This window comes from Prosopis cineraria, unplaced genomic scaffold (assembly GCF_029017545.1).
Source record: "Prosopis cineraria cultivar Desert tree isolate PC_DT_omini unplaced genomic scaffold, ASM2901754v1 PC2, whole genome shotgun sequence".
Taxonomy (NCBI): domain Eukaryota; kingdom Viridiplantae; phylum Streptophyta; class Magnoliopsida; order Fabales; family Fabaceae; genus Prosopis; species Prosopis cineraria.
In genome coordinates this window covers 11,503,101-11,640,879 of record NW_026555333.1, presented here as the reverse complement: position 1 = coordinate 11,640,879, position 137,779 = coordinate 11,503,101, and the positions used below count along the sequence as shown (strand labels likewise).

The 137,779-nt window shown below is 32.4% G+C and overlaps 12 protein-coding genes, 1 long non-coding RNA gene, 1 other non-coding gene and 1 pseudogene across 17 annotated transcripts; 11 read left to right on the top strand and 4 right to left on the bottom strand.

Annotated features, from left to right (window-relative positions):
• Positions 1–26,188: 26,188 nt before the first annotated feature.
• Positions 26,189–31,445, top strand: LOC129302416 (U-box domain-containing protein 44-like). 2 transcript variants are annotated; one of them, XM_054941290.1, is made up of 5 exons: positions 26,189–26,421; positions 26,999–28,155; positions 28,246–28,549; positions 28,733–29,223; positions 30,105–31,445. In XM_054941290.1, the coding sequence occupies exons 1-5, from the start codon at positions 26,226–26,228 to the stop codon at positions 31,098–31,100; spliced, it is 3,144 nt and encodes a 1,047-aa protein (XP_054797265.1). In that variant the 5' UTR covers positions 26,189–26,225; the 3' UTR covers positions 31,101–31,445. The 2 variants fall into 2 exon arrangements, with proteins under 2 accessions (XP_054797265.1, XP_054797266.1); XM_054941291.1 differs by having other exon boundaries at positions 26,280–26,421; positions 26,810–28,155.
• A 486-nt stretch (positions 31,446–31,931) lies between these two features.
• On the top strand, positions 31,932–33,217 carry LOC129302417 (protein yippee-like At4g27740). Its single transcript, XM_054941292.1, has 2 exons — positions 31,932–32,090; positions 32,887–33,217. The coding sequence occupies exons 1-2, from the start codon at positions 31,992–31,994 to the stop codon at positions 33,109–33,111; spliced, it is 324 nt and encodes a 107-aa protein (XP_054797267.1). The 5' UTR covers positions 31,932–31,991; the 3' UTR covers positions 33,112–33,217.
• A 2,337-nt stretch (positions 33,218–35,554) lies between these two features.
• On the top strand, positions 35,555–39,257 carry LOC129304132 (protein yippee-like At4g27745). 2 transcript variants are annotated; one of them, XM_054943793.1, is made up of 4 exons: positions 35,555–35,660; positions 36,278–36,307; positions 36,446–36,555; positions 38,822–39,257. In XM_054943793.1, exons 3-4 carry the CDS (start codon positions 36,463–36,465, stop codon positions 39,047–39,049), a joined length of 321 nt encoding a protein of 106 aa, XP_054799768.1. In that variant the 5' UTR covers positions 35,555–35,660; positions 36,278–36,307; positions 36,446–36,462; the 3' UTR covers positions 39,050–39,257. The 2 variants fall into 2 exon arrangements, with proteins under 2 accessions (XP_054799768.1, XP_054799767.1); XM_054943792.1 differs by lacking the exon at positions 35,555–35,660 and having other exon boundaries at positions 35,722–36,307.
• Positions 39,258–44,949: 5,692 nt separating this feature from the next.
• LOC129300981 (dof zinc finger protein DOF4.6-like) lies at positions 44,950–47,397 on the bottom strand. Of its 2 annotated transcripts, none has more exons than XM_054939578.1 (2): positions 47,229–47,397; positions 44,950–46,642 (listed from the first exon to the last, which is right to left on the bottom strand). In XM_054939578.1, the coding sequence occupies exons 1-2, from the start codon at positions 47,250–47,252 to the stop codon at positions 45,839–45,841; spliced, it is 828 nt and encodes a 275-aa protein (XP_054795553.1). In that variant the 5' UTR covers positions 47,253–47,397; the 3' UTR covers positions 44,950–45,838. The 2 variants fall into 2 exon arrangements, with proteins under 2 accessions (XP_054795553.1, XP_054795548.1); XM_054939573.1 differs by lacking the exon at positions 47,229–47,397 and adding an exon at positions 46,954–47,186.
• Positions 47,398–53,282: 5,885 nt separating this feature from the next.
• On the bottom strand, positions 53,283–59,575 carry LOC129300202 (uncharacterized). The gene is made up of 8 exons (XM_054938745.1): positions 59,165–59,575; positions 58,111–58,242; positions 56,964–57,087; positions 55,349–55,794; positions 55,011–55,087; positions 54,791–54,926; positions 54,477–54,680; positions 53,283–53,931 (listed from the first exon to the last, which is right to left on the bottom strand). Exons 1-8 carry the CDS (start codon positions 59,558–59,560, stop codon positions 53,872–53,874), a joined length of 1,575 nt encoding a protein of 524 aa, XP_054794720.1. The 5' UTR covers positions 59,561–59,575; the 3' UTR covers positions 53,283–53,871.
• A 423-nt stretch (positions 59,576–59,998) lies between these two features.
• Positions 59,999–60,070, top strand: TRNAW-CCA (transfer RNA tryptophan (anticodon CCA)). The gene has a single exon. It is a non-coding gene; the product is annotated as a tRNA-Trp (tRNA).
• A 24,398-nt stretch (positions 60,071–84,468) lies between these two features.
• Positions 84,469–90,556, top strand: LOC129303060 (uncharacterized). The gene is made up of 8 exons (XM_054942066.1): positions 84,469–84,793; positions 85,260–86,443; positions 86,550–86,640; positions 86,737–86,894; positions 86,986–87,037; positions 87,988–88,067; positions 88,193–88,286; positions 89,036–90,556. The coding sequence occupies exons 2-8, from the start codon at positions 85,367–85,369 to the stop codon at positions 89,560–89,562; spliced, it is 2,079 nt and encodes a 692-aa protein (XP_054798041.1). The 5' UTR covers positions 84,469–84,793; positions 85,260–85,366; the 3' UTR covers positions 89,563–90,556.
• A 2,125-nt stretch (positions 90,557–92,681) lies between these two features.
• On the top strand, positions 92,682–95,552 carry LOC129301987 (thylakoid lumenal 17.4 kDa protein, chloroplastic). The gene is made up of 4 exons (XM_054940644.1): positions 92,682–92,877; positions 92,990–93,123; positions 94,427–94,673; positions 95,178–95,552. Exons 1-4 carry the CDS (start codon positions 92,760–92,762, stop codon positions 95,399–95,401), a joined length of 723 nt encoding a protein of 240 aa, XP_054796619.1. The 5' UTR covers positions 92,682–92,759; the 3' UTR covers positions 95,402–95,552.
• Positions 95,553–98,547: 2,995 nt separating this feature from the next.
• LOC129304000 (uncharacterized) lies at positions 98,548–100,289 on the bottom strand. The gene is made up of 2 exons (XR_008591571.1): positions 100,165–100,289; positions 98,548–99,507 (listed from the first exon to the last, which is right to left on the bottom strand). It is a non-coding gene; the product is annotated as an uncharacterized LOC129304000 (long non-coding RNA).
• On the top strand, positions 99,496–102,322 carry LOC129303999 (glucan endo-1,3-beta-glucosidase). The gene is made up of 2 exons (XM_054943610.1): positions 99,496–100,762; positions 100,859–102,322. The coding sequence occupies exons 1-2, from the start codon at positions 100,684–100,686 to the stop codon at positions 101,917–101,919; spliced, it is 1,140 nt and encodes a 379-aa protein (XP_054799585.1). The 5' UTR covers positions 99,496–100,683; the 3' UTR covers positions 101,920–102,322.
• Positions 102,323–103,964: 1,642 nt separating this feature from the next.
• Positions 103,965–106,500, top strand: LOC129301686 (uncharacterized). Its single transcript, XM_054940281.1, has 6 exons — positions 103,965–104,570; positions 104,649–104,751; positions 104,875–104,940; positions 105,028–105,183; positions 105,737–105,833; positions 106,223–106,500. Exons 1-6 carry the CDS (start codon positions 104,027–104,029, stop codon positions 106,334–106,336), a joined length of 1,080 nt encoding a protein of 359 aa, XP_054796256.1. The 5' UTR covers positions 103,965–104,026; the 3' UTR covers positions 106,337–106,500.
• Positions 106,501–114,656: 8,156 nt separating this feature from the next.
• On the top strand, positions 114,657–119,243 carry LOC129303129 (importin subunit beta-1-like). Its single transcript, XM_054942208.1, has 3 exons — positions 114,657–114,814; positions 115,575–117,998; positions 118,092–119,243. Exons 2-3 carry the CDS (start codon positions 115,582–115,584, stop codon positions 118,288–118,290), a joined length of 2,616 nt encoding a protein of 871 aa, XP_054798183.1. The 5' UTR covers positions 114,657–114,814; positions 115,575–115,581; the 3' UTR covers positions 118,291–119,243.
• Positions 119,244–123,920: 4,677 nt separating this feature from the next.
• LOC129304145 (uncharacterized) lies at positions 123,921–124,989 on the top strand. The gene is made up of 3 exons (XM_054943817.1): positions 123,921–124,021; positions 124,216–124,274; positions 124,624–124,989. The coding sequence occupies exons 1-3, from the start codon at positions 123,931–123,933 to the stop codon at positions 124,729–124,731; spliced, it is 258 nt and encodes an 85-aa protein (XP_054799792.1). The 5' UTR covers positions 123,921–123,930; the 3' UTR covers positions 124,732–124,989.
• Positions 124,990–126,076: 1,087 nt separating this feature from the next.
• On the bottom strand, positions 126,077–128,198 carry LOC129303519 (protein PLASTID TRANSCRIPTIONALLY ACTIVE 7). Its single transcript, XM_054942895.1, has 4 exons — positions 128,086–128,198; positions 127,808–127,864; positions 127,679–127,738; positions 126,077–126,559 (listed from the first exon to the last, which is right to left on the bottom strand). The coding sequence occupies exons 1-4, from the start codon at positions 128,128–128,130 to the stop codon at positions 126,224–126,226; spliced, it is 498 nt and encodes a 165-aa protein (XP_054798870.1). The 5' UTR covers positions 128,131–128,198; the 3' UTR covers positions 126,077–126,223.
• Positions 128,199–137,673: 9,475 nt separating this feature from the next.
• LOC129302039 (uncharacterized) overlaps positions 137,674–137,779 on the top strand; it is a 3,636-nt pseudogene continuing 3,530 nt past the window's right edge.

Sequence of the window (137,779 nt, the reverse complement as noted above, 5' to 3'; positions counted from 1 at the left end):
AAGGAACAATTCTAACTCTAGCTAATAATTTTATTGTAACTTTTTATATGAATCGCATTGTTTTCTTTTGGAGAAAAATATGAATATATCTCTCGCAATCTCTTCCCCATAACTAATGACCAGGAGTGTCACTGTACACTGTTATCCATCAAATCCATTTTGCCAGCCGTGACTCGCGCAGTCTCATGACATTTATAATTATTGAAGATATATATCACTTATAAAAGCTATATACGTTAATGAATTTCGACAAAAGGCAGGTAAGTTCCATGAACCTTACAGAGAATATCGAATTCAATCATGCAGATGATTAGGATTTGGGTAACATCGTACTCTTATGATATATTAAACAATTGGGGCAAGTTATACATATATACCAGTGCTACTGCTACTTTGATACTGACGCTAATCATATAATAAAACATCTCATTCAAGGCTTTCTCGTGATATCAAATTATATTTTTAAATTATAATAGCCGCCCATGCACGTTATATTAACTTTGAGCATTTTTATAGACACAGACAGACAGTAACTAAACATTATTTAGCCATAACACCTAGCTGCTTGTAAAATAGGCATGATTTTTATATCTTTTTTGTCGACAAAGGAAATTTTCTCAGGTCGGTTATAGTGACATCAGGCTGCTAGAATAAGGCTATTATTTATTCCTTGCTGCCTTCAGATCATCTTCAAAAGGAATAAAATAGCAGGGGAATGAAATAGTTATTGTTGACCAGGTCATGAAATTAATTAAGGAGACGGTGATACAAATATATAGAATCTCGTTTTTGTGAATCCTGAAGTTTGAAATTGAAGTAACTTAGTAAGGACGAGTAAAGTTGGGTGGATGGATTTTAATTATCAAGAATTACATGTTTGAAGTCAATAATTTCTCCTTCGCAGAGTTAAACATCAAAATTTAAATTTCTAATACTTGCTAATAAATGAAGCAAAGTTATTATTCTTTATACTATGCTTGTTATTTAGTTTCAGGTTACCAATTATAGCTAGATAATGACTCTCAGAACTTGAAATTGATTTTATGATAATTAGTTGTTATTTTTGAACCTGCTCTGGCAACAATGCTAGCTAGTGACCATGGTGGGAGAAACATTGTTTAAAAAATAAATAAACAAGAGCGTTTTGGTAAATATAACGTCCTTTAATTTTAATAATTATTAAAGTCATTTAAATGACATTATGCAGGAGGGGAGGAAAAAGATTTAAAAAAGGAATAAAACTATACAATAAAATTCCTACCTTTTTCTCCCTTCCTTCACCACCCTTATATTACACCTTGTTGAGCTAAACATAGCATAAACGACCTATAATTTTATTTATAAACTTTAATATAACAAAGAACAAAAAATAAGAGAGACAAAAAAAAAACAGAGAAAGGCAGAAATTAAAGTAGGGCAGCAATGAAGCTGCGCATGAGAAAACCAAAACACTTAAATAGTAACGTCATTAAGAAGTTGGAATTTCAGAACTGAAGTTCTCGTCTCAACAAAGAACCAGAAACCTGTATGGCTCTGGGAACAAGATAAAGTTGTGCAAAGGGGATTGATTCATTAGTGGTTATTAGCATCTTACCCAAAACACGCCCATTTTTGCCATTTGCAGATAAAGAAAGAAAATCCCTTCTTCAAGGATCATTTTATTCTTATGGCAGGTAAAATCACATTTTAGGGCCAAGTAAAACGGATAATAACACTTTAAACCTAAAGTTTTATCAAATCTTATTAGAGAAAATTGCATCTAAGGACTTGTAAAAAAAGTTATTGTAAAAAAAGTTATTTACCAGCAATCATCAATAATAAGCTATCATTAAAAAAAATAAGTTTATATTCTCATTTTAACAACAATCCATTCTATATTAGTTTTATTTGTGAATAACATGCTTTTAAGTTGTTAAATGTGATAGATTTTTACTTTTTATTATGTTATAAGAGCTATTTTATGTAGGTTTTGCTATGACGAAGCAGCTGATTCAATTCAATGGTATGGAATTTCAAATCATTATATTAAAATACAAAAATTTAAAATGTCAATTAACCACCCCAATCATTTACTTTTTTTCCCCCTGAAAATGTTAATTTGCCAAAATACCTTTGTACATTCGCAAGTTAGAAATCCTTAAAAGCTAGTTGAAAATCCTAATAGCTAAATTAGAAATTAAAGAGTGAAAAAATATATAATTGAAATGGATTTCAATTGTCTTTTCAAAATATTATTTAACTTAACTTTTAGGATTGATATGAAATTTTTCACATTTTCAACTTATATTTGAATAGCTTATCGATCAATTAAAAATAAGGGAGCATTACATTGAGGTTCTCCGCAATGCAATTAAATATTATAATATTTTTTGACAGCTCAACATATATCTCAATTTTTACATTTTCCCCTTATCTCCCAAAATTAAAAAAAATCAACCCTTTTTAAAATAGGGGTATTTTAGTGAATTGATTTTTTTGAATATCAATAAAGGCCCAACATCCTTAACTAACATTTTAACTATTTCTAAACTTAGGTTCTTAAAATGTCATCTTTCTCCTTACTTTACAAACAAATGATTCCTTTATTCTTGTTCTCTATTGTGTGTGTGAGAGTGAGAGAGAGAGAAAAAGATAGAGGCAAGGGACTATTTGAAACTATTTTTATTTTATTATTTTGAGAATCGATGTTCTTTAGAACATGTTTTGAGAATAAAAAAATAATAAAAATAGGTATTTTTCTCATTCTTCCTTGTTCTCCAAAATAATAATCACAAAACACCTAAAAGTTATTTTTTTTTTTATTCTTCATAATAACATTTTATTTTTTATTCTCCAAAACACTTTTGAAAACGTGTTACTAAATAGATTTTTTTGTTCTCTTATTCTTGAGAACAAAAAATTATTCCCAGAACATGTTTCCAAACAAACCCATAAATACTCTAACATCAGAAGGAGAATTCAAACAATAATTTCCGTCACCCATTGACATTTGGGCGTTCTGCAAATTGCAATGGATACCTGTGAGTAAGGCTGCATAGAGGATTAGATGATACTAAATTTCAGCCTAATTTAAAGTTTGGTCTCTTTTATGAAAAAGATTGGATTAGGCAACCCGTAATCTAATTTTATCTAATGATAATTTAAAATTTAATAGGACCAAACTTAGTCTATAATCTATAAGACTAGTCCTATTTGTCAAGTATTCACTTAGCTTTGTTTTCTTTTTCCTTTATGAGAGGCAATAATCCATTTCGCTTAATTAAGACAATAAAAATACTTATAATCATAATAAATCCATAATATGTTCCAATAAGAAAAATATATTTCAATTATGGTCTAAATAATTTAAATTTATAACTTCAACAAAAACAACACTCAACAAACTTCAACAATATTATATTACAATAATAATTTAGAAACAAACTCAACAAATCTTCATGCAATCATCTCCTTAGCATCAATTACACTTAAAGAATTTGTCAAAAATAAATTAATTATAATCATATTAAATAAATTAATAGGATTGAACTGGATCAAGTGGTCTAGATGCCCAATCTCCTATCTAGTCCAACCTGAAAAATAGTTGATCTTTTCAATCTTTTCAATCTTAAAGAACTAGTGTTTATACGGACCGAACAGAACTGGACTATCTTAGGTCAAACTAGGTTAAATAGGATCGAAAGATTTTTGCACAGCCTTACCTGTGAGTCAAGATATCCCAATCCCTTCCCTTTTGTTATTTTTAAATTTGGTGAGTAACCTTGGACATAATATATTATATATTTAAAATGGTTCTATATACTCAAAAAGCATGTAAACTGACTTTCATTTTAGATATCTTTTAGTCATATTAGTGAGGACTAAACTATAGTGTATTATTTACATTTCACTCAATTCTTATCATCTAAATAAGTTTTAGTTAACAATGATGAAATGAAAATTGAAATAGTTGAATTTGAGATCTCAACAAGGTTTAACATGAAAGAGACATATGTTTAAATCAATAACAACTTTAATTTGACCAACAAGAGTAAAAAGCAAAAGGGGCTAGTTATTTAATTATGAAGTTATTGTGTGACTAGTTATACTTTTGAGGATTATACATATGGTTGATAATTTATAAGCCAACATATTGTTTTGTGACTTGGTTTCAAGATACATTTAAGGTGTTTAATAAAATGACTTATAAAAAAATTATGGATTGATAGAGTGATTAAGTCTGGCATGTGTGTCTATACAGGCCCTTGATTAAACTTTAGTTATATGTACTAGAGAAGTAATTAGAAAGACAAGTGAAGATGAACTAATGTTTGAATTATTGTTGGGAGATATACTTATATTTAATATGTTAGAAAAATACTTTCATAAATTCAAAGTGTCACGATTGTTTCTGCTAGAAAAATACTTGTACAATGTAAAAAAAAAAAACAACTTTAATAAGTTAGGTTATATTCATTCTCATCACCATTTTACCCGTTAAGTTTTAAAAAGTAAAAAAAAAAAAAAAAGACATCATCGTGAGGTTTATACAGTGGTGATGAGTTCCAGAGTCAAAGTAAATGTTGAAGGACTATCCAAGTTGATTTCCCAGAAAAGTAATTAAATTCAGACTGTTCACCCAAGTAAATGCTGGCTAATTGGTTTGTAGCTGCAGCTAGCGAAGCTAGCTAATGCTAATGAATCAAGCAAACCAAAGTTAATTAAGATCATGAAATAAAGTTGAAAGCTATGGCTTTGCTCATGATAAAGGAAAAAGGATCTTACACTTTGACAGATTTGGCCTGTGTGATTTGCCTACAATACATACACAACTTTTTCAAATGGAGTTACTGTAGTTGGATTCCAATTTCCAAGTCAGGAACTTAATTCTATGTATGTTGACTTGTAACAGTAGATTCTCCAAAGAAGAAAGACTGTATTAAATAAAGTAATCGCTAATCATTGTACTTAATTATCAGCCAGATCCATCAGAGAAGGACTCAGGATGGCCTACCAAATGGACAGAGATAAAGATAACAACTTAAATGGAAATTGGAAAGCAAACAGTGAACTGATATGCTGACAGAGATGCTTGGCTGATTTTTATAGTAAAGAAAGGTTCAAAAAGTAAAACCCAAGTGGCCTTTCAGAGTCATTCAAGTAACAGATTTGATCTGACATAAATCAATTCTCACACTTGAGGGAGTCTAAGAGCTCTGAATCACACATTGTTTACTCAGTCTTACCCGCTGGTTCACGCTATTTTGTCCCCTAAATGCATAATCTAATAGCCCCAGTTCCCAGCTAAACCAATCCAAGATTTTAAAATGATGATACAGTGACTGTGCCAATAAGTTATTGTTCAGAAAGTTTGCAAGATTGGGGATAACAGAACAGGATAGCCATGACTTGGGAAGATATAATCACAGTGCTCTGTGACTAACACTGTTTATATATAATATTGTGCGTGCGTGACTAACGCTCTGGCTCTGCTTGGGTTGGTGAAACAGTTCTCAGCGTGAGTTCAGTTGAACGATCTTGTTGGTTCAAATTGTAGTGTAGTGAATTTTGATTAGTAACTTCGTATATAGATACATCAATGGCAATGCGTTAATTTGGAGTAAAACAATTCTTTTGCTTTATAATTTTTTGTTGGAAAAATGCATCAAATTACTACTTGTTCCTTGTGTTGATGGGGTCATTTTGAATTGGATTTACCACAGGCAATAGTTTCTAACGTGTCGTTATTTAATATCTCCCCTAATGTCTCAATTTTCTAATTTCATTTTTTTAAATCATTAGTTTTTATATAAAATAAAAGATATTTTGATATCTTGAAATCTTGAAAGGTTGAAGTTCTATATTTTTTATAATTTTTTTTAAAAAAATATTACAATTACATCATTTTGTTTTTGAAAAATTATAATAAAAATACAAAACATTACCATTATGGGATTGCAATATATCAAAATCTCTTTTATTTTATGTAGAAGCCAGTAATCCAAATAAAAGGAAAAGCAAAATTGGGAAGTCATACATTATAAGAGGCAAAAAAAAAAAAATACATTAGATGTGCGGATTACCATTTCATATGTTAATTTTTTAAAAACAAAAATAGTAACAAGAAGTAAAAGTAAAGTAAGGGAGAATGATAAATTAATCCTTCTAAAATGGAAAAATGCCAACTTGGCATCGCAGAATGTGATAATGTAATCTAAGTCTTAAGGTACCTAATTATCATTAAAGTTTTGGATAAAATTCCAAAAATACAAAATTTTTTTTGTTTGCAATTTTGGTTATGAAGTTCACAACTCTAATTCGGTAAATGATTAAAGTAGTTGGGCATTTATAATTTTTTCTCGTCATTTTTTCTTCAATCAACAAGATGCTTCAAAGCTTTTTTTTTCACAACTTTACTTTTAAAATTCACAAATCTAATTCAATAAATGTTTAAAGTGATTTAGGTATTTAAAACTTTATCTCATCATTTTTCTTCACCTTCTTTAAAATAAGGGGTATTTTTGTCAGGACTTAGGAGATATTATTACATTTTGTAAGATTAAAATATCATTTTTCTATTTTAGGGAATCTATCTCTCATTCTTTCAAGTATAATGATGAGTAGTTATCATTTATAGATAATTTAAAAAATTGTATCTTATTGAATATAATAGAAAAGTGAAAAATTGATAAAAATTAAAATAATAAATAATGACACTTGAATTTTTGTAAGGACTTATTGACACTTTAGTTTCTTAAATTATAAAATAGATTGTGAAATCCAAATTAATATAAAAAATACACCAATAAAAAGGGATAAATTACTAATATGCCCTTGGCATTTTAAAAAGGCGCAATTGGTATCTTAATATTTTAAAAGGTGCAATGTTGTCCCTATGTTTTTAAAAATCGCACAATTTTGCTTTGGCCTAATCAAAGGACTGTGTTAATTTAACCATATAAGTCCCACAAGTTGTGTTAATTTGATCATATAAGTCTCACAAGTTGTTGCTGTATATGCAGGAGAATTTTCATTTTTGACATGCAACCAAGAGTGGAAGAAGAAGTCACAGAGGGACTCTTAGTTGCAGGGGAACTTGACAACGAACTGGAGGGAAGATGTGAACTCACCAAGCTTTGCCCAAGGAAGACCAAACATGAAATCACGAAGGCCACCTCATCGTTGATGATGAAAGCATACGAGTGTGAGAAAGATCGAGCCTCTTCCCAAATACATGACCTCTTGAGGTCTATTAAAGCTCATACTAATGTGTTTCAATTGAAAGGACGATGAAAGTATAAGGGTTGAGATCAATGATTAAGGGTATGATAAAAGGGTAAGGAATAGGGCCTGGCGAGATCAAGGAAGAAGAACATACTTGGTGCCCATTTGACTTGCACATTATCATCGTCAAACTTTCTATTAGTCCAGGACAATATTGTGTAATTTTTTAAAAATGTGAGAGTGACGTTGCATCTTTGAAAACATTAGGATACAATTGCACTTTTTTAAAAAAATGTTCAAGGCATAGTTATACTTTAGTCCTAATAAAAATGTGATTTCCTCTTTTGTCCATCACTTCCCTCTCATTTACCATAAATTGAACCTCCTGTCGTCAATATAATGATGAATATGAATTTTCCTAAAACAAGGATTTCTATGGGCTATCTAACCTTATTAAGAATGAAAAGTGATCATCTAGAAAGGAGGGAGAGAAAAGACAGGCAAAAACAATAAAATGATGCAACATTTGAACTCAAAACTTTAAGATTCAAATTTATGAGTCTTTTTATTTATTTTATATTAGTTATTAAATTTAATTTTATCAAACATGGGACCTATCACATAGCTTATAGTCCACTAATATTGGAATAATCTAACAAACCCTTCTTATTGCAATGATGTAAATTTTGATATGTGTGTGTATAATATGGGTTTATAAAAAATATAATCTTCATATCATTTAAAAAACAATAAAACTTGAAAACTCAAATTGAAAGCCTATTTACAGATGGATTTCTTCAATCTACAAAAGGAAAATTTCTGATTCCCATATATTTAATTTGTGAATTTCTAAAAGAAAATTATTATTATTAATATTTGATAAAAATTCTAAAATCTAACTATAAATATGTCACGGGTAAGTTGTGAAATTTTGGGCCTAGTAGATATCAAATAGACCCCCATTAAAATTGATTGGGGTGTCCATTAAATTCAACATCAAGTTCAAACATATCTATTAAGCTTGGCCCATTCAATATCTGAGGCCCAAAGTTTTGTAAAATCCATTTTTCTACTCTTCAATTTGTTTTTGAAGGTCGGATGATACGTCGACATATTATTATGCTGATTTTTTTTGAAATATAAATAAAAAAATTAATCATTTAATTACTGTACTTTTAACTTAATTATAACTCAATTCAAACTTTAATCCATTATAACTAAATACTTATAATTTTAACTCAATCATATCTCAATTTCTAAATTTATCTCTTTCAACTACTTAAATGTTGATTTTACATTTTAAAAATAACATTATAAACATTAAAAATATTTTAAACTTTTAAAAGGGTTTAGCAATCTAAACTACTAGTAATAAATTTAACATAATTTTAATATTTGTAATTTTATTTTTTAAAATATGAAGACTAATATTTAAGTTGTTGAAACTATAGGGACTAAATTATAAGAATTAAAATTTAGGGACTAAGTTGTAATTAAATCAAAACTTTAGAGATTGAATCATAACATGTAAAAATTTAAAAATTTAGTTATACTTAAATTAAAATTATAAGTTTTAAAATTTAGAGATTGAATCAAAACTTTTTATATATGTAGTTTTTAATTACCTTCTAAATTTTATCATTTTAAGTTTTAAAAAGTAAAAGCGTACCTGTGACTTTTAACATTAAAATTATAGGTTAATATATAACTTGAACCCTAAATTATAGATTCTTAGTGATTTCAATCTTAAACCTTTAAAAAATACATTATGAACATTAAACAATTAAAGTTGGAATAATTTCACCCCCCAACATTAAATTTGAGCAAACGTCAGTCAATTTTTAAAAAATTGAAGCCTAGTGTACAATTTTTCTCAAATAAGGGTCAAAGATGGAAAGCAAAATCTAGTAAAAATTGCACACTAGACTCCTTTTTTTTTTTTAAATGATGGATGGTTGTTCCAATTTAATGATGGGGGCATAATTGCTTAAATTTTAATTATTTAGAATTTAAAATATACTTTTAAAAATTTAAAGTTTAAATCGCCCCTAAACCTATAATTTAGGGTTCAAATTGCATGATAACCCTAAAAAATTTTTCATTTCATTTTTTAAATATCATATTAACATGATTGTTTATTCACACAGTTTTTTTGTCAAATTTTAATTTTTTAGTAGTAATTTTATAAATAAAATAGAATACATTCATTAGCCAGGTCAAAATTATAAGGCCCGAGTTATATCAATTTAAAATTTATGAAGTAAGTTTATCAACTAGACAAAATTATAGGAACCAAATAATTAATTTTTGCACTAAAATAAAATGTTTATATTTTTAATAAGTGCAAAAGTAATAAATTGTAAAAAAAATTATTATTATTAATTTATCATGCATTTTCACATGGTTGTTAAATTCTACTGGTGGCTTTTTTAAAAAAAAGAAAAAGGAAAAAGAAAAAGAAAAGCAGCACTTTTAAATAAAATGACCTTTCCAAATGACTTGTGAATAGCTACATTCATATGAAGGCTTGACCAATAAATTTAATCTTCATGATAAATCCTTGATGATTTAATTTAGAGGTTCCAAGCTCGACATAAAAAAAAATTAATATGAAGGCTTGTGTGGCTGTATGCAGTGGCAAAGCCACATGCTTTTGGGGGGCATATGCCCCCTTCACTTGAAAAAAAATAGCATATTTAGGATATATATTTTTATATTTTATAATTTATTTATTTATTTTAATACTTTACACCTCCATATTTTAATGTTTTAAACTTTGAACTCATCTCAATATTACATTTAACTTGAATCTAAAATTTAACTTTTTAACTGAATCTAGTGAAGATTAACCCATAATTTCACCATAACGAAATGCCGATATTATTTATTAATTCTTCAAAAAATAGAAGAAAAAAATTAATTTGATTAAACTAGACTTGCATCATCCTTGTCCTAAGAATATTGGTTAGGGAAAAAGAAAACAAAGAATGAAAATTCAAGAATCAAGAGTAAACTTATTGAATACATTTTGCTTACTCACTACACTTGCAAATCTATAACTAAAAGTTGAATTAAGAGATAAAAACAAAGAAAAAAAGAAAGAAGTCTAATGAATTTTGAAAAGACAAAAATATTTTTCTTGTACTAAGGTCCTGACTTTGCCCCCTCTGACCCAAGATCCTGACTCATAGGCTGCATGACAATAGTATTTGGCTTAAATATTCATGAGCTATGAAGGTGGGATTTCAAAATTTTGTAAAACTAAAAGTATGTCCATGTTTTAGCTCTATCATCCAAGAAGTTTTGCATGAGGGAAACTATGTATTGTAGTTGTTTTTAGTGTTTTTTGTGCAGGCATGTTAGAGAATTGAGTCCTCAAAAGGTGTGATATTCCTAAGTTCTAAAATCAAACGGTAAGTTTTTAGGATTCTTTATCACAATTTCCTCCAATTCAAGTATTTAAAAGTAAAGGAAATGAAAGAATAAAAATGAAAAAACATGTGAAACTTGCATGGTGAGAGAAGAAACAATATTTATAATCATGAAATGAAAATTATAGAAAATAAAAGTTGAAAACCTAAAGGTAAAAGGCACTGATGCCCTGTTACTATCATTTTGCTCAGAGTTGGCACTCTACTAGTTACCAGAGAACTTCAATGCTCTCTATTAGATGTATGGCATACAAAGGACGTTGTGTCAAAATTGTTGAAAGATAAAAGAAGTCGCACAAGGTCAAAGTTTGAGTTTTGTATTAGGCAAGTAGGTTTTGAAGTGTAGAAATTTTTGAAAAGTTGTTTGTAGTATTGAGTTCAATTCAAGATATTTTCATATGTGTGTACTTGCTCCTTTTATAGATACCAAGGGATAGTTTTTTTGGCGGTTCATGCTTCACTTTTTTAGGGCCACTAGCTACAGTTTTTTTTTCTTCATATTTTTCAGTTTTGTCTCCTTACAAAAGTGATGCATACTTGACTTAATTTTTTTTTATATAATTTCCTTACTTTTAGAGACCTTGGTAGGCTTAGGCCAAATTTACTCTTTTTAGTCTCAATAGTTGGGCTAGATTTATATTTATTTGTCTCAAATTTGGTTTGTGTAAAAATACGCAGATACATTTAATGAATGTTTGATCTCCCTTCCGACTTTATATTTTTAGAGTTTCATTAGTTTATTTTAAATGTTTCATATAAATCACTATACTTTATGCAATTATTATTTGTGCATCAAGTAATGGGTTCTTTTTCATATAAATCTCATCTCAACTTTCATCATTTGTGTAGCACTAGAGTACTTGAATATGATCTTAATAAATTCTAGAACTAAAGAATCTTTCTAAAAGGTACTTTATAATAAAAACTTAAAAGAGTGTTCAAGGTATCTGAACTTCATATTTTAACACACATGTTATAAGCTGTTATTCTATAAAATATCCTGCAAGCAACAAATACAAAGATCTATTCTATTCTTTTTATTTTTTTTCTTGAAATCATATTTTATGCGATCTAATTTTTTTAAATAATATATATATATATAAGACTCGTGAAGCTTGCTAAAGAAAAAAATAAAATAATTATAATGTATTATAACCGTATTAAAAATGGGCTGTACATTTTATATAACATGAGAATTTTATCATAAAGTATTAACTTCTTGATCCATACCTATATAATTTCTAGAGAAAAAGTTCTGCAGGTAATAGTTTGTTATAATTTCTATAAAAAAAGTTAATTCTTTTATCATGGTAATGCAATTATTCTAAGTATCTACGGAGATTCTAAAATCTCACATGATAAAAAAATTTAGCAATTTAATTTATTTATATTTTCAAGTGTTAGTAATAGTTTGTTTAAATATGTATGTATGTTTTTTAAAGAATTTTAATCATCATACCTGCAAAGCCTTATTGACTTATACAATAATATGATTATTCTAAATATCTGTGGAGATTTTAAGTCTCTCATAATAAAAGAATTAAATAAGATCCACTTTAAATATATTTTAATGCATGATTAACAAATTTATTTATTTATTTATCATATAAATTGCAAATCACGATATCTGTATGGATTTATTATTCTATACGATAAGGTGATTAATTTAAATCTCTATGAAGATTCTTAAAATTTTACATGAGACTTAACTATTTAGTATAAAGAGAGAATTAATTTTAGTAATGGGCTTTAGGAACCCATATAAATACCAACAAAATTGATCTTTATACCTGTAAAATTTTATTGATTTATATGATATGAAATCATTCTAAATGCCTATAGAGATTCTTAAAATCTCACACGATAAATAGATAATCAAAATATTTGTATTTGCAATCAGTGCATAATATTATGGTTGGTTAAACAATTCATGCAATAAAGGAAATATGAAAATAAACTATTTTGACTTGAGGATATCAATCACCCCACAAATTATCAATAATATTATCACAGGCTCTCTTTTTATATTTTGTCAAACACCTCTCAGATACGTTCTAAATAAAAACATTTGATTCTTAAATTTTTAATGCCTAAATACATATCCAAATCAGTCCACACTCTCTTTTTTTATTTAAAAAAATGGCAATTACGTTGATTTTCATTTGAAAACTGAAAAAGTGTGGGACAGATATTTAAACATGAAATTTATTTGAAAAAAATAAATCTAAGTCAAACATATGCATTTAAAATTCAGAAGCAAGAAAGCAAGGCAAATCATATACATAATATCCTGTTCATTCAACAATAAAACAGCGGTGGTCATTAAGAGAAAGAAGAAAAATGACTATACCGAAGGACGTCTTCTCCTCTTTCAAACTTTGACTTGATCAATCTTGAATTGCTTCCTCTGCTTCTGGCCGAATCACTCTTAACCTCAAGGAGAAACCATTTTCCTCATCTCTTTCTTCATATCTTCTTCTCCTCATTTGTCAGAAAACTCCCTTTGATCAGTCTCCTCTGTCTCTCTCTTTTTTTAGAAAAAACTTGTCTATCATGGTGCTCTCCTTCTCCTCTCTTCTTAGTTTTTCAGAAACCACACTCAAGAAAGAAAGACCCCCTTCTCTCGGTTCTTCCCCCTCTCCAATTCTCTATTTTTTTGCTTCTAAACGACAGTCTTTGTTTCTTTTTTCTCTCTCTGACTATTGCTCCTGCTCTCCCACTCTTGTTTTTCCAAAAACAAGCCCATCTCAGTCACTATTTTTTTTCTGTTACTCTCGTGCATCTGTCTATGTCCATTCCTTATTTTCTTCCTCTCTCAGTCTCTATTTTTCCAGAAAAAAAGACCCATCTTTATTACCTCCTCCTGCTCTCCTCTCATGTTCTTTGTGTTTTATACTCTCGGACTCTCCTCTCTCTCTTTCTCAGCTTTTCTGTATATATTTTTCTGCCTTCTTGTGGTCTCTCTCCTCTCTCGCCTCTCATGTTCTTTCGTGCTCTGTTTTCTACATTTCTGTCTCTATTTCTTCTCACTTTTTCTCTACTGTTCTATATGTTTTCTCTGTTGTGCCATCTGCTGCATGCGTGCATGTATCCTTGGTTCTGTTTCTTTTCTCCTACTGGCCGAAAGCATATGTGTACGTGTTTTGGTTGCTTGCTGCTCCTTCTGCTCTGTTTTGCTTATTCTGTGCCTAGCCAAAAGTGTATGTGTGTGCGTGTTCTCTTTTCCTATATTCTAACTCTCTTTCTTTTACATGTGAGTACTGCATTTTCATGGCTGTGTTTGTGTGTATCTGGCTCTGTTTCTTTTGTTCTGCATTTACTTTCTGCGTTTTTGTGTATTTGCTTCTGCATGCTTTTGCTTGTGTGTGCCTTCTTTTTTTTTGCGTGACTCTGATCGAATGTCTTTGGCTCTCTCTTTTTTGGGCATTGGTGAAATACTGTGCCTGTCACCTAGCCTTATACTATATTTTTTAATTTCTTTTCTTTTTTCTTTTTAGATTAACACACACACACACATGTATATATGTACATTTTTAAATGAGAAATAAGATTTAATGAGAGAAATTTAACTCTCAATATTTTTGAATGATTGGGATAATTTGGAGAGAGATTTTAAAAGATTTAAACAAGATTTTTTTAATTTTGTTAAAATATAATCCTAAAAAGGGTTAAATTTTATTTTTGTATTTTTATATTTTTTCTTTATTTATTATTATTTTTATTAAATTTAAAAAATGCCCAGACAAAATACAGTGTTCACAAAGGTTTAATTTTATTAACCTAAATAATCTTCTATTAGTTAGAATTTTATTTCTTTTAGTTTATTAAAAAATAAAAAAATAAAAATACAAAAAAATTTTAATCCTTTTTAGGATTATATTTTAAAATAATAATAATAATAATAATTTAGCAAAATAAAAAAATCTTACTTAAATTTTTGAAAAATCTCTTCCAAATTATCTCAACAATTCAAATACCAAGAGAATTAGTTTTTTTTAGAGTTCAATATTTTAAATTTCTTCCCTTAAACTTTATTGTTTTCAAAAAAAATATTCTTGTTTATTTCAAAATCAATTTTTTTCCTTTTAATTTGATTTCTAAAATTAATAAACATGATTAAAAAGTAAAAAGAAAGAGTTATAATTTTTTTTAAAAAAATATAAATTGAAGGGTTAAACGCTAGGTTTAACCCATTGGTTTCTAATACTTCATTCGGCCAGACACGCGAGCAAAAGAGAAGGGAAAAATGACAATTAAGTCCTAAAGGATCAATTTTATTCAATCTAAGTCTTAAGACATTCTAAAAGGCCAGTTAAGTCTCTAGGTCCTTGAGTAGCATTTTAATATAATGAGAAATTATTTGGCTGATGAAAATTTGAGGTTGCTCCTTCTCTACTCTTCCCTGCCTTGTTCGTCATCTCTTCCATGCCCTATTCATCATCTCTTCCCTGTCTCATTGCAAGCAAGAAAAGCTCTCTGTCTTTTCTTCCCTAGGCTGTTCAGTAAAGCTGTTTGTCATCTCTATTCTAGTTCTGTTTAATGTCTCTTCTCTGCCCTAAGTGATCAGTTGCTTAAGTCATTAATATGTAATCTATTTTAGTCATTAATCTTTGATGGGTGTGATGCATTTGCCTAGCTGAAGAGTTTGATCCTCATCAACATTCATCATTTCGATTATGCAGAAATTGCTTCTTCTTCAATTGCTTTCCCTGAGTGTCTTGACTGAAGGGGGACTATATAGTTTGTACTAGTGAGGACATACTTAAATAGATTTTAAGTTCAAAGTTATACATTGTACCCAATTAATCAAGTTTGCAACTTTGTGACTCTGTAATTTATTTTCACAATTTTATTCCCAACTTCTAATATTGAAATGTATCTGTAATGTTCAAGTTATACATTACACCCAATGAATCAAGTTGCCAAACAACTTAGGTACCCAACTTTACAACTATCTCGAGACAAATTTGCCATTGCTTGTCAAAATTTTGGGTGGAAGAACCATTGAATTCTTAAGAAAGTTATTATTTTAAGATAACGCTTCAGTAATTTGTAATTTAGACATCAAATTTTACAACTTTCTTATGAATAATTTGTAACTTCTTTTCAAAATTTTGGGTAGAAGAACTATTGAATTTTTAAAGTTATTATTGTAGAACAATGCTCCAGTAATTTGCAATTGAGACACCAGATTTTATAACTTTTTTACAAATAATTTGCAACTCCTTCTCAAAATTTTAAGTGGAAGAACTATTGAATTCTTGAACTTGCAAAGCTACCAAATTAGTTTAGGACATGGCTTCAATAATTTACAATTGACATATCAAATTTTGCAACTTTATTACAAATAATTTGCTGCTCCTTCTCAAAACTTTAGGTGAAATAACTTTTGAATTCTTGAACTTACAAAGTTATCAAATTATTTTAGGATAACATTCTAGTAATTTGCAACTAACATACCAAATTTTGCAACTTTATTACAAATAATTTATAACTCCTTCTCAAAATTTTGAGTGGAATAACTTTTGAATTCTTGAACTTGCAAAGCTATCAAATTATTTTAGGACATGGCTCAGTAATTTGCAACTAACATATTAAATTTTGCAACTTTCTTATAAATAATTTGCAACTTATTCTCAAAATTTTAGATGAAATAACTTTTAAATTCTTGAATTTGCAAAGCTATCAAATTATTTTAGGATATGACTCTAGTAATTTGCAACTAACATACTAAATTTTGTAACTTTTTTATGAATAATTTGCAACTCATTCTCAAATTTTTGGGTGAAATAACTTTTGAATTCTTAAACTTGTAAAGTTACTAAATTATTTTATGACATAGCTCCAGTAATTTGCAATTAACATACCAAATTTTACAACTGCCTTACAAATAATTTGCAACCTCTGTTCGAAATTTTAAGACAACACACTTTTAGTGATTATAGAAGATATGAACTTTACATATAAGCTACTCATATTAATTCATTTATTGCATCTGCACATATCAATTGTCTATAAACACAAAAGCATGAACTTGGATTTATAAAAGAGGGGTTGCTATGTACTAAAAAAATCCCCTAATACTACCAATATATATGTACAAAAACCTATATATGTTAACCAAATCTAACTTGATCTAAAACTGCCCATATATGTATATCACCCAAATCCAAGTTCATGTGGTAACTCATTTACAATAACATCAACTTGGATTTGGATTTCTATACCTCTTCCGTGTATGACCTGCTTTATGATAATGAGAACAATGATAAACCTTCTTCTACTGATATTGAGACTCAATCCTCACACGACGAGGTCTGCCAGCTGATCAAGATATTTTAGGAGGCAGTAAAAAGGTTTGGTTTATGAGTTTAAATACTATCAATGCATTTGGCTTTGACATCTCATGAGTCTTAACATGATTTATAGTGCCATTGTATATTTTCTCTTATGAGGTACGAAGATAACATGCATAGTGCAATACTATACTTGTAGATTGCTTGTCTACAATTATCAGTACTTGCAAAAATCTGCCCAGGTATTACTAGTAAATCCTTCCACTTTGTTGCATTTAGCTCAGGCATTGGTATTGGGATACTTTGTATTGCACATGGTAAAATTTCAAGATCTTGTGTAGCATATAAATTCCCAGCTAAATATCCTGCTCTATATTTCCATTCAAATCATGTTTATTACTACCATTCATATTCATGTTAGCATAATATTAATCATGCAACTATTAAAAAAACTTACCCATTAATGGAATCTCTTGTTGCTTCTGTACTTTGCTGTATCATCCTAATGATGTACACATGAGCAAAATTATCATTCAATTTCATTAATTGATTTATCCCTTCATCATATTTAAAGTCTAAAAGAGCATTACAATCAAACTTTATTGTGTACTTAAACTCTATTCCATTTAAATCACAATTTAAGCATGATGAAATTAATCTAACAAGTCCTTCAAGGGACATTCGTTCCTTAATCATTCTTCCATTACAACTTCCCCCATCATAATGTATTATCCCATGCATATCTTTTACAATATTTCCACCAAAATAAAAATAACAAAAAATTTCCTTGAAACAACTACTTTCCCTCATACCTAATAATATCAACTTATAATAAACAAAATAAAATATAATAATATATCACTTAGAAATAAGTTACTTTTGACATAAGTGATTTTTGTATTAGTGAAACAGTGATAGCATTCCATCTTAAGATATGGACACTCAATGATAAATTCTTATATTTTCAATTGCAAAATGTAGAATCTTCATGCCAAATCTTTAGAAACATGAAATAAAAAAAATCTTTCATGTTCAGTTGCAGTAAACCGTTCCATCTTTCCCTTACGAGAGCCATTTTGCAAGAAATCAGACCTTAATAGAGTAAACTTTTTTGTTCAGATGCAGAGATTTGAAAAAAAAAAAGACACACCGGTCTAAATGCACCAGCACAACTCCTTGAGCTTCCTTGAGTCAGTAATTAAGGCAACTCCACCTCTTCCAAGCACAACTCAATTTTAGGAATTGTATTCTTCAATATACAGCCCTACCACTTACATGCAGCTCTCATTAATGACAGAAAAGAAGTAAATTGGGAGGAAAATGCTGGAGCTAATGAGTGTACATGTTATATTTAATCACAGGGACATTTTCTTCATTTCCTTTGTAAGTCTGATTTGTGAAAAATAACATGAGACTTAACTGACCTTTTAAAATGTATTGGGACTTACCTTGAATAAAATTGATCCTTTGGGACTTTATTGTCATTTTCCTAAAGAGAAGACCAGACAAAAGCCCAACAAAAAAGAAGAGGGAGAAGAGCAAACGCCAGAGACAAAATATAAAACACAGAGAGAGTAGAGCCAAGAGACATACGAAGTCAGTCACATATAGAAAGAGGAGAGTAGGCCTAAACACGCATGAAAAGGCAGAGAAAAAGCAAAAAAGAGAAAGCCATCACCAGACAAAAATAAAGAAAGCAAGCAGAGGAAACTTTTAGCCAGACTAGATAAAAGAGCAGAGGAAAGCAGAACACAGCAAACGAGAAAGAAAAGGCAGAGGAGACCAAATGAAAACTCAGAGGAAAGAAGGAAAAAGGAGAAGAAAGAGGGAGACATGCATGACAATAAAAGATTCAGAGCTTGAACAACAAACAGTGCTCTTTTAGTACTTCGGACAGTTGGGCAGTTACAGACAGGAAAAAGAGAAAAAAAATACGGCTGGGCTCTTTTGGTTTTGTTGATCTCTCATGCAGAGATCTGTATAAAAAGGGACTTGGTATTTGCTTCGGGGAGAGGATGAAAAATTTTAAAATAGAGGAAGAGAGGGAAGTCAAACAAAAAGAGCTGAGTTTTAAGAGAAGGGCGAATTTGCTTGAAGGAGAGGATTTCTGGAGGGAGACCGAAGTGTTGAGGGGGATTTTTTGGAGATTAACCAAAGAGATTGAAGAATTTCTAGAGAAGGAATCGAGAGCTTAGAAGAATCAGATTTTTGGGAGAGAAAATCGAGAGCTTGAGAAGATCGAGTATGGAAGAGAGACCGAGAATCTGAGAATTCAAGCCATAGAGGACGACTGAAGCTATAGAAGAGAGATTGAGGTCTGATTCTGGGGAGAACGAAATAGAGAGGACTGATTGGAGACATCCATCTCTATTAAGAAGTTCAAGTCCAATTTTTAAGTTTGATTTAACATAGATTTCTATCTCTAGAGTATCTTTATATCCTACTGGTGTAGAGGTACACAAATGGATCTGAAGAAATGTTGCTTAAGTGTATAAATCTCTTTTTTGGATCATGAGTTTGAATAGATATATGGATTAAGAGTTGAAAATATTTGCTTTGATGTTTGTCAAAATTGATTGTTGTAGGTTGATTTTCTTTAGGAAGGGTATTGGGTTCATAATTCTCTATGTGTTGATGACTGTATGTGTTTATGGGTGTGTATAATATACCAATAAAAAAATAATACATGAGATTAGATATTGGGATATATGTTGGTGAAAATTTCAATCTTTTGTTATGGACTAGGGCATTCAAAGCATCTAATTTGCTTGTTTCATAGTTTGGGTATTTGCGATATTCATCATTGAAGGTCTCTCAAGAGACTTGATCATATGGCTATATGATTTGTTGGGTCTGGGTTAGATCTCTTTAGTACTTTTGAGTTATGATGAATTTTAGATGGTTGGGTGACTCTTTGATCTTGCCATTCTTGACTATCATAATGTGTAATTAGTACAATAGTTGATTGTTTTTCTCCATGAAATTTAAGTGAGGATTGTTGAATATATTATGTGCTGGATGTATTAAAAAAAAAGCAAACTCCAAGTTAAAGTTCTCTTTGTTATTCCAATTAGTTTGATTTGGTTTTGAGCATATTCTTGTTATATGTGTGTTTCAAGCTGTGGGGGATTTTTTGTGATTATAAGTTAGATTTTAGATGCATTTTTAACATGAAAGAATGTGTGAATTAAGTTAGTTTGTATTATTTTGTTGATGAGACTTTGATATAGTGTTAATAATTTTTGGAGAAAAATTAGTACTGTTAGAATTACCAATGGCTACTTTCATGATTTGTAATTTTATGTGAATTTGTTTTAACGTTAATATTAATGCTCCCTTTATTTACTTTTCTTCCTTTCATTGAATATTTGACTGAAAAAAAGATATATATCTTGGAAGCAATAAGCCAAACATCTAAGATTACTTACAAGTCAAAAGAAATATGGTCTGCTTCTTGTTCATTTCTCTTATGAATTTCGTGAATGATCCTTGAACATGTGTGCCCTTTTTTTTAATGCTCGAATGATAAATATAAATCTCAATTTTTTAAAATTTTTTTGCCATGTGAGATTTTAAGGTTTTTTGTAGGCATTTAAAATGATCTCGTACCGTGTAAATCAATAAAGTTTTACAAATATGTGAATAAAGTTTATATATGAGTTCCATTGTCTCATATTTAAATTAACAATTTTTTTATTAGTTAGAACAATTAAGAAAAATATTTAAATGATATCATGTGATATTTAAAGAATCTCCATAGATATTCGAATAAATCGCCTTATTGTGTGGAATAATTGGCTCCCATAGATATCGCAATTATTAATTCATATAGTAAACAACTAATGGATTTTGTAAATAATGATATGATAAATAAAAAAATAATTGATTAAATCAATAATAACTATGAAATCTTTCAGTCACATGAGGTTTTCAAATCTCTATAGAATTTTAAAAAAATCATATTATCACGTAAGTTACTAAAGTTTCGCAAGTATAACAATTAGAAGTTAACATAAAAAAATATACATTGTGTATACACGCATAACAAATCAATTAAATTAATAAAAATATATATTTAAATAAATTTAATTTCTTTATTATGTGAGGATATTGGATCTTCACAAATATTTAAAATAATCATATTACCGTATAAGTTAATAAGGCTTTGTATGTATGATGATTAATAGTCTTTACAAAATATATACACACTAAAAAAATATTATTAATATTTAAAAATATAAACAAATAAATTAAGTTGTTAAATTTTATTATGTGAGATTTCAAAATCTTCGCAAATATTTAGAATAATCACATTATCGTATGAGCTAATAAGGCTTTGCAGATATAGTGGTTAAATTTTTAATCATAAAATATTAAAAAAATAATTTAAACTCTTTACCTTTTTCTTATTTCAAAATTTTAAAATTGAGAAAATAATTAAAATTAAATTACTTTTTGTAATTTAAAACATATATGTCAAAATTTCAAAAAATTATTTTATTTACAAAATGGTGAATTATTTCTAATTAATTTCTTTTTAAAAAATATTTTCACCAACAATTTATAATTTCAAACTACATAAATTTTAATCCCCATCACAGGATATGTAGGCCTTAGCATTTGATTCTGAGTCAAGTCCTTCTTTATAAATAAATAAATATTTCTCACTTAATTATTATTATTTTTTATATATCAAACATATAAATAAAAAAGAGATAATTAAGATAATTTTAAAGCTATATTAATTTAGCACAATGAATTTTAGGTAACTATTCTTACAAACAGGTGTTGTGGGGTGCCAAACACCTTTCCCACACTTAATCGACTCTCGAATCTATTTTTGATTTCATAAACCATTTTTGCCTCCTTTAAATGGTTTCCCAAGATTTTTTTTTAAAATTTTGATGGTGACTCCCATTCTGCCAATTCTCATTTTGAAGGCTGAAACTCTCACTTTTGCACACTGTTCACATCACATTTTCGAGTGTGACAAGCCCCATTGAGAGGAACTTAAATTATCGCTTGTTAACTACTTACGGTTGCTCATCAATATACAAATGCATGCTTGTTGCAACAATACCAACATATTTTTCACATGTATTGGTCCTATTGCAATAGGCATGCATTTGCATATTGATAGGTAATAAGTAATTAATAAGTGGCAATTTGAGTTCTCTCAACAAGGCTATTTTCCTCTTTTTCTCTTAAATTTTATTTTCATTTAGGTCATTTAAGAGTGAAGGGGGAATTCAAAATTTTAGGATTTTTTTGCTAATAATAGTGTTTAAACCAAAATCATAGCACTAGGCCCAACTGTAAGAATCCTGAAGCCCAAAATAGAGAAGGTAAAGCTTGAACTATTTATAAGTCAGTTAGGCGAGGATAAGTGAGACGATGTGTTGAGGGGAGGTTTGATGAGGTTACGACCACTCCTTCTATTATTTGAGATTTTGGTGCTCCAACACCAACCACTTCACACAATGAAACTCCCTCCGGGTAATTATAGACGTTAGCGGTTATATGCTCCTGTTGGTGTCAAACTCAAATTCAAAAAGCAGCGCACCATTACCATTTGTTATAAATAGGTAACAAGTACATAGGTAAGGGCTTTCAACACTTTGCCAAGTCTACCCAAGACTTCCTTAGCGTAATCACTTAAAACTCGACTCTGTGTCGTCTTCAACCTTCCTTATCATGACTTGCTTTCTCTATACAAACTCAATCCTTTAAGTTAGTTTCTTAGACTTGTTTGTCTCTCTGTATTCACAAGCACCCCATTCTATTACCTTTTTTAATTAATACTATTGAGCCTCACATTCATTTGTGGCATATTTGCTACTGTCATTCTCACAAGTTGCTTGACTCTCTAAGAAATTTGATAAAGGACCTTGAGAACCTATTTCGATCATTTGATTACAACTCACTCTTTTAAGAACATGCTCCTTTGGCAAATTTAGCACATTTGAGCACCTAAAGGCTTGCAACGCTCTAACCCCTTCAACAAAATAGAGAACTGAGTAGTATAAGCTGTGATATTCAATACTCTATATTTATCTTGATGTTATTGTACTTTAATATATTTATCTACTCAATGAGTGTGTTTTTATTGGGATCACTTTGTGATTAAAATTTTACTGTTATTTATCTTAGTAGACTTAAAATCAGGGGGTCTTAAGTAGAGATGCTAAAATTACCTCTGTGAGGGGAGAGAAACAGACTTGTAAGTTTGAGAAATCATAAGTGGTTTTACAAGTGCTTGGATCAAACTTATGAGATTTTTGTAAAGGAGAGTAACACAAAATTTAAGTATAAGACTATACTATAGCTTCACAAGTGTCTAGATTAAACTTATGGTCATGATGAAAAATCTTAGAAGGTTTGTGGAGACTAGACATAGGTCAAGTGGATTAAGTTAAATTAGGATAAATTCTCTATGTATTGTTCTTTATTTCTTTCTTCTTTATTTCTTTCATCTTCATTAGCTCTGTTTATCCTATTATCATTCATATTTCAAGTTTTTATAGTCAAGAGATTTAGGTAAAAAATTGGAAAACACACAATTCACTCCTTTCTTAGGTAGAGCTAGGAATTTGGGCTGGTTGGGTCTATCCGAGCTCAGCCTGAATAAGCCCGACTTCTTAAAAAGCCTAATTTGGCCCGAATTCCTTCAAGCTTTGGGTGGCTCGAATGCCCAAATTTTATTTTTAAAATATTTTTAATTAAAATTTTACTTTAAAATTAATTATTTTATTTTTATAAAAATATAAAATATATTTTTAATGCTTAAATGATGTATAGGACTCAAATATATGGTATTTTAGTATAAAATGACCTAAACCTTAAAAAATTAATTAATATTTATCATATTTTATAAAAATAAATTTTTTTATTCACAAACCTGAACTCGATCAGGCTTGGCCAAATTTTAGCCTAAATAAGCTTGAATATAAAAAATTATATTTTTTAAGCCTGGCCCTAACCTTTTTCGAGCAGGTTTGGGTTAACCCGTTAGGCTCGGCCCGATTCTTAGGTGACTAGCATATCTTACAACACCTACCACTTCGCGCGATAGAACTTCCTCCAAGTAGGTATAGGCGTAGACAGTTATATGCTCCTACTAGCACCAAACTCAAATTTAAAAAAGGAGCGTGCTGTTGCCATTTGTTATGAATGGTTAACGAGGGCATAGCTAAGAGCATAGCTAAAGGCTCTCAACACTCTGCCAAATCTACTCTAAGCTTGTCTAGTATAATTACTCAAGACCCGACCTTGAGTCGTCTTTAACCTCGCCTATCACAACTTATTCTCTCTATGCAAACTCAGTCCTTTGGGCTAGTTTCTCATACTTGTCTATCTCTCCGTGTTCATGAAGCACCCCAGTGTATTACCTTTTTTTTTGGTTAATACTATCAAGCCCCATGCTTATTTGTGTCACAATTGCTATTATCATTCTTGCAAATTGCTCGACTCTCCAAGGAAATTACAATAAAGGATCTTGAAGGATCTTGGGAACCCTTTTTGATCGTTCGATTACAACTCACTCTTTTGAGGACATGCTCCTCTAGCACGGCTGGCACACTCAAATACCTAAAACGTCATGACGCTTTAACCCCTTCACTAAAAATTGGACCAACAAATTAGTTCTCATATTCCTTGAGTGGGATTTCCTTAACATCATCAGTATTAATATTAAATATAAAAGTCACAATATATTGAGTCATTATTCACAAAAGCAGTTTATTTTTATAAATTTTTTTTAGTGAAAAGGGAAGTATCATTAACTTGAAGCAGAGATGTGCAAATAGTTAAAGCAAGAAAGTATTACATTAGTGATCTAAGGGAAGAAAAACATCTATAAGTATGATTAACAATAGCTCTAATATAGGAAAGAACACTATCACAATAAAGGTTTCATCTATGAAGAGACTTTGATTTCTAATGTCCTAAAGTTTTCAACAAGTGATGCTAAGGCCAATCTTCCAAGAAATGTCCAGTTCGAGATTAAGTAATTGACTAGTGAACCATGGAATCATCTCACTTTCATAAAAATCAAGTAGTAAATCAGATGGCAAAACTTTCTTCCAAATAGTGGCAGTAAAGGAACAATCTCTCAGTGCATGATCAATAGTTTTAGTATGAGAATGGCAAAAGGAGCAAGTGGGATCATCTGTCATATGTCTTTTATATCCTTCACAGTTGGTAAGGAGTTTACCTTTGGTCACTAACCACACAAAAGTATGGGAGCCATAGGTAGCTTCCAAACCTTAGACTAGATTTTATCAGCCGAATTCCAAACAATACATTGATGGCTAATATATGCTGATTTAACAGTAAAAAACACCATTTCTAATTAGGTTCCAATAGCAAGATTGCTTTTCCGGTTCAGTTATGTTAATGGAGATTCTGGCAATCTGTTAGAGTATATGCTGAGGTAGTAGATGATCAAATAAGCTCCACTTCCATTGTCCATATTCATCAACAAAATCAAAGACTGGTTTGAGTAGGTTAGACTTGTTAATTTCAACAAAAGATAGGAGATGTAAGGGTCCATTATCTCCTACCCAAAAGTCAGACCAGAATTTAATGCTGCTTCCATCTCCAGGATTCCATTTAAGATGCATAACAGTGTCTTGCCACATTTTCGAGATGTTTCACACCCATGATGGTCATCAAGGTATTAGCTTAGTTAATTGAAAAGAGCTTTGTCAACCTCTCATTCATGGGGTTGTGGTTTAATCAACATTGAAGCCCAAAACAAGGCTTTCCTTTCTAAGCTAGTCTACAAAATATTTGCTGAACCAGATTTACTATGGGTGCATGTCCTTAAAGGTAAACGTCACATACAAGACACACCAACTCAGGATATCACAAGGAGTCACTGTTCTTATTTTTGGATTTATAAATTTATTCACGCAGATAAGTCCTCACATAAGAAGCAAAAATATTGAGGATGTTTGCCATTGCATCATCACCAGATTAACCAAGCGACCACTGACGTCCTGCAATTGTAATTGTAATTTGTGGACAGTCACTCAGACTTTTCAAGTTCCGCGGTTCAACTTAGCGGACTTTGATTACCGTTATTTAGATATTAAACTAATAATAATTAAACTATTAATTAATAACAATGAGCCAGTCACTTGTATCTGTTCGCAACTTCGCATTGCTAGCGGGCCCGCGCGAGACTGACCTGTTCATAACTGGCGGCTGAGCTTATCAGTCAATTATACCGAATTAAAGAAAGTTGGACCAGTCATCAATTCAAGTCAAGAGGCTGAAAAAAAGAACGTAATTTATGGTCTTCCCTTGTAACCCCGTCTCTCACTTTACGGGTCTTCTCGATATGATGTTCAGGATTTACAGGGATCTGATTACAATCCCCTCATTTGCTCTTTTCTTGTTTTCTCTTTCTCTGCTCGTCCTGCTTTTCCTGGAAAATCCCTGCCCATTTCCAGGAAAATTCAATCAGAAATCCTTCACTCGAATTTCAGGTCAGTTTCTCTATTTGTCTTTTCCTGGTTTGTGAGGAAATGAGCTTTGGAAGTGTGTGTGTGTGTGTGTGTGTGTGTGTTTCATCTATTGAGCTTGGCAATTAGTAATACCAGTAGTACCTCGGGGGCGAATTTATTTTCAGGTTTATTCCCTTGCATTTCTAACAGCATCCAAGTAGATTATTAATATAACCGTTTTATATATACCAGTCATTAATGAAATGAGCATTAATTTCTTTCTGAGTTGTTTTGTTGTTAGAGGACTATCAAGTTGTTTAAATTATGAAATTTTGATATCTTTGAAAGTCAAGGAAGTACGAACCCAAGCTTTAGTCCGATTCATTTTAGCGGATAAGAAAAATTGACTGAGTCTTTTTGATCCTACCAGTGTTTAGGTCAGGTTTCTAATGTTTCATGCTTGACGGGAAAATGACTAATGGGAAAAATGAATATTGAGCAAAGCTGAACTCCATGCTTTAGCTAGATTATATCAGTGATGAGATGGCGGACGATTCAATTGATCACGCCTCACTCATTTCAGCTTCTGAATTACTTTTTCATACTGTCCGTAGTATAGCTGATATCACCAAAGCAGCCAATGAGATTCTGATCCAGAAGGATAATTTCAGAAAATTCTCTACTTCCCTGGAGAAAGTCTCATTAATATTGAAAGGACTATCAAAAGAGGGCATACACCAGGCAGAGAGCTTGAAAAGTTCCCTGGGCGTCCTAAACCAAGAAGTAAAAGTTGCTAAACAGCTGGTTTATGAGAGCAACTGCAAAAGCAAGATTTATCTGTTGATCCGTTGCAGAAAGATAGCCAAGAATTTGGATTGTTGCACGAAAAACATAAGCCGAGCAGTGAGCCTCATCCCTCTCACATCTTTGGATGTTTCTTCTGGTCTAAGTAAACAAATAAGTGAGCTATGCCAGAACATGTTAGATGATGGGTATAAAACAGCTGCAGCAGAAGAGGAAATTCTAGAAAAACTTGAGTCAGCAATACAAGAAGGAAATGCTGATCGCTCTTATGCGAATCAGTTGCTAGCTTGTATTGCAGATGCCATTGGGATCTCAACTGAACATGCTGCTATAAAGAGAGAATTTGAAGAGCTGAAAAGTGACATGCAAATTGCTGGGTCAAGAAGACATACAGCGGAAGCTCTACATGTGGAGCAGATCGTAGGGGTGCTTGAAAAAGCTGATTCCATTACTTCATCACAAGAGAAGGAGAAGAAGTATTTTGAAAAGCGAAATTCCCTGGGGCGACAACTGTTGGAGCCATTACATTCATTTTACTGTCCAATCTCACTTGATATCATGGAAGATCCTGTGGAGACTTCTTCTGGCAAAACATTTGAGAGAAAGGCAATAGAAAAGTGGCTTGCAGAAGGGAACCATAACTGTCCTTTAACCATGTTGCCTCTGGATACTTCAAAATTAAGACCTAATAAGACTCTTCGACAGTCAATTCAAGAATGGAAAGATAGGAACACCATCATTACCCTTTCTATTCTTAAGTCCAAACTTGAGAGTGACGATGTAGAGGAAATGCTTCAATCCTTAGAAAAATTGCAGGGCCTCTGCTTGGAAAGACAGATGCACCGAGAATGGGTAAAATTGGAGAATTACATCACAACTCTGATCAAGCTCCTCGGTGCTAGAAATAGAGAAATAACGAAGTGTGTTCTCTCCATCCTGTCTTTGCTTGCAAAGGACAATGAAGAGAACAAGGTATCTTATACTTCCTCTTTATTGTAGATGATAATCACTGAACTTTATTTTGTGAGGCTTCATGTGAATAATAATGCTTCTCTTATGCAGGAAGATATTGCTAAAGTTGATAATGCACTAGAATCAATTGTTCGCTCACTTGCACGTCAAATAGATGAAAGCAAGTTAGCAGTGGAGTTGCTGTTAGAATTGTCTAGAAGTAATGTGGTGCGTGATCTCATAGGAAATGTTCAAGGAAGCATACTCCTCCTTGTAACAATGTTAAGCAGCGATGATGTTGAAGCAGCCCATAAGGCACGTGAGCTTCTGGATAACCTCTCTTTCCTTAACCAGAATGTTATAGAGATGGCAAAGGCAAATTATCTCAAGCCTTTGCTGCGAAACCTTTCTTCAGGTATTCCATGAATTCTGTGCTCACCATTTGTTCCTTTACAACGTTGTGTCTTGGTCAGTACTTGTAGTAGTTACTACTCTTTCGATACTGACTTAAATTTGAATTCTTTTTTTAAAAAAAAAAATGCTAATAGGCAAGACATGAGATACTCATTGATTGTCAATGCTCATTTCCTTGATGCAGGGACAGAAAATGTGACGATAATCATGACCAAAACTTTATCAGAAATTGAATTGACTGACCAGAATAAAGTATCAGTGATCAAAGATGGGGCACTGCCGCCACTTCTTCAGTTGCTCTCTCATTCTGACGTGCAAGTCAAGGAAGTGGCTTTAAAAGCTCTTTTACAGCTTTCAAGCTTGCCGGAAAATGGCCTTCAGATGATTAGGGAGGGTGTTGCTAAATTACTATTTGAGCTGCTATATCGTCACAGTTTACAATCAACCATTCTGCGGGAACCAGCAGCTGCCATGCTGATGCATCTCGCCATGTCAACCACTCACCAACAAGCTGATGCAGTCCAGGTTTCATTGTTAGATTCTGAGGATGACGTATTCAAATTCTTCTCACTTGTTTCCTTCACAGGACCTGATATACAATGCAAGATTCTGAAAACTTTCCTTGCAATGTGCCAATCTCCCTCTGGTTTCACCATCAGAGAAAGGTTAAGACAGGTTGGCACTTTTCCTGAAGCCATGATTTTAGTACACTGTGATTGTGGTGAAAAATGTTTGACTGATAATGATGATGATCAAAGAATATTTTGGTGCTTTGATTTTAATCACTTATTGCCTATGGATGTGAAACACGTGACCATGACTATTTAGAGCTAAAAGAAACAACTGAATTAGGAAGATAAAAAGGTGAAAGAATAGGGAGAGGGGTAAAATGTAATATGAGGCGAGAGAACAGATTCTCTTCAATGACCAAAATGGCTGCTTGTTATGCAGTCAGAGAGAGGGTTTGGGGGGGGGGGTGGATATAAACAGGGAAGTGGGTTCCGTACATAATCATACTCTTTTGTGTCACTTTCTCTTCTAATATATGACTACATGACTCTAGAAGAACCAAGTTGGTAAGAAATAGAGGCAAAATGAAAAACAAAAGAAAGAAAGATTGTTGATTCGTTTGTACATTCTTTTTCTTTATGAAATTATTTCAACAGTTTTTTTCTAGAATAAGAGATTCTAAAAGAAATTTGTTGAGTTCATACACCAAACACTCATGTCGAAGATGTATAAATTCATTAGTAGTGTTCTTGTATCAAAGCCTTGGACTACTACTGGTGTAAAAATTTACTTCTTAAAGCGCCAATTTGTGAAACACTTTATATTCCTTTTGATCGAGTCAAAATAGCAACTTCGAATAATAAAAATTGTTATTGTTGTGATTAGATTGTGAACCTGTGTTTTATATAAAGTTTGAGACAAGCTACACTATTCGTAGCTTATAAATAGTGTGATTTCTTATAAATTTTATGTGATATATAGATATAGACTGAGCGATTATGCCATGAAATCACTAAAAATTAGTTTTATGGTAACTGTTCATGAAGCTCTCAGCTGTCCAAGTATTAGTTCACTTGTTAGAGCTGGATAACCAAACTGTGCGGGCAAACGCCGTGAAGCTGTTCTATTACTTGACAGAAGGCAGTGATTGCAGAAACTTCACATCACATGTAACTGAGAGGTGTATCAATGTCTTGCTCACCATCATCAAAACCACTGATGATGCAGAAGAGATGGTTGCTGCTATGGGTATCATCTCGAGACTTCCCAGGGAACCACATATAACCCAGTGGCTTTTACATTCTGGGGCAGTTAAAACTATCTTGGATTGTCTTTTGGATCGGCATAAACATGCCTCGCACAAATGGCAAGTCATTGAGAACTCTGTTCAAGCTCTTTGCCGCTTTACTGTCTCAACAAACCTAGTGTGGCAGAAGACAGTGGCTCAAGAAGGCATAATCCCTATCCTGGTGAAATTGCTGGATTCTGGAACATCTCTGTCAAAACAATACGCGGCCATTTCGATCAAGCAGTTTTCAGAAAGCTCATGCCTCTTAAGCAAGCCAATAAAAAAAGCAGGTATATTGAACTTCTGCTTCGTACCTCGTGAAATCGGTTGCCCGGCACACATAGGCACCTGTACAGTTGAGTCCTCATTCTGCATCATAGAGGCGGATGCTTTGAAGCCCCTCGTGAGGTTGCTTGCAGAGCAAGATATTGGAATATGTGAAGCCTCCTTAGATGCGCTTTTGACTTTGATTCACGGTGAAACACCACAGGGTGGATGTAGGGTACTTGCAGATGCAAATGCTATTACTCAACTAATTAAGTTATTGAATCTTCAGTCTGCCAGATTGCAGGAAAAAATTCTAGTAGCTCTGGAGAAAATATTTCAAGTCGATGAAATAAAGAATAAGCACAAAGCTTTAGCCATAATGCCATTGGTAGACATAACCCAGAGAAAAGACAGTCGCTTGAGAAGTCTTGCTGCCCGAGTCCTTGCACAATTGGGTGTACTTGAGAAACAGTCTTCTTATTTTTAACAAGTATGATTCAAAACCCTACTTGCTCATTCATTTTTTATACCTTATCTTCATAATTGGTTGCTCAGTTGCTCTATATTTCAAGGCAACATGTATAGAAGGATGTAGAGATTAAAAGCATTGCATTGGTATTTTCTTACGTCTTTAAGGTTTAGCTGTCTGGCCTTTCTTCTACCATGCATGCCAGGGAAATTACAACGTAAATCTTTCCGTTTCCTGTAAATTATTCAGCACAATGTAAACACATCAGATTGTGGTACTTGCACGTCTGAAAGTCTTCGTTTTCTTTCGTGGCAACAAAGTCGCTTGGTATTCGAAATCACAACCTTCTGTTCTAGAAACAAATGTAAGTGGGAGATGAGAGCACTTCAATTGCTTCAGCCTTCAGGTGTATCTCACTCCAGATTATAGGTACTATTAAGCATTAACATCACATTAAAACAAAACTCACAATTCAAATCAACACGGAGTTCCAGGTAGAAAGTTTCAGAGATTTACGGCAACTTGACTATTAAAAATTCTAGAAACTTTAATGTTAAAAAATAAAATAAAATAAAATTCCAGCCATCTCTTTCTATATTCTGACTTTCTGGGACTTTTAACAATTTTTTCCAAGGAAAAATGACGTTTATATAAAAAAAGGTAAAGAGAACCAACAGTGCTTAGCCTTGATATTCAAAGCGGATGATGATGGATAGAAAGAGGGGAGGGTGTTTCGTGTCACCTAGCATTGTCTCTGTCAAGTGTCAGTCAAGTCGCCGTGGAGAAGACGCAACTTGTTTTGGTTGGTTTAAAAGGACTAATAGGCGTAGTATATATACACACCCAATCTTCATAATGTTCACTGGAAGGAAGCCAAAGTATTATTTGGTTTAAAATAATCGGACTTCCATGGCGGATCTTGGAGGTGATGCTTCTGCTTCCTTCAGATGCAGAAACTGCCAAACGCCCATTGCATTACGCAGCGACCTTCTCTCTAAACGCTTCCTGGTATTTATTTACTCCTCCACAGCGACTCGGAAATCCTTCCACATTCTTGATTTCACAGATCCCCCTGTTTTTCCCCTTTGAATGAAAGGGCTTCTCTGCCTTCTCTCCATCAACATCAGTTTTAATATATATGGTTTTTTCCTCCTCTGTTTCATTATTTTTGATTTCTCGAACTGCAAATTCGGTGGCGTCTCAAGGGGGCACACTCCCAATAAATTTTACCAATTTGATTTTAAAAAAAAAAATTGAAATATAGCAGGCCCCCTGAATTTATTTTAGATCTTATCCGCCCCTGAACATATTGGCATGAAGGTCGCCTGGATTTGTTTTGAATGTTTGGAGGTCCAGAATAGTCAATAAAAAATTTATAAAACCATTCAGAGAAAACATATTGATCTTGAATTCTAGATTCACTGGCGGAAAATAATTGCCCCATGCTATTGTTTGAAATCATCATGTCCCAATAGGAAATGTCGAGAAATTGGATGGGTACAGAATTCAACAAAGACCAATCCTACACGCTAAGTAGTAGTATTTCAGGTCAGCGAATAAAAACCAGTGAGATAGTGTGTAAGCTTATACAAATGTGCCTTGTGGAACGTAAGCACAATATAATTAAATGCGTGATGTTACGTGAAAAGGATTCTAATCCTAATGACGTGTACAAGTAGTAAGGAATGGTGGAAATAGAAAGCCGGGAATAAATGAATTAATGAGGTCCGATGTACATAATGTAGGGTTGGGATGATTGGCGTGATAGTGTATTAATTAGTGTTGTGTGTGGCGAATATTGAAGGCGAAATCAGGAGCAGCGTTCATGTTCTCGCATGCGAGAAATATAATGGAGGGAGCCAAACAGGACAGACAACTCATGACCGGCGTGTTCTGTGTGGCCGACATATATTGCACCAATTGTGGCCAAGAGTTGGGATGGAAATACATTCAGGCTTACGAGCCTTGCCAGAAATCCAAGGAAGGCAAGTTCGTCATCGAGAAGGCCAAGATCCTCAAGCAATACTAGCCCTCCTATCTCCGCGTAAAGAGATTAATCTCTCTTACAAACTGCGAATGTAATAATTGTACTCTGCTATAAGATCATTCACAATAAATTGTTTATATCTATTCAATGAAGTCTAAAAAATTTAATTAATAATAGCTAGATTTTTTATAATTTTTTTAAAGTTAAATTGTGAGTATTGATTCAAATAATTAGACATATTTTATTATAATTTCAATTTAAAAATTATATATGAAACTTGAATATGTTATCTTCGATAGAAATTCCTAAATTTTTAGTTATTTATTAAAAAAATTTGGTAGGTATTTAATTATTATTAATTCAATTTCTCGAAATCTAGCTATCATTCTTCCAAAACTGTTTTTTTTTTTTTTTTAAGACACAGATAGACCCACACACTTTCACACGCATAGAATATGCCAGGGGGTTAGCAATCAATTCTAATCAATTAAGATAATGAGCTGTAAATAATCTCTAGTGGCTTCAGACAAAACATCATTAGTGCTTTGATATCCTAACCACCCAAACCTATTTGCAAAAACTGGATGCTCTGTAGAGCTTCGTTTTTCCTTTTCCTTTTCCTTTTTTTTAAAAAAAAAAAAAAAGAGGTTGCCATCATTACGCATTACATGAATTCCATGCATTTTCCACGATGGGATTCCATTGCCTTGAAGTAATTTTCAATGTCACGAGGGAAATTTAGGATAAGTTCATTGTTATTGTTTTTTGTGTGACGAGAGAAATTCATTTATCCAAAATACATCAATTCATACGAAAAGTACTTTTCTGTGAAGGACATGCATGAGGAATGATAATTATTGTTTTATTAATTTAAATCTTTCAAATTTAATCCTATCAATTTATTTTTTTAAATTTATTTTGATTATCAATTTAATCTTTATTGTTTTAAAAAGAAGTAACATTATTAAAATCTGCTAATATGAATAACAAAATATTGATGGCGGTCATTAAAGAGAGTGTAATTATTTAATTAGCAACAATAGAATCTAAAATCTTTAAAAAATAAAAGAACAAAACAACAGTAAAGAATTATATTGATACAAATTAAATGGATTTAAAAGCTAATTTGTTTTAACTTATCTATATATATTCCTAATAATCTATATAATTTACAAATTAAATTAATTTGAGAGTCAATTTGTATTTTAAAATTTAAAAACCTACATGATAATTTAAAATAAATGAGAGGCCAGATAAAAAAAATTAAACTTATAGAACTAGAACAATAATTGAGACAAATTTTAGGAATTGAAAATTTCATTATCCCTAAAGTATAGAATAGTAATTATAAATTACAGTTAATTACAAAATTGTAAATAAAGAAGTAATTTTTCATTTTGCAGGCAACCCGGGAACTCCAAATCAAAAAACAAGAACAATCCTATTACAGAAAGGGGCAAAAAGTTTGCGCAGTAATCCTCCTGGGCTATTGCCATAACATAATCTGTTGCTATGAATCTGCTTTGGAACCTAATCTAAGCAAGTATCATTTGCAAATAATTGTCTTGCAACCTATAATTATAATTTAAATTTAAATTGGTCTTTTGTAATTTATCTGTCATTATCCATAAAGGAAAGCACTTAATCACACTCCCATCACAAATATAAAAATATTGAACAATTGAAAGTTGCATTTGAAGGCTTTTGGCTAGTGGGTGTTGAAAATTGGTTCTCCCACCCATTGTTCAAGGTATGTACTTTGAATTTTCGAGATTTGACTCAACTTATATTTTGTTACATATTCTACTGACATTCTATGTAAAAGTTATTATTATTTTTTAAATGAAAAATAATATCCTTATTATTATTATTATTATTTTTATTCTTCACAACTCATGAGCGCACTGCGCACCCGTTAACCCCTGGGCCTCCCGGCCCATTGAAAACCCACAAACCAGTTCACTCATTTTCATTTTTCTCTCTCAAAGCCTAATCTAAAAATTTAGAATTGGGCAAACTTTCAATTTAATTTTGTTCTTTGCATAAAATCAAATTTTCAAAATTCGTAGTCGTAAAATCGAGATTTTATTTTTTAAATTGAATTGATTTAAACAGATAAGTTGTTTTCATACAGGCCAGTTAATTAACCTTTTTTAATTGTATGAGAAAGGTTTAAACCCTCCTTAAGTCATTATTATCTACACTGTCCTGCCCTAAAGTTCAAATTAAATTGAAAGGAAGTAAATTGAATTATTATAATTATTATTGTTAACAAAATAAAATTATCATTGCAGTCATCCCTCTTTCGGTGGATATGGCACAGCCGCTGCAGCGTCTTCGGCGAATGACCTCTTCGCAAGAGCCCTTTCTGAATGTTTCCGTAACGCATTTTTGCTTTTCGCCTCCTCACGCGTTCCGAACGTGCGGGTTCATGCGCGTGGGGTTCCCTCCGCAGCCTAAGTAACTCGACATATTAATAAAAAAGTTAAAAACTACACAGTCTCTCTCTCACTCTCTCTCTAAATTATTTGGGACTTCTCATCATCATTCACCCATGGAACAGAGCCCTGACTCAGTCTCAGACTTGCCAGGTCAGTGAACCCTGAAAGCTAATAGGAACTCGCCTCTCTGTTTCTTCTTCTTCTTCTTATATACTCAGAGAATCTTCTCTATTAGTGTTTCTGATGCCTCTAATTTTTATTTGGTTAAGTAATCAAAGCAGAATTTCTCGATTCATTCTTCAATGAACTGATGGCCACTTATCCCGATTTACAATTAATTTACCTATTTTTTACTGTGAATCACCTATCAAAGTTTTTTTTTTTTTAATTATTGATTTTGAACAGCTTAGATCCCATTAACTTGCAACTTGCATTCGTCAACGGTGCCGCTCGCTCTCTCTTTCCTGACCTTTCTCAGTTTTTTTGCTGCATGATTCTAATCCAAATCGTTTCTTTATATTTTTAATTTTTCTCGAAGTGGTTGTTATTTTATCCGATCATTTTTGTTTTACCATACGGTATATGCAAAGTTGGTGTTGTTTACACTTGTAGCGGCCGTGTCTTTATCTGACCCATGCATATACCTTTTCTATTTAAAAGTTAAAACTCTTAATATTTTAAATGGGAATATGTACTCAACGCTGTGATCATCTATAGCCTAGTCTTGCACGCTAACACCCATTTCTCTTCGTATCTTGCTGTTGCAGACTTCTGGGTCATCGTTGAGCTTGTTGTGGGTAAAGAATTTATTATTTTCCCTTGCCTGGTTTCACGTTCTGGTTAATGATTCTAATTTCTAATCCACACTCTGTATCTGATCAACGTCTGTTCTCTTAAATAGCCGTGGTTTTGATATTTTGTGAGTTGTTTGACAGGAAACTGTTGAGAGTTAATGGCGGAACTGATAGGCCCAAGGCTGTACAGCTGTTGTAATTGTAGAAACCAAGTTTCACTCCATGACGATATAATTTCCAAGGCTTTTCAGGTGAGGCATCTTTTCCTTGTTTAGTCGGTCCTTTTTTCATAGCTTTTGCGAAGGATTCTACTCACGGATGTAAATTTTCCTTATTTTTAATCAGATTGTCATTTCATCTTGCACACCGCATTTGCTGCTCCTTTTTTTTTGTTCTCGATTTGGTTTTATCGCTAGCTTCCCTCTTTACTCGGTGGGTTACCTTCAGTGCTATTAAGCTTCCGCTTGTAACATATCACTTCTTGAATTTTATTTTCCCCTTTGTTACTCCTCACCTCGGAGGCAACAACTGGAAAATGTTAATATGTTTCTGTAAATAGAAGTTTTAGGTTAAAAAGTATAAACGTAACATATAATGCTGTAATTCATCTAAGATAAGCATGATGTTCTTTCATGTCAATAATTGAGTATATATCAAATTTCTCAGTAATGTTACCTTCATTTATGAATGACGATGTAATTTGCAAGAAAATAATTTTCTATCCCATTTTTTTTTGGGTGATATTCATATTTAAAAATGATCGATCAGTTGTTGCTAAAGCCAGAATTGAGAATCAATAATAAGTAAAGCAAATGATAAGATTTTTTTTTTTCCATCTTCCAATCTTTGATATGATTAGGAGATTGTCGGTAAGTTTTTGAAACCAAGATGTTCGGGGACGCCAAACGTATAATATTATGTTCTCATTTAAACTGAACATACATTAAATTCCAAAAAAAATTGAAAATTTGAACCAGGGCTGGGGGTGAAGCGCCCCCCTTGTGTCATTCACCCAAATCGCCCATCTATCTTCCAGATAAGTAAAGAGGCATCAGAATTTGATGTGTTCAGAGTTATTTATGATCACTGTTAGAAGAAGTAACGTGATAGGAATGTTTCTAGGTGATTTCAGGAGTCAAGACCGGGAAAATGTTGAATTCATTCTCTGGAAATAATGTCAACCGCAGAATCTGTGGTGTAGTTTGTCTAGAGCCCACGACTAAACCTGAATATGGTCGATTTCTTAGAGCCATTAAAAATTACAATAGTTTCAGACCAGATATTGAAGATTAAAAGAGAGATGATTAGTTGATTTCCGTTCAGTATTAGGATTCAAATAGGGACTGTTCCTCTATTTTTATTTACCTTCTCTGGTCCAAAATATAAGTTTTAGGAAAAAAATCTGTGTGTCAATAAAGTTCTTATTCCCATAAAAATATATATTATTTTTCTTTTTTACCCGTAATCCTAATTACCAATGCACTTATGATGAGTGAGATATACATTTATATAAATATCTAAGTTAATAAATATAAGGGGTAAAATGGGGGAAAATTTTTACATGTACGAGGTTTTTATGTTTTGAACCAAGATTAGTCAAGGAAAAATACTTATATTTTGGACCGGAGGGAGTAAATAATAGGATATTAAAGAATTTGTTTCATAATGATATTGAGTTACTGACTATCCGACAAATCAATGTTAACAGAACCTATCATCTGATTGTCTTAGTTTTATGCAGTGTGATTATATGCTTGCAAAATCAGATGACTGTGCTGCTAAGTTTTACTGAAATGGAATTAGAGATACTGGATAGGTGGTGGTGAAAGTGATTGAGTAGTAACGGTGGTTGTGGTAAGTCTGCTTATGGATGCTAGAGGAGTAGTTATAGTACCAAGTGTTAGTAACTGGCTATTAATGACTGATGGCATTGACAATCACACACAGATCCTTTTGCCGGACAATTGGGGCTTTTGTGATGATGATTGAAAAGTGGCAGTGACTGTTGATACCTGGTGTCATTGACAGTCGCAATTATTGTTGTTGTATAGCTGTTATGATGATGACTTGGTTCGTGAGGGTGCTGTTTGCTGGAAACAGTAATTCAGATGTAGTGGGATGAAATGGACTGTTAAAAGGAGGATGGAATATTGTTGAGGAAAGTAGCCGATTTACGGCATTTATCTTGCTTCTTAATGTTCTCAAGATACATTGTATCATATAATTGACCAGTCCTTTCTTTCCTCTGTTATTAGTTATTACATTAGGCGTTATGTGTTGGAAGTTAACGATACAGCACATTTTCATGAAGATTGCAAAATATATTTTCTTTGGATCATAGGGTGCTGCATGTTACAAAAATAGAAACAATCCCAAGGAGTTTCAATTTCTCTTGTCCTCTCCTGCTGGGTTCGGGTTGATAAACTTAGTATTTAAAGATGCATTTTTATTTTTAAGCCTCTCAGAAACTTTCCCATATCATTGTCCAATACTATTTTCTTTTAATTTTAAAATTAGGGAAGAAATGGCAGAGCTTTTCTGTTCTCCCATGCAATGAATATTGTCGTGGGGCCAAAAGAAGACAGGCATCTCTTGACTGGACTCCACACTGTTGCTGATGTATACTGTGGTGATTGCCGTGAAGTTTTGGGTTGGAAGTATGAAAGAGCTTATGAAGCATCACAGAAGTACAAGGAAGGGAAGTTCATCCTTGAGAAGTCAAAAATTGTGAAGGAGAACTGGTAGCACAGCATTCCTTGATGCATCTTAATCCATTCATCCCAGCCTTGAAGTAGATTATTTCATGCTCCATGATGTTCGTCTTGTACAGGAAGTTCTCAGCCATTCTAAATTTGCCATTGTTTCTCCAATTTCTTTATTTTCTGGTGTTGTGACTAGAAGTTGTATGATATGATGAATTTGTTCCCTGTTAATAAAATTGTGTATTTTTTAACTCTATCATCTTCTGGTAGTTGAAATATGTTTCCTGGCTTTAATAGTGACCGAACTCTCCCAGGATCATATCATCCGAAGAGTTTAAAAGCCTTCTAGTAGGCAATCAGCTAATATAGAATTTAGACCAACATATTTGTTATTTTTGCCCTACTTAGGCAGGCTAGGTCTTAATTGATAGTTATATGCTTACGGATTACAACAGCCCACTTGCTCAATGTGACCCTTTAACCTCCTATTCTGGAGTTTCTTATTCCTTGGTAGTAAGCTGTCAATATCATTGTATTTCCTTCATAGTATTGTGTCTTTTCATTCTTTCCATGTAGGAGGACCATACCTCGTGGCTTGTCTGCCTTGTCAAAACAAAGCTAAAGACAAAATTTCAGTCAGGCATTTTTGTGTAGGCTCAATTTATAAATAGGTTCCACGCGATTTATATTTAGACTTATATCATTTTAAAAATATAAAACTTTGCATTGTATGCTCTTATTTATCTCAGTAATAAATCTTTGTATAGTATGCTCTTATTTATCTCTTCATAAATGATATGTGTTGACATATGTAGAGGCTCCTGAAGAAAAATTCATGACCTGAAACTACAATGCCACTTGCCAACAAAGCCTGAGTCTTTGCTTGGGCATTTAACATGGGATTAATAGGGCATTTGACATTGGCGTTTTGTGATTTTGATGGTCCTTTGAGTCATGGGTGGAGTACCCTTCTTGAGAGTTATGCATACCTTCCTCATTGACGGCCATAATTTGACACAACACAACGCCTTCTTTCTTAGCGCAATAAAATATAAGTCAGAACCTCTGCCTTCAATTTGTTTTGCAAAAAAATATATTTTGTAATCTTAAAATTGAATATGTTTATACTGAATCTTCAAACTTTGAAATTAATGAAAACTTACACACCCGTAAGTATTGCTTGTTCTACATAAAGTTTTGTGTTCATCACTGTTCAACAAACTCAGTTGAAGATATTGAATCTCGGAGAACAGGTTTGTAAGCGAGGCCCAATTTGCTCTTCATCTTTGGGCCTTAAAAGTCAGCCCTGAGGAATATTTCTTTTTATTCCGCATTATTGTCTGAGCCTCCCAAAAATCAGGCTTCAAGACATGCCTGGAAGTCTTGGATTCATTATTCAATTTTAAAGAGCCATTTTAGACTCATAACGATGATATTTTCTTTTATTTTCCAATATATCCCTATAGCCAGCAATTATGAGACTGGTTTCTTGAAAAATATAAGCATTATTTAAGTGGTTATTTTCTTTCAAGCAATGTTTTTCATTTACATCTTCAGAAATCAAACTCATAATACATAAGTTTAGATTGTTATCATTATGTCACACCCATTTAGTCATAACGATGGTATTTTGATATTGAATACCGATAATGACGATGAAAGAGACGGCTGTATTCTGGAAGGGGCAAATGAAAATACCTTTATACCCCATAAGGGCCCAGGGCGATGAAAACCAAAACACACACACACACACTCGATTATGTAGCCCCACCGGTACACTTGTTATTGATAATTACTCCTAGAAGGAGACACTCAGAGCAGACTTGGAGCTCCGGTATCCATATATCTCTTGGTTTTCGATCTCTTCTCTCTCTCTCAAAAAAGGGGTGGGGAAGGGTGGAATAATAAAAAAAATTTTTAATTTAAATTAAATTTTAAGTGTTAAATTTTAAAAATTTACAGTTTAATTTTTAATTTTATAACTACATTGTGATAAATTTATAACTAGTTTGCTAAATTTTAACATGTTTAAAAAATAAAAAAATATAATTTTTATTGTTAAAATTTGAAATGAAGTTATAAATTCATCACAACATAGTTGTAAAATTGAAAAATTTGATTGCATATTCTTAAAATTTGATACTTAAAATTTAACTTGAATTGATTGATTTTTTTGAAACTTCTTTGTCATTCTCCAAAAAAAAAGAACTACTTTTTGTGGTAAAAATAAATCTTTTTTTATTTATAAATAGGATTCAAAAGAATATATATATATATATATATATATTATGCATGCATAAGATCAATACCATTGCATTGCCAATTTTGGTAATAAGAAGTGAGTGTTGTGTGTGGGGAAAAGACTTGCACGAGAAGATATCATCTTCACTATTAATGTCATTTGCGAAATTATACAAAAGACTGCACTTTGTTTATGAGGCCAATCTTTCTTTTCCTACTAAAAGGAAAAGATCTCCATATTGTTTCTGTTTTTATAACTTTCCCTATTCATTTAGCCAACTCTTTATTCTCCACTTATTGAGTATGTTTATAACACTCAAGAATTCAAGAGTTTAAATGAATATAGAAACTCTCCCCCCCCCTCTCCTCTGCTTTTCTTTTGATACAACCTGCTTGAAATGTTACACAACGTGACAGTCAACTAATCATTTTTAAAGCCGTTGAGCGCTTACAGAAATTATTAAATTCTCAACCCAATATTAAAGCTAAACATCATATATCACTATTCTTCTAATGAACAAGAGAGGTTGATAATATTTCCACTCTCTAAAATTGAAATTACCCCTATGGTCTTTTATCAAGTCACTTCTAATTATCTCTCCAGAATCAAAGGGAAGTAATTAAATTATTGACGTTGTTCAAAAACAATCTCACAATCTACCTATAATGCATCATCTTTAACAAAAATTTCTCTCTCATATATAATCTTTTACTCTACTCATAGAAAATTATGAAGGAATAAAATTGAAATAAAGTAAATAACAATTCATCTTTTTATACAAAATATACACCCCCTCCGTAATGTTTTTAATTAGATCTCTTATACCAATAAAATTTTGTTATTCAGTTGGTAGCATGTAAAACCACAATAATATAATTTATGACTCCTAATAATGTCATAATTAATATGATGGCGGTGTGTAAAACACATAATTAATATATTATATACTCTCATTTTCATGACTACAAAGATAAAATTATTCAATTTCTTAAAAATATCATATCATCCTTTATATTACAAATTATGAAAGACTAGTTCTTTTTGCTAGAATCAAATTCTCGTCGATACTCTTAATTTATTTCGTGTACATAACATATATTCGTCAAATTCTCCAATAGAATAATGGTCTCGAGCCTCGGCAACGACAGAGCAAATCAAAGACCTACCCACACGCACACAGACCTCAAGTAGACGGTGAACAATATAATTAGTTGATAAAGCAAGCCCATTATTATTATTAATATATTATTAAAGATGCATGAACTTCATCAGGCTGAATCGCGATCGTTACTATATAATGGCGGCCCTATATGCTACGGACAAATTTAGCAGCATCGTTATATTTTTTAAAAGGACTTGATATATAAATTTGAGCTTGCCAGAAGTAGCGAAACAGATTATTATGTGAAGCTGATGTGCATGATGCGTATTTCATACTATGGGTTGGCATTGAAAATGGTTTGCACTTTTATGGTCCCGCAGCTATATTTGAAGAGTTAGTCTTTGTGCTATTTATGGTTAAGAATTGTGCAGAGGGAAACCCTAATGAAAGGTAAAGCCATTAATTATGATTGGAATAGCCTGTAATGGAACCTGAAACATCCACTCTCGGGTTTGGTGCATCCGATGCCTACATACATCAATTCCATGTTTGTTTTTTGGCAATGCATTATGAAGAATGGGAAAAAGTTATGGTGTCACGATTCTATAGCCATGATTTCAACTGAGAAATCAACAAGTTAGCACGCATGGTGCACTATTCAAAACTCACAATTTATATATAAAAATATTCATGATTGATTTGACATGTATGTATATATATAGTAGAATTTAATATTAATTTCCAAATTGATCATCCCGTGTGTTATTATACAATAATCCAAATATAAAAATTACATATATTTTTTTGCAAATTTTTGAAGTTAAAATATTTTATAAAACATAATATGTAATAAAAGTTTCAAAGAGTTTAACTACGAAAAGCTATTTGCAATTATTTTCCGATGTATAAAAAAACAAAGAAAAAAATAAATTCTATAAAAACAAAATAATAAATATTTCAAAATTTTAGTCAACGTCAGCTGTTTTTTTATTGAATTTCCAGCTGAGCAGGTAAAAAAAAAAACTTGTTTGAAAGAAATAATTAACCTTATTGAGCTCGTAATCGTGTTTGCTGAAACCATACCTTACAGTAAACCCTAGAAAACATATATATATATATATATATATATATAATATGTATGTATGTATGTAGGAGACACACTCGATCTTTTCTCTGGTACCTAAGATCTCTAGATCGTAGTGCATCGTACTCATACATCTTGAAATTTTAGTGCATTATCGTACTCATACATCTTAATTTGTAATCAATTTTTTTATTTTTAAAGAGAAGAATTATAAATATCTAATTTTATATATTTTTGTCCAGTTAAACCAGAATAAGTGAATTTTAAAATGTTAATAATATTATTTTTATAAGATAAATATTTATATATTAATACACATGTAATAATAATTTGATCATTATTAAAAATATCATCTCCGTTTGTTGTAAATACCCTATGGAGACACATAGCTTGATTTATTATCTGCTTATAGTTGAACCCTAAACCTAGAGAAATAAAAAACATGGCAGATCGCGGTCAAGTAATTTAAACTCGTCTTAGGCCAAAACCTATTTCAGTATAGATAAAAGGTGGGCGTTTGGCGGGAGAAAGAGACCTTGGTGATTTTATATATATTTAGGCTTGGACCAGAAAAACCTAACCAACGAAGCCACTATCTACAAATTCCACAGTATCATATTTTAAAATAATACAAGGAATTCAAAGTCTTATCTACGGAGGACTTTGTTGCAGAGTGGAGCATATTATTCCTGCACCGTTACCAAGAGGAATGTTTTGTGGGACCCCCACCAGGGTGTGAAAGGAGGAAGACACTATACCATAAAGCCAAGCTCGAGCATCTATATATATATATATATATCTGTGTGTGTGGCTTTAAATAAAAGAAAGTAAAAAAGAAAAGGGCCATGTGAGGATATACAGTGGCTTATAATTTATGCAGACGGAGCAAAATGCGCTTGAATCAGATAGCCAAACACAGTAATAAATTAATGAATAACCATTATGATCCAGCGGGTGAGATCATGGAAACCCACTCACTTTTGAACCAAAAGTTATCTCTACGGCTTCTGATTATTGCATTTTCCCTCCTCGTTTCATAATTAATTGATTGTGTTTCAAGAGATCGCAGAAAGCCATCACTCAAGTTTAGCCACTAGGTTTTAAATTGTCAGTCTCTTGCTCGCGCACACATGCATGGGGTCGTCTAGAATTGGGTATTAATAATTACAAAGACATTATTATTAAGGTACCATTGTTGTTAGATCCTGATGGGTTTTGCCAGTTGAGAACAATTGCTTTATTAATGGGGTTGGAAGAATCTGAAAGACCTAAGGGTGTACTGATTGATTAAATATATATATATATATATATATATGACACTTTCTCAACTGTTGTTGGCTACCAAAAGCGCGCGCGCGAGAGAGAGAGAGGGGGGGAAGAAAGATATAGTAAGGAAGGGACACCACTTTTGCTGTAAAGGGATTTTGACACCCATCATTCCACCTCACTTTTATGTTCCAAAATTAATCATATAATTAAAATAGATCAGTGGAATAACTAGAATCTATCCATGTGTAAAACCAAAACCAAGATTAACCATAAATATAATTAAATCCCATAGTTACAATTTACAAAATAAAATTAATGGGCACTAACCTGGGGAATATAGTAATCAAGTTGCCCTACTTAAAAACAACCATATTAAATTGCACATACACCGACTAAGATCTCTGTCAGCTTATAATATTATCTGACCCATGCATCCACGAGAGCTTATAGATCTGTTCAAACCTGATGGATCATGATGACGTTAAATGCAGCAGAATATGTAGCTAGCCAGTATCCATGTAGATTGATGTTGACCCGTTGTGAAATTAAACCCTTTGATCTGAGGTTGAAGTTGATGATCGATCAGGAAGTGGAGTTCTTGTTTGGGGGTATAATAAGCCAAGAATTAATAAACAAGATATCATAGGGGTTAACCTAAAATGGACATGCGTGCATCCACATTAATTCTTCCTGGGATCAAATCCTTATGGAAACTAGAGACCAAAGCCTTCGAAGAGTAAGAACAAATTAAAATGAAATGGATTGTTGAAGAAGATTTAACCAAAGCAGATCGAAGAAGTACCCTATTTGTTAGTGGTTTTCTCTTATCACTCCAAAACACAGTCACTCACCAAATGATGAAGGAAAAGAAAACTAAGCAAAGTCCAAAAGCACCCACCTCCCTTGTTCACCTTTTTCTTCTTCTTCCTCCTTTTCTTTTTTTCTTTTTTCTTATAACTTTCCTTCACTTATCCTTTTTCTAATATACCTAGTAAAAGAAATTCTTAAGTACTATACAGTGTTTCATGCATGTGAAATGATCAGGTCAATGTATCAGATCGTGAGAACTAAATCTTAAACCCTGATCAGTCCATGTACAAAATACACTGTAGGATACAAAAGAATTTCTATTTCTCTACCACGCTCCTCCACCTAACATGCCATTCCAAAACCCACTTGGATCTCCATGGCTTCCAGCTCTATTATTTTGCTGATCAAACTCATGACTGGTTGCAGTGCTTGGCACGTGCTTCAAATCTTCAATAGGAAACAAGATCCTTGCACCACCAGCAGAATTACCCAATTGCATTCCCTGATGATGATGAAGACCACTTCCAAACCCATTATTCTCAAACCCCTCGAAGCTAAAATTAAGCCCTTGATGATGATGGGGCTTGAACTCGAAAGGAAACCCATGATGATGAGCTGAATTACTATTACTGTTATACATCATGCTTCCATCTGATGAAACCGACATGGGCATCAAGGAATTCATCAAACCCCTCGAAGAATTAGAAGTGCCAGAAATGTCAGGTTGTGGAGGAGGCAGTGATGGTGGTGTTGGGTAAGCCAAGTTAAGATCCTGGGCCTGGTGGATCTTGTTGCTGGGGTTCTGAGGGGAAGGTTCTGGAAGCTTCTTGGATGCTGTTGATGTTGAGGAAGCAGAGGAAGAAGAAGAAGGTCTCTTGTTTTTTCTGGAACCTCCACCCACAGGAACATTCCTGAGAGAGCCACCTTCAGTCCAATACCTTCTACAAGTCTTGCAGAAGTATCTGGGTTGAGAGAGGCTATAGTTGTTGTAGTAGCAGAATTTGGTGTTGGTTGAATTGCACCTTGGACAGTTCAAAGCTTGATCTTTCTGAGGCCTTGCCTTTTTCTCCAACATAGGAGGCTTTGGAGTTGAACCTAATTCCATAGGCTTAACCACTCCAATATTCCCCTGAAAAATTAAACCAGATTAATTGACAATTCTGATAAAGATATAACAAGACATGATGATGAGGACAAGTTGGCCATAATTAAACTGAACACATATGATCTTCAAGGTAAGAGAATTAAAGTAAGATAGCAGGAGGAAGAAACAAACAAAATAAGAAAAACAAAGAATTTTGCTGCTAGTTCTTTACACTTTGAAGGATAGCTATGGCAATACAAACAAATTAATTCGTTAGCTTTTCTTGGGTCCTTTTTCATCAGATATGGTGGAAAGGAGAAGGAGGGGGAAAAAAGGGAAAAAGAAAGGTGCAGTACTTTCAATAACAGAGGAAAAAAATGAGCGAAAGATCTTAAAAGAGAGCAACAAGAATTTGAATTTAGTGGCTGCTGCTGAAACAACATCATCTCATGAAGATTTTGAAAAGTAGGGGAAAAGGTAATAAAACTATCACTGAGAACAAGTAGTGATCAAAATAAATCTCAAAACCGAAAGCTCGGCATTAAAAATAAGTTTGAAAATCAGAAAGCCCAGAAGAAAAATTCATGATTATATGCATAGAAAAAAACAGAAAAAGGAGGGGTCTGTATACCTGTGCCCACTGAGCTGTGTCCATGGATTAGGAGAGAAAGCGATAAAAAGGAAAAGCAAAGCTATGGAGTCTTGAGAGAAAGGAAAAACAGCAACTTTTCTAGAGGGATGGTCTTAAAAGCAAGCAAGTGCATGTGTGGAAAGCTTTGAGGGTTTGGGATTATAGTGGAGGGTGTCTCTGGTGGCTCCGTCGTCATCATCATTGACATAGAGGGGCAGAATGGTCTTTTCAGGACATGAATGTCTATCTCTATGAATAATAATATGGTCACACCTATGGGAAATTAGTGTACATGCATGAAGGCTTGCTAATAAAGCATTAACACAAGTCAACAATATTCTTCATCTTTGTCTTTGAGCGAAATCCTCAGTGGATTTAGTCGGTTGTTATTTCTTCTCTATGACCAGGGAAAACAGCTGCGCCTGATATTCGTTTATTCCATTCTTTTTCATGAAGTAATGTCCAGATTTAATTTCACTCCCACATCTTTCAATTTTTATTTATTTCATGCACTATTTGGTTTTTTTTCCAATTTAAATTTAGATTAAGAATTGCGTACTTTCAATGATAACGATCTAAAATAATACGTATCACAATACTTTGTTGGGAGAATTGGAAATTACAGTAATTATTTCTGAATTCCCAATTTTTTGCATGTAAAAGAAAACGGTTTATCATTCTCCCATATTTTTTCATCTTCAGTGAGGGCGCGCGCGCGCTGGAAATGGGAGTGCATGGGTAAGAAGCTTCTAGAATTTTTTCTCTTTTTGTAAAATTTGAAAAGAAGAGAAATACAGTACTAAAAATAAAATGATATATAGCATTTATTTTTCATTTTCTATATTCTATTTTTCTTCCCAAATTCTAAGAATCCATCTTTTTAACTCCTAAGAACCCATTTAAAAAGCAAACTAAAACAAAAATAAATATAAAATAACAAAATGTTGTATAATTGAAAAATATCTCTCATGCTCTTAAATAAAAATTATGATATATATATATATATATAATATTGCTATAAATTTCATCACATTGATATATGTTATTATTTTGTATGTTTAATTTTTTCATAAGAATAACTTTTTTCCTATTGTAACTAACACAAATTGATCACTCTTTTGAGTCCTTTCACATAATAACACATTATGAAATTGACCGAGTGAGAACTAATTATGTGGCTTAATCACTTTTTATTTTTGAATCTGCTTTAGACTGGGGAGAGATTTAGATCTATGTGAAGTGGGGTCTCAATTGAATAAAAAGTGAGGGAAAGAAAAAGGAAAAGAAAAGGGAAAAGTAGAGACAGGAAAAGTTGCAATCCAAATGAAAAAGGACGAGAAGAATCAGTGTAATCATACCCTTGTATTAATAAAACTACATTTCAATTAAGAGTCCTGTTGTCGTGTTATAATTATGGCTAACGTACCACACACATTTCGTTATGATATTTTAATATAAAATATATACATAAAAAATGAACCACGTTATTTGCAAACTATAAATATTAATTACAACATATGACAACATCTAATATGCATTTGTCTCTAAGATAATTTTCTTAGCTTTTTTTTATACCTCTATTTTTTGTAAGCTTCAATAGTATTACATGCATGTGGGTGTATTTATCATAGATATTTACAGTATATACAAGTTAACTATGTTCCATGGCCTGAATGAGTGAATATCTTTGTTTCAAAAATGCCAGGCACATAGTAGTAGTAATAATGATAATAATTTCAACTTCCAGCTGTATTACAGACAAGGAAGTAGCGTATAAGTAATTAACTACGTACGTGCGTATATATCTTGTCATGATGAAGAGAAATATCGATTATATTTCTGATAAACCAGCAAAAAATTAAGTGTTAAATGTCTCTCTCTCTCTCTCTCTCTCTCATCGTGTGCGTGTTTGTGCGTGAAAACACCATACAAAGCTGGTTGGACTGTCTTTTACTCAGAAGCGAAATGCCATTCAAAGAAAATTTAAATGATTGCATACATCAGTCGAAACTATTGTCCAGAATACAAATTATGCAGTACTCTTTGCATGAACCAAAAAAAAAAATTATCTGTGGAAACTGTAGAAGTTGACCAAGGTCAACTGATTTCCAAGTTGCACCAATTAGTCAAGTCAATACCTTTTGGATGAGATGCGATCAAATGTTAAGATACGAGACAAATTAAATATATGCCAATTTTTTTAAAATCATCCTATATTTGATCACAAAGCAAGCTCTCTCAACTTCAAATAAGCTTTGTCCAATAAAGACGTTGGAAAGTGAAAGCGAGACAAAAATGACGAGAAAGCTATGTGCAGGGTGCAGGGCTGTGGCAGTACTGGAAGAATGTGAGAGAGATGAATCGAAAAGCGGAAGCTCAGAGACAAAGAGGGCCAGTGAGGCGGCGGCGGCGAGCTTCAGGCGAGGGGGAGGGAGAGGGACACGTGGCAAGCAACGAGAGGGGAGGACATGTTGAAGTGGGAATGCGTAATCGCTAATCTTATGTGTGATGGCGAAGCCTGTCGGTGAAGATAGATTCGTAACTTACACTGCAACAGAGAGAGAGGCTCCCCATCTTGTCACTGGTCACATTTCGTTTTGTGTCATCCGTGGTTTTTGCTTCACCGTTAGATTTCATTCTTCATTTTTTTTTTGTATTTATTTTCTTTGTGAAGTCATCCGAGATCTTTTAATTAAATTCATCTGAAAGAATATATTTTTAAAAAATTTAATTTCTTCTGCTTCGATCATTTTTTAATTTGATTATTTTAAAATTTATGTCCGGGTATGGTGTGTGTGATGAAAAAAGTACTCCCAAAAATATTATGTAGAAATGTTTTTTATTAAAAAAAGAGCCAATTTTAAAAAAATAAAAAAATTAAATAGAATTGTTAATAATCTATTTTTGCGTGTCAAATCTATTTAAAAAGAATTTGTAATTTAAAAAAGCGAGTATATATTATATCATGGCTTATAGAACTAACGATCTTGATAACTCTAACGCATCAATTCCCACATTTTCTTATATAACGCATCAAGTCTTTGATTTTGTGTGTGTGTGTGTGTGTGTGTGTGTGTGTGGAGATAACATTTGGATTGTTAGTGAAGTCATTTTGGAATTTGTAACAGCACCGTAAGTGTTATTGGAAATTTATGAAATAATATATCTATGTTGATATAATCACATTAGCATGGTATCTAATTAATTGAGTTATATTAAAGCATGTGACATAAAATATAATAGCTGGTAAGAAAAGGCCGCGTATCATGTATGGAAGATAGGGTAAGGGTATGCAATGAGAGAGGGGCAAGTGAAAGAAAGAATTGCAGCATACAAAATTGTTTTTCCAAGTCAATTATATCCATCCGTTTTGAATATGAAAGCGTAGAAATTTTTAAAGCGCTTAGCATTTGACATCTTGTTACCCTTGAAACTACCGTTTATCTAATTATTATTATTATATTGTTGATTTTAGAACAAGTTTGGTGTTTTATATATTAGCATATAGTTTCCTGTTAAACGTCAAAATTCCCTCGAACAATTGACTTAGTATGTTCCAAAACACTTTCCAAGGGCCCGTTTGCTTCATTGAAAAAACAATAATGGAATGGAGTGCAACATTAATAACTGCGAATTACTAGTTTGGGATTTCCCTTATATACTTAATATATTTTTAACCAATCAAATCAAGACATGAATTTTAATATGTTAATAATATTAATAACAAACATTTATTATAGAATAAACAATCTATAATAGATACACATATATTAATTTAATTAAAAATAAACATCTTAAGTATATAAGGTTAAAATATGCAAGTAAAAAATTAATTTTTAAAAATTTAATTATGGATAAAAGGGAAAAGTTACTTATAAAGTGGTTAGCAGGGGCATCTAGTATCTTAAAGTGAGAAAAAGGGTTAAAATACTCATAATATTACATGAGTGGGTGCAAAAGTGATCAAACCGTTAATTTTAACCATTAAATACTAACTTGCATGTCACGCGTATATCTTTATTGACGTAAACTAATAAAGAAGCAAAAATATTGATGAAATCGTCAGCCAGGAGCAAAAATACCCCATAACATTATCAAAGTTAGTGTAAAAATGACAATTTATTAAATCTTAAATGTTAACCGTTTAACTAACAGATAAGTAGAAATTTTTATAGATATTGATCAATCATTGTATGAGTATCTTTAATATTACTTTAATAGGTATAATGGTGACCAATCTATAAAAATTCATGCCACATGGTTTCTTTCTATTGCCACATATCTCAACCTTTTCCTTTCTTCCTCTCTACTTATTTTTCTTATCTATAAAACCTAAAATTCAACATAGTGAAATAGGTTGTATAAAATTGAATATCAAGACCAAGCAAACCTCCTACATTAAAAACATTGTCACAACCTTAAGCAATTTCATTCATAATATATTTAAAATTTTTAAATAATTTTTGCCACCGTTACAAAAAAAACAACCAATTTAATTTGATGTTCAATCAAAACAACATTTTCTCAAATGATATTTATACAATAACGGATCAATCTTCAAAAAATTTCATCTAAAATTTTTTTTATCCATGTCATCAAAAAATGATTAACTTCTACTTAAGTGTTAGATAAACAATCAATATTTAAGAAATTTGATGGATTAATTATTTTTGCACCAACTCTGATAACATTATGATTATTTTTGCTCTTGGCCAACAATTTCATAGGTATTTTTGCCCCTTTATTAATCCATATCAGTAAAAGTTGACATGTAGCACGCACAATTAACATTGAACAAATCAAAATTAATAATTTGATCACTTTTGTGTCCATTTATGTGACGTTATAAGTATTTATGTCATTTTTCTCATTTTAAAATATTGAATGCTTCTAACTAATCATTTTGTGAGTATTTTTGCCCTTTTATCGTTTAATGATATACAAGAAAAATTAAAATGACATAAAAAAATTATATTTTCAACTTTTACAATTAAGTTTTCATCCAAATAGGCATTCTGTTTCTCAAACTTTAGTCAATATTTTATTCAGAGCCATATATTTTTAGGCGAATATAAAACGAAATTGTTACATCAGTTTGATGCATCCAATATAATCCTAAAATGCTCTCAACATGATATTATTCATGTTATAAACTGACAAATTCTTGTTGCATGAGAAATAACTTAATTTCTCGAATGATATTATGCATATGAAATTTTTGTAACTGTTACACCAACATTTATTTATTTATTTATTTTTCCCTGAAGGAGAACCAACCTTATGTACCGTCAAGAGATCCAGATGAAACTTCCCTCTCAAAAGCAGCAGAGCAATTTAACAATCCCTACGCCCCATGAGAGGGGCATTCCACTTATGGGTCATAACTATCTTTAAAAGAAAATGACTTGCTGGTAGGCTGGTCCAGCATAAGTGGGCCCACCCACTCGGCAGAATTAATATGCTGCTGACTCAATGTAGCGCGACTCCGAAAAACAAATGGGGCCCAAAAGGTATTTAAAATCTCCCATGTCCAATCTACTCTGATAAACTTCAAGATTTTCATTACCTGGCCAACACCTTGTTCGTTGTTGAGTTTTCCATATCTCCACCTGTTTCCTGCTTTTCCTAACAACTAATCCTTGACTAACTAAAATATTTGCAACACCAATTACATTCAAGTTTTGTGCTTTAGGATGACCCAACCCAGCTTCAATTAAAATGAATATTCATTAAGGAGAGAGAAGGTATACTGGCCTGAGTTTTTACGAGGATGCAATCAACAAGTCTGAAACCGCACTTTTTGGTAAATGAGAAATATGATGAAATGCAGGCTCTGTTTACTTGACGCATAACAACCTCTTCCAAGAATTTCAGGTTAAGATTCCGATTACTTTTAAACATTCTCTTCCTAAGAATCAGATAATTCCACCATCAAAGCCGTCTAGCCCGGTACTTTTGTTTCATGTTTATTGTTTACGTACCATGCATTCAATTGCACTAATGGGGCACCACAACCCCAAAGGCAAAAAGAGAGAGGGAGAGAGGGAGGAAAAGTATGCTGACCAACTGCACACACCCTCTTTTTTCTTCTTTATTTAGTTGTTTATAATGTCATTATATTATTCTTTTCTTGCCAAGAGAAAAGTGCTTGGGGTGAGGCCAAATGATGTGGCATTTCGTAACACCGAGAGGCACATCAGCAAAGGAAAAAGGAACACACCTTAAAAAATTGCACCGCCTCAGCCAGTCACATGAAGTGGGCGTTGGTTCATCTTCCATCGACCAAGTCTGAGTCCATCGGCAACAAGTCGGCGCAATCCCATGAAATTGATTTGTGATTCGGACAGAGATTTTCATCACTACACAGAGAAGCGCATGCGAACGCTGCAGCATATTTTAAGATTTCCTGCTTTGGCATACAGCTTTTCCCCATTGAAATAAAAGCCTCCACTCAGCAGAATACAAAACATCGAAAGTGGGGCCAGGCCGTGATCCAACTTGATGTAAAATATACGATATACATATATATTACATGAATTCAATAAACAGAGACAAATATATTCAAGAAAACAACATTTGCCTTCAAAGGAGTCGTGCGATGATGACACCATCACTCAAGTGCATATCCACTATGATGTTTAAATTAGTCACTCAACTTGCAAACGTCGATGAACTTCTGTACTGCATTATGGTATTGGGTTCCCTGTAAAAAGGACAGGCACAGTAGATGCATGTTAGAAAGTTGCCTACAACGTCATACATCCATGTACATCAGAAAGAATCCCACAATAAAGAAATACTTTTTAATGGCTCGCTCTCTCTCTCATGACTAAAACGCATAAGATGTTCACCGAGACAAAAAGATCAGACTTTTTTTTTTTTTTTGGGGAAAGGGAGAAAATTAACTGATCACAATGATTAATCCGTGAGATAATCCTTTAACTAATATGCTTAAGTAACTGGATTTTGATCCTTCTGATAAGGTAATCCAAAGAAACACATTACATTCAAAATAGTGAACGGCTGAACCCCGAAATGCTACCAATGAAATGCAGGTATACAAGACAAGAAAATCCCTTAACGAATCAAATAAGATAAAAAATTCTGTGCTTGACAAAATCTACATGCCAGGAACTCATGCTTCTGAAGTTACAAATTCACTATTAAATATCAATGAAAAGAAATTATCCAAAGAAGTGAATAGGAAGGAAATCCCAGGAAAAAAACTGAAATGGAAAAAAGAAGTACCTCCCAGTAAAGTTGATGACAGTCCATGCACTGCCAAAACTCTAAATTCTTGTTAAATAAGCAAGAAGGAATTCTTTGAAAACCCTTTGCGGCTTGGACAGCCTCTTCAGTGCTCAATGGCTTCTGAATAAATCTCCCATTGCACTTCGTGCACCTTGACATCAGCTGATCCTCACTAATTGTCAGTTGAAAAGTTTCGATGACCTAAAACCATTAATAAGAGTCCATAATCAAATACAACGGTAAAACTAATTAGCATGTAAAGAACATGTGCATTATCAAACTATTTGATAGAGTAATTAAAATAAACATGCCTCAAGTAGCTGTTCATTTTTCAGAAGACTCTTCACTTTATATATTTGATTTTTTATCAGATATTCATGTCTTAGCAACTTGGCATCTCGTGTCAACAACACTCTTTTCTCTTTGCGTGCTTGCTCTATCAACTCCCTGAAATTAATGAAATATAACAACAGCCTTCTAAACAGTAGCAAAAGGCTCATGGAAGAGAGTATAAACGCATGTATCTACAACCTTGGTTCAGGTTTCTTTGAATATGGAATTGCTGCATCTATCCCAACACACCGTAAATGTTTTGCCAAGCCTTCAACCTGAGCAAAGCCAGAACCTACATTATATTGTTTATTCATATTATGCAATTATTCAGATCCCAAATTATAATAGTACATTCACCACAAAGAAAAACCCGCATACAGATCTAACTGACAATGCCTAATGATAACAAATAAAGAAACCTTGTTTACTTTCTCCAGCTTTATTGAGTGATTAACATTTAACAGTATCCTTAAAAACTCTAATCCCCCAAGAATTTATGCAAGGGAAAATCCAATGTTCATGATTTCAATGCTTACCATGACATCACAAAGAAACCTTGGACATCCATCTCCTCCGACTGATAAATCCCAAGGAGAGACCCCTTGCCACTCATCAAATTTCTCTAACAGCTTTTGTTCGCAAATACCATTAGCAGATGACCGCTTTTTTGCTTTTTTCTTCGAGGTCTTTGGCATTTTGTCTGACTCTTTAAGCAGAATCTTTTCACCATATTTTTTCACAATTTTCAACAAAATTTCATCCAATGGCAAGGTACTTTTATATGATGATTTCAGGATCATTCCTCCTGGTACAGTTGTCATCCAAGTAACATCAGAACAAGCAGAAGCCTGGACAATGTCTGAAGCTTCACAAAACCTCATTGTTACAATTTTGTTACTCAAATCATGCTCCCTGAAAACCTCTCTCAACCCAAGATTTGCACCAGGATTAGACAATTCAGTTGTGTTCGCAAGAAAGTTTCCTGCAGCGAAGAATTCACTGAAGAAGTCGTTATATGGACTAGTGAAGAATAACTCAATATATCCCCGGGGATCAGACTATACAACAAATCCCACAGAAAACGTTAACACAAATTTTATATGCACTAATGCACCACATATGCATCATGAATGAGGGAAAAAAGGAAAAGTAGACGTGGTCTGCTGGGTTTTACTTCAATTGCATATCATAGGAAGAAAGGAAAAGCTAATAAAGGACTTTACAAATGGAACATGCAGATTGATACAAATGTAATGCTAGCTTTTTTCTTTCCCCCCTAAGTTTACAACAACAAAATTATGGTCCTATTATCTGCAGCCAGAATTTTAAGATAGCAGAGAGCGGAGTTGCCAGACAAACCATCGAATAATCAGATTTTTTCCATCTTTTTTTTTTATTTTTTTTGTCATGCCTCTCCCATTATACATCGTTCATTAACCAAACAATACTTTAAAATTTTGAAATAATTATTTCTAATTTTTTATATTTAACAATTATGACAAAAATTCAAATGCAGGCTTCTAATTTTTTTTTTTTGGGGGGGGGGGGGCGGAACTGTTGAAGCAGGAATGAGAAATTGGTCGATATACTAGGTTATCTTTAAGTCAAAATCTCAATAAACGCATAACTCCACAGACTTTGCAAAAGAATTCCAAGAAACACAAAAGGCAATTAAATCATCAAGGTGAATCGAGCATTTCTAACATCTGATGCAACTCCAGACAAGGTGTACAGCTAAATACAATCCATGACTCAGGTGATATGATATGCCAGAACAAGTAATGAAAAAGATAATTGCTGCACCCAAAAGCCATACATGAACACATTATTTCTCCAGACAAGGTGTACAGCTAAATACAATCCATGACTCAGGTGATATGATATGCTAGAACAAGTAATGAAAAAGATAATTGCTGCTCCCAAAAGCCATACATGAACACATTATTTCAGAGGGACAAACTTGAAAATAGCCTCGCAAAACAAAGCTGAAAGATAAAAAACTCATTAAAAAAGCCCAGTCAATTATTTTAATGGAACAAGAAAAAGAAATGCTTTCATGCCATCATGTAATTAATGCAATATATGCCAGAGTTGTAGTCTTGTAAATTTGTTCCAAATTATTCTTGGAATAAAACTTCAAGCTTGACAAACCTTCTTTCAAAAACTTTTCCTGGAAGACATTGAATATTTCTAGCAAGCAATGAGCATCCATGGCTGCATATGTTATCTGCTCTTCTGTAAGAGGACGACATGACCAATCACTACATTGAAGTTCCTAAAGAAGATGCAATTTCCGTTAACAAAAAATAGTAATTGAATAGTTCATTTGAACACAGACTAGAAACTGAAATTCCAAGGGGATACAACACATCCTTTCAAAAACAAGAGGTACCCTGATGATCTCCTACTGCTGACAGACATCCTGGATCTATTATAATCCAAAAGTATAGACACTTATGTCTTTGTACAGTATTTAGCTCAACTATTATATCATATTTGAGAAACCAATTAACAAAACCATCTCTAACATGCATTATTTATTTTGATGTCAGAGTTAACTCATTTCTTCAAAAACTGCCCTGCAAATTTAAGATATTCTTATTGATATAATCCTGCAAATAGGAGAACATACACGTTTCAATTGGAAAGCACATAAGTGACAATATTAAAGTCCTGAGTAGAATATACTATCTGAACAGAATCTAAAAAAGTTGAGGTAGACCAACACGTTTAATGGTAAGTAGAACCAAGACTCAACACTAAAAGTTACCACATCATTGGACTGAACTCAATGATTAAAGCATGATATTAAAACGAAAATACATAATAAATGATTTTGAAGTACAAACCAATGGAAAACAAGATATGGATGGAAAGATAAGATTAAAGTAGTCCTCATAGTAGTTGATTGTAATAGAAAACAAGATAGAAAGAACAGAGTAAAATGGTTAAACATTTTACGTGAGGAAGAAAAAAGGAGGAAGGCTGGAAAAGATATGGATCGAGGTAAATATTATACCAACAAATCAATTTGCATAACGATATATGGCATCCAATCCCAAGCATCAATAGAAGTCTTAGTTGAGCATGAGGAATTGAGGAAAGGCAAAAATGTCACACTGTAAATTATTTAAGGCTGGTTTTTCCTCAAGAATATGATCCAAGAATACACTAGCATTCCAATTTATGCAAATATCAATGACCTCGGACACACATGTCTTACCATACAAAACCACATCTATGTATTGGATGGCACAACAGAAGATGAGCATTAAGTAAACTAGTTTACAAAACAAACCTTTGAGAGAGAAAAGCCCAATACTTCTCCACATATAGTTGATAAACTTTTTATTTGTTTTGACATACTCCTCCCATTTTTCTTATGCTGCAGGTGATTGTATACGCTTGTAATATCCAGATATGGATCAACCTATTCACGATTGAACATCAAATATTAGCCGAATCTGTCCATATAAATTTCAACCAAAGATAACTTAATATAAGCTTGTATGTATATCTGATGCTAAGAATATTACAAGAATATCAACCTATTCACGATAACATCAAATATTCCCCTGGTTCCCTTATCCTTAGAGGCCTATAGCTTTTCTCATATTCCATGTCCATCACTCTTGCAAAGATAACAACATCAACTTCAGAAGAGACAGAGATGAGCAGGAAAAAAAGGTAATTTCCGTCACTTGTTTGAAAACTCGTCACTTTTGTCTCATTTAATATCAGAGGAGTCACTCATCTTTTCTTTTTTTTTCTTTTCTTTCTTTCTTTCTTTCTTTCTTTCTTTGGCCGCTCACACACACCCTACCTTCCTTCATGGGGAAGAGAACACACGCACATTCCCACCACTATCCACTTTGGGATTTGATCTTGCAACCTCCCTATTGTGAGATGCAAGTGATGCCATCAAGCCATTAAATGTGATGAGTTATAGTTATAATTGTAAAAATAAACAATGTTTCGTTGCTTCATAGAAAATGACATTCACTAAGTAGTTTCTAATTACAGACAATAAAGGTTGCAAAATGCAAAGAATGGCCAATTGGCCAGAAAATTGTTCATTTAATATCCTCTAGGTCGATGCAGCTAACAAAGCATTCGACGGTCGTGTCTCTTATAATCAGAGAAACAGTGATCAGCAAAAACATACAGTGTTCCTAACTAATACCTTCAAATGGACATATCACAGAAAACTAAATGCCACAACCAAAAGATGACCGCCAATGATAGGACAGGTTGACTGAAGTTCATGATAAGATTAGAAGAAAGCATTCAGAGTCTCAATTATCAGTATCATACCTTTCCGCATTTTCTCGGAAACTAAACAAACCGCTCACCTTATCTAAACCAGGATCGCAGCCTTGGGAACAGAAAGTGGACGACAAATATATTAAATCCTGCTTAAACCTGAATCCCAACTTCAAGATATCAGGAGAGGCAAACATATCCCTCAGCGATTCCCATAGCAAGGACAAAGGAATTGAGAGCAGGTCAAGCAGAAAAACCACCGAGTCTCCAGATTCAACGCCGCCAAGCATGACGTTGAGTTGGCAGGCGATTTGAAGAAGAGAAACAGTGGGGAAGGATGCTTGGTGAGCTCGAACGGGCTTCCACTCTGCGTCAAGTCCGACCAGCGACGTCCGAGTCAAAGCCTGATTCAGAAGAGCGAACTCGGGCGAGTCGCTGGAGGAGACCAGGTGGACCTTGAGAGGCTTCCGGCTTTGGGCATCCATTACGACTTCAGACGAATTGAGAAGGAGATGTTTGCCCAATTACACTCTAATAATATGTCTCCCATTCACACCACAGCCCACTTAGTTTGGGCCTACTTTGAGCCCAAGGAAGCGACAAAATCAATGCCGAGAAAGGCTTTGAACAGCCCTTTTGGTGAACCCACCGATTCCTTTCATGGGCTATATGGCTTTATTTATAACGCGTTTTTGGGGTACTCGAACATTATTTTTAGTTGTTTTTGGTTAATTCAGTTCACCATTGAACTTGTGATTAAAACATGTAATTAAAGTGAAAGGCGACAATTTTTTAAGAAAAAATCAAAAATTCATAACTATTATATTTTATAATCAAATTTCTCGTTTTCAGAAGATTTTTTAAAAAAATTGGCAATATTTTCCAATGAATTATATAAATAGCTAAATACATCTTTCAGCACCGGATCCGTGGCGCAATGGTAGCGCGTCTGACTCCAGATCAGAAGGTTGCGTGTTCGATTCACGTCGGGTTCAAATCCTCGATCCGTAAGCTACCGACGGATCTTTTTGCCGCTGACAACACGGGAGGTCTGGTTCTGGTATCATTATTTTTCAAGCTGGCTGGTTGATAGATGGCGGTGTTAAATTCGGAAGTCGTGCTCAATCAATATTTTTTGGGAGAAGAGAAATGTGTAGTTGTTTCCAGCGAAGCGAAATAGCCAGAACACAAGGAATAGGAGGGCATAATAATACTCATCGTCATTGATACTACAATCAATGTATCCAATCATGGGCGTGACTTGTGTCTCTGTTGTCTCTGCTCTCTCCCTCTTCAGACACAAAGGCCGAAGTTGACCCCAACCTTCAGCTTCAGTCTAATCTCTCCGTCCATTCATTCCCCTTCCTTTCTTTTTTTTTTTTTGTGGCTGCATGAAATGAACTGTAATATCATCACACTCATCATAATCCCACAAAAACCCCCATGTTAAAAACAAAACAAAACAAAAGAACAGGACAAGCACAAAATGGGCCAAATCCAGTGCAAATTTTTCAATGCAGAAGTCCCATCCTGCATTTGGACACACCTTGAGAGAGTTAGTGAGTAATGAGTGAGTTTGTACGAATGCAGCTAAATCACTGACAAAAGTAGCAGAAACAATCGTAGTTTCTTCCTTGGCTTATGATTATTGATCCACTTCAGGACCACACTGTGTCTGCTAACCCACCCCAGAAACACTTCACAGTTCACACACTCTACTACTCTGTCCTAAAATAGAATGGTCCACACCAATAACTAATTAACCATAGCAGCTGGCAGAGGGAGGAGGATCGGCCGTCCGATCTTGATCTGACGGTGATCACGGGCTCGCGCAGGACCAGATGTGGCAGTGGTGGTCCTGGGAGACGCCAGAGTATCATATACACGCACGAAATATATGAATTTGTAGGAGAAGAGTGTAGTGTACTTGTTTTGCAAAGTCTAGCCACACAGGTTGTCTCCGCTGCCAAAGATTTGTTAACAGATCAGTGTGATGGCTCTGTCAAAAGGCCTTTTTCTCAGTTTTCTCTTGCACTTTTTTTTTTTTTTTTTTTGCCTCCCTTTTAGCTTCTAGGGGACCATCCTGGGACTCTCGGGCAGACCAGTGGAGTAACTACACTGGTTTTCCTCTTTCCATTCTTTAAAAAAAACAAAAAGAGAGGCGCCAAAACATTTTAATTTCAGTTAGTTAAAGAAGCAAATTATTTAAGGAAAGATGATAAACGATAAAATAGTTCAACGAAAATGGATTAATTGCTCTGAAGTTTTTTTCCGGGAACTTTCTTGACATAATTTTTTTGTGAAATTACATGTTTGATCCTCAACAAAGTAATAGAAGATAAATAGTTAAAAACGATGGTAAAATTGTTGCTGTATGACTAAACCAAAATCATGGCTAGTGGTATTGTTAACATCTAAACAAAAGTTATTAATCATTAAGTTGACGTTGTTAGGGTATGAAGTGTGCTTGTTATTGCATAATTAAATTAACAATTATATTTTTTACATTAACAACTTTACTTTTAATATTAACAGTTCCAGTCTTTAAATTTCAACAACTAAGCTTTCTAGTTTCTATTATTTTACAATGGTCAAAAATGTAATTCCACAGAAATAATGTTAGATGAGTCTCAAAGAGGTAAGGATTTGAAAATTATCTCATTTCACAGTACTATTTTATCATATGCCTATTTAGATGAGACTTGTTTGTCATCCTCCCATCAAGAAGCCGAAAATAATGATATCATGAAGAAGCTGGAAATTGTGAACTGAAAAATTCAATTGAGATTTGATAGCATATGGGAAAGAATGACAAGAGGGGGACCGGCAACGATCATGCCCTTCCAGATTTTAATTTTTTTGGTATTATATAAATATTATATATTTCGAGATATTTCAAACTTTATCAAAACCTAACAGTGTATATGCTTTTGAATCTCAATTCCTTTCATGGTTAAATCTTGACTTTCATATTAGATTGAGAGATGGGGCAGTTATGATAAGGAAAGAGAGGAATCGGAATGGAGCACATGGGATGGATAGGATCTAAGTGATGTGACTAAATTAATAGGAAAGTTATCTAAGGGCACAGTGGGATTAAAAGGGAATTATAATTACAATTATAATTATAATTCTGTGGATACAATTAGGCTAGCATTGTGTAATGGGGTCACAGGCCGCCACACTTTCCAAACACTTCCTTACTACACTAGCCCGTACATTTCTGGCCCGTTCACTTGTACATTGCACAAAAGTAATATCTCTTCATAATTACGTGTCGCTCCGTATGTTTTGTTGTTTCAAAGAAGTTTGAAAAATCAAATCAAACATATTATTATATTTGCAGACACTGCCAGCTATCACGGATTTTATATTTTACGTCAATGTTTTGATATTTATTGTAAATTTAAATAATTTTACTTTTATCATCACAAACGTGCCCGAAAAACATAGAAAAGCCATGGCATAAAGAAAACCCCCCCCCCCCGGGGGGGGGGGAGATAAGCTTTCTTGAGCTAGATCATGTAGCTGAAGAAGAAGGAGATGCAGGCAGGACCTATTATCGTCTATTTAGCCACTTTTCAAATTGTTTTTTTAATTAAAAATATGTTTTGAATTAACAGATAATTCTTTGGTTATAGAGCTAAAACAGTATGAGTATGTGTAACGATATTCATTTTTAGGTGGACAAGTAGATATTCAAGGAGGAGGAGAAGAAAGCTTTGTCCAACTTTTATAAAACTCAGGAAAATTTATGTGATTCATTCGTGTCAATGATCTAAATCTCAATTCTTAAATATAAGTTTGCAAGTGAGTATTGAACATGATAAGTCTTGAATTAAATAAGGTCAAGATGTAAAAATTTTTCAGAAGCTTATCTTCAAGAACTTCTGATACTTTTAAATTAATAATAGTGCATAAATAGCTACTATATTAAAAACTACAACCTTCCTCAATGTGTTAAATTATATCATTAAAACTTATCAATCGATATCTAGTTATTTTAATGGATTAAGGAAGGTTAGTCTTTTTTATAAGATTAATGGATAAGCATGTACCATTACTAACTTAAAGAAACCAAAAGCTCACAAAAAAATATTTTTAGATATTTATGCCCCTTAGCCCAGTCAAATAATGTGTTTCTAAAATCAATAATTTATTGTTCAATTGGTAAGGAGTTGGCATATGATTTACAAAGTCATAAGATTAAATCTCACTATTTAATGTGAATTTTTGTTGAAGTGCAATCTATAAATACCTGGCTCCAATAAGCTCTTGATATCCAAGTTACATCACAAAAATTAGTGTACTTTTAGAATGGCATATATAAACAAATATTTGGGGGCAAAAATGATCCAAGTCTATTGATTTCACACTACAATAATTTTTGCTTTAGGCAACAGTTTTATTTGCAATAATTTTAAAAATGTTGCCTAGTATGGGCATTAGCAACATTTTTCGTATGTTGCTATTGTTCTCATACTTTAAGCAATATAGTTTTGACAATGTTTGAAAACTGTTTCCTAAAATAGAATAAGCAATAGTTTCTAAGTGTTGCAATAATTTTTTTGAATAGGCAACATAAAAATTGTTGCCTATAAAGGATCTTTTATGGTAACATTTTAAAAATGTTCCCTATTCAAATAGGCAACAAAAATATAAATGTTGCCTATAGTTTCTCTTTAAGGCAACATTTAAAAACTGTTGCTTGTTGTTTATCTAAACATAAAAAATTATTTTTAATTTATTTTTATAATTTTTTTAGATAACTTATTTATTTATTCTCTTAATTTTTCAATTCATTATTTGGATAAATTAAAAAATTAATTTAACAAGTGTGTAAATATATATATATATATTTTGCATTATAATATCAAAAAATCAAGTTAGAAAAGTGGTTTGAGACACCTATTCTTTTTAATAGGTTATGGGTTCGAATCTAGAGGGAGAAAGAAAATATTATATTTTGGCTATTTAATTATTTCGCAACAATTCTTAAATATTGCCTGTTTTATGTTATAAGCAACATTTAAAAAGTGTTGCAATAGGTCTCCCAAAAATTGTTGCCTATTTTCATAGTTTTAGGTAACAGTTTTACAAACGTTGTGACCAAAGGTAAGAAAACTGCTGCCTAAAGTAATAGGCAACACTCAAGTTGAAAACACTTGAAAACTGTTGCCTATAACTTTAGGCAACATTTTTCAAGCCTATAACAACAGTTTTGGATTGTTCTTAGATAACAAAAATGTTGCAGCGTCAGCATGAAGGTTCCGCTTAAGCACAATGACTCAGTTTTATGTGGTTATAAGTACAAGGCATATCTAAACAGACTACCTTTCCATTCAAGGTTCAACTTAGCTGGATCCAATTGGTCAAAATCAAGTATAATTTTTAACAAAGGATTAGGAAAATTCTTACATTAACCCGGTATATCACGTCATTAATACTTTATCCAATAAAATTGTATCAGTAAATAAAATATTACGTGTCATTATTTTAAAGGATTTTATTTTTGGAATGAAGCATCTTTTTAATTCATTATCTTTTATCTTCCTTTCAGTATCAATAATAGAATCAATTTATATTTACCATCATTTAAAATGACGTGTTTTGTATTGGATAGAGTATGGGTAGTATGGTGCACCTAATTTTAATCTAAATATGAATTGTAAGAGATGATTTGTTATTAAAGAGGGAGAGATTAAAAAAAAATTGACCATAATTATTTGCGGGCAGTGGTTGGTTGGCCATACCAAGAGAGGTCATACCAGAATTCTCTTCTTAAACCATCATGAAAGAGTTGCTCAATTTGCCCATGTTACATAATCAATAACTTGTAGAAAAAAGCGATATTAGGAAGCAATTGCGGACACTGGCTTGCAATAAATTTTGATGGATTTATATGTTTATGAAATTTGTTGACAAATTACGTTGTTCACAAAGCATGAACAGTGCAGTTTGCTCTCTCAAACCAAGCGATATAGGACCAATATACTATATAGAGAAATGAGCATCAATATATTTTATAAAAAATGGATTTTACATTTCGGGACATTAAATATCAAGTAAATATTAGCCTGTTAATTTTATAAAAAAAATGACAGCATTTAGAAGATATAAAATACAAGTGATTACGACCACTAAACATTTGATTCAACAGATAAATGGAATTGTTACAACCTAATCAGATGTCATAAAAGTATAAAATCACGTTAATGATATCAGTTTCTACCAAAGAGCATGCCGATACTTGGTTCCATCTAAATTAGTTTTATTAAATACCCTTAACTAAACGCGGAGCATGCTTGGAATGATGAGTATTTTATCACAATTAGTTATTGTGTATATATTAAAAATATACAAAATAATTTGTTATACTAGGATCTATTATTCTCACCCAAATAAAAATTTAAACAACAACGTATAAAATAAAATATGGGTAATAACTTATTTTATATCAGGTTACCTCGTGCGTATCCAAAAATTAAATATCATATATTCATATACTATTTCAAAACTTAATACCATATACTCTGTGTGTTAAAAAGTATTTTCTCATTTCTTATTTTTGAAAAATAATTTAAAAATATTTTTTAAAAAAATGCCAGTGACGGTCAAGACGTGGCAGATCGTAACAGACGTGTTCGCTGCAGACGATATTAAGTTATCAACTCATCGAGCTGCTTAAATTTTTATTTAAACAGATTTATTTAGTAAAAAGGTAAAATAATCTATTTAAAGGACACTATTTGTTCATCTATGGAACTGTACACACTAGGCACATTGAATGGAAACTTTTTTTTTTTTTTTTTGACCAGTCATGGAATGGAAACATTGAGGATGACGATTAGAGAGCCGTCGTACTACGGACATGCGAGCCCAGCAATTCGAAATTTCTCAACGTCACCATGACATCATCCCCATCAGCACACAACCCCACCTTTCACGTTTCTTTTCCCATTTGCTTCCTCTTCCAACCTTTATGACACATTCCTTTCTCTCACTTTCTCTCTCGTAGCTTCATCGCCTTCCATATTATCAAATTAAATTTAAGCATTTCTTCAATTTAATCAAAATATTCTTCCTTGTGCAATTTTTTTCAAAAAAAAAAAAACAACGGTTGCTTTTACCGTTTTATTTTACTGGTTTTTATAGTTTATTTTTAAGAAACTTAATTATTTGATTCTCATAATCTTAACTTAGTTGTAACTCAATCTTTAAATTTTAATTCATTATAATTTAGTTTTTAAAATTTTGACTCAATTACAATCAGTTCCTAAACTTTACCTAGTACTATAGTCTCTGAAGTTTTAACATCCTAAATATTAATCCTTATATTTTAAAAAATAAAATTATAAAGATTAAAAATATTTTAAAATTTATTAATAATATTTTAAAGTACTAAACCCTTTTAATCTTTATAAATATTAAAATTTTAAAATATTTTTAATCTTTATAATTTTATTTTTTAAAATATAGATACCAATATTTAAAATATTAAAACTTCAGGGACTAAATTATAAAAGATAAAATTTTGGAATTGATTTATAATAGAGTCAAAACTTTAGGAATTGAATTATAATAAGTCAAATTTAAGTGATTGAGTTATAATTTGATCAAAATTATAAGGATCAAATAATTTTTTTTTATTTTTGTTGCTTCTATTCTTTTAAGTTTGATCCGCTAATAAGGTTAGCCATTGTTTATTGTTCAACTTTATTTTTTCTTCGTGTCATTGGGCATAATCTTCGTGCTGTTTGAGCTTATCTTGGTTTTTCTATCGAGAAGGATTATTGAGTTTTTTTCTTCTTTAAATTGTTGCAAGTTATAGTATGAATTGGAAGAATGAGAGTAATGACAGCCGTGAATGGGAGGATGGTGGTTCACTGGTAATCCTTTGTGAGCATTTTCAAAATAATAAAGATTAACATTGTGAAAGGAACGAATTTAATGGATTGTGAGTAATGAAAGAAATTATAAAGATTAATAACAAAACAGGCTAATAAATCAACACCTGCATGTTCCCTTCTTTTTATCTAAGAAAGAAAGAAAATAAAGTCATGAATATTGTTTCGTTTTCTAATTTTCAAATGCTGGACAAAGAAAAATGGGCCAAACACCTCTGCACTGGCCATTGCGTCAAAATACAAAATCAGTACATATCAACGTCTCTTTCTTGTCGTCTCCTGCTTCAATTAACCGTCAAGCTGTAGCTTGCCACGCCTAATATGGCGTTCCATGTATCCCCACATCGTACAAACATGATCAAACAAATCGCTTCTCTGTTTATAAATTGCAATCATACTCGGCGGACTCAGAATATAACTCGTCGTTAGGCGAAAGTGAAATATCCTTCAGGCTAAAACAAAAGGTGAAATAACGTAACGTTCCTCAAATTAACTCTTATTCGTCACTCGATTCGGTCCCCCCCCCCCCGAAAATTATTATTATAACTATATAAATGAAATGAAGAATGGGTAACTTAAAATAAAACACAAAAACATGCAGGAATATATGAAAAACGTGCCAACCCATTGCAAATTGTTGGTTGATTTTTCTTCAGAATAGACACTAGTGATAACGTTATTGGAGAGAGAGCGATCTAATCCCATGCTGGTACTAATGTTCAATCCCATCAAGCACATGAAAGGTTAAAAAATTGTCCAAGAGTAGGTAATACGGGTTCATCTCAACTCTCTTTTTTTTGGCAAGAATGCGACGGCAAGTACTTGATAGAAAGAGAACAGCTGGAGAGAGAAAAAATGACAGTTAAGTTGTATGAAATAAATTTAGTGACAGTTGGATTTCTAAAAAAAAAAACATTCTGAAAAAATAATTAGTAAACAAAAAATTTAGTCGCAAACTACAAATTGTATTTGAAACGTTAATGCCTTGATTGCAATTAACTCCTAAATTTGCGACAGTTTAAATTTTAATTTTCAATTGATTTTGAAGAAAAAATTTGTCAGGACATTTTGTAATTAAATTCATATTTTGAAACTTATTTGTCATTCTTAAAAAAAGGTCACATCTTGGTACTTAGCAGAATAAGAAGGCATCTGCTTGTCCCGATTCGCGTAAGGAATTTCAATCAATATCTGAACTCAGATTACGCTGAGCCCCCTCACATGAGAGCTCAATAAGGTATTAATGTGACAAATTTTAGGTCCCTTTCACTCTCGTTTTTATTGGATTTTTTTTAAATTGTTATTCGTCTCAATGTTCAAATATCTAAAGTTCTGTTAGTATTTTTCACCCTGGGAAATAGTTTTTTACAGGGATGGTTCTGGAAAAACATTATAGGCGGGATGTTCATATAAATTAATGATGACAACAAAAAATTTTGACTTAAAATTTGTTAGAAATTATGTTAGATAATCTAATTCGAATCATGCACAAAAACACTGTTTTTAAGAGTTGTTCTGTTGTATAGATTGTATGTGACAACTTTTGAGAAATTAAGCAAATCCTTTCCTACATAAAATAGAGTGTCAAAACAACATAAATACCCACACATGGAAAGGAAGAACTTAGGAAATAGAAGAGGGATACTCCAAATTAAACTTCAAGAGCAATGTATTTTGAACACTCCCCGAGCATGCCTCATATAAACAATATATGTACATGAATGTTGGGCACAATTAAAACTTTTTAGAGGTTCTAAACACTTAGATATTGAATATAAATTAAGAAACTCATCAATAGACATTATAAATTTTAAAGAGTTAAGTTTTGTCTCTAATTATTGTAAATAAAAAATGAATATTTTTTTATAAAATAAAGTTATGAGTATTTATTCCTTTTCCTTTTCAATACAGTAAAGGTATGATAGTTCACTTATTAAAAAATATGCTGATAGCATATTATATTTAGATAAAAAATGTTCTAAAACCTTTTTATATATAGAGACATAAAGAGCATGTATTAACTATTAAGTTCTATTTGGACCAAATAAGCAGCGTATGTGTGCGTGGATAGTACTAAATCAGTAAATCCAACGAGTTTTCAGAGGAAATAGAATTAAATTAGGAAAATACGATGAAAAAGTCAAGGGGGAGGTGTCATCAAGAGAGTAAGTTCTCTTTGAATTAAAAAAAATAGAAAATAAAACAATGCGCCACGATAAAAAAAAAAAAATTATGCATGGCTGTGTTTCTTTTATATAGCTATCTAATTATATCATATTCCGGTATTATTGGATTCAACAGAGAGTAGCTCTTTCAAAATTATTTTCTCCGATTACATGAACTCAAACTCAACTATGACCAGCGGGTGTTGGTAATTTCTGGCTATGTATAATTTCTTTATCACTTCATATGTTTTTTATCTGTCTAGCTATGTCAAAAGCTGATAAGCGAATAGGATCATTTTTCATATAAATTGGTCCGCCATCCCATTCTCTATCGTTTTCTTTATTTTCCATCTTTTGTGATCTGGTAAATTATTTTTCTTATAAGTACTGTCAAAGGTGAGCGAAATGGAAATTAATTTATAATTTATTCTGGCCGAGAGGCAGGAAACTGGAAACCCATCATCATCATCACCATTATAAAATTTCTGTAGGAAACTAAGTTAGAAAACATGAGTGGTAAATCATGCATTTATTTGGCATAGTTTATGACTCATTTCGGGTCTCGTGATTTCATATAGTATATAATGCACTGCTCCAGCATTGTAATTCTAATTATTTACTTCACCTGCTATGATACACACACAAACACACACACACACACACAACACACACACTCACACGAGATAAAACTTATCAGAACGTGTTATTAGTGCTGCAAATAATTAATTTATTGTAATAATAAAAACGCACATGAATGAATATTCTACAGAGTTTTTTTTTTTTGGTAATAAGGAGCAAATTACAATTAAGCACTACGAGGGTTAAGCATAATTGTTCTAGAATAAGCCTTTAAGAAAGATAAAAACAAAGGTTTAGAAAAGTTACTTAAACAGGTACATGGTTTGAAAATGCATTCAAGTCGTGTTTTTTTTTTTTTTTAACTGAAGCATTCAAGTCTTTACATTTTAAGAAAACGTCACCTCAATAAATAATAACAATAATAATATAATAAAACAATGACAGCATAATTTTGTTTTTATATATTATTTTAATCTAAAAATTATGATTTTGTACAAAATCATACGCCTATTATTTGTCACCCTAGGTGCAATTATCACCAATATCAATATCAATACTTTATAAAGTTTGATTTGATATTATATATTTTTTCAAAAAAAGATCTGTTCTCATCATTAATTCAGTCCTCAATTATTTTTCAGAAACATCTGGACACAATATAGACAAATAAATAACTTTATTTCTTGGGGGGCCAGGATAATTGCTTTAGAATACAACCACAGGATGAAGATTTCACAGTTATTTGTGTCGATTTTGTCATTTACAACGTCGCAACAAGCGATGACCGATGAGCTAGTGATGTATGTGCGTCGGCAATTTTGCTTCTTCTTTACTTTTTGCCTTTTGGAAACAATGAATAGAACTGGGAAACGGATGAAGAATTAATACGAGCCAACATAGAGATGTTCACTTCAATTGATTGAGAAAGTTAAATTAATTTATTTTGAGATTTTAAATTTGAATTCTAAAATACATAGATGTATTAAATAAATATGTCAAAGCCCCAAAAAAGCATCCCTGTCCCAAAAATACTTATTGAGTTGCTGTTGGCAGTAATAGTTCTGCATAACAAAGATTTGGATTACTTTGGAAAAGAAATGTTAAAATATCAGGTTTTTCAAGATAACGAGCAGTGGGGATAAAAAAACACGGGCCAAATCTTAAAGCTGGCGAACCTCAGATTTCAGTTATTTTTTGAAATCCAATCCTAACTGATTAGAATCGAAGCTGTCTTGAAGGTCGGATAATTTTTTTAAATGACTTTTTTTAACGCGAGTTTCACGATATCATGTTATATCTATAACTTTAAAGGATAAAAAATAATTCCACAGTCCAATTTGTAACATCATACAAATCCAAGTTCTAAAGTTTCAACTATAAAATATTATAAAATCCAAATTGAATAATACAGATTCAAGTTTGAAAGGATAAATATAAATTTTTTAAAGTTCAATTTGCAAATACAAAATTTAATTTTTCTCAATTTTCATCTTTATCATCCAAAAATAAAGAGTTAGATTAGCCAGCTTGATAAAATCACGTTAGAAAAAGAGAAGACTTTCGAGCTCCCTAACCTTTTTTGGAAGACTTTCAAGCCCGAGTTCAAATTTTTTTTTCTCATTTCATTTCAAATTAATTTTTCAATTATGAACTGAAATTTCTAGATTAAGAGCCTTCTTTTTAGCTTATTTCATGAAAAAATCACTTATTTTTTTTGAAAAAAATATATTTTATAAGTTTTTATTATGTTTGTTTAAGTTTTTAAAAATAATAAGAATATGAAGAAAATAGATTCTAATTATTTTAAGAAGTTACTTTGAGTATCTATTAAAATAATCTAATATTTAGGTAGACTGGGTGTACCACATCATTTATATTTATTTAATAAAAATATGATACATAGATGAAATTAAATATAAATTTATTTTGATATTAATGATAATAGAAAGAGAAAAAATGAGAAATCAAATGTGTATTATGTTATAAAAATAAAATTAAATTAAAAAATATCTCAGAATATTTTATTTAAATTACTCGAAGTATTTTAATCAAACACACTACAAATAATGTGATATACCTGGTCCACCTAAATATTTCTCTCTAAAGCCGTAGACAAGAGAGAGAGCTTTAAAGAAGGAGATATGTAAAAATATTATAAAATTTTAAAATAATAAAATAATAAATTATTTTTGTTAAACAAAAATAAAGAAAAATATTATAAAATATAAAAATAAGCAACTAATAATCATGTTTTATTATTGTAACCAAATATAAAATAATATATTTTTTTATAAAATTTTTATAAAATAAATCCCTTTTACAAAAGCTTTAGATTATCAAAAAATCACTTTTTTTTTTATCTTAAACAAACGTGCTCTAATTACGGTGAATTTGTCGCCTATCATCCTAGACTCAATGTGTAAAAAAAAAAAAATCTTAAATCAGACGAAATACAAACAATCTTAAAATAAAATTAAGGAAGACGAAATCATGAAATAGTGTCTCCTGCTCCCTCCATCCTGCTCTCATAAGGGCAGGATAGAAACGAGGAGGGAGGTACAGGATGCAATCTGCTCCCTAAGATAGAGGTGGGGACGCATGTGGTGGACGTTACATCATCATTTTCATCCCTAATGTGTCAGAACATTGCAAATATAAGAATTAATGGTTCAATAAAAAATAAATTTGATTATTTTTCAAAACAATACAGTTAACATGTCAAGTGTGTCTCCAGCGTCATTTGCATATGAAAGGAAATTATTGGCACTTGATTACACTTTTTTTACGTTGATATCTATCAATAATAATATGTAGTCATGATCAATTGATGTAATAATTGAATAGCACCTTCCTGTCGATTCCTATAATTGAATTGGGCTGAGAGGACTTTTAAATTTTATATATCTGTGTGGTTCCTTTGGCCAAGATTGAAAATTCGTGGCTTTCCTGACTTGAAACACTCAACAACCAATCCTTAGTCTTATTAATTTCAACGATCCATACATGTTATACAGTGCATTGAATTAAACGCAACTTTCCTTTGTTTATCTTTTCTGTTGTTCTTATATATACATTATTGTCTGAAATAACTGACTGAGAGAAATGAAAAGCTGGTAATTATACGATGGTGCGTGTCCACGTTATGGGGTCTATTATCTGTCGGCCAGAAACTCATTAAAGAAAAGCACTCTTCAGTAATGCTATGCTTATGTACGTTACCAACACACACACACACAAGCGCTTTTTGTTTGGCTAGCAAGCTATCTCCAGATCGTATTTTGGCAAATTATTTGTGATATTGGATCCGTCGGCAGTGGATTCACATGCTGTTTATCTTAAACTAAATCTTGTACAATTATATTTTTCTAGTCCAATATGTAAATAAAAATACAGTATTAAATAGGAGCTACCAAGAAATAATGATCGAAGCAGGACAATAGCGAGTTCCAGGAATCTTATATGTGTATGAGGCTCGCGAGGCATATGCTTTAACTTTTAAGAGAATTATGTCTGTTGTTTGTCAGAGTCTTTGGAATTATATGTTAAGGGTAATTATTGTAGTAATGATGTAGAGCTAGTTAATTAATTAACCTCATGAAATCGGATCACTTCAGGGTTTGTGTGTATTTGATCAGCAAGGCTTTCATGATATAATAAGTTTGCTAGCACGGAATCTGCAGCAAATTGCATTGTCCATCACTTTTATAGTGTGAGCTCTATTAACTTTACATTATATGTTGATTTAAATTCAAACACTTATATACCGTGTAAAGAATGGAATTAATATCCTATGGTTTGAGCTGGTCAAAGAAAGAATATAGATTTTTTATATTTAGATTAATATATATTATTTTTTACCCAGAAAAAGGTTAAAATATATTATTTAATTATTCTCTGGATTGTAAAAAAAACACTACTCCTCTAATCCTATTTATAGGATAGAGATATATAAGGATTTTATTTTTTTTAGTTAGGTTTATAAGACATGCCAGAGATTTTTTTATCACAAGATTTTCCATTTCCCTCATTAAATATCCATCAATGAGATAAGGAATTTTATTAAAGTAGGCATTTTTAATAGGGGGAATTATATTCAAGAACCACTTTAAAAAATTATTCATAGATAATGATCAATATAAAATAAATTTATTATTAAAATGAAAACATAACTTATTTTTTAAACGAGACTTATTGTTAATCCTTATCTATAAGTAATTTGATTGAGTGATCATTGGATGTAATTCTCCCCTTTTAATATGGCCAAAATTAGAAGCTTGCTAAGTACTTTTGACAAAGTTCATTAATTTTAATCATTTTTAAATTTAAAAATGACTTGTAAACAACAAAGTTAAAAATACATGCCAAGCTTGATGGACCACTTATTTGAGCCCTTTTATCAGGGTTTAAGCGTGAAAATTTAAAAAATTTTAGCATAACCAAACTTCAAAACCCAACCAATTCAATTCCTATAAAAAAAAATGCTTAAGCTTGAGCAGCTCATTGCGACATTTTTTTTAATTTTTAATTTTAAAATAAATTGAGACTTCAGAATATATTTTATACTTTAAAAATATAAATTATATTACTTATTTTTAATTTTTGAATATTCTAATTTGTATTTAAAAAGAAAAAAATAACTTTAAGTCTCCATATTTTATTTAAATTTTACTATAATTTTTTTTTTCAGTATTATAGATCCTTTGAAGTATCCTAACAAGATCGAAGACACAGTATTCCGTTGAAAGCGGCTGTTTTCAAGACACAAATAGTTGAGAAGCGAACAAAGCTTGGAGAGTGGCGTAATGGTGTTGTCGGGGGAATACAGAATCCAGTGAGAGGCCGTGGGGGGCGATCCTGAGAATGATTAGTTGCTTAATTAGCAGGTAAACCCCAACATTCATTGAACACCTCTTTTTTATTCCTAACCCACCATTCTCTTCTTCACCCACCATTCTCTTCTTTTTATGTCGAGCATTTACGTTTCTAATTTTTCCTTCCTTCAAAAACACCCATTTTTTCATTTAAAAAAATAGTATTTATCCTCATGTCATGTAGACGTGACGAGATCGATAACCTCAAGGGCTACGGGCCCGTTTACTGTGAAGTATTAAGGAGGAGGACTTTTGACAATGTCAATTTCTCATACACCGATCACAATAAAAATATTTTTCTACATATTTTTCCCTTTTCTTTTCTGTTGTTTTTCTACGCACCGAACGTACCCTAAATCTGACGTTGCACAGTGGCATGAAAATTTCATTGGTATTACACGATATAATATCTATAATTTATTTTTTGTCAGAAAAAACCTATTTTATTAATTATAAAAAATACACATATTAATAGCAGATTATTAGTACTAAATTTGAATTCATTAGATTTAACGAGATTAACTATCCTGACATGATTTATATAGTGATTTAACCTTATACATGGCTTCTTCTAGCTTGTAATTTTAGTTTTTTGGTGTGGCCAAAAGCTTGTAATTTATTTTTTTGGGATGAAAAGTGCGTACATACAAGTAAAAATTACATCAACTGAGTTTTAGGTTAACCATTCTCATCAGCCTTCTCCTTCGAGGGGGCTGAAGTGATCAACGATATAAAAATTCACATTTATTTTAAACTATAAAAGCTTGTAATTTTAGTTGATGATTTTTATTGTCTAAAGATGATATAATCCAAACTAAATATTTTGCTAACGTATCTGTACAGTATTATATAACTTGACAATAATCTTAAATTAAAGTGATAGTCTTTTCACAACAAATAATAAAGTATTGTATTTATTCATCTCGAGGGATGTAAATTCTCTCATTTTTCGGACAGATTTATATTATCATCAAATTATTATAGCTTATTCTCTTTCTTCGGAGGCAGATATATATATATATATATATATATCCATAACATGTTTGAATTACCCAAACCAGTGGCGAGTTATAAAATGGTTTGTCATTTTGTCAACAAAAGTATCAGAATGAAAGAGTGATCATTATAAGGAATATTGTCTCGTTTATTTTATATAAAAATGAATCCATTTAAGATAAATATCTCTGTTAGGTTATTCAGATTCTTATGAATAAATAAATACATGTTCTATTAATTTAAAATTAAAAATTAGCTGATCATAATACTTAAAACCGTAGTCATTTAATTCTCCATTAAAAATTTGAGAAGATTATTTTTGGCCAGAGACTCCAAATGACTCGGCACGTATTGCTATAATGCCGACTTCACCAGGGGGACAATACAAATTTTGAAGACCAAATGAGGACTCATCACACTAATTTTTTTTTTTAAAGGTTAAATGGTAAAAATATTTTAAAACTTTGGCCGTCTGGAGTCCAAAACTTTTTTTAAAATATTTTTGTTCCATCATTAAAGATTACAAACGCTAATCATTAACTGAAGTTTGTAATAGTATGTTATGATCTTGCCCCCCCTTCGTTTTTGCATTTTTGGATTTTTGTTTTTTCATTCATTGAAAGAAAAAAGTTAAAGAATTCATTGGAGAATGAAATGGAGACTAAATATAAAAGAAAGAAGAAAAAATAAAAAATATCCTTCATCAGATTTTAATTTAACAATCAATGTTTGTTATTTTTAACAGTGAGGTGAAAATATACTATTTTGAAACTTTCTTAACACAAATGCTTGGGAAAAAAAAGTTTAAAATGTCAGATGTCTTTTAAGAAAAACTTTCAAGGCATTTTGTCTTTTAACCCATAAAAAAGGTAGATACTTAAATTGATATACTCAACAAATTTTTGCTAATTGAATCAAAATAAATATATTTGTTTACCCATTACTCACCACGCGGCTAGCTATATTTTTATTGCTACACTTAACTTGTCTTTAAAATTAAAATGCATTTGCTTTCATTTGATCAGGAACAAGCACACAAAGTAGACATTTAAGTGCATTTGTTCTTCATGTTTGAGAAAGTTGCATACTGCTTAATTATTTTAAATCGTAAATTTTTTGCCCAAAAAAAAAATGACAACCTTACTCTACTCCTGAAAGGTGATTGTAATTCTTGGAAAATTTTTATTTCTTCTTCTCATCTTCTGCCATTCTTAAGAGCTAAGGCTCTTTCTAAAAGTAACACCATTCGTTTTTAAAATGAAGTATTAAAAAAATGTAATTAATTAAAGCCAAGATTTGGGACGCACCATTCTTCGTTGCAAAACATGTTTGTCGACCGACATGCGTATCATTCATAGCATATAAAACAGCTTACCATGGGCTTATTTACTCTGTTTTCTGTTTTTATATTCTCAAAACATTTCTGTACAATAGTTTTTCAGAACAAATTTTGAAAACCAAAAAATAACAAAAACCTGTTTAAATCGTTATTTTGAAAAACATATTTAAATTGATGAAAGAATAATTTATTTTATTAACATAATTATCATTAATGAAAACATGATATTTTCTAGAAAAGACACTTAAAAGATATTCTGGTTTTTTAGTTCTGCAAAACAACTTTTAATTTTTTTGGTTGTCAGAATAGATAATAAAAAACACATTTTAAAAACACGTTTTTTCTTTTTATTATTTTTTCAAAATAAAAAACTGTTCTGAAAACTAGTTGCCAAATAGGTCCTGTATTTTTTCATTTGTTGGGGCTGAAAATAAAAAAAAAAGAATGACCATTAGGTCTCAAAAAATTAAATTAATGATAATTAAGTTTTTAATTAATTTTTTTAAAAATAAGTTATAAATATAAATTTAAACAAGTATAAATTTAGAAGTTTTAATTGCAGATAAAATAATTAAATTTTAATTAGAACTCTCAGATTATACATGAGATTCCAGTTTGTGTAATTATTGTAATCAGTATTCACATCTTAAAATTTTTTACCAAAGATTTAACTATCATTAATTTAAAATTCATACTTTCACTTATAAATAATAAAAAATCGTCATTCTCCCTTAATAGAACAGCTGGTGGTAATAAAACTCAAATATTATTAATTGCAGTCAACAGCGGTAAAACTAAATCAAGAACTCGAAATTGAAATTACTTCCTTTATTTTTAAATATAAGATAAAATAATAATTCACACCGTTCATGAAGGTTAGTTATATAAAATGACAATTTTTGAAAGTAAAATTTTAAACTAATTATCTCCACAATTAATGAAATAAATCTGTCTGGTTAAAACTAATATTAATTTTATGATCAACAATTTAGAAAAATATGTGATAGTCATGTTTGGAAATGGAGAGAGCATTAGCTAATTGCGAAATCGGAAATGTGTGTGATGAAAATATATCTCAATCTTGAAAGTGATCCATAATATATGTTATTTGGCCCTTTAATTTATCACCTTGGTGGTTGTAATTATCAATCATTACACTTTAATCAGTCACGTGTGCATATATAACTTAATACTAAGCCATACTCTCACTATTTTAAATATAAAAAAATCAATTCACAATTTAATAAAGTTGGTTAAGTATAATAAATACATATGAAAAAAATGAACTAAATTATCAAGTTGGTTAAGTATAATAAATACGTATGAAAAAAATGAACTAAATTATCCATATAATTAGTGGAATAAATTTATCTACTAAAAAGAGAAATTGACTTATTTTTTGGTTAAAAAAATAAACATTGACTTTATTATGAATAATTTAGAAAATTGTGATAGATATTTTTTAAAATTAATAATTTTATTTATAAATAAAAATAAAGAGATACATGATAGCTTTTTTTAATATTGGAAAACGAAAAAGGCACATTAATATTATTATGTTGGACAGATACCGAACGCTTTGAACTTGGATATATGTCTCCGCCTACTAGCTAGCAAGCTAGATATTAGTAATATAATCGATTAACTAATAGGGTATAATAGGGAATTAGGGATATAATGATGGCGATTAAAGAGCTTAGTCAGACAATGAAGCAAATCAAAATGTTTTGTTAGGTTAACTGGAAGCAGGGTTAAGCGATCCTTTTTTGACTTTCTAAGCCTTGCATGGTTCTTATCGTGACGACTATTAGAATATTTGTCTCCGTTCCTCCTAATGCTTAAAAGAGGCTAATTATGAATGATTTATCTTGCATGCAAAATGACCAATATTCAGGACCGCTAAATTGTTTCATAAAATGGCTAGTATATGTTGATTCCAATCTTTATTATTAAGTATTTATAATAATTTCAATGTAACTTATTTTTTATAAATTATTATTAACTACTTTACTTTTATAAAAAAACTGGTTGAAATCTCTATTTTTTAAATTTCTTTGAGCTTGACTCATTCAAAATATCATAATCACTGTTTTGAGTAAAATATAATAAAACAATGGGATAATAAGTACATATATAACACCTACCCAATATCATTTGCTTTGGACTGAATTAGACTTATAAAAAATGCTTTACATTATGATTAGCAGGGAGTATCTGAAAATTGAAAAAAAAAAGATTTTACTAACATTTAAATGACAAATTTTTAAAATTTACATTGCATTATTTCTTATAAATTAATGGCCGTTGTTAAAATATTCATTCTTTATTTTTACTTTTATTACCGATCCATCAAAGGTGAAAATGGCCGGACGACATCCAAATCTCAACTAATCATCAAATGATTTAAAATTGCGATCACTCTATGTAAAAATGTAAAACATTTTTTTTAGATATTAGATGTTATAAATATAAGTTATTTTTATTTTTTTAATGTATAATCAATTATTCTTATAAAAATATCAATAATAATAAATAAATCACTCAACCTTTTATTTTTAAGTAAAATATCATATTAAATAAGAAAAAATTTTTAGATGAACTAGGTGCATCATGTTATTTGTAGTCCATCTAGTAAAAACATGACATTCAAATAATATTAAATAAAAATTAATTATAACATTGATGATATTAGAAAGAGAGAGTGCAATAGATTAAATAGGCTAAAATGCACAAAATGAATTTTGATGCCAATGCACATGATCCCCCTCAATTTGTAATCTTTAAAATTAACCCCAATAGCCTTTAATTTTTTTTAAACCCACTACCATTAATTAATTGTTATTTTACTAATATAGTTATTGCCATGTCATATTAATGCTATACACATGGCACATGACATTAAAAAATATTTTTATTATTTTTTAACACAGTTTAAGGACTAGTAAAATAGTAATTTTTACTTTTAACATACATGAGATGCTCTCATTTTTTTAAATTGAGCAACATTATTTTTATTATTCATGGGTAATACAATTTAAGAAAAAAATTGTAATTTTGTCATTTTTATCAATTAAAACATCATTTTATATTAAACAGATAAAAAAAATCTAAAAGCTGTCATTAATAAGAGTCATATAAATTAAAGATTAGGGGTTAATTTTAATCTTTGAAAAGTGAAGAGGGTCTATGCAATTGCATTAAAATTTAAGAAAGTTTTATGCATTTTAGCCAAATAAATACGCATTATGTTATAAGAACAAGATTAATTAAAATAATGCAACAAAAGATTTTATTTAAATAACTTGAAATATTTTTATTGATAAATCACGAATGATATGGGACACCTAATTTATATAAGAATTTCTCATTAGCCAAGAGCAAGCATAAAAAGATAATATTAGTTTAAAAATAATTAATTGACCTAATGAGAGTCTAACTTAATTAAAAATACCATATATTTTTTAAGAGGAAGAATACATTAGTACAATATAGTGTTAATTAAAGAAAAATCTAGATGCATGCAACTGGGATATACATTGAACTCAATTCAACTGGCTTGCATACAAAGACAACCATGTAAAAGAAAGTGACTTGATACGTCCCTGTTCTTTGCTTCACCATTGCCACGCTGGAACCGAACCGGAGGAAAAAAACCGTTGTTTAAAAGTAAAATTATCGGACTTAGATTACAGCAGTACGGAGGGAAAATAATACATGCTACAACTACATTCAACCAGCGTATCTCTGGTCCAAAAAAAAAAAAAATAAACCTAGGTTTCATGCCACGTGTTGCAGGCTTATGTGCCTGTTGGTTTTACGGGGAGAGTATGCGCATCGCACCTCAAGTTTTGGTATTTTAAGTGTTGGCCTCTTGATATATCCTGATATATGATCAAGAGGAAACAAATTAAAGTTACGTCGGGTTCCAGAAAAACTCATCGTTCTTTTATGCGTTTGTTAACGCCTATGATAATTATGGTATATTCTGATACTTTCTCCGGAAAAGATTAATAATCTTATTTGTGATATATGTATTTTAAAAAGTAAAATTATTTTATTTATTATACTGCATCTTTCTTATTTTAAACCCAGCGTTCAGTTTTCTTGACATTTTGATTTTTGATACATAGTGCGGAAATCTGTAATTTTCTTTGTGAAATTAATTCCATTGGTGTGATTGTGTTTTCTAAAATAAAAATAAAAACGAAACATAACTTAATCGAATTAATTCTGAAAGTAATATGGTTTCGCAGTTTAAATACAATATAAATTTCCAAATCAATATAAAGGAGTGTCCAATTTTTTCTCAATTCATCGTTCACTGAAATATAATGCGTTTTACTGCTGTGAAATCAAAGTGTATAGGTTTAAGTATTAAAGTGTATTTTTTGCCTCTATACTTTCCTTCAAAAAATGTTGAGCATCCTATACTAATATATAGAGTATTTTTCTTCTTAAGTTATTTTTTAGAGGAGCAAGAATTTTTTTTCTATTATCCCACTTATTAGCATAAGGTATTTAGTACTCCTCAAAAGAAAGTATAGGGTAAAAATACATTTTAACTTAAAAGCAAATACCAACAACCATTTTAATTTAAGCAATAATTATTTTTTTAATAATAACTATAATTGAACAAGCAATTACAACTAACTTGCATAGGAAAAATTGTAATTGTTAGTTCCATTTTGGTTATTGCCAAGAAAAAAATAATCATTGCTTAAATTAAAATAGTCACAAACTCACTGATATTTATAATATTTGAATTTCAGTGAATTAAAGTTTTGCACAGGAAAGTTGTAATTAGCTATTTCATTTTAGTCATTATTAGAAGGAAATAGTCATTGCTTAAATTAAAATAATTATTAATTTTTTTTAAAATTGGAGATATTTTAGTTATTTGACAAAAAATCATTTATGTTTAAAAGGTTAAAGGTTTAAGAAAAATTATGATATTTTACAAAATTTCATTATTATTTGCATATTTCAGGGGGTTAAAATGCATTTTCCTCCATACTTTCTTTCGAAAAGTGTTGGGCAAATGTATTAGTAAGTGAGAAATTTTTTCTTATAAATTATTTTTTAAATGAGCAAAAATCTCTTTCCGTTAACATATCACTATTGGAAGAAAATTTTGTTTCTTTGAAAGATGATTTAGGAAAAAATTCTTTATTTATTATTATAGGGTGCCCAGCTCTTATTGAATGAAGGTATGAGAGCAAAATAATATTTTAATCACAAATTTAATAGGAGAATTGGTTATGATGTCTGAAATAACTCATAAACAAATAGACTAACTTAAGTTTTTTTTTTTTTTAAGTATAAGGAGTAGGCTCTGTCAATATACAGACAATAGAAAATATCTTTTCTAAGAGCATGAATATGGACTTCTCATAATTAAATTACTACATATGCAAGGGCTATGATTCAAATCACCAACCACTTATTTAAGTGATAAGAGCATTTACTACTAACACTAATTTTAGTTGGTAATGTAAGTTTCATTCCATTTAATGTCTCATTTTTTTAAATAAAAAAAATAATTGAATACCTTTTTATAGTAACCCATATAGTGTATGGAGTCAAGTCCTAATTAATTTGGATCAAGCTGGGTCGGAATTCTTTCATCACAGAAGCTCTAGAATAAAGTAACATTGAATTTCAGAACTTGAATTCAATACTTTTAATTAAATTGATACAATTCTTTTAGTTGTTGATAACAGCTGAAAAACTACATTGGCACCGAATGAACCACCCTCCATTAATGAAGCACGTTTTGTTTTGTTGTGTTAACAAAACAAGGGGCACTTCTTTTTCTGGCCAGCGGCACAACATAAGATAACGTTTTTTTTTTTTTTTGGGGAACCAATTAAGCTGATATAAAATTATAAATTATAGTGAAAAACTATCATGTCAAAATAAGTAATGGGGCCGCAGCTGACCGTTTACCATCCATGATCAACGGTTGTCCTGTTCGTGTATTATATACTTTTTTTGGGAAATAATTCAAACTCTAGAAGAACGTGGAACGCTAGCAGTTACATTCAAAATCATGTTTATATATATATATATATATATATATATATATATATCATATATATTTTGTTTTCATAGTCAAATATAATTCCAAGTCAAATAAATGTGATGCTGACTCGGATATTCCGCGGATGATTAGGGCTGTCACCTAGCTAATTTCACCATTCTCGGTCAAAATATATTTAACTTATTCATTTATGGCATCTAATAAATTAGCCGTCAAATCTTTTTGCAATTAGAATTGGATTTATTATCTCCAGATATCACATAAAATTCGATCAAATGGGAATTAATCGTATACTCGATATTGTTGAAATCGTTTATTTATTTAAATTAGTTAAGTTTTGTGTCAAAAATCAATCTCCTTTTTTCAATTTATGTTAACAGTTTTTATATAATATTTTTTCCTTGTTTAATTTGTTGGCCAAAAAAATCATTATTTAATAAATACAGCTGTGATTAAATAAATGATCACTTGAACCTGAAGTCTTGAACACATTAAACTGGAGCCTGTTTTAATGTAAGTATTATTTCTGGCACATTTTCTTTTAATTTTATTCTGTTGGTCAACAAAAGCAGAAAAGCACCCAACCTGTGAAAACTCGGCAAAAATATTTCCTTTGAAGTAATTTCAAAAAGAAAGATCAGCCAAACAATTTTGTTTCATATCCATGTATCCGAATCTAAATCAAATCTAAAATTTATTAAAAGCAGAACTATATACAATTTTTTCACATATACATACACATAAGAAATGTAGCAGATATTGTAGGAGGGCATTTAATTTTTTTAAAAAAGGAATACATGACATATTGATTAATTTTATATAACATATAGATTGATTAATTTAACTGCAATAAAAAAATTTAATTGAGTAGGTTTTTTATTGGAAAAAATATTTAATGACAGTTAAAAATAATTTACTAGTACAAAGAGTCAAATATTGCCACCCTTAGCAGGAATTTGGGCAGGACAAAATAAATCGAACTTGAATACTCAAAATTTTTAATTATTTTTTATTTTAAAATTAATTATTTTATTTTATAAAAAATATAATATATTTTTTTTATACTTAAGTAATGTGTATGACTTAAATATACTGTACTTTAATATAAAATGACTTAAAATTTAAAGAATTAATTAATATTTATTATATTATATATATTTTTTAAAAAATTTATTTGAGTATTTGAGTTAACCCCGATCTCAATTTTAAATAAGTTCAAACATATAAAATTAATTTTTTTAACCCAATCCTAAATACTTTTAAACGAACTCAGTTAACCTATGAGATTTGATTTGAATTATTGGCCCCGCCTTGCATGAAGAAACAGGGATATGATAGATGACGGAGAAGGTACTGTTCGTTATCCTACGTAGTGAAACTAATATAAAATATCCTAGGCTGAAAAAACCAATATAAAATATTTTTTAAAAAATGTTTTTTTCAAATATAAAAAAATAACAAATTGCATGAGCGAGCCGCGTGAGCAGAGAGAAAAAGGTAGGAGGTGCTGCCGGTGACCCACCTGCTGCTCCCGAAATCTCGTTTCGCGGGCCATTCCTCGATGAATATCGATGGCCTTGTTCTCTTGTTTCTGTTTCACCCTTCTCCTCATCCCTTTTTTCCTTATTTTTTATTTCCCTTTTTACGTGTATGATTATTTATTATTTATTATTAATTTTATTTTCGTGTTTATGCCTCCACCTAGTGCTCCATTTTGCTGTACCGTGAAACACTCCAAACAAAGTACTCCCATATTTCCATGGGTGCTTCGATCTTCGCTCTCCTCAGTTTCAACAAAATCTTATAGAGATCAAGACCCATGTAAGCAAAATTTCCCTCTATTTTCTTGTTGAAGAGAAATGTTTCTTTGGTTTCCCCGAGCAGATAAACTCTTCATGTGTAATTTTTTTCTATCGACTCGTTCATTTCTTCAAGCGCAATCATCCTACGATCACCAGGCCTTCTTTATCTTAATGGGGTTTTGACTTGTGTTTCGCAACAAGTTCTTTGGACCCTTATTGGATGCTAAATTCTGGTTTCATTGGATTTTTTGTTAAAATTTTCAAAATTTCCCGGTGACGATTTGCAATCTACTTGTAGAGCAGAATACCTGCTCTTCGCGAGACTAGGTTCAATGGGTGTGGATTGGGATCTGTGTTGGATCTCTCGGTTTTTGTTTTGGTCTTTAGAATTATCATTGTTGAGTGATTTAATAAATGTTTAATGTTGGCTGATATTGGTTTCTGTGCTTCCTTCTCTTTTTTTTCTTTTTATTAAAAAAAAATAGTTTTTCCGCTCGCTCTGTCTGGAGGGTTAGTCGGATTTTTCCACATTCCTAGGGCTTGAAATGTTGGTTGTTTGAGGAGAGATTTCATGGGTTGAACTCGAAGAATAATGGATTGCTTCATCAGCGACGACGAAGAATGTCAATTTTACGATGCTCAAGAGGATGTTCTGTCCATTGCTGATGATAAATCCGATGGCAGCACTGACACACCCAACGGGATATCGAATTATTCTGAATATGAAGTGTGGACTCGGAGCCCGGGGAGTATTCAGGAGCGTCGCAGTAAGTTTATGAAGTGGATGGGGCTTAGTTCAGATCGAAGTGCCCATGAAAATTCAGTTGATAGCGGTAGAATTGAAGATAATAGTGGGGCTGTGACGAGAATCTCTGGTTTCGAGGATGAATTTTGTTCAAGTCGCTCTTCAATTGCTTGTTGGTCCTCTGAAAATTTATCAGAGGGGTGTGGCTTAGCATGGGATAAGAAAATGGGTGACAATAGAGGCATGGGTCCGGATAAGTTGGTTGTTTCAGAGGAGCCTGGTGATTCTACCAAAGTCTCTGGGGAACCCCCCTCTTTCCAACATTTGATGGGGAAGGAGTTTGAGGACACAAATGTTTTTGGCTGTAAGGTGAAAAGGGCCGGAGGGGGTTGGTTCAGGAGATTCCGTTCAATAACATGCATGATTGAGGGCCAAGTTGAAGGGGATAAGGGAAGACAAGAAGGCACTTCTGGATTCTCAGGGTTTAGGATTCAGAGGGTCAAGGTCCGTCAATTCAGGAAGCAAAAGAAGGAACTTTCAGCACTTTTCATGGGGCAAGATTTTCAAGCTCATGAAGGTTCAATTTCAACTATGAAATTTAGCCCTGACGGGCAGTATCTTGCCAGTGCTGGTAAAGATGGGATTGTAAGATTGTGGAACGTGGTGGAAGCTGAAAGATGTAATGACATCGACACTCCAGAACTTCATCCATCTTGCATATACTTCACAGTGAATAATCGCTCTGAATTGACGCCCCTATATATGGATAAGGAAAAACTGAGCAAAGGGAGAAGCCTGAGAAAAACATCAGATTCTGCTTGCATTATCCTGCCTCCCAAGGTCTTTCAATTGTTGGAGAGACCGTTGCATGAGTTCCATGGGCATGGAGGTGAAGTTTTGGATCTCTCTTGGTCAAACAACAATGTGAGTGAATATCGTTAATTTTCTTATTTTTTTGATTGAGGTGCCAAATTTGGTAAGCTTGAAATGTTGTGGAAATTGATTTGGTTCTTCATGTTTTTTGGTGCAGTATCTGCTGTCATCTTCAGTTGACAAAACAGTTCGTCTATGGAGAGTGGGTTATGATCATTGCCTGAAAGTTTTTCCGCACAATAACTATGGTGTGCAGTATTTCTATTCTGAAGACATAAACCTAATTTACTTATACCAGTCAAATTTGTCAAACAATTTGTTTGTTGTATTATGATGTCTTGCAGTGACATGCATTCAATTCAATCCCGTGGATGATAATCATTTCATTAGTGGATCTATAGATGGAAAAGTGCGCATTTGGGCAATTTCTGGTTGTCATGTTGTTGATTGGACTGATGTTAGAGAAATTGTGACTGCTGTGTGTTATCAACCTGATGGGCAGGTATCCTTTCTTTGCCAGTTATGTTCTGTTTAATTAAAGGCTTGATAGGATCTTACTTTAGAATCTGATGATTGATCTGTTTATAATGCAGGGAGGGATTATTGGCTCCATGACAGGCAATTGTCGGTTTTACAGTGTATCAGGTAAATCTTTTCTATATATGTATATTTTTACATTTTCCCTTGGAGACATGCTGTCATTTGGAAAATTTTATGTTCATCATATTCATTTAAGATTTTTACAATATTATTGCATCATTCTTGATGACTGATGTAAAAATGGTTTGGTGGGTCTACATCTTGCACGCACTTGGTTTCTAATTTAGTTTTGTTGAAATGCATTATCTATATGCACTCTAATTATGGTCATTGTAATCATGGTCTTCCTCTACCCTTCTTGATAGGACTCAAAGTCATAGTGGAACAGATGACTTTGAGTCCTGTCAAAAAGGGTAGAGGAAGATCAAAGAAACAACTTTGGAGGTTGTTGAGCGAGATTTTTTAATCAACAATATTCCTTAAAACTTAATAAATGATAGAGCACAATGGTGTCATATAATCCATGTAGCCGACCCTACCTAGTGGGATAAGACTTGTTGTTGTAATTGTACTATTTGTTAGATCAAACATATAGATTGAAGTTTGCAAATCTTGAAAACTAGATCCGCAATTGAGGTTAATAATTCATACTGGATGATAAAGGCCAGCAATTTCTTTCTTACATTAATGGTATGACTGATAGATTTGGGGTCTGGGTTGGCTTTGAGTTATCAATCTACTAAAAGAAGGCCAATTTTAATTCAATGTTGCTATTAGAAATTTAACTTCCTTCAGTCAATTTGCTTTCCAAAGTTTTTTTCGTTGTATAATCAAAATATAGCAGTTTTATTTATGGTGGATATTAGACAAACTTATTAAAGTAGTTTTGATGAGGAAGGGGCAAAATTCTGTATGCCTGAAAATCTTAAACAAGTTATAAGGGGAACTAGATGTACTTGACTGCCATTTTAACTTATGCAATTACCTAAAGACTGAACACTGTTTAAAGGGTAAGTTTGCGCCGCTCTGCTTATTTTCACTTTTGTTTGAGTCAGAGAATCACTTGCAGTTGGATTCCCAACTATGCTTACTTAATAAGAAGAAACTTCCTGGCAGAGGGATAACGGGCTTTCAGGTACTTGTTCTTGTGCCTCTTGTGCCATGATAATCCTTTTGGTTTCTCCAGTGTATTTCGTGATTTTCTTTAAACAGAACTTACTATTCTTTGGTTGGCTGATTATATTATGTTATCTATTTTAGTTTCTTCCACATGATTCTAGTAAAGTCATGGTTACCTGTGCTGATTCACAAGTCAGAATCCTTGACGGGCCTAATGTGATTGGCAAATACAAAGGTATATTCCTTTGTCTGGTTCCTACATTTATTGAGAATGTTCCACTGGCTCCTTGCTAATCCATGAAATGTTTGAGGATTAGTGAATCAGTTTGTATAATGACTTGTATGTTCAATCTCCGCTGCTACTTGTGTAGGCTAACTTAAATGCTAAAAAAATGGTAGTTTGGAAGCCTTATGAGGCTTAACTGTTGTTTTAGTTATTTATGTGTAGCTCATCTAGTGTGTGCTGTTACTGATAGAGCTCTGCTCTATATTAATTACTTTCAACAGAACTTAAATGCAAGAAGGAAATAAATGAGGGAAATTCTGAGGTTTTTGATATTAAGACTTAGAAACCGAATCAGTGTTACAAAAGAGAAGCTCACTGATTCTGGTCAAAACCCTATTCCCTATGGATGAAAATTACAACAAAAGAAATAACACAGCAATAAGAACACAGCCTCTCACTAGTGTTTGAGAGACTAGCACTCTCCTTCCTTCTGACTAGCTTAACACAACATTCTCGAGTGCTCCCCAAAACAGCAACAACAAAGTAAGAAAGCAAAAAGGTGACCCACGTATCCAGACTGAATCTAAGCCACCTAAATACATCATGACTTAATCCTTAATTTCTGGACCCTAAGGATATTAACTTTGATCCATTGGGTATTTCTTTTCTACACCCGCCTGCCCCCTAGATCTCCTCTTATCAGTCTGACCATATCTCAAGGTTACATCAGTTACTAAGTTCATCTATTTTTTTCTCAGGTCTCAGTGCAGGGAATCATATGTCCGCAACTCTTACTTCAGATGGGAAACATATTTTATCCGCATGTGAGGATTCTAATGTATATCTTTGGAACGTTAGTCAAGAACAATCTAGTCCCAAAAAATCCAAGAAGATAAGGTCTTGCGAGCGGTTCTTTTCAGATGCTTCCATTGCAGTGCCTTGGTGTGGTTTGAAATCTCAACATCATCCAAGTGAACACCAGCTGAATGTTTCAGATCAGAGATCATCTCAAACTGTATGTCCCAATCCACCTGTTTCTTTCTCTTTGGGCCAAGAGTTTTTCTCCGAGTCTCCTAGGGGATCCGCAACTTGGCCTGAGGAAAAGCTTTATTCCTCGAGCCACAGGCCTGGAAAATCTGCAATGCATAAATCTGATTACAAGTTCTTGAAAGCTTCTTGCCAGAGTACCTCCAGTGCTCATTCATGGGGTCTCGTCATTGTCACTGCAGGGTGGGATGGGCGGATAAAATCATTCCACAATTATGGGCTGCCTGTTATCATTTGAAACTAGTGGCCTTTTCCCATGTTGGAAAGAGAATCAAGATTTGTTGCTTTGCTTGAGGCACATTGCCCTCGGCAAATTACATGCTGCTACAGTCCCCAGGGCGGAGATTGATGTTTAACTGATAAGCTTGGCAGCACCAGTAACAAATCAGCTTTTTGAGGGGCCTCTTTTGGATTTCAGGGAAATAACATCACCTATTGCATCAGGACATGTGGCGGTGGTTCCGTGGTTCTAACGTGAACCTGCTTGGAATCATACAGCCATTTTCCGAGCTTTAGCTTGTCTCGATCCAGATCAAATTTCCATTTGTAGAACTAGAATCTTCTGGCCCCAAAAAAGTGATGCAAAGTCATGTGGTAAAACCTTTACGGGAGAGACCCATGTGGGATATATCTATCATTCTGTCTATGGAGGAACAGATTCAGGAACTGGTGGCCGAAGTTCAGTTAGAGGGAAAATGGTGGGGAAGCTAAGGATTTGTATAATTGGCTGGTTCCAACTGATTAGATCTCTTTGTCTGCCAATCTCAAGTCCTTCTCATGGTGGGGCTAGATATTATGTACACAGAATTATAAGTGGAGGTGTGGATGATTGCGACGGCCATTTCTGCTTCGTTAAGTGCTTTTTGCACTTCAGATGCAAGCATGAGCAACCAAACTAATTTCAGTTCTGTTTTTTTCAAAGTAGTTCTTCTAACAATATCATTGCTAGCTAAAATTTAGTTTATCATCTGTGTTAGGCTGACACAACATTTGTTTAGTTACCTGGATCTTGTATTGCTGTTTCAGTCCGATAGGAAAATGCCATTTTGATGTTGGCATATATGGAAAATTTGTAATTTACTTGTGTAAATTAAAAAAAAAAAAGAAGAAATGGCCCAACCTCTGGGTGATGAGGTTTATGACTTGTAGCAAGTTTATACACGATATAAACAATAGTTCCTTCCTTTCCAGAAAGAACAACAATGAGAATAAAGATACTTTTGATATCGTCACACGTTAGTGATAGTGACATATTGCGATACATGGTTTTATTTTGTACTTTTATTCCCCACTCATGTTCTTCGAGTTCATGATTCACCCAGTTAAGGAAAACAAACCGTTGGCTCTGGAAGGAGATCCGGAGTGGCAAGATGTAGTCAACAAATTGTACTTTATCACTCATTTTAAAAATAAAAAAAGTGAAGCGTGATTTATTTAATTGCTTTGCGTACGGCATTTTTATTAGACAGAATAATATTAATCATGAAATCTACTCTCGCAGTCTCGCTGAAAACAGCTCTATCTATAATTCTGTTTTGGGTTCCATGGTCTTATATGGCTGATCTCAGAATGGCCTCGTGTGAGTTTCTTTTCTCTTTTGATGTATTTTTTTAATTTCCCTTGTTGATAGATTTCAGTTTCCACTCCAAAAAGGGGGGGGGGGGGCTCTCGTGAGCTTTCAATTTCAACTGAGTCTCTGTTAATAACAATGCAGCTTGGAAAAATAAAATAAAAGGCCAAACCACTGAGAGAGAGAGAGAGAGGAAGAGGAACACATAAGCAAGTGAAAAGGAAAATAAATTTTGATGGTGCGTCTGGTCTTAATCATTCACATAACGCCATGAATAATTTATGCAGAAAACTCAATAAGAAATTTATTAAGAAGGAAAGAACTTTGCAGAAGAAACAAAAGAGGGAAGACATGAACAGGAAAAGCAAATTAAGGAGCACATGATAATGAATATTGCTGAGGCATCTGCATATGGGAGGCTTCAAAAGAGAAGGAATCAAGCAGACAAACTTGCAACAAAACCACTGATTTTTGAGTTAGTCTTTGCTGTAATCTCACTCAACCTCCTCTTCCCTTGTACCTTTTTTTTATTTTAATTGTTTGTTGAATATTGACAAATCCAGTATATATGATTTGCCTCCCTGACCCATTAATTTCTGACACAAAACCATGTAACCATTTTGTTTAATTCCTGAACATCTGATGAATGCTTTGCAATACTATTTTAAAGTGACTTAGTCAGTTTGATGTTTTTGTTTTATAAAACCGAATCATTTAAGTGCAATGTATTTCTAATCCCCAGTTTTTCCATTTACAAGATTGTGTGCAGATTGGACAAGACTGAGTTATTTGAATTTGAATATTTAAAATGGAAAAATTGCAAAATGAATCTGAAATGAGAGAGAGAAATTTATAAAATAAATTAAAATAAAGTAAGTCTGTCACATGTCTTCATTTAACAATTTTTTCTTTTGTTTTGAAAATATTCCATGCATTTATTATTTACATTTTTTAATCCTTTGAAATTTTACAAAGTAAAATTACATCATTTTATTATTTCTCAGGCAAAAAAAAAAAAAAGTATTCGTTTTATGGGCCTCATAACCCAATATTATGCTTTTCAAACACTATGCAATTTTTGGTTGTTAAGACCCGGGAAAGTGTGTCGTCCTAATTGGGCTTGTATTCTTATTTAGCCCGACAATCCCTGTCGGCTTTTCCTACGCCCATATCAATTTTGGGAAACAAAAGTTGCAATTGCTTTACCAAAAAAAAAAAAAGTATATATATATAGCATTATATTATAAGTTAAAATACACATGACTTCCCTTAATTTAAATCATTTTTAAAAGTTTAAATTACATTATAATATTGGCTAAAGTACATATCAAACTATATATTTTACAGTTAATTATTTATTACAATATTAGCATATAGGCAACATATTTGTACTAATTATTTTATTAAAAACTAAACATAAAATGACATGGAAGAATGCAGATATATTTCTTTCCGTCCAAACAATTTTAGTTTTGTAGCGTGCAAATTTTTCAAATTTCCAATCATATATATATATATATATATTCTATATAAGTATCATCTCATCTGACTGTAATATATAAAATGGACGACTAAAATCTTAATGAGAAAGACTTTTCTTAACCATAAAAAATGCATTATTTTTCAAAATACAAGAGCCATAATTAAACCATGCAATAGAAGATACGGTGTATATACAGTATAACAACAACAACAACTGGAAGAATAATAAATGTATAGTACCCTGTACAGCGTAATGGCTTCAGAGTGCCACGAATCATGCCACGTAAAATATCTATCCGCGGATAAGCCGCAAGCGACAATGGCCGAAGCTGATCGATACAGTTATACAGATAAAGAAGAAGCTAGCTTCTTCCTCTGGAGCAATGGCCAACCTTTCAATTCCACTCCCTCGAAACGCTTTTTCTGTCCGCTCTTCCTCCCCCAAACGTTCCATTCTAGCTACTTCTGCACTCCACTTCTCCATCGCCGCCCGTTTCTCTGGTCTGTTCATTTCATGTATTTCTCGAATTTGGTTCATTATTAATGGAATTTTGTTCAGTTTCTGAAGATCTGCTTCCTCATGTTTCCCTAACGTAGTTTCTGGGTTGATTAGGTGGGTCTGATGATGTTTCTGAGACTAAGGAAGGATTACTTGCTTTCAACAATATCAAGGGCGTGACCTGTGGTGTTCTTGCCGCTTGGACTGTGACTACTGCTGCTGCTTTTCCCGTCATTGCTGCTAGCCAGGTTCGCAGCTTAAACTGGCGTTCAATTTGAATAGTGATAGCAAACTCAGTTGTGCAATTTTCTGTCAGACTTTAGAGCGTTTTTTCTTTTATCCCCTTTCCCCCCAAGTTTTGATCAAGAAGGTTGACGGGTATATCTAATCTCTGTCAATAACATAATGCAATATTATCTTCCATCAGTCTTTCCCCATCCCGTGCAATGTTGATGGGAGATCATTGTTAGATTTCTCTTGACCCTGCATGCAGACTGGCTGGTGATCAGTGAATTTCTAGATTTGTTGCTCTTTACAGTTTTACACCTCATATTTTATAAGAATTCGGAGTTGGTCCTCTTCCGTGTTCCATTTGCCTTGTTAGATTATATATTTGTGTTAAAATTTGGTCAGTTACTGTCCTTTCTAAAAACTTGTTTTGGTCCTTCAGGCATGACTTATGGATAGCAGGGCTTTCTATAAATTTTGTGTGTGTGTGTGTGTGTGTGGGGAATATTTATATTGATTTAGTCCCTCACAGATTCTCTTTATCAAAATAGCGTGTCGCAAATGAAATCAGTATCAATATCCTGTGTGCCGGCCATTTAAAGCGTATAAAACTCTGATGTGGACCATTGAATGGTAATATGGCAACATGAAATGAGATGTTCGCCTGCTAAACCCCCTGGTCTCTCTCTATCTCTCTCTCTCTCACTCACGCACTAATGAAGCTAATTTCGTACACTAATTTAGCATAATAGAGACATAAGATGGAAAGTAAAAACTCACACCACTAGCCTTTTACTTCTAGGATCAATAATATTCAACCTAACGGACCTGAAAGAAATTTGGACTTTCTTGGTCTGGTCTTTCATAAATTATTGATCTCAAAATTGAAAATTGTTTCTGACATACCATTATTATTTTGGTCTCTCAGTGTGCTGGCTAATGTAAAGTGTAAACTTAAAAACTAAATAAAAAGTGTGACGCAGACCATTTGTTTGCAGTTTGCGCTCTAATTTTAGTCTCTATATTGTCCTGGACATCTGAATAGATATGAAGTTTAGTATCACCTTGTATACTTTTGCAGATATAACCTCATTGTTAAAGTTTATATTTGCCATTAAGGCCATATCTATGTCTCTTGTCCATGTTCATAATTACATTTTTTTTTTTTGGAATAAGACCTGTGATGATGCCACTCCCAAAAACGTACCATCTCAACTGTAGATGTTATGAATGTATAATTGTGAGAATTAGAAATGATTTACACCTATCTTCAAAAGAAGTAGATGCATGGAGAATACAATCCCCTTTATGTTTTCCTTGCAGAGGCTACCTCCATTGTCAACAGAACCCAATCGTTGTGAGCGTGCATTTGTAGGTAACACGATTGGTCAGGCAAATGGAGTTTATGACAAACCGTTAGATCTTCGGCTCTGTGATTATACTAATGAAAAAACCAACTTGAAGGGGAAGTCTCTGTCTGCGGCACTCATGGCAAATGCAAAGTTTGATGGTGCAGACATGTCAGAAGTTGTGATGTCAAAGGCTTATGCTGTCGGTGCTAGCTTCAAAGGTAACAAGTTAACTTGGTTAATCTATTATGAATTTGTGATCTTTAATAGCCTTCTACTAGTTAGAATTGTAGGTTTGTGAGTTTAAATATACAAGAAGGAGTACTTTTTAAAAGCTCATCATTCAAAAACTTTAGGGTATATCAAAGGTTATTATTTGAGAAAACCAAACATTTTGGCTTGTAGCAAGTGAATTTCGACCCTGAAAGGTGAGGTTCAGTGTGATTAAAGAATGGGAAGAAATTTCATGCAGAATAGAATTAAGATGACAATAGAGTATATCAGTGAACATGATCTGTAAATCTAATGGTATAAGGAGTTGGGTTAAGAGGCAATATCAAGTCCAATCATATATTTGTTTTCAAATGTCTAACTATGAACGTTAAATAATGATCTTCAGATTTTACCTTTTACGTAACAACCATGGCTGCTTGGTTAAAAGGTGACCAGAGGATTTTCGTATCGAACTGTTGATCCCTAATGCCTATGACCTTGTTCTTTTGCAGGAGTGGATTTCTCAAATGCAGTACTGGACCGTGTGAACTTTGGGAAAGCTAATCTCCAAGGAGCTGTGTTCAAGAACGCAGTATTGTCAGGGTCCACATTTGATGAAGCAAAGTTGGAAGATGCAGTATTTGAGGACACTATTATAGGTTATATTGATCTCCAGAAGCTATGCACAAACAATACTATTAGTGATGAAGGGAGAGCTTATCTGGGATGTAGGTGAACTGAATAGACGAGGGCTATATCTTAAACGAATCGGCATTTGATCTGTGCTCTTCCTTTTATAATTAATAATGTATCCTCTCATCCAATTCCTTTACTGATAAATTGTAGGCAGTGGTATTGGTATATCTAATTGTATCATTTGTTGGTAACCTTTTGCCCACTCTCCCAGTTTCCGCCAGTAGCTCCAACAGATAGCGCTCGGATGAGTAATCAACTTGAGGTTTGTTGATCAGGATAGAAAATTCTATTTTATGGGCAAAGCTTACCAGCCAGCGCATCTGGTGTAGTGGCATCATAGTACCCTCCCACGGTACTGACCGGGGTTCGATTCCCGGATGGGCATGTCTGGATTTTTATCATGGTCATCAATTATTTCACACGCACTTGTCATTTGTAGAGCCGTCAATAAAAATTGAGTCATTTTTTTTTTAAGCTTGAAAAAATTAAAAGCTAAACCTTTACTTTAAGGTATAAAATAATAAATTAGATTTAAAATAGCTGACTTTTTTAAGCTCAAAAATAAAAAAGTAGGTTCTTGAGGGTGACGGTTAGCCTTTTTATATTTTTTAAAAATTCAATATAAAAAATTAAACACTACACTACAAGAAAACCCTAGCCATTAATGAGGCTTTGCAAGAAGAATGATTAAATTATATTAATGTTAAAAATTATCAACATTCAGTTAATGATACTAGTAAAGTTTAATTGCTACAAGTGGTTAATTTTGACATATAGCCTTGTTTTTATTAGATTAAAATTTGTTATTGTGTGAGTTGATTTAAATTTATTTTTTTAAACTTAATGCTATGTGTAATATATTTTTTAAAATTTTAAATATATTTTTTATATTTTTAATTTGAAAAATGAAACAAGAATAGAGCCGAGGACCTTAAGGTTAGTCCTCCAGCCTTATCTAAGGGCCAAGGTTGGACTATGCTAAATATATCTTTGAGATATGATTAAACTTAAAAAAACTAACTTGTTTAGTCCTTAACTTTTTAATGGCTGATCTTAATTGACAATTTTAACTATTAAATTTAAGGATATTTATTAGATGAACAAAAGGTCAAGTGGACATTTATTAGATCAAAACCCTATTTCCATGCTCATAAAAAAAATTGGAGAATTTCGTTAAATATATGAGGGTTATATTTCAAATCAGATCAATAAAATCTAAAAAATACACCACAAGACTAATGCACTCTTTAAAACCATAATAACTTATTAAAAAATTTATTGGTCATATAACATATTTTCAGATTATATTAATGTTGATTTAAAATTAAACACGGTATTTTATTAAAATCCCAATTTTTTATACAATTTGACAACAATGTGAAGGCTAAATTATTTAAGTTTAAATTTTACCACGGACAACTTTAAGAGCACATATGTCTCGAGCCAATCAACTCTTATCAAAATATGGTCTATAAAAATAAAATTGTATAAAAGGAAATCTAAAAAAAAAAAAACCGTACGAAAGTCAAATTTGTCTGCAATTGTCCCTTCCTTTTTTCTGAATCAATCGTCCCCTATTGGAGAGAGGTCTCTATTGCCTTGTTCTCTTTTTCCTTCCCCTTCTTAATCATGATCAGTGATATCATTTTATTAAATAAATTGTTTTTAATCATAGGATTTATAAATGACCATGATCGAGAAAGTGGTGAATAAGGAAATGGAGAGACCTGTCCCCCAAATTTAATAAAACTCTGACTATATAAAGTTGGTAAAATATTTTTCTTTCCCATCTGAACAATATTTCTTTTCCCTTTCATCTCTGTCCTCGTTTTCCTCGTCCAACCATGCCAAGCACAAGCACCGACTGAATTTTCGTTTGCAAATATTCATTTTTATTTTCGAGTAATGCAATGGCAGATTTTTATTTTCAACTAATTCCTACAATGTTGAACCCATCATCAACTGGCAAGCATGACACTTGCCCTTCATTTTCATAATTTTTTGAAATGTTTGTGATGTAGAAGCACATGTATTGTGCCGTTTTTTTATACCCACTTCAAATTCAAAACATAAACAGTTTTTTTAAAAAAATTTACATATCAATAAAGTTTTCATTCTCAATATTATTTTTTATCCCTAATTTCAATTATTAGTGTGCTTTATGATGAGTTAAAAATGTATTTATATAAATATATAAATTAATAAGTACAATGAATAAAATGTTACTTTTTTTACAAATTATTTATAGTTTGAATTAAAATTAATTGAAAAGAAATGTTTATATTTTAGAGAGGGGAAGAAAGTGAATTAATTTTGAACTGCCGTTAAAATAAAACCATGTGGTTTGTATGATTAGTTGTTATTTATTAATAACCAATAACAAAGTTAAAATTCTTTGTGAGGCATTTGGGGAACAAAATCTGCCCCTTCATTTAAAATAAAGTGGCATGCGATCCCATCATGACAACTACAAGCCAGCCAAAGATCATAACTCGCTGATCCAGTGGGATGAGTGGACATTTAATACATGCACAGTTGCACTTGCAGTGCCTAAATTGATTCAGATCATGCAAGCTTTTTTTAATCCTTTTCTTTTATAATGTAAACTGACGAGACGATATACGATAATACAACTAATGATCTATATCTCATATTTTCTTTAAATAATTCATAGGCCTAAATTAAATATTGTAATTATTTTCATTTCGTTCATCAACTGAAATTAAACTAATATATTATTAAATTTAATGTTGAAATCCGAATGAATTAAGATAAGGAAAAATTTGAATTATTTTAAAATCTAAAATAATAGAATAAATTGTTTCTAAATTAGGATAAATGAATTGAAACTTGTAAAATTAGAAAAATGAAAATAAGAAAAAAAAAACTAGATTTCATCAACAAATGTCTATTTTCAGGATTTGACTGCATATTTTAGGATGCATACTTTGGGATCTGATGTGAAGTAATTTCCTTCACTGTCCATGCATTAATAAGGCAGCTCCAAGAAGGCACACTTCTACTTATGTTTTTATTCATTAATTTATTGTTGAGTTTTTAATTAAATTATACTAAATATAAATTCTCTGATAACATGCCAAATGATTAATTTAGTCAGAGAATATACAGTTAGCCAGTTCTAAAAACCAAATCCATTTTGTGTCATAGAACAATTCAAATTGTAACTGTTACCAATAGATACTAATTTCTTTCTATTTTCCCACATGTATAAGCAATGTGAGTTATTGAAGAACACATCAGAGTTAAAGTTTAGACGCTATTGTATAAACAATTGGATGCGGTGAAACAGGCTTTTGTCTTTATGTAGGGATGAAGAGTGGGAAGCGTTCGGAGTGCTGTACCCGCAATCTATTAACCTAATCAACGATAATGCTTTATTGACTTCCATTCCATTTTTTGGTTGTTGGGCTTGAACCAACTTTTAGCTGCCATTCCATCAATACCTACAATTCCTTTCAGTTTTTAGACTCTTTAAACTGACTGTCAAATGTCAACCTTTCATAACCCACTATTCTGTTCTTTCATCATTTCCGATTATTAATTAACAATGCCCTTTTGATTACCTAAAATACCCTAATTAACTAATGCTTCAAGTTTAAAACCTGAGGTTTCTAAAGTCATTTAGGCTAGTCCAGCCTTTTGGCCCTCGGCTCAAATTGTAATCCCCATAGGACATGCTTCCAGTTACACCAGAAAGGAGGTACTTCAGCTTTAGTTTGGTGGCCCTTCGAGCTTTGGCTTTTGTGCAACCTGCACTTCCTAGTTATTATATATATCAAGGAACTATGGGATATGGAATTGTTATATGTGCAGTATTGCTAGATTCGCTCAGAGTTTTTTTTTTTTTTTTGGTGGGGGGGGTTGTTGAGGAAGAAGGTCCAAGACACAAGAGATGAAAGTTCCCCTTTTTAAAGTTTCTTGCTCAAATGAGTATTCCAACCAGTTGCAGTTTGCATCAGGTCAGTACATGCCATGGTGTTTCTGAATCTGAGATGCTCACTTGAGCAAGCAATCTTAGAAAGAGGGAGGTTGTTGTTGCCGCCACTTTTTATGCTATTCAAGCTTTGATCATTTGTCAGATAAGTTCCCAAATCTCTCATCATCTTTTTCATTTTTTGGGTGTACCTGCCCATCGTCATATGGAATCCCTCACTTTCTTTCACAGCTACAATGTCTTAAAACCAAGCTGTCATTATAATTCAAAGCATGCTAGGTACATTTTTAAGATTCTATATAAACATAGACTGAGACCGGTACTGACCGTTTTGCTTTGTTCTCTCCTTTTCTTTCCGCCCTTTTTTTTCCAATGAAAGTTTAGGAAAATGATCGATAGTGTCTTTCTTTTCTTTTCTTTTCTTTTTTTTTTTTTGCCAGTCAACAATAGAATGCCAGGAACACAGTAAAAGCTTACCAGCATCTTTCAGCAGGATCAAGAATTTATTGAAAAAAGTAAAGTTATGCGAAGAAAATTTGCTGACGCCAAAAGAAAAGAATATGTAAGGAAAGAGGAAAAAAGAATGGACAGAAAATTCTGATGCACCGTTCCTCGTTTTGTAGTTACCGACAGGGCAATGCTTCTAGTTAAAATTTTAAAACGAAGCCAAGAATGGTGCCATTTTTCGCACCACCGAAAGTGCAGTAAAACCCTCAGAAGCATTAGAGCTTAACACATACAGAGATGAGAGAACACACATCACGAAATCTAAAATGCGCATTGACAATCTACAGAGTTTAGTCCATAAGCATACAAATAAGTTGACAGGCAAATCTATCAAACCGTACCTGATTTGAGCGGACTTCGTCGACACGTTGGGGTTGAAGTGCAGCAACATGACTGTCTTCTTGGCAGAATACATCAGATTTCTGTTTTTTTTTTTTAATATTATTTTATGAATTAGAGTTTCAAAGACGAAGGTTTGTAATAATGCCTTACCCATGGGGGGAAGGAAAGGTTGTTCCTGTCCGGCCAACTGAAAGTCATATCTGACCTGTGTACTTTCGTATTATTTAGGATCTGATAGAACTAGCAGTGAACTCATAAACATTGATCCAGCTGGCATAGATGATTATGGCTTATGCTAATAATGATTATAAAATAAAAAGTAGATTCAAAGCCCAAGGAGCAAAGCTAGGCATGGCAATTCAAGTCACTTAAGCAAGCACAAATAGGAAGCTTTCTCACCCAAAGAAGATCCTTAACAGCAAGAATTCCCCCTCGTCACAAAGCAAGGAATCTCAGGATTACTTCAACAATGGCATCCTCGAATTTACCACCATTCATCATCTTCAACACCAACAGCCATGGAGAAGGCTGCTGGAGCATCCTTTGCTTCTATACTCAAAGGATATATACTCGTACTTTCGTTGTCTCTCATCCAAGGTATGCATAATGCACAGTAATTTCCCTTGTATCTAGAATTGTAGAGAATTGTAGCTTCTATCCAAAATATAAAATCCGGTGATCCATTATTCTCAGGAATACAAGGAATTGGAGTTAACTACGGCACTGTAGCAAATAATCTTCCACCACCATCTCAAGTTGCAAAGTTCCTGTCAGAATCCACCATCATCAACCGTGTGAGACTCTTCGATGCTAACCCAGAAATTTTACGAGCATTTGCTCATACGGGGATTGAAATTTCCATTACAGTCCCTAATGATCAAATCCCCCACCTTACTAACCTAACATTTGCCCAACAATGGCTGAACACCAGTGTGCAACCTTTCGTCGCCGATACCAACCTCATCCGAATCCTAGTAGGCAACGAAGTCATATCCACGGCAAACAAACTCCTAATCAGCAACCTCGTCCCTGCCATGCAAACTCTTCACACAGCCCTCATCGAATACTCCCTAGACCACCGCATCAAAATATCGACGCCGAACTCGTTAGGCATATTGTCGAACTCGAGCCCACCTTCCACAAGTAGGTTCCGTCAAGGCTACGACGCCCATGTGATTAAACCGATGCTTAGTTTTCTCGAGGCCACCAATTCCCCCTTCATGGTTAACCCTTACCCGTTCTTCGGTTGCACCGCCGAAACCCTTGATTACGCACTTTTCCGGCCGAACACCGGCGTGGTAGATCAAAATACTGGGCTTAGATACACGAACATGCTAGATGCTCAGCTCGATGCTGTTTACTCGGCCATGAAGGTTTTGGGCTTTGAGAACCTCGATATTATTATTACAGAAACGGGTTGGCCCACACTGGGTGAGGCCGAACAAGTTGGTGTGGACCCAAATTCTGCTGCTGAGTTTAACGGCAATCTCATTCGCCACGTGTCTTCTGGTACCGGAACGCCTCTCATGCCAAACCGAACATTCGATACGTACATTTTTGCGCTTTTTGATGAAAATCTTAAAGCAGGTCCAATTTGTGAGAGAAACTTTGGGCTCTTTAGGCCCAATATGACTCCCGCCTACGACGTCGGACTTATCAAGAATACGGTACGGGTGGAGGCCGCGACAGACGCTTCTTACAGAGTGTTTTTGCTAAACGTGGTTCTTTTGAACTTGATAGGTTTGTGGGCTTGAATCAGGCAAGTTTCATTTTGCAATGGGCCCATATGGAGGCCCATTATCTGTCCCCAAAAACAGAGGTTGACCCAGAAGCGGGAAAAACGCACATAGGTTTTGTCTGTGGTCTGGGCTTAGAATATGGGCGGGGTCAAAGGTGGTGCGGACTTGCTTCGCTCCGGATACTTTCAGATCTCGTGAATCATGAGGCGTGTGCCGCGAATGCTTACTGTCAGAAGAGTGAACGAATGGGGTTGTGATTTTGAACATGTTGGACCCATCAATCACCACCGTCGATCCAAGCGAGTGTTACAATTAATTTGGTGGTATTTAAAGATTTTTTTTCCCTGTAATTGTAAATATTATTAAGCAGGCTGTTGATATAGAAATGATAGGATAATGAAAGTGAACATGCCTGTAACTTTGCAAGATTTAAAAATTGACTTTTTTTTAAAAGAATTATAATTAAGTCTCATATAAAAAAATTAATTATTACAAAATTTATTGACAATTGAACTAAATTATATTGATAATTAGTTGTGTTGTTAATACAATTTAATTTAATTATAATGAATTTTATAATAATTAATTTTTTTTTGTGAGATTTCAATACAATTCTTTCAATTTTTTTTTCTCTGTTTTTTTTTTTTCACTTACAATCAAACGAAACGATGGAGGAAAAATAAATCACGTCATCATTAACAGAGGCACAACAACGAAATCTCCTACGCGATAAAAATTAACTAAGCGATATTGCGTTTAAAAAGGGAAGCGAACCCAACGATGAATCTCTTGTTTTTGGCTCCCCTACAAGGCGGCAATCTTTGCATGTACTCCCAGAATTAGAATGAAAAAACTTCGCCCATAATAAAAAATAAAAATAAAAAAATTTAGGCAATGTAATAAAATCCACCTCCCGAAGATGCGCTGACAGAGACACTAAAAGAAAATGAAAAATTTTTATATACGCGGCTGAACATTTTTGAAAATTACTTACTTGTGATATCCTTCCTTCGCATGCCCATGTGTTTATCAAATCTTCAATAGCAAGTCAAGATTATTAAGTTTATCGAGTTTTACTTTAAAAAAAAATCAATTAACATTATTTTTGTTAGACACACAAGCGATTATGGCATCTACAAAGACTGCTTTTTCAATTTTCATTCCATCATAGAAAAGAAACATAGCCAGTAATACAAACACCAAAGCTCTATAATAAAAATAAGATAAGCAGGAGCAAACAAACAAAACACTATACGAGCAGAAAAAGAACAGACACACAACGTTAGACATGGGGAGAGACACAATACACATGTCTCAACCAATACCTGATCAAGACCAACATTTCTTGTGCACCCCATTTGAAGGAGTACAGATCGAGAAAGATAGCAGATAGAGAGGGTGGGCTTCACTTCTGATAACGTGAGCTAGAAAATGACCCCCGTGCGTGTGTAAATCACCCCTAATTATGAAATATTTATTGAAATAATTATATCCCCAATTTTAACTATCTAATTATTTGAGGAACGGATCAATAAAGTTATATATTGCTCTTAAAACTTTAGAAGAATTATTATATCATTTCTAACCTAAATATACACAGACGACCAATTAAATTTGTTTTTCTGATACGACGACCTCATTTAAGAAGTCTAGATGATTAAGTTAAACCCTACCGAGTCAAACCCTAACCTCACACTTATTTGACAAAATCTAATGAAGTCCAAGCAAAATTTAGACTTTAGAGGCACCGTTGGCATATATAGCTAATAATTTGGAGACGTAGAGAATAAACTCACAAAAATAATAATGGCAACTATGGACCTGCCCTAACTTCCATTCCAAACCGTCAATAACCGCTTTTCCCTCCCCTCTCTGCTTCCCCTGCCCTCCCCCTCCCTTTCCCTTTCTTTCTCTCTCTCTCTCTCTCTCTCTCTCCCTCTATCTCTATCTCTCCCCCGAGAAGCACCGATATACTGCACCTGATACGACATGAACATCATCATCTCACCCTAATATATATATATATATATATATATATCTCTACATATTTAATGCTCTAATGCAGTAGTTGAAACGTTGTGTCGTATCTTAAAAACAAAATAATCGGTGCTTCCTGATAAAGATGAAAAAGGTGGTGGTTTACGCCGTCATGGCCACCGCCTTCCTCTTCTTTTTCATCGTCCTTTCCCCTTTGATCCAAGACCAACGCAGAGGGCCCGGTCTGAACCGTCGGTTCGGGTACAATATCCGAGAGCGAGGGGTAAGCTTCGACCCCCTCGAGAACCGGATTAATAGCGAGAGATCAGAGACTCGTGATGATGGGAAGAAATTAGCAGCAGCAGGCAGTTTTATGGATGCCAAAAATATGAACACGGATGTGGATTCGAACACCACGTTGTTCAATGAGGTAATGGAGACGTATCAGTATCTGACGGCAGGTGGGAAATTGAACACCACCATGAGGCTCACCATTTTGTTCCCTTTGTTAGATAGAGACCCTAAGGATTATTTGATTAGTTTCAATGAGTTAGAGGCTTGGATTCTTCAACAGTCACTGGATAGGTTGAATTATATGACCTCCAATGAGTTGAACTCCAAGGACAAGAATGGCGACTCTGCTATTTCTTTCCGGGAATATCTTCCCCAGTTTTCTGACTCCGACTTAGGTACGTACGTAATTCACTTAGCTTGTTCGTGAGCTTGCTTCTGTGAAACATTACTTTAACATTAAACTTGTGAAACAGAGAAAAAAGGGATGGGACATGGAGAAGCAGGGTGGTGGCAAGAGCGATTGGATATGGCCGACCTGGATCACAATGGCCTGCTTAACTTCAGCGAGCTTAAAGAGTACGTAATAACACGAACACACATATAATTTTATTTTTATTTTTTTTAGTTTTCACTATTGTTTGGTGATAAGAAATATATTTATATATGCTTAGTGAAGTAGTGTTGGGTTGTTGCATGCAGCTTCTTGCACCCAGAAGACAGCAAGAACGAAGAAATGCAGAAATGGCTATTGAGAGATAGAATGAAGTAAGAGAGCGATGATGTTTATATTGGAGTCATTAGCTGAGGGAGCTAATTAATTAGGATTAAGTTGAGATTAATTATGATGTGCAGGAGAATGGATTATGATAATGATGGGAAACTGAATTTCAAGGAGTTTGAAGACCATGTGTATAGTACCTACGTGAGTTACATGGAATTTGAAACTGCAGGAAAGAATGTCCCTCAAGCACACCAGAAGTTTCATGAGCTTGATGTCAACAAGGACAAGTACTGTGCCTTGCCTTTTCTTCTTTTTGTTCTTCGGGCCTTCCATTACAAAAGGACACAAGTTTTTTAGTAACAACATATTGTGTCGTTATTAATTTTCTTAAAAACTGAATAAATTTTTTCAGGTAAAAAAACATGTATTACTATGAGTTTTTTAAATAATTAAGTGTGTTTCACTTTTGTTATATAAATTGCATCATGAATTCTTATAAATTTGTTATTTTATATTAGTTTTGATTATACTGGTTGATAGTTGATTGCATTGAGAATGGTAACTCTACAATGTTGTCTTTTTTTAACTTCTAATTGTAATTAATACATATAGATATTACTGTGAGAATTTTTTTGAAAAACTATTTTTTAAATAATAATTTTTTTTCACGTGTTTCCATAGTAATTATTTCTTTCAATATAGTCTCTCAATTTTCCTGATTTGTTCCATTTTATTTCAATTTCTCTCAAAATATTAAGGATGTGTGGTGCGTGATTCAGTTTAAAGAAAAAAGTCTTTGCCCTTCAATCTGATATAATTAACCAAGAAAATTCTTGGCAGTTTTTTGTCAGTAGAGGAACTGATGCCCATACTTCAATACCTCTACCCTGGAGAGTTAGCTTACGCCAGATTTTACACAATATATCTCATCAATGAGGTTAGCTATCTATTTCGCTCTCTTTATTTTTGTTATTTAATTTCATTGATTTAAAAAAAAAACAAATAGAACATTCAAGTTTTTTATTTTCATTGAATAAAACTACAAAAGTTTCCCCTATTTCCAGGACTTACAGAAAGATCCGCTATTTTTTTTAAATATATATACATAAGCATCGTCTGAAAAATAAAAATGGTGTTTGTAGTTTTGTACAAATAAAATTGATAGAAGATGTGTAATCTATTCTTTGTTTATAGCCCCACAAAAAAAAAAAGAGTTCTCTTATGTTGAATGAGAAGTTCGTGAAGATTTTAAAATAGGACTGTATAATTTAGTTTTAAATATATAATTTTTAAAAATAAATAATATTTGGTGTGTATTAATTGTAGGCTGACGACAATGAAGATGGGAAATTATCACTGGAAGAGATGATTAATCATGAAATTATTTTCTACCACACAGTTCATGCTGATGACTCCCACGAAGATCACGACGAACTTTGATAATTTCTCGTCAAAACTGATGAAAATCCTTATGAAACTTTTTGTCCAATCTCCCTAGCTCATTCTCATAAATGCTTCTTTTGATCCTGGTTTTTGAAATCCTTCATTTACTCCAGGGGACCAACAATTGTAGAATTTTACTATTTTATTTATAATTTAGTACTTCCGCTTCGTAGGGCGCTTAGTATTTTTTCTAGTAACAAACGGTGATCATCGTCATCGTCATCGTCATCGTCATTTTACAGCATTATAAAACCAAAATGGTTTTGTAGCTGCAGTATTAACGTTTCGTCCTCCAAGGCCAATCCAATACAAGATTAAATTTATCAGAACAAATTCTCCCCCCCCCCCCCAAAAAAAAAGTTGCGCACTCTATTACTACGTTTACATACACCCACATAATTAAATTACTTATATTGAAAATTACATTCAATGTTCTTTCTTTCTTACTTGCTTACTTTATTTTTTGTTAATAAACAAAACTAGCTATACATTTTTGTGTTAAATGCTTAAATTACAAGTTTCTGGTGGCTAATACTTACATTACGAGTTCACGGTCAAAGCCGTGCAGACTAACTGAGAATTAAATCCAAGTAGATAATACAATATTCCTACACCCCGTAGTGCAGATGGGTCTGTGAAGACCCTAGTGTTGTGGTTATTTTGTTCAGCCTAATGGGCTCTTTTCTCCAAAAAAAAAAAAAAAGATCATCACAACAATTTGCCTCTCAAAAAGCTTGGCAATACGATTAATGTCGATGCTATCAAACAATTGGCAATTTAGTGTAGTTCCTTATATGGATGTGTACCATTTCCTAACACAAGGCCCGTGGAAGGCCAAAGCTTTTGCATTACCAGCACTGACGTCTTGTGAAACATTATGATTGAAATAGAAGAAAATATGCCTTTTGTAGTTATGTTTGGTTTGATTCAAATTAATTTAAGCCTGGCTAAGTCCTTCAAATAAAATACAGTAACTAATTTATGTAATAGGGTGGTCCAATCATTGTTATTAAATTCTTGAGTTGACTATTTGAATTTATCATTTTCACATTTTCATCTTATAAAATCAGTCATAAGTTCAAATTATATATAACTTGATCAAGCTCACAAGTTAATTTTTTAAGTTTACTATTTTTAAATTTCTAATTTACAAAATCACATTAACTTGCATATTAACTTAAACTATACACAAACTTAAACTTACTAAACTCATCGATTTTTTATCAAGTTGAGGGAATTATGTATATATTGTATAAAACTCATTTCATAGAAGCAAAAGCACCATCTAGGGATGCATGGTTTAATTTGTCAAGGGAGTTGAATCAGTTTGTCTTGGATTTTCAAGTTCGAGTCCTGAGATATGCAGTCACGTTAAATAAATACGTTAAAAGCATTTGCAGGTATCTATGAGGCTGTCATTGGTAACAACAATCTCACACAATGGGGGTTTGAATTAGTCTAGGCAACATGCGTTAATACCCCTAGTATACAAAGCAATGAAATCAAAGAAGAAGAAGAAGAAGAAGAAGCAATGGGGCTCTATAGTTGGAAATCAAGTTCTTAAGCCTTATATGCCTTTCCCTTGTCCTAATCAAAGATAATGCCTATAAAATATTAAATAAATAATGAGTATAACCACTTAGTAATCAAAATAATTTGAAAGATGCTCACACAAGTCAAATAATCATAGGCATGCAAATTGAGCAATTATAAAACAAATGAAATCATTAATCACGATTCATAATGCAATGTATATTTCCTTATCTCAAACATAAGGGTGTTACAAATTCCTATTACTAACTTTGCTAGTTAAGATTTAAGGGTAAGCTCTATTACCATATTTTCTAGGTGGGATTTAAGAGTAAAGTAAAGAACTAAACACCAAGGCCTCACTATGTTGATGAGACCCATGGAGACTAACAATTATCCTCTATTAAGGCAAACTCTAAACATCATTATGATCATGCCAACACACCACATTCTAATTCAATGCATAGCATATTCATTATCATCCATTGTTCATTTTCATCAATATCTATTTCAATTTCAAAGAGTTCAATCTATCACTGTGAACACTGTATTTTGTCTGAGTATTTTTTAAATTTAATAAAAATAATAATAAATTTAAAGAAATATAAAAATACGAAAATGAAATTTAATCTCTTTTAGGATTATATTTTCAAAAAAAAATAATCTAACAAAAAAAAAGGTATTCACGCTTAATTCAAAATTAAATTTTTCTCTCTTAATCTGATTTTTAAAATTATGATTAACATAATATGAAAAACAAAAGAAGAAAGAGAGAGGCATTAAACATTAACAAAAAAAGAAGAAAAAAGGCATTAAAATTTATATATACATATATATATATATATATATAAACTGAAGGTTAACGCAGCAAAAACGCAGCACGTCCACACACTTGAAGAAGCAGAGACAAAACACAGAAAGAAAGGAGAGAGAGAGAGAGAGAGAGCAGAAGATACACGAAAGTACATGAAAAACAAAAGGAGAGAAAGACATGCACATTACAGTAGAAAAGAAGAGCAAAACTGAGAGAGGAAGAGTAGACTCACAGATGAAAAACACAAAACAGACGCACAAATAGAACAGACCTGAACTTTCAGCCAGAGATACAGAAGCAGAGAGCAAAATAGAAACCAAAAAAAGCTTCACTTGGCAGCAAACTCACGTACGAAGAAGCAAAGGAAACAGAGCTGGAGACGCATGCATGTATATTGCAGTGGAAAAGAAGAGAAAAAGAGAAAAAAGGATAGCAGAAAGGTAACACGTTCGGCCACACGCAAAAGAAAAATGAGAGAGGACTGCACGCAAGCTCTGAAAAGAGAAAGCTCTTCCCTGCTTCTGCTTGAAAGGAGATGAACGAATTAGAGAGAATAGGAGTGTTGAGCACTTTAAGTAGGAGTTGAAGCTGATAGCAGATGGAAGAGTGAGTAGGAAAACAAGAGCTAGACGAAGAAGAGGTTGGAGAAAGAAGAGAGACTGAAAGGAGAGAGAGCAACGACAGGGAGACACATTACAAAAAAAAAGAGAAAAATAAAGCACAAACAAGTACACGGCATAGACGAAAAATAGAGAGCAAGAAGCAAAGAAAAAAAAGCCAAACGATGATGTGAGAATAGAGCTAGAAACACAGAACAGAGAAGAGAAGAAGAGAGGGACCAAAACTAAAGAGTGAAAAAGCACGAAGAAAAACAGAGTGCGAGAATGGACTAGGAAAACGAGAGGGAAGATGAAAACGAAGAAGAAGTGGGAATAAGAGAGGATGAAAAAATAGAGGGAGAGTCAAAGAGAGAGATGGAGAATGAGAGAGCAGTGATAGGGATGAATAAGATGAACAAATGCGAGAGAGAGAGAGAGAGAAAGCAGCAGCGTCCATCGAGCAAAGAGGAAGCTGCTTCACAGCTTCGGGAGAGAGAACATCATGGACTTTTGGATCTGGTGATACCAAGTTATTTTTTATATAGTGTCAGTTTTCACATGTTCTAGTAAATGTGAGGTTAGGATGAGGAATCTTCAATACGAGGAAGGAGGAGTATTGGGCAAGAGAAGCAGCATTCTGTGACTATGAGGACTATGAATGAGGAAGGAGGAGAGAAGCAAGATATGAGGAATACACACAAGGCAATAAGAGTAGAGATAAAATTTCAAGTAAAAATTTAATTTCCTTCTTAATTATTTTGATTAATCCCATTACCTTGAAGAAAGTATGATGATCGTTATTAAAATGGAAACTTTAAATGAAATTCTTGTCTATTGTTTGATTTACCTTGATCTGATTTCCATGCATATTCCTATCATTGTTTTGTCTCAAGCAAAGTGAAGGAATTTTTATGCTTGTTAGGCTAAGATTAAATTAAATCTAAAATATATTTTTAGCAGACAAAATGAAATCTAATTTTTTTAAGGTTAAGACATTAACTTGATTTGTATTTCTATAGGAGATACATTAGGTATTGATGGTAGTAATGATATGTGAATCTTGTTTATTATTTTTTTATTGTTGGATAATATCACCATTATTCTCATTATTTCCTTTCGAAAGCCATATCTGAGCATTAAATCAATTTCAAAATCTTAAAGAATACATTCTCAAGTCAAAAGAGGAGCGAAGTGTCAAAATAATTTCTTTCTCTGTTTATTCCTATAAATGCTAAATTCATATTATGCATTGATCGCAAATGCAAATATCTTAATTATTTATTTGTTGTGTGAGATTTTAAGAATCTTTACAGGTATTTAAAATGATCCTATATCATGAAAATCAATAAGATTTCGTAGGTTTGAGGATCAATTTTGTATATAATAATATGGGTTCCAAAAGGCCATCGTTAAAATTAATTTTTTTAATAAATCAATAAAATCTTTTGGTCACGTGAGATTTTTGAACATCTATAAACTTTTAGAATAATCATCTCATTGTGAAAGTCAATAAGATTTTGCAGGTATAGTATTTAGGTCATGTGAGGTTTTTAAATCTCTGTAAACTTCTAATATCATCGTATTATCGTATGAGTCAATAAGACTCTGCAGATATAATAATTAAGTTTTTTAAAAATATATAAATTATATATTAAATTAATTAAATTTAAGATGTATTTAAATAAATTTAATTCTTTAAATGTGTGAGATTTTAGAATCTCTGCAGATATTGAGGATAATCATATTACCGTATAAGCCAATAAAGCTTTGCAGGTATGATAATTAAAATTCTTTAAAAATATGTACATACATACTTAAATAAATTATTACTAGCACTTAAAAATATAAATAAATTAAGTTTTATTGTGTGAGATTTTAAAATCTCCACAGATATTTAGAACAACTGCATACCGTATGAATCAATAAGGCTCTGCAAGTATAGCAGTTAAAATTCTCAATCATAAAACATAAAATAAAAATAATTTTAAACTCTTTTCTTCCTTTATTCCAAAAATTCAAAACATTGAGAAAATAATTGAAACTAAATTACTTTTTACAATTTAAAACACACATATTAAAATTTTAAAAATTATTTTATTTGCAAAATGATGAATTATTTTTAATTAATTTCTCCTCAAAAAATACTTTCACCAACAACTTTCAAGCCCGAACTACGTAAACTTTGATCCCTATCATAGGGTATGTAAGTATCAAAGTCAAATTCTGTGTCAAGTCCTCCCTTACAAATAAATAAATATTTCTCACTTAATTTTTATCATCTTTTAAACATGTGAATATAAAATGGATAATTAAAATAATTAAAAATCATATTAATAGAGCACAATAAATTTTAGGTAACCATTCTCATGAACAGGTGTTGTGAGGTGCCTAACACCTTCTTCACACTCAACCGACTTCCAAATCTATTTTCTGTTTTCACAAACCATCCTTACCTCTTTTAAAACGGCTTTACAAGATTTTTTTTTTAAATTTTATTGGTGATTCCTATTTCTTTAGTCTTCTTTCCAAAGGCCGGAACCTCCTCTCATGCACCGTCCACGTCGCATTTTTTTCGGTGCAACAATTACTATTTTATTAGTTTAAAGAACCACACTTGCATAATTTCAAAATAGAGACAATATATATACATATTGATATATATATATATATATATATGAAATTATAATTTTTGTAGTTCATAAACATCTACAATTAAATTAACAAGCAATAATGCAAAATTAATTACCTCAAACCTTTAAGAAATTAAAAGTTACCCATCAATACCACTTGTTTTTAAGTTAAATTTGAGCCTTACGGTGCTTCATGATGTTAATATACAATTATCAATATCAACCATCACTAATAATAATGAAAATTACTACTTCTAACTTCTAAATTCACATTTTCACAACCAAATTTCTCAGCTACAAATTCGACCTCTCATATAATGAGTTTATTAACTCCCTTAACTTCATTTAGCTCCTATTAGCTTAAATAATCATAAATATGGATGACTTGAGCTCAAAATCTTGTAAAAACTTCTAAATTAGGTATAGAATATTTAAATAATTCTTATTAGTCTCTTTAGATCAATGGATTCAAATCTATAGCCCTATGTTTGAAAATCATCATATTTTTCAATCTAAAATTCTTCTTCAAATCCATATAGAGAGAAGAGTCAGGGAGACGCATCTAGTTAGACTTGAGCTTAAAACACCTTTAAGACTCAAAATGATTAGGCCCTAGTAGCCCAAAATGCTCCCTTCGTTGCTTTCTCTTTGTTTTCACATTTTCCTCTCTATTTTTTGAACACCAAGCTTGAACATTAAGTCTGATATTTGGCCATATGTCGTGGCATATGTAACAGCCCTCCACTCACCCCGCCTCCCCGAGGTCTTTTGCGACGCTGGACACTCTCCCCTCAGGCCCCACAACAGGGCGACCCCACCCCTTTCGGTGAGCATCAGGAGACAAAAGCTTTTCCACAGTAGTGTACAGGATTATCCCCCTTGCGGAGAGCCTCCCTAGGTTCGATCCTCCAACCTCTCCTACATAACAAAGTTGAGGCTGAACCCGGTACCATTGAGTCAACTTGACTTAATGGTATCGGGTTCAGCCGTTGACTCAATGGTACCGGGTTCAGCCTCAACTTTGTTATGTAGGAGAGGTTAGAGGATCGAACCTGGAGAGGCTCTCCGCAAGGGAGATAATCCTGCATACTACTACGGGGAAGCCTTTGTCTCCTGATGCTCACCGAAAGGGGTGGGGTCGCCCTGTTGTGGAGTCTGGGGGGAGAGTGTCCAGCGCCGCAAAAGACCTCGGGGAGGCAGGGTGAGCGAAGGGCTGTTACAGCACACAGTGCATCCGCTATGGTGGATGGTCAAGCCTGAATTTGTTCCACAAGTTGCCCAAGTGGTCTAATGCACCTCTGGTATCTATAGGCTGCCACCATTCAATAGCACCATTGGCCATTTTTAGCCATTCTTAAACTAATTAATACTCAATTTTACTTATTTAACTTTCATTAGTCCATTTAATCAGGGAATTAAATTTTAAGATATTACATAGCTATAGATGTGCAGAAACTTCCATAGTAGTAAATAATACAAATCAAGTGGGCATGTCTATGGTTGTTGATGGTAGGATTGAGAAGGCTATTTAGAACCTAAAGGTGATGCCAAAAACAAATCACTTAATTTGGCATGTTCTAAACCAAGAATTAGCATCGAGAGAAGCTCTTTTTAAAAGAAAGCATGTCCCTGACCCCATTTGCCACTCATGTGGAGAGGAGGTTGAAACACTTGATCTTATTTTCCTGCTTTGTTAATGGGTTAAGGTAGTGTGGTTTGAATGCCCTTTGGGCATTATGATCAATTTAATGAATGACATTTTTAGATATTTTTATTTTTATTTTGAAAAAAATAACTTATAAAGCATATCTAATGAATTTTATTGGCAGGCATGATGTTGTCTATAAATATCTTATAAATTAAGACAGATGGAGTGCATTTTAAGAACAATATGATCATGTAGTCTTTATATTAAATAAGGCAAGGCTTTAGATATATATTTTTATATATTTAAAATTATTAATTAACAAAAGGAAAAATAAAACTTTAGGTTTTTACACTTTATTTGAATTTTATTACAGGTTCTTGAACTTTTTTTTAGTATTTCAGGTTCTTATACTTGTTTTCTTATTCCTATAACATTGCTCATATAGGTACCTACAATACCACTCATGAAGGCATCTAGAATACCGAAAAAAAGTAAAGAAATTTATAATAAAACTTGAGTAAATTGTAAGAATTTAAAGTTATATTTTTCCTTAACAAAAATATAGTTAAAGACTTTTTATCATGTAAATTTTGAGTGAGCTTGTTTGTATAAGATACCAGTTTGGACAAATTTTACAGGTATGGTTGCATAAATTTTAATCATAAATCATAAATATAAAATACTCCCTCAAGTTTAATATTATAAAATACTTTTAATCAAATTATATTTCTAATAAATTAATTAATTACATTTAAAGTTACACCATATTTGTATGTTTACCTTTATTTAATATATATTTTAATTAATTTTTTTATTAATTATATTCTTAATTAAGATATTTTTTAAAAAATACTATTATTTATACATTGTAACACGTTTTGTAAAAAGGACCCCCATTGGGGGGGGGGAATAATCCTTTATTTATTCAAACATGGCCCCCCGGGTCCACACAAACGGCAATAACTTTACCCGGGGACGCGCGACTGTAAAAAAAAGTTAAAAAAAAAAAAAAACTTGAATAATGTTCACAACTAATATTTAATTAATTCTTCTCAATAATTCATTTTTAAATTTATATTTTTGGGCGATGCGATTTTAGGTTTTGTTTAATTCGAATCCAGCGCGTCTGGATGTAACCGCTCTTGTTTTGTTCTGCTTCTTCTTCTCTACTCTGTCACTCTCCCTTCGCCTTTGTTTCCGTCTGCAGATCGGTCACGCGGTGGCCTCCGATTCACGTAATCATTCAATTCTGAGGTAATTAAGTAATTTCTGTTTTCTTGGTTTTTTATTAAGTATTGATCCGATTGACTTTTGGTTCCGAACCTTCTTTTGGGCCTTTTTGGATTTATACGCTTTGTTCGCAATCTTACCGGGTGTTTTGATGAGTTGATTTATTTTTCCGTTATCGATTTAAACGCTTTTACTATGTTCTCAGTTTCGATCTGAGGCTATTCTCAGGTATAACTTTGCCGGTTTGAATTTATTAGTCATTTAATGCCAAGCGGGTGGTCAAATTCCTATTGCTTGGATATGGAATTTTGTTACTTGATAAAGAAGGAGCGCAGAGGCGGTTGCCCAAGTCAGATAAGCTAAGACCAAAGCCTATGTTTTATGGGTGCAGTGGAGTAGAGATTTTGTTGTTTTTCTGGCTGAAACGGACTAAAGGAATAGATCTCCGAACACATTAATAAGAATGGAATAATATTAAACCGTCCTCCATTTTCTATTAGAGTATGCAAACTCTTTGTCGAATGTGTCTGTTGTTTCTTGTATGTAAATTTTTCTTTGCGTAATTACCGCATTTTGAAAAGGAAAAAAAAAAAGAAAGAAATTTCATTTGGCGATTTTATTGTGCCATGTCCAAGATACTTGGACAAGTCTATACTATAAATCTACAATATCACTTGTTGACTCAAGTTCCTCTGAGTTTATTCCTGGATCTCGTGTTGTGATAAATTGGCCCAATTTCCTTTTCAAACTTTAGTGAGTAAAGCTATTTGTTTCACACCATTAGGTACACCATGGCCATGGAAGTTACGCAGGTTCTTTTGAATGCTCAATCTATTGATGGGAACGTGAGGAAGCACGCTGAAGAAAACTTGAAACAATTCCAGGAGCAAAACTTCCCCAGTTTCTTGCTTTCTCTCTCTGGGGAATTGGCAAGTGATGACAAACCAGCTGATAGCCGAAAGTTGGCAGGTCTGATACTAAAAAATTCGCTGGATGCTAAGGATGAAAGCAGAAAAAGTGAGCTGGTTCAAAGATGGTTGTTGTTGGATCCTTCAGCAAAGACCCAGATAAAGTCATGCCTGCTGCAAACTCTCTCTTCTCTTGCAGTTGATGCACGATCTACTGCGTCTCAAGTGATTGCTAAAATTGCAGGGATTGAGCTTCCTCAGAAACAGTGGCCTGAACTGGTAGGCTCACTTTTATCAAACATTCATCAAATACCTGCTCATGTCAAGCAAGCAACCTTGGAGACTCTAGGGTATTTGTGTGAGGAAATTTCTCCTCAGGTTTTAGATCAAGACCAAGTAAATAAAATACTTACAGCAGTAGTTCAAGGTATGAATGTACCTGATGGGAACAATGATGTCAGGCTTGCTGCTACGAGGGCATTATACAATGCTCTAGGATTTGCTCAAGCTAATTTTAGCAATGATATGGAGCGTGATTATATTATGAGAGTTGTCTGCGAGACAACTATGTCTCCTGAAGTGAAAATACGACAGGCTGCTTTTGAGTGCTTGGTCTCAATTGCATCGATGTATTACGAGAAATTATCTCCTTACATCCAGGATATTTTCAACATCACAGCAAAGGCTGTTAGGGGTGATGAAGAGCCTGTTGCGCTTCAGGCCATTGAGTTTTGGAGTACAATTTGTGATGAGGAGACAGATATCTTGGAAGAATATGGGGGTGATTCAACTGGGGACTCTGATCTAGCTTGTTTTTATTTTATCAGGCAAGCTCTTCCTGCACTTGTCCCCTTGCTTTTGGAAACACTACTTAAACAAGAGGAGGATCAGGATCTGGATGAAGGTGCCTGGAATATTGCAATGGCAGGTGGCACGTGCCTTGGTTTAGTTGCACGCACAGTAGGAGATGATGTTGTGCCTCTTGTAATGCCCTTCATTGAGGAGAATATTACAAAACCGGATTGGAGACAGAGGGAAGCAGCCACTTATGCATTTGGCTCGATCTTGGATGGTCCTTCGCCGGACAAACTAGCATCTCTTGTCAATGTTGCTTTACCATTTATGCTCAGTGCATTGATGAAGGACCCAAATAATCATGTGAAGGATACCACTGCTTGGACACTAGGACGGATGTTTGAATTTCTCCACAGTTCAATTGTTGGCACACCACTTATTAATGAAGGAAATTGCCAACAGATTATCACAGTTCTGCTCCAGAGCATGAAGGATGCTCCCAATGTTGCTGAGAAAGCTTGCGGAGCTCTTTATTTTCTTGCCCAGGGTTATGAGGATGTGCAAGCAGCTTCTCCTCTGACTCCCTTTTCCCAGGAAATAGTTCAATCTCTTCTCTCTGTTACACACAGAGAAGATGCAACAGAATCGCGATTGAGGACTGCTGCATATGAAACTTTGAACGAAGTAGTGAGGTGTTCAACTGATGAAACAGCTTCCTTGGTGTTACAACTGGTTCCTGTCATTATGATGGAGCTGCACAAGTCTTTTGAAGGGCAGAATCTTTCATCTGATGAAAGAGAAAAGCAGAGTGATTTGCAGGGGCTTCTTTGCGGATGCTTGCAGGTAATTATTCAGAAGCTCGGTTCATTAGAGGCTACCAAATCTGCCTTCATGCAGTATGCTGATCAAATTATGGGGCTATTTTTGAGGGTTTTTGCTATTAGAAATGCCACTGCACATGAGGAGGCCATGCTTGCCATTGGAGCCCTTGCGTATGCAACAGGCCCTGATTTTGCAAAATACATGCCAGAATTCTACAAGTATCTGGAGATGGCTCTTCAGAATTTTGAGGAGTACCAAGTTTGCGCAGTCACTGTTGGTGTGGTGGGGGACATATGCAGGGCATTAGAAGATAAAATACTTCCTTATTGTGATGGGATTATGACACAACTTCTAAAGGATTTGTCAAGTGATAATTTGCACCGCTCTGTGAAGCCCCCATTGTTCTCATGCATTGGTGATATAGCTCTTGCTATAGGAGATAATTTTTATAAATACTTGATGTATGCAATGAACACACTTCAGCTTGCTGCAGAGACGTATGCACACGCATCAGGTTTTGATGATGAAATGACAGAGTACATCAATTCTTTAAGAAATGGCATATTGGAGGCATATTCTGGAATTTTTCAAGGTTTTAAAAATTCATCCAAGACCCAGCTCTTGATTCCTTATGCACCTCACATCCTCCAGTTCTTGGATAGCATCTACATGGAAAAAGACATGTGAGAAACATAGAGCTTGCTCTTTCTGTTTTTCTTTTTTGTTGATTCTTAGATTTGTATCTTTTAATGACGTCAATGACTTTTATGATGCAGGGATGAAGTGGTTATGAAAACCGCAATTGGGGTCCTTGGAGATTTGGCTGATACACTTGGAAGTAATGCAGGTTCTTTGATACAGCAGTCATTGTCAAGCAAAGAATTTTTAAATGAATGTTTGACCTCTGAAGACCATTTGATTAAAGAATCTGCTGAGTGGGCCAAGTTGGCCATCAATCGTGCGATATCTGTTTGAGGTTCATCTGAATTAGCGCATTCTTTATCATCTTAAAATACCTGCATGCATTTGGGTGTGTCGGGGTGGGTCTGGGATTGCATGTGTCAAGTCATCACATTCAGGCAACAGAAGCTATCAGTCTGACAGTCTTCAAGTTGTCACTAACTCTTGCATCATCACCAATGCATCACTGACTTTTGCATGAGCATCAAGTCTGGTTCAGATAAGAGGAAGAAGAGAGAGATGAGTTTGCAAATTTGGGTGGAGTCTTCATGCAGAGTTGTCGACTTCATGGTTGAGTGGAGGTAGCTTTTCTTGGATTAACACAGATCAGGCACCTCTGGAGTCATACATTGAGTCTTGATTGTCAGAAGATAAACCCATTATAACCTAAAAAACGTTTACTCTCAAGCTGGTTGTCGGTTATCAGCATGGATGAGTTCACTGGGCTAATACGATTTCTCTTTCAGTACCGTCCAAGCGCTGTGTCGAGGGACTTATTCTTCCTTTTCATTGAAGTTACCCCCTGGCTCTGTTGCTTATCACCATCACTGGGCTGTTTTTCATCCATGGATTTTCCCTCCATACTTGTGTCCTTGGGTTGGGGTCTTTGGGCATTACTGACACGGGTTGGGATTTTTTATCTTTTTTTGGGGGACAGGGTTGGGATGATTACATTCTGGTAGCATCATGCGTTTCTTTATTTTTATTTTTTTTGGTCTGTAATTTGTTTTAGGTGGGAAAAAAAATCATGTTTTTATGGAATCATCAACTGTGCCTTGATATCATTTTATACTTGTGGGCTTTGTGTTGCTTGTGAAACGTGGATGTAATCAAATCTCGGTTAACGTACCTACAGAATCATGCTTAAAATCGTCAGATGTTCTGACGGTGCTAAAGGGACCAACAAAGTGTGGTTTGGTGTTTCGGTTTTTGGAATACAGTTATCCTCTCTGGCTCGGTCTTTGTTATATTGTTGTTCGTGTGTGTGTGTGTGTGTGTGTGTGTGTGTGTGTGTTTTTTGCGCACTGAGCAATTATCTAGCTTGTGCCCGAATTCTTTTTCTTGCACGCATATATTCTTGATGGTTTCTCTAAGATGAGACGAATATTTTGGGTTTGGCCATTGAGATGAGTCTTCAGGGAGATAACTCTGCTTTCGTTGGGAGTTCTCGTATCTGGAATATTTTAGGTAGTCATGTATCATTGGTGGTGGCCAGGCCTGTTTATCAATATAGATATGAATGGGCACCTATGTTACAAAGTACACGGCAAATGAAGGGTTATATATAAACGGCTAACACGTATTGCAGACTACAGTATGTTGGACATAAGACACTGCACTGGCAAGCATGCACGTAGGGGTAAGTGTTCTGCGAGCTGCCCAGTGGCCAACAACCCATAACGGGAGGAAGGATGTGCGTGGAAGAAAGAAATGATTAAGCCCACAGTGTGGTAATTCTAATCGATTGGAGGAATTTGTTTAGTTTATTTCAGTATTAGTATTTGGTTGTTGGCTGGTTTCCATAACATCACGTGGTCGATTCATCCGGTCATATTCTAGAAGGAATTTATATTTATTTCACAAATCACTTTGCATTAAAAAGTGGATTATTAATTATTTTCTTTTAGTTTTATCCTTTCACAATTTTCATAAGTAAAGGGTAAAAAGTGACACGGGAGAGAATATTTTTAAAGATGATGCATTTAATAAGAATAAGTTGAGAATTTTTAAAAAAAAACAATAACAATAATTTAACTATCTCTCATTGATTTTGGTAAAGTAGTTAGAAAATAAAAACTATTATAATCACTAGGAACAACTTGAAGTGTTTTAATAAACTCAACACTTAGAAATCATTAACGTTTTAAAATTTTTTCTCCCTCTGTCTCTATATGGAAGAAATTTTTTAAAACTTTTTTTGTCTTTAAATATAAAATGTTATTAGTATATTTTTTAATAAATGAATCATTATATCATTATAAAATTAAAAAGAGAAAAAAATAAGCATTTTTATTATTTTATTTTTTAAAAAAATTATTTTTTATTTACAATAATTAAGGAAAAAATTGAAATGTTGTTATGCTTTTAATTAAATAACTAATTTTTATTGATTTGCATAAATCGATTAAAAATATTTTATACATAAGAAAGGAAAGAGTATTATGTAGAATCTGTGATTCAGGTTCATAAAATTTAACAAAAAATTACATTGATTGTTTGTTGATGACACATAAGAAAGGAAAGAGTATTATGTAGAATCTGTGATTCAGGTTCATAAAATTTAACAAAAAATTACATTGATTGTTTGTTGATGACTTGACACAATTCTCTTTGCCCAGACTTAGAACTAGTTGTAAATTAATATGCACCATCGTTTAAGAAATTTATAAATTAGACCTCTAGACAACGTTTTTGAACCGTTAAAATAGTCAATCATTTACACGTGCAGCTGCCTCTGACAGGTCGACTTGTTGATATTCACTTCATAAGGTCCATTTCCCACAAAAGCAACGTAAGCTCCTGGCTCTTTCCTTTGAGACCATGTCGACGTACGTTCTTAGTGTTGGTTTAAAATACAAGATAATTTACAAATAGTCAATAACATCAAATTCTTTTTTATTTTTTCACAAATATTTTTATTAATTATATCGTAGAAAGAGATAATATAAGAAATAAATTAAATGAAATTAAGATAGATTGATTTTAACTGGAGAGTAATCTTGAAAACTTGTGATAATCTTTTTTACCATTTTAATGATACAAATCAGGTTTAACTATTTTTCTTAATTTAATAATAGCAGTGGTTTGGATTTGCAGGAGATTATTCGACATTCTTTTACTTCATCTTTCCTTGTCTCTGGCCCTCTTACGATTACATTTACACCACTCATTGGAATTAGATGCACAACACAAAAACTAATGAACAATGCAAAATGGGGAAATCATAGCAAGCATCCAAAATGAACAGCGTCTCCACTTTGAATATTGACCATTTTCTTTCACGTGAGATTATGTTTGAACCATACAAGAATTGCTTCTTCATCAGTGTCCAGAAGTTTCAGTGTCACACCAGTTTTGTGTTGTTGGAAGGATAAGAATCCCTCAAGTTGCATTACTCTGTTCATCCCAACTAAGAGCTGTGCACCACCACCACTGCTTCACTTAATTAGATTAAGATGAATGAATTAAGATGTACAGTTAATTTATTTAGGTATTATGTGCTGTAATGTATGTAACATACTTCATCATGTTTATTTATTCTATCCATTTTCTTTTTAAAGTTCATTTGAATTGCAATTAGGAAGGCATTTATACTTTCTTTTTTAATCCATTGTCTAATACCCTAAAAAATTTAAAGTATTATCAACAATGACCTCAGATGTTTTAAGAATGATTTTGACATACTTATTTAACGAGATTACATATTTCAAATCTCGAATTTGAGATCTCATAATAAACTTATTCAACTTCAATGACCTGTTAAACAAAAGCTTATATACTTTGTGCATATTACATACAGGTTCTAATAAATCCCACTATTACTATAAGGATTTTATTGATGGGTAATTTATAAGTATCTCTATAAATAACTTTTGAGCTTTAAGTCATGCATTGCTTTTGATGAACTTTCAAAGTCCAACTTATCTAAACTATCCACGATTAAAAAAATGAGTTGTACTATTTATATCTTTTGAATAATAATTTATTCAGAAATTTGGCAGGCAACCCAAACCAAAATACTGATGATTATGCCTCTACTCGCCTACACATTTAATTATATTAAGTTGATTCATGCAATTTATGTCTATTTGAATCATATAATTATTTATTTAGACGCCTGTAAAGCAACTGAGCCAAAATGTTTGTGATTTCGCCTCTAATAATCCATATAACAAGTTTCAAATAATGCAAATAATAACAATAATAATAATATATGTTTTTGTACTTGAAAATATCTGCAGCATATGGCCAAATAATGCGTACAATTTGATGTGGGTCAATTGATTTGTACTTGTAAATCTAGAGAGAACTTTTTGGCTCAAGATCATGCATACAACTTTATGATAGAAAATACAAGTTAATGCACCTGATAATAAGTCATAACTCAGTCAAATTAAAAGTGACTACTGAAAATTATCAGTGTTAATTTGTGATTAAACTAGTAACGACCAACCAATGCTGTCTCCTTTCCCTTCTTTCGTTTTCTAGTGCACCCACTATGAAAATTCCACAAATTAAACAATTCTTTTTTTCGGCCTTTGTTTTTTTGTGTGTGTCAGTTTATCTTCCTGTGCAATATGATCATTTCATCTGTAGCCCACTTTCTGGGTATGTCTCAATCCATTGACTACTATGAAAGTGATCAAAGGCGAAATAAGAGAATCAAAAAGCACCATTCTGCTTAAGTGGCGTTTGGTACCACAGAAAATTTAAATTCCAGGGGAGAAAATTTTAGGAGCTTCTTCCACTACCTATTGTGGGATCTTATTTTGAAAGCCAATATGGATTTGCAATTTGCCCACTTCATTAATTTCTCACACAATCTGCATTTTTCTTTTCATTCATTTTCTTTTAACAGCTTTTAGATTACCAACGAGGGATTTTTTCGGCCGAATTTTGGTTCATCAGCAACCCGCGGCTAACCCCAACCCAAGAAAAGCAAAGAAGATGAGTACTAGCCCACTGCCCACAATCCACATCTTCATCTAGAGTTGTTAATTTTAACAATTATGTTTGACATTCAAAACTTTGTACTAAAATGCTTTTGTAATTAATCTTTCATTTTTTTCTAATTTAATGATATAATCACTAGCCCACATATTCATCTTGATTCAATTAGAAATTAGTATATTAAATACATAACATTAAGTATGCAAATTTTTTCCTATAAAATTACAAAAAAAAAAAATTTCTCTGTTAAAAAATATAAGATATTTTTAATCAAATCTTATTCTCTAATAAAATAGTTATTTATCTTCAAATTAATCCTATCTTTTCATATTTAATAAGGTGTTTCATCCTAAATAATAAGGGTTTTTTTTTGAAAAAAAATAATGATTACATATTGAAAGACTAAAAATATTTTATATATTTTAACATCCAACTCCTTAAAATATATTTTATTTTTGAACATGGGGAGTATGTCTATACATAAATATTAAGATTCAAACATTTTGTTTCCACTTGAAATCGTAAGTAGCCACTAATTTTGAGTCAAATGAAAGAGATTAACTTATAATCTGTCCAACCAATGTAAACAATAGTGCATATGTGAAAAGTAGGCAAGCACATAGTTTTAGTTACTGCGCCTGCTAGTGAAAGTAGGAAAGTAGATTGACTTGGAAAAGGTGGGCAAGCCATGCAATGCGGGCAAATGTTAGGAGTGTCCGCATACCTACAATTTCTTGCTTCCACATATTTTTAATGCAACAGATACATATAATATTGCGGTTGACTCAAGGGCTTGTGGGTTAAATAAAATACTGTATTAAAAGTTTATATATAATTCATAATGCATTTCATCATCACTCTGTTGTTATTGGGTTCTGTGCTCCACCACAAAATTAAAGAAAAGACCTTCCATACCCATATTTGTCACCTTCTATCTCTTTCTTGTTTAAGTATAAAAGGGCACACAGGTCATGCCCTTCTAATATGGTAACAAGCAGAGTTAGAACAGCCATGGCTTTAAAGATCAAGACTCTTCTTTTGGCTCTTCTCTTGCTTTTCTTGTCCTTTACTTCAGGTGATGATATAACTCAGTTTTAACATCTGTCAATTTCTATTTTAGCGAGTTTTCATTAGTTTACTGCAAGGTTAAGCAGTACATTTTATATGTCTTGAAATTTTCTAGTCAGTGAATGATACGATCTGCAGATATGTGTGTGTGTGTGTGTGTGTGTGTGTAATTATAGTGACAGAAATTTTTTTCTGTTTAAGGTTTTGTTGAAGGCTTTAGGGAAAACATGCATCCTTCAGCTGGTCACTTGCTTTACAAGGTATATCATACCTAATTAGCCTTCTGTAATATGATGTTACTAAGTTGGAAAATTGTTCCTGTGTTAAGTTTTTATAGTAAGAACTAAATAAAAAAAACACCAAGGAGACTTGAACTAGAAGCTATTAATTGGTTTGAGGTCGGACCTTAAAAGCTAGAATACTTGAGAATTGAGAAATATATAATGAATGGAGCAAAAATGATCTGGATTGACAATGTTCCGACATTAAAAATTTGAAATAATTTGTAAATCAACAGTTTTGAGGACCCAAATTTTAACTTCAGATCATGCTCCCTGAACTTTCAAGTTTTTCTTTTTTTTTTTAATAAAAAAAATCATCTGAATACAGGATGGTATGAAGATGAAGTCGAGGAAACTGTTTGGCCATGAATATGTGCTGGATTACGATGAAGGAGGAGCCAGCGGAAAGCATAAAAAGCCTGGCAAGAGCCGTTGATGACCTCTGTCCTGATCGTGTAATCATGTCATATCATATATATATATATATATATATAGATATATATATATCTTCTCTCTCTTACGTTTCTCAAAGTGCTGTTCTCATGTTTGAGCAGACATGGTACAAACATAGAAGAGTTCCTTCATGTGTGTGTAATGAGGCAATACGGTGTGGTATTTTAGCATGTACTCAAGCCGCTGCTCATGTATGACCCCACAAGAGAAGTTAAAATAAAGTCTTACCTTCCATTTTCTAGCTAGGTTTCTCTGGTGCACTATCACGTCTGTCTTTCTTTCTTTCTTTCTTTTTTTTTTTTTTATGCACCCGATATTCTGGACTTGTCCAATTTGAGTTGAAGATACTCAATAAGACCCAGATTAATCTGGATTGAGGGGAACTATCGTTTGAAAATAAATAACTTTTAGGCAAGAATGGCAATGGCATCAACTTGCAGGATTTTCACAAACAGAATACTGGGCGACACAAGAAATATTTCTTCTTTTAATGTTAATTTCCCTGAGTTTTCTTAAATAAGTAAACTGTCTTAGTTGACTGAGATAAGGAAAGTATCAAAGTTCATCTGTCTTTCAAGCAAAATTCCAATCGAAATGTATTGAGTTCCTGCAGCCTGGGGTATGAACATAAGCCTGACAGTTATCATCCATTTATATCTTTAGCAAAGGGGTAAAGAATCAGTTACCTAGCCTGGGGAAAAAAAATTGACATGGCCGACTGATGTGCACATAGATGGTCAATACACGCAATTTAATTACTGATTATTCTATGTCATTTTGGTAGAGACCAATAAGATTTTAGAAATCACACCAAGTTTTAACTAAATCAGATTCAGTTAGATCATAACATTTGTGTGTTAATAATTAAATTTTTGAAGAAAAATATAAATGAAGATATGAGAAAAAGATTTTTAACAAACTTAATACTGGGTCTCATATTTTAAAAAAAGAATTGCATTGATTATACGTTCTGAAAAATAAAACTTCCTACATAAATAAGATATTTATATTGATCTTGTGTCATAAACCAAGCAAATTTCAAGCTCGGCAACATGCGCACTTGGATTATACAGGCAAGAAGTAGAAAAGTCCATGCCTGTTCATATTCTTGCCTTCTATGTTTTGCAGCTTGTAAAGAATACTAAGATGACAACAGAATTCCTTGTGACACAATTTCAAAGATGGCAAAAGGCACTCAAAATACAACACACGATAGATAGCTGAGAAAACTCTGTCCAGCAGTAATTGATTAGCACAGCTGAAATTGAACGCATTTCAAAAGCAGATTCAGCTCAAACGAATTCCTCAATGCTTCAAACCCATTCCCATGATGAATACTTAATTTTTATTTCCAAAACGACAGCTTTGATTAGCATGTGTTGTGTACAAACAAAAACAGCTAACATACACGGACACCAAGCATTTCAATTAAAAGACTTGAATATTAATGTCTTAGTGCAAAATTGCGACTGAGCTTATGTAAACTCTTCTTTCAAATAATCAGGTCCAGGTTTGAAGGGATCGGACTCCGCATATGCATCTGGCCGGTAAAACCCAGCATCATTCACTCGGTTGCTTAAAACATGAAGAATGGCCTTCTTTGTACCACCATACTCATCCCTGTTGCTCTCAACATAAGCACTGGCCTCAGCTGCAACCTCATTCACAAAATCGAACCTGTTATCTTCTGAGAGTAACAGCTTCTCTATATCCATTGTCAAGAGCTTTCCTGTCTCCTTTACAATCCTCACCTGCTCCTCAAGGAAAGGAACACGCTCCATTCTAGCCTCCAGAAATTCATCTTTCTTTATCTGCAGCAGAGTGAATATATGCTTAACCACCTCAGGATAATCACACTAGTTATTAGGAGAAGGTTTTGCTAAGTTATGTGAGTACCACAATTCATCAACACAGTTGCTATTTGTTTATTCAATAATGATACTAAAACAAGAATTAAATAAGGAGATGCATTGTGAAATCTTGGCGTGTCTAGCAGACCTCTTTATCGCATGCATCAACAGCCAGTAAAAATCGAGTAACTGTTGGACACTTCTAAAATCTGAACCTAATATGATGAGATGCAAAATCAAATCATCACAAAAGCTGAAATTTCCAAGTTGTTAATTCCGTTTCCCTATTCCAGACTACATTTGAATCCTGCAACGTGACAAGTGTATCTAAATCTATGATAGCAATATTCTACAACCCATATTTCCCCCGATAAATGTCTTATTCTAGCATTTATCAATTTATGCAGTTTTCAACTTCTCTTTCAATTCTAATGTCCAAAATAGTAACATGCGGCTAAATTGCTTCTCTGTTATCACTGTTTAAAGAATACGAACTATCTCAACGTGACATCTCAAAATGACCTCATAAATTCGAACATGATCTAACCTCTAAACTGTAGATGATAGAATGTTTCAGTTCTTTCCATCAAATGCAAACAAAGCAGGCAAAGTTGTTGGAAAGGGCTGTTCCATTGACTCTTCTAATCACGTCGCCTTAAGAAATGCCTCTTGGATGAAGCTAATTTACCCAAGAGAAATGTAGGGGGGGGGGATTCTCACCCTGCAACGCCATTCCCCTTACATGCACAGCCAAAAAATCAAACACGACAATCTTTTGCCCCTCCCAAGTATACCTATCCTTTGCTATGCACTTCTAATTCTATAAAATGACAGTCACAATCAACACTGTCAGCTTCTTTTCAGCCAGAATATGATCCACGAAAACGTCTATGCTTACCATGGTTGCTACTAATAAAAAAATTTCTTCCTGATTATGTAGCATTTCCTCAACGCAAACACACGCATGGGAAGACATTTCTTTCAACTTTGGAATAATAACAAGCATGTAAAGATCCAGAATATCTAGGATCTTCAAAAGTCATGATTGTAGAGAAAAACACATAGGGCACATGACGATACCAATTTCCTTCGCCTCCAGACTCGCCGACCCCGACCCTCCTTTCGCATCTGAGGCAGCAGCTGCAAACAATTGCGTGTACATCTTAAATCTGGGGCCAACAGAAGACTTGAAGACATCACATTTTTTACCTGTGAGCTAACTGAGAAGTTCTGCCTCCAGGACTCTGCAGCTCTCGACTCTATCCTCTGCGGCGGAAGAAGGAAATAATTATTTCAAGTTCAAAGAACTAAACATATCGCAATTGCCCGTGTAAGATGAAATCGATACATAAAGAAGCAGAAAATCGAATTCATGGAGGAATTTTAAGGCAAATAAAGTAAACTAACGAATAAATTTCACTTCTTAACGATTCTCAACATTATCTCGGGGGCTATACAAGGACATGATTAAGAAGAAAGACCATTACGGGTGAAGTTGAGGATAGAGTCACTGGGGTGAAGCGAATCGCCATGACTGCTTTCCCCGTGCCTGTGCTTCACTATTCTGAATTCTTCTACCTTCCAACGCCTTTTATCTTTTTCTTTTAAAAATATCACGGTCCTTCTTTCTTTCTTTCTTTTGACCAGAATATCACCGTCTTTCACAGATTTCTTTCTTCTATTCAAAATATTAACATTTCTCTCTTAAATTTTGATTCAAAGGTTAAAGTATATATTTAATTTTTTAATTTTATATAATATTTTATTTAACTTTTAAATTTTATAAAATATTTTTAATTATTTAATTTTAATATTATTAGTTTTATCTCAATAAATTTTATATTAAATTTTTAAATATTGATAAAACATTTTTTGTCATATTAAATTTAATTTTTTTAAATAACAATAATAACACAAAAAATAATCATTTAAAATTAATAATGTTAGGATTAAATGACTAAAAAAATATATTATAAAATTAAATGATTAAATTGAAATCTTATATAAAATTAGAGAACTAAAAATATATTTTAATTGTTTAATTTTTTCTATTATCTTGTTCTTAGTATTTATTAATTTAAATATTTATACGACAATATCTCTCACTTATTATAAAGTACATTAGTAATTGAAATTAGAAGTAAAAAATAATATATTTTTTATGAGAATGAGAACTTTATTGGTGTGCAGATTTTTCCAAAAAATATAAAATATTTCATTCTACTCAACACAATTAACTAATAAAACTCATAGTAATCAAAGAATTAACCCAAAGAGTGATTACCAAAGTTTAATTTAAAAGCAAGAGATTTCAAGTTTTTCATAATCACAAAGAGTTTAAAACGATCAAGATTATCTTGTATCAGAGTAAAAATAAATTATAAAAGCATGAGATATCTTGGAAGAGTGAAAAAAATCGTAAACAAATGAAAAATAACTCTTTTAATGTGCGATAGAGCAGTACACCACGGTTTGTGCACAACACATTGTGGTATGTTATTCTCTGTGCCACACACCGCGGCGTGTTGCATGAAAATTTGGCAGATTTTGCTATCATTTGACAGAATCAAGGAACTTTTAATGAGTCTCGATTCTCCATCCAATGTCCAAATGATGTGAACTAGCTAATGGCATGTGTTTCACTTCTAGAACAAGTCACACGGGGAAGTTGGATACTTAAATGCATTTTAACCACTTTTCACCACCTCCACACAAAATGGGTGTCCAAAACCCTCAATAAGTGCCAAAAACTTTTCCTAACACTTAGACCATGTCTTTTGAACCTAAGACTACTAATACCACACGTCACAAGTACTAAACAATAGTATAATAAGATTCACTACTCAACCCCATTTTACCAAAAACAGAGGAGGTAAATTGTCATTACTTCGCATCCAATTCAATCCAAATATGTTCAAATCATCATTTCTATACTTGCACTAGTATTTTAGCCCTATAAATATATATATCTCAACATACATAAATATTCAGGGCTCAAAATATAAATCTAACATTTGCAATAACAAAATAGTGCAAGTGTGATAACATGCATTCTAGAATTGACATTTATATACTATTACACAAAATAATTCTAAGCCAGAGGCATACAATAGGAATATGTTAATTCCTAACCTCTTGAGCCTTCTCCATCTCTGCACCAAATTAGAGCCTGAAAAGTGTTAAATGAAAGGGGTGAGCCTAGGTACTCAATAACCAAAGTAAAACAATTATATATCCATTATAAGCCAAGCACATGCATAAGAAACTAAGTACTTAAAATATACTCATACATATCATAACTCATCATTTCTCATTTAATAGCTTCTTTATTTCAAATATACTAAATACATTGTCACCATATTCTCAAATACATGACCATGACTTCTTATTCATGTGACTTGCTACAACTCATACGTGTGATATACTTGAATAGGTAATGATCAACCAACCTTATATCCTCAGATCAAAACTGTGGGCTATAATACTAATTTAGGACTCTTTCCGTGTGACTGGACTACCCAAGCTCACCAATCGTGAGATATGACCTAGCCAAAGATCACATGACTCACTCTCAGACCACGGCTTCCCTCATTCTCGAATTTCTGAGGTGTCTTACACCCTAGGCTATTCTCCTCATTGAACCGGTAGAGATAGCTAAGTTCTAGTCCCTTGACAAACTATGGGACAAGGTTATACTCTCATGCACTAAAGGGCAGCCTAAATATCATATAAATTTGTCTCTACTCCCTATCCCTAGGTGAACTCTTGTCACTGATCATGCCATAATCAATACTCACTCATTTTCATATTTTCATTTTTACTTACTCATTATCACAACAATCACATTAGGCTCACGATCGTGCACTACTCAAATATGTATTCTCTTCATTTTCTCAACGTTATTCTCACTTATCTCAAAATCCACTTCTTATTAACAGACAATTACCTTTACACAATATCACATTTATTTTTTAAAAGCATACACATGTTCATAGTTTAAAAACTTTCTTGACTTCACATTTTGCATTTCAAGCCAAAAATAGCATTATGCACATTCAAATTTTCATACACTCATTGAAACTAATACATGGTTTCACATTAAAAAAGCAATCATAACATTCACAATTCACATTTAACAATCAATTAACATATAATTACCTAAAGTAAGGTTCCCCCAGTTATTTCAAACTTTTAAGAAGTTAAAGATTTACTCCTCAATCTACTAGCTTCCAAGCTTGAATTTTTAATCCAATAGGTGACTAAGAGCCAAAACTATAATTAACCAAGTTGAATTTCACCAACATTGTCAAATTAAGTATTAAACCATCAATCTCCACTTCTTAATTGTCTAAGGTCCACTCCACAAGAGTTTGAGCCTATCCATTAGATTTATTATCTATCCTTAGTCCCCAATAATATTAATGAACTATTAAATTCTCATTAATGGCATCACACTTTTTCAATCACCCATTTTAATTGCAAATTTTGGACATTAATGGTGCCTAACAACTTAAGACACCAAAAATTTATTTTATTTGGTTTAGATACTCTAATCTATTTCCATTAACTCCATTTAAGTCAATAAATTTAGACCCATAATCTATATAGATCAAAAATCATCTTTCACAATCAAACTCTAATTATAAACTCGTAAATATGGAAGAAATGTGAAGCTTAATGAGTGTGGTACTTACCTTAGGTATTTGTAGCCTCCAAAATACTCCTAATGTCGTCCATAAGTAAACCCTAGTAAAGCTTGATGTGTCTTTTCGCTTCCTTTTTTTTCTCTCCTTTCCTTTTCTGTCTCATTTTCGCAATTGATATCTGTAGAAAATGATCATGCGTCATGGCGCATGGCATAGAGAGGTCTTTCCTTGCATTAAAAGTGTTTGTGTGCTGCAGCGGATGATCTCCACGTCGTGGCATATGACACAGCAATATCACTCTTCATTTTTCTTCTCCTTTTGATGCCTAGTAGCCTGACTTGAAATCGAAACCACAATTTGAGCTGAAATACGATCAAATATCCTTGTTAGAGCTCCCTGACCACACACTACCTCAACTTACTTAATTATCCTAATTAGATTTAATTAATCAGGGGATTAAAACTGGAATGTTACAAAATACTACGTCTTTCGAATCATAATATAAATCACTTTCTAAAACCATTCTTTAGTCTAAAATATACTTCCTCCATTAAAAAATATAATGCATTTTTAACATAATCTCACCTCCCAATAAAGTAATTACCCACTGTAACATCCTAAAATTTTCAAACCAATTTTTTACAAATTATTAATTCAATAAATTATTTTTACATCATCGAATCCTCATCATGATAGAAAAATTTCTACCATGATAATAAATAATTAAACTTCTTTTTAAAACTTTACTATGGTAGAAAAGAGTTTATCTAAATAAAATATTTTACAAATAGCCTAATATAATAGAAAGAATTTAACATAATGAATAAGCTCTATCATGATAATTGAAAATAAAATTTTACTTAATGGAAAACAATTCATATCAAAGAAAATAATAATTTTTAAATCAGTATTTGGTGTAAAATCCTATCTTAAGGTGGCAGAATCCCAAAAAATTTCTAAATACAAATTTTTTTAATGTTGTTATGTGAACCAAAAAGCAATTAAAATTATGAGGGACAAACAGGATCCTCATGGCACGATATTTAAATCAGGTCAAGAATCAAGAGAAACAAATATGATCCTCTTGGTCATATAAATGCTATTAATAAAAAAGATTAGAATCTATATGCTCCACAAAATAATATATGTCCTAAATTAGCACTAGATATATTGCATGATTCAAAATAAGAGACAACATAAAAGATGGTATCTCATATACTAAAGTCACGCCTCTAGTGCTTTCTCGGCCAAACTCGCTCCTGTAAAAATATTAACCACAGGGAATGAGACTTAAAAGTCTCAATAATTAAAAATTAATATGTAATTATGTATATGGATGTAACTAATCATACGATTATTAAGTGGGCACACAAAAATGTTTAACCGAATAATATTTTCAAACAAACCAAACAAGTATTTAATTGCATGACTACACCTCATGTCCTCCTTTTACCATGCCTAGACACCAAATCATCCGATCAAAAGTGAGTTGGACCAAGCTACACACCACTTATTGGGTCATCAAATGAGAATTTCATGATGATACAAGCATTATGACTTCTTTGTTTAATAGTTATCAATTCTTTAAAAAAAGTTACTTTTTCTATGAGTCACTTTTAATTACCTTATTAAAATTAAAATGAGTTAGTTAAAAAAAATAAATTATTTTCTAATTTTGCTCCTAAATTAAAAAAAAAAAGTGATTTGATATATGGGAAGAGTTTTTCTTAAAAATTGAAATATTTTATTTCTTTTTAAAATTTGTTGGAATATATTTTTATAATTGTGCATCAAAGTTTGCAAAAAATAAAGAAGGGTGATTTATATAAAGGATCAATAAAACCTTATAAAATGGGGCTAATAAATAGGATTCAATGGAGTACTTGCTCACCCAATTTAAGAAAATTAATTAAGTATAATAATTATATTTATAATTAAAAAATTTGGATTAAAGTATCCTGTAATTGATGAAACAAATTTGTCTAATAAAAATAAATATTAACTCTATGAAAGACAAATTGAAAAATATGTGATAAATACTTTCTGAAATCTATATTTTTTTGTAAATGAAAAAGTACATAATACTTTCTTTGATATTTGAAATTGGATGGAGTATAGAAGAAAGAAACCCTACGAAATTTAATATGGATGGAGAAGATTAAATATGGGTATGCGTGTAATTAATCTAGTCGATGAAATCACGTCTGCATGTATTTTCTATTGCATCTAATAATGCTCCTTTTAGTTGAAAAAAAATGTTATGCGTTCAATAATTGTGAATAAGATGTTTTAACTAACTTTCTTTTTTTGACCAAAGATGTTTTAACTAACTTGAAAGAGGTGTCAAATTCAATCCCCTCTCAGAGGTTCTGTAAAATAACGTACTTAAAGAAAAAAGAGGAATACTCATTAAAAAGTATGTACTTTTTGAAAGACGTAATCACACAAGTTTTGGTAAATAATACTATAAATATATTTTAAAAATTGCATATACCACACTCAATCATTAATATGTATCTATAAATATTGTAGAATGAAGGTGATTGATCACATATATTTACAAATTTTGTAGAATGAAGGTAATTGACCACAAATCTCTTCTCTCCTATTGATCAACATATATTAGTATAATGTTAATTATCCTATTCTATTGGTCCATTAATGTTTCTATAATCAATTTAATTTTAATTTAATATTAATATTACTATTTCATTAGTTGATGTAATTGAATTTTTTTGATTGGTTGATGGAATTTAATTTATTTTTGTATTTTTTATTTATTTTCATTGATTTTTATATTTTCATGGAACAAGAGCATTAAATCTATTTCAAATTTTCTCATTTTTAAATTTTATTTATTGTTAGTATTAATTTCATTCGACTATTTTTCTCCATTTGCTTACTTGTCCTGTAACATCCTGATTTTTATATAATAAAGAAATTGTGAAATTTAGGTTTTGAGGAAAAAAATGATAATAATAGAAGTTTATATTATTTGAAGTTATTTAGAAATAATATTATGGTTAGGTATTTAATTATAAATTTAAAAATTTAAATTTAAAACCACATAAGCAATATTTAGTTAAGATATAATATATAAATAATTTTTTTATGTGTGTGTTAAAAAAAAGAGAAGGTAGAAGGAACAAAAAAAGGGGGTGGAAGGTTGTTGTTTCTAAGTCCCACATTGGTTAGATGAGGGAAGAGAAGACGTGCCTTCATATATAAAAAGGAGGGGTTGTGTGCATTAGGAAGCATGAGAGGCTAAGATGTAATTTAGAGAAAATTGTAACTTTTGGCCCAAGAGTTTGAATAATTAAATTCAAACCTATAATTTTTTTTAATATAATTGTGGGACCCAAAATTTCATTTTTACATTATTTTTCTCTCTTCCTCTCACGTTGCTTGGCGTCTTCTCGCAAGGGGAGATTATTTTCTTTTTCTTCAGGTATGTTCCAACTTTCCTGTTTAGATTAGCATTTAAAAAAAATTATTTAGTTATTTTCTAAATAATATTAGCTTTTTGGTGATATGATTATTTTGTAAAATAAAGTAAATATTATGATTAGGATTTTTCTATAGGATAGTTAATCTGATGATATGATGGATTAAAAATATAGGTTAAAACTCTTAGGGATATAATAAATATTATAGAATATTTTCTTGAGGTTGAAACTCATGTTTAAGAATTTTTGAGTTAAAATCTAGATCTATATGGTTGAATTTATGTGAAATCTGAGATGTAGGGATAAACCTATGATTATTAAATATTTATTTAAGTATGAATAGGTATTTTTGAGGTTATAGAAATGTGATTTGAGGCTTCAGGATAATTCTAAAATTTTTAATTTATTTTTGGATGAATTTTTAGAATATAGAAGGATGAAATTGCGATACGAGAAGTGATTTGAGGATAAAAAAAATAGTTTATTAGGGTACGAGAATTTTAAAAAAGAATTTGAGAAGTTAAATAAGGCATAAATCTTAAATTAGTGTTAATATGGATTATAGATCTAAGATTTCTAACTCTTTAAATTAGAGTTATTTATTTTAATGTAAAATTAATATATAGTATTGTAAAATAATTATGTAGATTATATTGACAAAGATAGTGGTAAAAAAGGAGTGGTGAAGGGGAACTTGTTATTCAAGACACAATGTAACCATTATTAATGTGTTGTGATGAGTGTGTTTGTGAATGGTTATGTGTTGTTTTGTTGTTTGGAAAAATTATGAATTATTAAAAATAAATACTGTATATATACTTATTTGAAATTATTGCCAAGTGGGTCAAAATTTTATTTTTGTTTATCATGATGAGATATTATTATTCGAATATATTTCTGTTTGGATATTTAAATGATGCATGACTTGTCAGGGTATTTTAATATATGATATTAATTGAAATTTTTGTTCGGTTAATTATTACCATGTGGTAAGCCCTCATTGGACCTAATGAGTGGCGTGTCGCTTGGTCCAACTCACCTTTGGCCGGGTGATTTGGCATCCGAGCATGGCGAAAGGAGGATATAAGGTGCAGTCATGCAAATTAAATCCTTGTTCAATTTATTTGAAAATATTGTTCGGTTAAATGTTTTGTATGCCCACTTAGCAATCGCATAATTAGTTACAACCGCATGCATCATTACATACTAATTTTTGGTTACTGGGACTTTTAAGTCTCATTCCCCGTGGTTAATATTTTTACAAGAGCGAGTCCGGTCAAGAAAGTACCAGAGGTGTAACTATGATGTATGAGACACCATCTTTTACGTTGCCTCTTATTTTAGATTATACAATGTATCTTATGCCAACTTAGGACATATCTTCTTTGTGAAGCATGTAAACTCTAATCCTTTTTATTAAAAGTATTTATATGATCAAGAGGATTATGTCTGTCTCTCTTAATTTATGATCTGATTTGAATATCATGCCATGAGGATTATGTCTGTCCCTCATGATTTTAATTGCCTTTTTGAATATTTTAAGACTTGTGTTATGTCTTGGATGTATCATGGTAAGAAAATTTTCTACCTTGATAATGATTTTAATAATTTATGAAAAATCGGTTTGTAAATTTGAGGGTGTTACATGTCCACCGCTTTTCAAATTTTACATCAATAAGATTTAATTTATTTTTCTATTTTTCATGTATTTTTAGTGTACTTTCACAAAAATATTGATTCAAGATCAGTCTCATTTTTAAATTTTTTTAATTGTTAGCATTAACTTCACTCGGCTATCTTTCTGCATTTGTTGTATTTTCTCATGCCTTTTCAATTTTCCTAATCAATAACATTTAATTTTTTTTCTCATTTTTCATGTATTTTTTTAATTTTATATACTCAGTATCAATCAACTCTCATTAACTATTATCTATAAATATTATCTATAAAAAGGAAAAAAGAAATAAAAAGAAGTTTAAGTTTGACTTTAATCATCAATCTTTATCTCATGATCTTGGTCCTTTAATCTATGCATGTTTCACCATATATTCCATACTAACAAGATAACACTGCAACTCTTTATATTTTCACATTGAAAAAGTAAGACGGAAACGATTCAGTGGACAATATACATTCAATTCTTTGACCATATATATACGTGTGTGTGAGAGAAAATATATCTCTTTCCTTTTGGGTGAGGAATGTAAGAGTGTGCTTTCTTATGTATTTTAGACACAAATCATTTCTTTCCTTCTAACCTTTTAGTATTGATATTTATAATATTTATTAAGATTAAAAAGGTTTAATAATTTAACATATTAGCAATAAATTTTAAATTTAATCAAAGACAAGATGTGTATAAATAAAACATATAAAAAATGATTGAATAGAAAAACTTTTAAAAATTTAATCATTTTAGATATATTGATATTAATAATATTTATTTTAAATTTTTTAATTTTAATTTGTGTAACGTAATAATTTAGTAAATAATAAAGCGTCCTCGTTCGTTATAAAAAAAAAAATAAAGGATAAAGGCCAAACCAATATAGAAAGGAAAAAGGAAAGCATCGAAACAGAAGCCACAGCCCACAAGGGTGTCTCATGGCTTGGCTTACAAGCTGCTAAGCATATAGTGCCACTAAGGTGTCACCGTAGTCTCCAAGTTTTATCTTCAAGTGGCACAAATATATGCATGATTTATATATATATATATATATACATAAAATATTTTTTTAACTAATAGATAGTAGTGTTGATGGTTAACTCTGAAAAGAGAAATACAATTATAATATTTTTAGTTTTTAACTTTCAAAACATTCTCTGCGTAATGACAAAAATATCCTCTAACTTTAACCTTGTCGGAATCGTGTGCAACCAGCAATCGTCAAACTACTAAAAATCACCAGTTATTAAACCGATTATTGGCTCAAGAGTGAAACTGTGATTGAACCGATGTTAAATCAGTTAACAACCACGATCATCCATATATTATTACCGAAGACGCGAAATAAAATTAAAGATCAAGAAAAAGAAAGATATTTAATGGGAGGACAGATTGAGGAAGCAACAACGCTTGCAAGTCACAA

Coding starts and splice junctions, on each gene's coding strand:
- LOC129302416 (XM_054941290.1), top strand. CDS start 26,226: ATGGTCTTCCCTTGTAACCCCGTCTCTCACTTTACGGGTCTTCTCGAT. Junction 26,422..26,998: donor ATCCTTCACTCGAATTTCAG/GTCAGTTTCTCT, acceptor TCCGTAGTATAG/CTGATATCACCAAAGCAGCC. Junction 28,550..28,732: donor GCTGCGAAACCTTTCTTCAG/GTATTCCATGAA, acceptor TCCTTGATGCAG/GGACAGAAAATGTGACGATA.
- LOC129302417 (XM_054941292.1), top strand. CDS start 31,992: ATGGCGGATCTTGGAGGTGATGCTTCTGCTTCCTTCAGATGCAGAAAC. Junction 32,091..32,886: donor TTCTCTCTAAACGCTTCCTG/GTATTTATTTAC, acceptor CGAATATTGAAG/GCGAAATCAGGAGCAGCGTT.
- LOC129304132 (XM_054943793.1), top strand. CDS start 36,463: ATGGCGGAACTGATAGGCCCAAGGCTGTACAGCTGTTGTAATTGTAGA. Junction 36,556..38,821: donor TAATTTCCAAGGCTTTTCAG/GTGAGGCATCTT, acceptor TTTTAAAATTAG/GGAAGAAATGGCAGAGCTTT.
- LOC129300981 (XM_054939573.1), bottom strand. CDS start 47,043: ATGATGTTGTTTCAGCAGCAGCCACTAAATTCAAATTCTTGTTGCTCT. Junction 46,643..46,953: donor TTTTTCCTCTGTTATTGAAA/GTACTGCACCTT, acceptor TTAATTTTTCAG/GGGAATATTGGAGTGGTTAA.
- LOC129300202 (XM_054938745.1), bottom strand. CDS start 59,560: ATGGATGCCCAAAGCCGGAAGCCTCTCAAGGTCCACCTGGTCTCCTCC. Junction 54,927..55,010: donor TCAAAGAAACCTGAACCAAG/GTTGTAGATACA, acceptor CATTAATTTCAG/GGAGTTGATAGAGCAAGCAC. Junction 54,681..54,790: donor AAAATGAACAGCTACTTGAG/GCATGTTTATTT, acceptor TAATGGTTTTAG/GTCATCGAAACTTTTCAACT.
- LOC129303060 (XM_054942066.1), top strand. CDS start 85,367: ATGGATTGCTTCATCAGCGACGACGAAGAATGTCAATTTTACGATGCT. Junction 88,068..88,192: donor GAGGGATAACGGGCTTTCAG/GTACTTGTTCTT, acceptor TATCTATTTTAG/TTTCTTCCACATGATTCTAG. Junction 88,287..89,035: donor TGTGATTGGCAAATACAAAG/GTATATTCCTTT, acceptor TTTTTTTCTCAG/GTCTCAGTGCAGGGAATCAT.
- LOC129301987 (XM_054940644.1), top strand. CDS start 92,760: ATGGCCAACCTTTCAATTCCACTCCCTCGAAACGCTTTTTCTGTCCGC. Junction 93,124..94,426: donor CCGTCATTGCTGCTAGCCAG/GTTCGCAGCTTA, acceptor TTTTCCTTGCAG/AGGCTACCTCCATTGTCAAC. Junction 94,674..95,177: donor TGTCGGTGCTAGCTTCAAAG/GTAACAAGTTAA, acceptor GTTCTTTTGCAG/GAGTGGATTTCTCAAATGCA.
- LOC129303999 (XM_054943610.1), top strand. CDS start 100,684: ATGGAGAAGGCTGCTGGAGCATCCTTTGCTTCTATACTCAAAGGATAT. Junction 100,763..100,858: donor TTCGTTGTCTCTCATCCAAG/GTATGCATAATG, acceptor CATTATTCTCAG/GAATACAAGGAATTGGAGTT.
- LOC129301686 (XM_054940281.1), top strand. CDS start 104,027: ATGAAAAAGGTGGTGGTTTACGCCGTCATGGCCACCGCCTTCCTCTTC. Junction 104,571..104,648: donor GTTTTCTGACTCCGACTTAG/GTACGTACGTAA, acceptor CTTGTGAAACAG/AGAAAAAAGGGATGGGACAT. Junction 105,184..105,736: donor CTTGATGTCAACAAGGACAA/GTACTGTGCCTT, acceptor AATTCTTGGCAG/TTTTTTGTCAGTAGAGGAAC.
- LOC129303129 (XM_054942208.1), top strand. CDS start 115,582: ATGGCCATGGAAGTTACGCAGGTTCTTTTGAATGCTCAATCTATTGAT. Junction 117,999..118,091: donor ATCTACATGGAAAAAGACAT/GTGAGAAACATA, acceptor TTTATGATGCAG/GGATGAAGTGGTTATGAAAA.
- LOC129304145 (XM_054943817.1), top strand. CDS start 123,931: ATGGTAACAAGCAGAGTTAGAACAGCCATGGCTTTAAAGATCAAGACT. Junction 124,022..124,215: donor TTTCTTGTCCTTTACTTCAG/GTGATGATATAA, acceptor TTTCTGTTTAAG/GTTTTGTTGAAGGCTTTAGG. Junction 124,275..124,623: donor CTGGTCACTTGCTTTACAAG/GTATATCATACC, acceptor ATCTGAATACAG/GATGGTATGAAGATGAAGTC.
- LOC129303519 (XM_054942895.1), bottom strand. CDS start 128,130: ATGGCGATTCGCTTCACCCCAGTGACTCTATCCTCAACTTCACCC. Junction 127,739..127,807: donor ACTTCTCAGTTAGCTCACAG/GTAAAAAATGTG, acceptor AATTGTTTGCAG/CTGCTGCCTCAGATGCGAAA. Junction 126,560..127,678: donor TCTGGAGGCGAAGGAAATTG/GTATCGTCATGT, acceptor ACTCTGCTGCAG/ATAAAGAAAGATGAATTTCT.